The sequence below is a fragment of the Scleropages formosus genome, chromosome 12 (assembly GCF_900964775.1).
Source record: "Scleropages formosus chromosome 12, fSclFor1.1, whole genome shotgun sequence".
Lineage (NCBI taxonomy): Eukaryota > Metazoa > Chordata > Actinopteri > Osteoglossiformes > Osteoglossidae > Scleropages > Scleropages formosus.
This window is the reverse complement of record NC_041817.1, coordinates 16,258,761-16,392,111: the sequence shown is the minus strand read 5'-3', so window position 1 is coordinate 16,392,111 and position 133,351 is coordinate 16,258,761. Positions and strand designations below refer to the sequence as shown.

General features: G+C 43.6%; 6 protein-coding genes across 8 annotated transcripts; 2 read left to right on the top strand and 4 right to left on the bottom strand.

Annotated features, from left to right (window-relative positions):
• Window positions 1-2,350: 2,350 nt before the first annotated feature.
• On the bottom strand, window positions 2,351-16,329 carry LOC108920641 (thrombospondin-type laminin G domain and EAR repeat-containing protein-like). Its single transcript, XM_018729544.1, has 12 exons — window positions 16,248-16,329; window positions 11,572-11,792; window positions 11,174-11,400; window positions 10,938-11,028; window positions 10,693-10,849; window positions 8,141-8,272; window positions 7,256-7,488; window positions 6,136-6,325; window positions 5,267-5,499; window positions 2,891-3,069; window positions 2,690-2,791; window positions 2,351-2,504 (listed from the first exon to the last, which is right to left on the bottom strand). Exons 1-12 carry the CDS (start codon window positions 16,327-16,329, stop codon window positions 2,351-2,353), a joined length of 2,001 nt encoding a protein of 666 aa, XP_018585060.1.
• A 21,608-nt stretch (window positions 16,330-37,937) lies between these two features.
• On the bottom strand, window positions 37,938-41,154 carry sumo3b (small ubiquitin like modifier 3b). The gene is made up of 4 exons (XM_018729567.2): window positions 40,728-41,154; window positions 39,365-39,493; window positions 38,854-38,925; window positions 37,938-38,262 (listed from the first exon to the last, which is right to left on the bottom strand). The coding sequence occupies exons 1-4, from the start codon at window positions 40,746-40,748 to the stop codon at window positions 38,200-38,202; spliced, it is 285 nt and encodes a 94-aa protein (XP_018585083.1). The 5' UTR covers window positions 40,749-41,154; the 3' UTR covers window positions 37,938-38,199.
• Window positions 41,155-43,366: 2,212 nt separating this feature from the next.
• Window positions 43,367-50,127, bottom strand: pttg1ipb (PTTG1 interacting protein b). The gene is made up of 7 exons (XM_018729565.2): window positions 49,885-50,127; window positions 48,096-48,148; window positions 47,307-47,415; window positions 46,808-46,910; window positions 45,611-45,676; window positions 45,038-45,084; window positions 43,367-44,556 (listed from the first exon to the last, which is right to left on the bottom strand). The coding sequence occupies exons 1-7, from the start codon at window positions 49,973-49,975 to the stop codon at window positions 44,513-44,515; spliced, it is 513 nt and encodes a 170-aa protein (XP_018585081.1). The 5' UTR covers window positions 49,976-50,127; the 3' UTR covers window positions 43,367-44,512.
• A 2,404-nt stretch (window positions 50,128-52,531) lies between these two features.
• Window positions 52,532-101,562, bottom strand: myo10l3 (myosin X, like 3). Its single transcript, XM_018729568.1, has 41 exons — window positions 101,249-101,562; window positions 84,700-84,798; window positions 81,873-82,031; window positions 80,000-80,187; window positions 79,281-79,415; window positions 79,065-79,189; window positions 78,859-78,872; window positions 78,607-78,691; window positions 78,329-78,432; window positions 77,867-77,996; window positions 77,352-77,470; window positions 75,779-75,925; window positions 75,543-75,643; window positions 75,356-75,422; window positions 75,059-75,151; window positions 74,795-74,863; window positions 72,916-72,998; window positions 72,579-72,687; window positions 71,831-71,911; window positions 70,432-70,556; window positions 69,590-69,704; window positions 64,348-64,454; window positions 62,785-63,219; window positions 62,642-62,675; window positions 61,785-62,516; window positions 61,323-61,440; window positions 60,569-60,812; window positions 60,371-60,466; window positions 59,298-59,391; window positions 59,147-59,202; window positions 58,866-59,008; window positions 58,139-58,333; window positions 57,779-57,936; window positions 56,980-57,100; window positions 56,559-56,856; window positions 56,255-56,462; window positions 55,997-56,133; window positions 55,525-55,639; window positions 54,845-55,312; window positions 54,396-54,587; window positions 52,532-54,188 (listed from the first exon to the last, which is right to left on the bottom strand). The coding sequence occupies exons 1-41, from the start codon at window positions 101,264-101,266 to the stop codon at window positions 54,084-54,086; spliced, it is 6,222 nt and encodes a 2,073-aa protein (XP_018585084.1). The 5' UTR covers window positions 101,267-101,562; the 3' UTR covers window positions 52,532-54,083.
• Window positions 101,563-115,299: 13,737 nt separating this feature from the next.
• glb1l (galactosidase, beta 1-like) lies at window positions 115,300-122,869 on the top strand. 3 transcript variants are annotated; one of them, XM_018729665.2, is made up of 16 exons: window positions 115,300-115,582; window positions 116,222-116,361; window positions 116,885-117,035; window positions 117,498-117,558; window positions 117,818-117,912; window positions 118,101-118,281; window positions 118,478-118,536; window positions 118,674-118,795; window positions 119,191-119,231; window positions 119,346-119,464; window positions 119,643-119,717; window positions 120,024-120,113; window positions 120,349-120,462; window positions 120,917-121,048; window positions 121,534-121,761; window positions 121,957-122,869. In XM_018729665.2, the coding sequence occupies exons 1-16, from the start codon at window positions 115,523-115,525 to the stop codon at window positions 122,158-122,160; spliced, it is 1,872 nt and encodes a 623-aa protein (XP_018585181.1). In that variant the 5' UTR covers window positions 115,300-115,522; the 3' UTR covers window positions 122,161-122,869. The 3 variants fall into 3 exon arrangements, with proteins under 3 accessions (XP_018585181.1, XP_018585182.1, XP_018585180.1); XM_018729666.2 differs by having other exon boundaries at window positions 116,222-116,391; window positions 118,696-118,745; XM_018729664.2 differs by having other exon boundaries at window positions 116,222-116,391.
• A 323-nt stretch (window positions 122,870-123,192) lies between these two features.
• Window positions 123,193-132,045, top strand: chrna1 (cholinergic receptor, nicotinic, alpha 1 (muscle)). Its single transcript, XM_018729667.1, has 9 exons — window positions 123,193-123,597; window positions 125,761-125,903; window positions 125,997-126,041; window positions 126,500-126,609; window positions 126,976-127,171; window positions 127,634-127,871; window positions 128,836-129,059; window positions 131,114-131,353; window positions 131,568-132,045. Exons 1-9 carry the CDS (start codon window positions 123,549-123,551, stop codon window positions 131,697-131,699), a joined length of 1,377 nt encoding a protein of 458 aa, XP_018585183.1. The 5' UTR covers window positions 123,193-123,548; the 3' UTR covers window positions 131,700-132,045.
• The last annotated feature ends 1,306 nt before the right edge of the window (window positions 132,046-133,351 follow it).

The window sequence follows — 133,351 nt, the reverse complement described above, 5'->3', positions numbered from 1 at the left end:
GGGTTCGAGTCCTGCTTGGGGTGCCGTGCGATGGACTGGCATTCTGTCCGTGGCGTGTCCCCTCCCCCTTCATCCCTGCGCAGTGTTGCCGGGTTAGGCTCCGGTTTGCCGTGACCCCGCTCGGGACAAGTGGTTTCAGACTCTGTGTGTATTATTATTAGTATTTTTGGCCTTAGCGTTCTAATTTTCTGCTAGAAATATTACTATATTACCCCGAGACATCCATGTACATATAAAAAGGTGGACGCTCACACGCCGTTTGACTGCAGAAGTGGAAAATGAGTCGAACGTTAATCATGTATTTAGAAAGCAATGTTTAGATAATGTTATTGATGTCATCACCAACGAGGGCTTTGAAATTGCATATACAGTATATCATAATCGCATGCGTCGTGATGCGGTGTTTAAAATGCAACTCTTAATTGTCTTGCACGGACGGCAGTGTTTACCTGTAGTATTCATTCCTGCTGAAGTCATAGAAACTCACTGAGTTCCAAGCTGAAGCGGGTATTGCAGAGGTGAGATCAAAGCAAAACTATGTGAGTTCTCGGGTTTTCTGCTTTTGAATGAGTCAAGATGAAAACGAAATTTCAGCACCTGAAAACTGGTCACATCATTGGAAAATGGACAATCTTAGTCTCAGTCTCAATGAATACATTGCAATAATGAACAGTATCGTCAGATTCGTGAGATTCGTCAGATTCCTCGACTTCAGCCTGAACCACATTGTACACACGCAGAAGTTTGAGATGCAACGATGATACCTAATTTGTACAAAATAAACGATTCCTGTATATAAAGAAATGGAAGGACACTGCGAAACGACACTGAAAACAAAATATTCAACACAAAGCACCATGTTTCCATTTGATTCGTCGTACCTATCTACTGATTTCAGACAGTGTAAATTGGAAAGCCAATGATCATGCAAGTTTTTCACGTGTTTGCATATTTTATTGATATTCCAGTGTGAGCTGATTTAATATGTTTATTTTGAGATAGTAAGTGACTGACATAAAGCGTACGTCATTTATGTAAACACCATAAAATTCCCGGTTTCGAAATGCTTCCAGCTGAAGGCATTTGGTTTACTGTAGCCCACTTTTTCAGGGAGAACCTCTTCAACTCTCTGCCAGCAGGGGACACGCTGCCCACGTTGAGGTAGAGGTGCAAATAACATACCAGTGCTTATCATCATCGCTATAGTACCTACAGCACCTCAGTTTCCGGCCTTTAAAGAGCGTTGCACGGCCCACGTCGAGGGGCAACAAGCTCCCAGGTGATCTGTAGCAGGTAGCTTACATCAGGCAGACAGAAATGAACATATGTCAACATAATACAAGGATCATTAGAGTATTAAAAAGACAGCGAATATACACCGGTGTCACCAGACACACACAATGATCCATTTAAACAAACAGGTGAGCCAACTAAAAGAAAAGGCCCAAGGCATCGAGGAAAATCACTGATAACCCATTCATTCAGAAAAATGTTGGCGGATGTGTGTCTAGATGCCTTTAGTGGGTCCCACAAAATTCTGGGAAAAAAAAAACTGCGGGGTTTTCAAGTTTTCTCTCCCAGGATGCCCTTTACCTTTTTTCATTAATTGTTTTCCAGTCAGTGTCTCTTGAGTCGCAGTGCAACTTAGCATAACTAGCTTTTCTCTTAGATATTTTTAACATGAACATTTGGCAATCTATAGCATATATTATTTTTCTTATGTTTCAGTACTACAGTACCTTTGAGAGGCTTATATAAACTGAATTAGGATTGCTCTCCCTTTGTGCCTCACAAATTTGATAGCTGCCAATTTTGACATTTTTTTAACAGTGCATACGTCATTCCTTTGACACAAGTTACAAATGTAAATCTCTATTTAAAAATAAAACAATATTATTTATTAAGATTTGTCTTTCTGTATTTCTCAATAAGTTATGAAGATTAAAATATACTCATTTATATGTGATTAGTGTTCATTTTCCATCCATCATGCCTGAAACCCCCATCACTGTTGAAAGGAGAGATGAACTAAATCTTGCTCTGTCAACTTCAGCTCTCCATGGTCATACTGAAGAAAAGGAGTGCTAGCATTCCTGCTCTTTTTCCTTTACTCACATCCCATGTTTGGTCAAAATGACATTTTCAGCACAGCCAATGCTACTGTGATGTTGCTGTGTTGCTCTTGGTCCTCTGTGGACAGGAAGCATCTAGCCTTCATTCTGTCTTTGCTTTGCACTTTCAGCGTTGCACTTTGCTCCAGCTCCAGACTCCAGCCAGTCTCTGGGAAGAGACTCCATGGTGTTGGATTAAGTTTCCAGAGCTGGTTGCTGAAACAGCAATAACTCTCCTTTCAATAGGTCTTCAGCTTAAAGACCTTGGACAGAGGCTCTCTGGCGCTGGAGTACATGAGATAGACACCCTCTGCGGAGGTGAAGAACTCCCAGTCCCTGCAGCCGATGGTCGGAAGCTGATGGACTGGCACAAACCCCTCATAGCCCTGCCACCTGTTGGTGAAGTAAAACCAATGCATTTGGACTTGTAGTTCACTCATTCACAGGTCTTTATTATTTTTTTTTTAAGGGGAAATATCTGTATTCTCTGCTACTTAGTTGGCTAAACTACAAATCAGGGCTACTGAAACTGTTACTCGCATCATTTAATTTGAATTTTTTTTAACACTGGTGGTTACCTGTATATGACACTGTTCAAAGAGTAGGATGTTCCATCATAAGAGTTAGCCACCACGAGGAACTTCTCATCCCCCAGTGTAAAGAACTCCCAGTCCACCGCGCTGATACAGGACACCAGGTAGAAAGCAAAGGAGGTGCGGTCAAAGACAGAATTGTGGCTTGCCTGCTTATTTTTGTGGACATTTCTCCACATCACTCACCTGTATGTGACAATGTCCTGGAACTTGAGGAAGGTCTTGGTCGTTGTGTTGAGCTCGTAGATGGTAGAGTTGATGGCATAGATGCTGGGTCCTGTCTCATACAGCTTCTGACTGTTGGCCACAGCCAAGAAGACTCTGCTGCCTATCTGGAACATCTCCCAGTCTGTGGCCCCAAAAGTCTGTACGGGGGACAGTCAGGTTGGACTTGGGTGTCGGAGACAAGGTTACTTGTCAATAACCAGCTGAAGGAGACCGAACCTCAGCAAGGTTCTGGTCCAAATCAGGATTCAGTTTTTCAAGTGTGAACATTATAGGCAATATTTATACACACAGCAGTTAAATAATTAAGTGTTTTTCACATCATTGCCTTGTTCTTGATTTTTATGAGGTTTTTCCAAGTGTCTGTCTTTTACAAGACGTTTATGACTTTGACGCTAGGCAATAATTAAAGAGTATACGAAAGAAGTGACTTCCTACTTAATTGCTACATTAAATTAACCCTCACATGTCAGGGATTCATGTGATTCATGTACATTTGCATGTGAAACGGACAGAGAGTTTGTCTTTTTTAAATTTCAGACATGGAATTCCCCTCTTCCACTGAAGGCAGTTTTATGGCTGTGCGGCTGCTAGGTTGCTTAGTGGAGGCTGTTGATATGTACACAGGAAAAGTGATTAAACTTGTAGTTGTTTATTAATTATAGCTTTTGCAGTCCCTCTGGCAGATTTGTATGCACTCACCTTGCTATTTTTAGCTTCCTCGTTTCTAGCTCATGATTGATGTGCTAACTGGAGGGCAGCTCAATCTGCGGGAGACCAGCCTTACTGTCCGCTTGGTTCTTGGTGCCTTTGTCCCGGTTATGAAACACTGGGAACTAAAACAAAGCTTTTCCAGGAACCCTGCTTAACAGCTGAACTGCTTAGAAGAAAACACCTCCTCAGGCACGTTTCATTTCCTTAAATAAAAACTGGGGACAGCTGGTAGCATAGTGGTTGGCGCTGCTGCTATTAGACCCAAAGGTCACAGGTTTGAATCCCACCTCTAGCTGTAGTACCTTTGAGCAAGGTACTTAGCCTAAATTGCTCCAGTAAAATTACCCAGCTGTATAAATGGATAAATAATTGTAACTTCAATGCTGTAAGTTGCTTTGGAGAGAAGTGTCAGGTAAATGTAATGTAAATACCAAAATATGAAATACTAGGAGACAAGTTACATTTCTGTGAAAAAAGCAGAAGTCTTGAAATGGGCATATTTCTGTGTTGGACATTTTCACTTTTAACATTAAGTTTAAATGAAAACTAACAATATTTAAACTGAGGTTATTTCCATAATTTTTATTATAGTATATAGACCTCTTGTAGATGTTAATAACTGAACAGTAAATGGCACAGATGCACTTTAAGGACATGTGATTTAGTGTATCCCCCAAGATTATCATTGCTTCTAGCAACATAACACTAGAGCCTGATGTTCTAAAGAGGCAGAATAAAACTCATGTTCTACAGACAAGCAGTGGACACTGGTATTGGCCCCCAGCCTGGCTGTGACTGAGATACTTCATTGTCTCTGCATGAAGACCTCTGTGTTTTGACCTTTCAGCCTCTGTGTCAGAGACAGTCAGGTTTGGACATGACAGATGTGGATTACACACTGCCTCATTCCCTGGGGTATGTACATATTTGATTTTCCTCTGTGGTTTGAAGTCTGGTAAATCCCACACACCTGATGTCACGTCTGCCACTTGCTGACTTATCTTGCTTCATCCTAAATGTGGTGAGGACAGTCTCGTCTTCCTTACCCTATGGCAGTCATGTGGTAACTGGTGCTTCTGTCCTTAAGGTTAGGTTCATGCTTCCTCTTTATGCCAAAAAAATTGACTACATTTGTATCGATTGCATAGAATTTTACTAAGGATACTGCACAAGCTTAAATATAGAGGCCAGAGAGAACATTCAAATTCAGTAAAGGTATATACTGTAGGAACCTATTATATACTGTATAAATCACACACACATTGCCTGAACCACTTGTTCCATACGGGGTCACAGGGAGCCAGAGCCTAACCCGGCAACACAGGGCGCAAGGCTGGAGGGGACACACCCATGACGGGACACCAGTCCATCACAAGGCACCCCAAGGGGGACTCGAACCCCAGACCTGCCAGAGAGCAGGACCCAGCCAAACACGCTGCGCCACCGCACCCACCCTGTATAAATCTCTTTAGTCAAATCTAGTATTTAATTTCCTGGGAATGCTCCAACGAGTGTGCTTCTTCAAAAAAAAACATCTTTATCTGATTATTCATATTTCTCTTTAACACTCAGAATGCTAAAGGTAGAAACCACTCAAGTCAGAAATAGTGGAATGTGACTCACAGTGATTGCTTGAAAGGGCTGAAACCTGCCACTCAACCAGATGTATATAGTAGAGTCAACTTGTGTGGTCACTCCATTGAAGGTGTTTGCCACCACCAAGAAGTGATACGGTCCCACGGTGAAGAACTCCCAGTCGTAGGCCCCTGAGGTTTCAATGGTTTGATTGACCTCAAAGGCCTTGGTGCCTGGGTTCCATTTGTAGATCACACTGTCGATATTATGGTTGTTGTCTCCTGCCAATTAAAAGCATGAGATTTTACAGAATCCTGCAAAATAAATGTTCTTCTGATAGTTTTACTTGCATCGGTTTGGTTTTGTAATGTTGCTTTCTATAGTTGTACGTTAAGTACGCCCAGCTTGTGTTTTTATCGAAAGCTTCAGCCTAGACCTGGTTACCACAAGATATCTACTTTTTCTGCTCTGGCTTCTGTCTGAACAGATTTGGGTCCTGCAGGCTAAGTTCCAGCTGCTACAGGTGTGCATGGTGTGCTGCTAGGGCCTATTAGATCCCATGAGAAGTTCTCCTTCATGTTCTGCTGAAGCTTTGATCCGAAGGAACACATCTCAACTTCACAGGCAGAGAGGAAGACATGCATTGGTACAAAGAGATAAATGAATGTGAAATCAAAGTAAATCTCTCCCTACACATACCTCCTCTCACACACATCTCCAAACACAAACTAAGACCCTACCCTGGAAACAAGTTGCACAATGTTTATTTGTATTGTTGCATAAAATCTTAATACTAAGGAATGTTTTGCCATCACCGAAATTTACTCTGTTAGGTGTTAACTGGGTCAGGATTTGTGATTTTCTTTGCTGAAAGTGCTGGCTGGGTTTCCTCTGTGCTCCTCTTTGTGCCCCCATACCTTGTCTATGGTTGGCTACAGCAAGGAACGTCTCATCCTGGATATGAAAAGCCTCCCAGTCGCGAGCGCAGTGTGTCTCTAGCATCTGGTAGCGTAGGAAACGCAGCTTTTGGGGGCTCCACTTGTAGATGATGGACAGCTCCTGCCCCCCCTTGTCCTGCCCTCTAGAGTTGGCCACAGCTAGGAACATCTGGTGCAAAAAACATATTGTTGAATATTTTTCTTTGAACAGTGAAATATCCATTATAATGTATTGTGATAGATGTTTACAACTTGGACCATCATTTCTTGAGATGTTTTCATAGTTCTTGAACAGTATGGCTCTCTGTTCCTTGATAAATTATCACTAAAGCTATTTCGTTTTAGTTCATTAAATCTAATAAAAAATAATTTTTGACATTTTCTCTTAAAAGCTGTTCTCTGCCTTAAAACCAGAGACCGACAGGCAAAAGTTGCACGTATTTGCCAGCGCACAAAAACTGCTCTTCTTTACTATAATTTAATTTAGTCTCACATCAAAGTAACTACAGGAAGCATAAATCTTAAACTGCAAGTAGAGAACCTGACAAATTAATTTCTGAGCCCATACACGTGATTTATAGCATCTAAGACAGAGTGTGAGCTCCATACCGCCCGCCTCTGCAAACCACATCAAACAGACTGTTCTGTTAGCGCGGAGCAGCTGTGGAAGCGGCCCGGCAATGAAGCTTTGTCATTGGCCTGGTGCATAAAACAGGAGAATTTATTCTACATCAATGCAGATGAGCAAAATTAATCCGCGACGAGGCAAAAAATGGCTAAAAAGGGGTACGGATGCTTTCGCCGGGAGGTTGTTTACGCGATCGCTGTTCAGTTCAGCATAAGACACCGATCCCTCCAAAACAGGTGTCCACTGCTAGATGCTAATGATGGTAATTAACTTCTCTGCCCTGAGGTAGGCAGAGTCTGCTTGCATTATTGGTCATATATACCTAGCTTTAGAGAAGTTTTTTTACCATTATCAGAAATACTGCTGAATCCACTGTCGGGAGAGACTTGTTGGATAAAACGGTATCTAGAATGCAGCCTCTCCCCTCATACATACTGCCGTACATTTACAGTCATTGTTTAATGGCCTCACCTTGTTGCCGACAGTGAAGTATTTCCATGCCAAAGCTTCAAAGGTATTGATGTTCTGGTAGAGTTCAAACTTCCCATCATTCCACTTGTATATTCCAGAACCAGGCTTGGCCTCCCTGTTGGCTGTTGCAGCAAAAAGCCCCACAGATGGGATCCGGAAAACTTCCACGTCAAACGTCTCAGAGTTGGTGTATATGTCCTGGTAGTCTTCCACATAGTCCAGCCTCTGTTTTTCTACGGATGGAGCACATACCATCGCAAAGCATCAAGCTCCCATCCTGCTCTTTTGGTTGGAACTGGTCATTGTGAACTTTTGGTCCTCTATAGTCTTTTGCTCTTACTGCTCTTTGTTGAGTGATAATATGTATGACATAATAAATTAGGTGCACAGTAATATTAACGGGGGGTGCAGTGGCGCAGCGGGTTTTGCCGAGTCCTGCTCTCTGTGGGTCTGGGGTTTGAGTCCTGCGTGGGGTGCCTTGCGACGGACTGGCGTCCCGTCCTGCGTGTGTCCCCTCCCCCTCCAGCCTTGCACCCTGTGTTGCCGGGTTAGGCTCCGGTTTGCCGTGACCCCACTTGGGATGAGTGGTTTCAGACAATGTGTGTGCGTGTAATATTAATAATTTGCTTTGCAATCACCACAGGAGACATTTGCACAGGAGCTTGACAATGCAACTCACATGGCACTGAATGATGGAAAGTAAGACGCTATCAAACACCTCACCAGGATTTGAACGTAGACTGTAAGCTTCATGTTTCCTACATTATTTTGTAATGTAGGATTCTGACACTAACACCTCGCTGACACACTTCAGACAGGAAGCAGGTGGGCTCGGAGCACCAGGGGGCCTTGGTGTTGTGACATGGGGCAGGAGGGAGTACTCACCCTCCAGCATGGAAGCCCAGGCCTCACCATCACAAAGGAAAAGACCTCTCTTGAGGGTGTCGAACCACAGCTGGCCTCGCTCCAACTCAGTGCAGGGCGGCCGCGTTCCCAGCGTCACACGCACCTCAGCCTCTGCCAAAGGGATGTGGAGATGAGAAAGGAACAAAGATGCGGAGCTATTCATGCACTAACAGTTCTTTGAAATTATTAATTATTGGGCATTTACCACCAGGTCTCTCACTATAGCTAAAAGGCGAAGCCACAATCTTCCAGCGTTCCTCATGATCACTATTATTAATAACTGTAATTATGTATGTATTAGTAACTGTCGGCAGTGTGATAATTCCACAATAATAGCAAGTGACTCAGAAAACAAGTCGGAAGCCTTCAGAAATAAAGAAATGCTGTTTAATTATTGTAATTTCTGCTTAACTTTGCTAGAGGCTTCATACAGAAGATTTCATTACTGGTGAATTATCTTGGCGGTTGGAAGCTGACACTGGTTAAACTCTCAATTAAGTCTCGCCTTAAACAATGACACGGCGTACCTGAGCCAAGATCTTGGGGTTTGCCAAACCACAAAACAGCATTTGTGATAAAGAGTATTTCTCTAACATGAACCATCTGGTAAAATAGCAGAACTTGTCAACCATCGATCCTCTCAGACACCTTGACTTCAGCTAGAATTTTGCTTGGATTGCTCTCAGAAGACAAAGTGAAAACTAACTTGTTGTAAACAGTACAGATGCTAAAATAAATCCTTTCCAAATAAAGGGATGTTCCATCTCATAAATTGCTGAAATGCTGAGGAAGGGCCAAGAAACTCTTGCAGGTCTCATGGATGCTCATTAAATATCACACATCTATATCCTTTTATTTACTATAAACCTGTGGACTGTTCTTCAGCTCATGCTCTCATTACCTAACCTGCTAACACACCCAGTTTTTTTGACACTTACATGAGAAACAATTTTAAAAAATTTTAAAAGTTGTATTTGTGACCAACTTCACAGTTTTCTAGGTGCAATAAATAGCAAAACATTATGTTTTCATTCAGAATTGTGACTTTTTTAAAAAAATCCTTTGAAAAAACTCCACACACTTCTGGAACAGCCACAACTGTTATTCTGTTAAAATGCGATGTGTGCAATAAGTAAGATCAGCACTAGAGTGAGTGGACTAATCAGTAGGCAATCAGGGAAAGTACATATATTTTTTTCTTACCTGCTCCCCGGCTAGTTTCGGAATCTGAGGATTGTGAACAGAAGGTATGCTTGCGGAGTTTGCTAATTGAATAATAAATAAAGGGTTTGGATATGGGGCTGCGGTGGCGCAGCGTGCTTGGCTGGGTCCTGCTCTCTGGCAGGTCTGGGGTTGGAGTCCCGCTTTGGGTGCCTTGGGATGGGCCGGCGTCCCATCCCGGGTGTGTGCCCTCCCCCTTCAGCCTTACGCCCTGTGTTGCCGGGTTAGGCTCCGGTTTGCTGCGCCCCCGCTTGGGACAAGTGGTTTCGGTCAATGTGTGTGTAGGATTCAGTACTGAATATTTTTATATCTGAAACATAGCCTTGCAACATAAAGATAATCCATTGACAGACAACATACAGTTGCTGTCAGTTATAGCTTTTTCACATTGCTCAGATTTCTTGCCCAAAAGTATTCTGTTTAAAATGGTTTGTTTACAAGGTTGGAATTTCTTCTGTAAGCTTGCTATCTGTAAAGCTTGTACTTAGGAAGATATTCACCTTCAGCTTAGACTAGGGATTGGCAGGAGGTCATTTAGATTTTAAATTTTTACATCATGAAGGCACCCTGGTAAATAAGCAAACTTGTTCGATAGAGCTACTCAGCTGATTTTTTTGGTCCGAAAAGCTTGGTGCCGCAGGAATAGCTAAGAGATGCACATGGGAACAGGACTCATCAATCTTGGTAACAATTCAAGCCATCTTTCAGCAGATGCTTGGTGTACGAAACAAGAAGGTCATTGCCCTGATTCCTAAAGCCAGCAGGAGTGAGGCGTAAAATAACAAAGTGGAAAACAAGGCTTTCGATCACTGTCAGCAAACCGGGGTAGAGTTACAGTCTTTCTCATCCCAAGTGGAGTTGAAATTCTACAAAAGCGACGACCCATACACACAATCTGAAGCCGCTTGTCCCAAGCGGGGTCGCGGCGAACCGGAGTCTAACCCGATAACACAGGGCGCAGGGCTGGAGGGGGAGAGGACACACACACAGGACGGGATGCCTCTCCGTCCCAAGGCACCCCAAGTAGGACTCGAACCCCAGACCCACCGGAGAGCAGGACCCGGCCAAACTCGCTGCACCATTGCACTCCCCATAACTTAGAACCCCATTATAAGAAAATAATTAATTCCTTTTTTCAGTCTATCAACATAGATAAAAATATGAAAATTGTTAAAAATTTCCGATTAAGATGTTATCTACAGAACTGCAAAACTTGATTTTGTGTGGATACATAATAAACAACAGTAACATTTGGAAGAAACACAAGGAATTCTGTTAACACATATTTGCTCCAACAGGTGTCCTCCTACCATACGGATATATCATGACTTCATTTCTGGGGGGCAAGATGGGCAGGCCGAGCAGGGGCCTGGGGACTGAGAGCGCAGCGAGTTCAGGCTCTGAGGAAGGGCAGACCCGTGAGGTAGCGTCAGATCCAGGCAACAGAACCAGCTGTCGTAGCAACCCCTACGGAAAAGAGCGTAATGGAGACTGGTGAATGATTGCCAACCATTCCTCTTGAAAGGACTGTGAGAAGCCAGACGGAAACTCATACTGAGAAGGAGCCTTTCCATCGTTTCCGACTGCCGACGTAGAAGCGGGACCCCTCGGTGTTGAGAGCAACTGGGAACGGCCTCTTGTGCACACTGGATTTGAAACAAAACATCGCCATAATTCCCCAAGTGCCTTCATTCACACTGTACTTGGCAGTAGTACTCCTGCAGTAAATCCTCCTAGTAAATCGGCAGCTGAAGGATGCGGCCTCTTAAACCTTCATCTGCTTAAACTCACGTCTCCAGCGGGACTCCACAGTCCATGGTCAGGGTGGTGTGGCAGCCTGCTGTGGCCAGTACCAGTGTATGCCAGCGATTGTCAGCCAGCCACACCGCCTTCAGTGTGACCCTCTCTATGCCTCGCTGACCCAGAAACAGCAGGTGAAGCTTCTCCTGGGAGAACCGCAGCCCCAGCAGCATCCTACCTGAGGCATCCTCCAACAATGTGAAGATGTACTCATTCTTCTGTAAAGAGGAAAAACAGCAAGCCTGAAAATAATTCAACCTGTAGAATGATCTTTTTCTTGATAGATGTGCACATTTTCTCCAGGGGCAACGAGGGAGTAATGAAACATTTCCCACACTTGCTCCAGTTGCACCTTGTAAGCTGAGGGTAATTCAGATCCTCTGACTTACCTTCCCTGCCATGTGGGACACTTTGAGCGTGACCACGATGGAGAACTCCTGAGGGAAGAAGTCACAGTTGACAAAGAGCTGAGAGGCTGGGAAGCTGAGGTCTCGATGGGGCCCTGCCAGCTGGAGACCCCGGGCGCCCTTATATTGGACCATGCGCAACCCAGGGATAGTCTTCCCATGCCCTGGAAGCACTCGGGCCAGAAGGTCAAGAGGTGTGAGATCTGTAAGGGGAACAACTCTCAGCACACTGAAAATAGAACAATGTGAATATCATAGTGTTTTTTATGCTATGTCCAGTGCATATGCTGTGGTATCAAGTCTTATTAGGAAAATGTTTGGGACAAAACTCGAAATACTCTAATTATTATTTCCGCAGTTCACCTCAGACCAACTGAGTTGGTGTCCAGTGACTGAAAGTTAAGTCTCCCCTCTGTGATGTGCCGCAATCTCTCAGAGTCACCTGCCACGAACGATCCTAATGGGAATATTGTATCTCATCTGGAAATGTAAATGTGTCACTATGCAAAGTCACTGGAACAAAGAGGGAGAGAATCTGAAGCGATAATCTCAGCACGATCGCTTTCCACAAAGAGGGCCCAGCCGCAGTCCAGTGCTCCTCTCCATTTCTATTCTTAGCTTTCACAGGAAGGCATGCATCTTTGCCTTGGGGTCCACTTAGTTTAATTTATTTGTAAGTAAAATCTGCTGCTTTATTTACCCAAGATTATCAGCTCTTTAATGTACCTCATGTGCTTGAAGGAGGCTTATAATTACCCTTACAGAAATTAGACAGAACAAGATAAGAAAGACAAACTTCACTTTTCTTTGCAAAATGTTGGGTTGTGCAACTGTTGACATCAGCATGACAAAACTTCTGTGCATGGAACAAAAGAAATCGCTGATTAATCATATATGGCTTATTTGTTTATTTAAGTGGTAATCTAAATTTAATGGGCTGAGCTGGAATGTATAACTCGGTAACAGAACATATGAAACTCATGAATTATTGACTGCTTGGTTTAATCCAAATCAGAAAATTTACACACATTGTCTATAACCGCTCATCCCATACAGGGTCACGGTGAACTAGAGCCTAACCCGGCAACACAGGGCGCAAGGCTGGAGGGGGAGGGGACACACCCAGGATGGGACGCCAGTCCATCACAAGGCACCCAAAGCAAGACTCGAACCCCAGACCCTCTGGAGGGCGGGATCCAGCCAAACCCACTGCACCCCCCCAAATCAGAAAACTCTATAGTGGAAATATATGGTTTACTTCAAAAGTCATTTGTTTTTAATCAACTGCATGTTGATCGTGCTTTGATATGCTTTGAAGTTATTAGATTAAGATCTCATTCGGAGGATGTGTTCATGAAATTTTGGAGTGCCTTGTTACCACAATTGCTCTATGCACATTACTGAAAAACTGCAGTGAAGCGGGTGCATATCTGTGGGTATTTCTTTTTTGTTTTGTTTTACACAAGAGGCATTCATGGGGGAAAACACTTAATAGATCACATTTCAGAAGTGGATACAGGTCAATGGAGCAAAAGGGTTTGTTGTGAAAAATGAGACATGCCTATCAAAACCCATTAATCTATTGTTACATCTGAAAAAATTTTCATTGGTAGTTTTAGCGAAAATTTTTTTCCGTTGGAACAGAGGATGGAGCAAACAACAAAATAGTGAAAATGAAAAAGCTACATTTTTAAAGACTGTTCAACTATGTTAAATATTTGATAGCATATCGCTATATTAGTTGTTTTCAACACTGAGACAATTTAATATAAGCACCAAGCTTCGGTTCCAGGATGCAAGTCCAAGGTGGGGCTTGGCTGTGAGGGGTACACTATAGAGTTCAGTTTGTCCAGTTCTACGAAAACACCCTCACAGGGAAAAGTGGAGGGCAAACTCCCCCCTCCCTTCCTCACTACGTTCTACATGGGGACGAAAGAGAGCGTCTTGACCAGCTGCCTCACCGTGTGGTACGGGAACTGCACAGTCTCCGACCACAAGACCCTACAGCGAGTGGTAAGAACAGCTGAAAAGATCATCGGAGTTCCTCTTCCCTCCATCGACTCCATATACAAAAACCGTTGCATCCGCAAGGCCAACAACGTTGTGGACGACCCCCTCACCCCTCTCACGGACTCTTCGACCTGTTGCCATCTGGCAGAAGGTACAGGAGCATCCGCGCCACCACCAGCAGACTCCGCAACAGTTTCTTCCCTGAGGCAGTTAGATTTCTCAACACCCAGCTACCTCCCAACACTCAACTGGCTCCGTTGACCAGTTAACTCAACACTACACTACTCCACAACTGCCTAAAAGCTCACAGCCATACCCACGTCCTATCCTGTGTATTTATTTATTTATTTACTTATTCATTGTCTTATGTTATGCTCTGTCTTGCACCACGGTCTCCGAAGAAACGACATTTCGTTCCACTGTACACAAGCTGTATGGAGGAATGACAATAAAAACTACTTGTAAAAACTTGTAAACTTGTAAACAAAACCTCAGATGGGTGCGGGATCTATGAGTGGGGTTGGGGCTGAAGAGAAAGGAACAACAGGGTTCCGAAACCCCAGCAGTGTACTGAACGCCCGGCGGGGAGGTAACCTACACCTCCAGCAATACCTTAGGGCCGAAAGTGTCCTATGCATTGTCAGTGTCTTTGCATTGTCAGAGCATTGTTATAACTTTACTGTCTCTGAGTTTAACACAGACCTCCACTAGCTGGGAAAATATACTGCAACGGTCTAACTGTCAATGTGTTCTGTTGCAGCCCTCTCTACTTGGAGACTTAGAGTCGCGTTAGAGCCACGCTATTTCCACAGAGTTCACAGAAAGTTACATTTATGATGTTTTCTCCAGAAGATTTATGAAGTTATGAAGTGGAGAGGGCTGTGTGATATCTGGGAGAGCAGCAGCTTCCGCTCACGAATTGATGCATTAGGCTGATCCCAGCCGAAGCTCTCTGATTTAGAGCCAAAAGCAGTAATTGGAAAACTATTCTGGTGGTTTACAACTTGTGCCAAGCATAACCTTTTCAAAATGATTTAGCTTCAACTCCATGGAAAGCCATGATCAACTTATGATTCTAGAATTTCGGCAGAAGAAAACTTTGTGGAGTACGCTACTGGCCTGTAATGAATGAAAAAGACGTCCACGGCACATTCTGGCAGACAGAATTCAAGTAAGTTTCTAAATATTGATAATGAGAAGTTTTTGCTCCCCATCCTGCGCACGGGTGAGCTGAGTGTAGTTGGACGACTCGGCTCAGATGCGGTTCTGAACGACGCTACGCTCTGCAGCCAGAGACGCACCCGAAATAAGAACGCTACGCATCTGTTTTCGCCTCCCAGATGACAGCGCCTCCCACACACTGTCAGTTCAGAGAAAAAGATCAGTCATAAGCCGGGAATGTCATAGGTGTCTCTTCAGAGCTGGTATAAAGATTATTCTTCTTTCTGCGAGAGTTTATGCGGCACATCATGTGAGCAAAGGTTGGTGTGAGACCACAAACCGTGCGCAGAGAGCAGACCAACAGACTCAGTGCTCTGGGACTGATAACGCAGATCAGTCTCTGTGCCCCGACACTAATCTCTCAGTCCTCAGTATCAGCAAACAGATGACTAGAAGTTGCATATCCCCAGCCTGTGAAGAGCCAGCCTGTAGAACCCAGACCCAGACGGGCTATTAGCCAACTGTAGAGGACGATGAAGGAAACAGACCAGAGATAGGATCGACGTCTGGCTAGGAAACCCAGCACAGTGACTTAAGGAAAGAGACATGAAATGCCTGTTTATTACTTGCTGTCCCTGTCTCTGGTCTCTAATAAAGTGCGGAATGAAATGAATCAGTAGAATTTGTAGAACGATGATTTCACGCGCTTTTGCAACACGTGAAGAGCAATGTGATGACGCTGCATTTAATTCCATGGCAGCTTTAGAGTAGTGCCTGTAATTAGTAACAACCTGAAGACAGCTTCTTTTCTATAGTTTACACGACATGCTCAGGTTGTAACTTGTTTTACCCTATTAGAAACTGTGAAAGCACTGGGTCAGCCACGACCATGGCTGTTCTCATAGGCAAACCTGAAATTACTCATTTCATGTGAAATCGATATTTAAGGCTGTTATTAAATGCAGTTTATTTTATTTGTATTTTTGCTTTGTAAATGAAAACTTTGTGGTCGTGGCGAAATGGACTGAGACACAAAGCTTGCACAACAGTGAACACATGTCCAGCCCGGTGATAACATTATAAAGCGCCGAGGAGTATCACAGAAAGTCTGAGACGGGGGTTCGGTGAGCTGTAGCTCTGTGATTTGTTGGCAAGGCTGTATTTGAGACCAGATATGCCGTCACAATGACATGTCAAAGTGAACATCTTGCTAACGGGTGTGCCCGTTTCAAACCGGCAGGTGCAGCAATGCTGACGAATGACAGCAAATTCAGACACGCAGTGATGTTTGGTAGAGTAAAATGAGGTACAGATGTTATGATGTGTCTACGCTATAATCCCCGAACTCCCAACTCCGGCTGGTACCCTAGCGGAGAATAGAGATGGAGGTGAGTTAGCTGCAGGCGAGCTGGAAACGAAGGTGAGATGGAGATCAGATGAAGAAGACAGAGCTGAGATTGGACAGAAGTAAAAGGTGACAAGTGTACCTGTGCATGGCCTCCAGGGCCTGGCATGAGCCCTGCTGATCCCAGTGAGGAAGAACAGGTAGACCGGCAGCAGCACTAACATTAGGGCTCCCTGTCAAACTGCTCCATTCACAGGAACCTTGTATGAGCTGTAATTGATCCGCTGTCCCTCATCTTGTCCACAACACCCACTGGACATTCCTTTGATCTCTCTTCTTTGCTTTCTTCAGTAGCAGGTAGGCAGTGTTGTATGGATCCCCATAGACAGAAAGAGGAATGTCACCTTCTCACGGGGAGGGTGTCTGCCATAAAGAGTATACTGGAGTGTCACGAAGACCGCCACCTCTCCGGAGCTTATCACAGGTACTTCCTGTTCGGTCACTATTAAGCGCCGCTGTTGATTCTAACAATAACCTCTCTGTACGTGATCACTTTACATAACTTGAATATTGTGTCTGTTGTTGCTATCTTGCTTTTCAGATATGGAACAACCATCAGAGTGTTTTTCTCCAAGACTCAGAGGAGACCTGGCTAGATGTTGTGTGATCTTTCTTCTTCTGTCTCCTGTGCATGAGATAGAAGGCAGTCTAACTTTCTCAGGAGGCAGAGCAGGAGTGTCCCGACAGACATTTAAATGAGAATAAGTCAGCTGCGTAGGGGAGGGTTTGCTGCGGGGGGAGGAGGCGGGATGAGGGAAAAGGAGCAAGGGGTGAGCAGGAGGAGGAAGAAGCGAGCTTCGCAGTGAGGGTTTTCACATCTCACATAAGAAGGGAGAGGAGGAATTCCCCCCACTTGGCAAAGACGTTGCCCTCAGCGTGAACTCAATGACTGTGTGAAGGAGTTGCTCTGCAGCAGCACCTGGGGCAGCCCTTGTGAAGTCAGTATAAAGAGAACCTGTACGTTCGGAGCCAAACACAGCTTGGTCTGAAGGCAGTCTCTCCTCATGCTCCACAAACAGCAGCAGACGGTACTTCCACGAGCACTTGAGCATCTGAGGATAGTGACTCATGGCAATCCGAACGTTTCCTTCCCAGCCAGAGCGACACTATATGACAGCAGTCACACAGAGGAGCCATAAGGCGCGGTAACCGTTGTAGACGGTGACAGTGACGGCGACATAATAAGTGTGCTTTGAGTTATCTGGGAGCTCAATGGCTTAAGCATAAAGTGTGCACTGAAGCTGGAAAGCAATGACTTTACAGAGTCAAACGGAAAGGGAATTTTTTTCACATGACGGCTTTCACGTCAATAATGCTGAAACCCGAAAGCTGAAATGACATTTACAAAAGTTTTTAAAAAAGCTTCCTAGCTTTCGATCCTCGTACAAACTGCGTCGTACTTCATGAGCACTACGTTCGAACTGCACGTCAGGATACTCCAGTGCCTTTGGAAAACAGTAAGGGGTTATTCCAATGGATATATCGCACAGCACACGTATATTATACAGGTATGCAGTTTGAAACACAGCCAAAACCAAGGGAAAAGACTTAGCGAAGGCCTAGCGTAAACCGCTGAGTCCTACTCACCTGGGCGATCCCCAGACTTCAAAGCCCTCCTGGCAGGTAGGTGAGTGCCTAACAGATGGCAGCGTAATTACGTGTGGAACCCAGGGCTCAGGTGCAATGAGTGCCATCCTGCTGTCCTTAATCTCCAAACACAGACTCACCAGCCACAAGCTGGTCCAGAGCTCCAAGGATCCCGTGTGGAGACTGAACCGCATCACTGGTCGAAAACTCTGGGTAGCCTTCACAGATCTGAATTGAAATCTGAATTTGTCCAGTTAAAATACAATACTGTAGTTACACACACACACACAATGTCTACAACCACTTGTCCCAAGTGGGGTCGCAGCGAACCCGAACCCAACCCAGCAACACAGGGTGCAAGGCTGGAGGGGGAGGGGACACACCCGGGACGGGACTCCAGTCCATCACAAGGCACGCCAAGCGGGACTCGAATCCCACACCCACCAGAGAGCAGGACCCGGCCAAACCCGCTGCGCCACCGCACCCCCACAATGAAGTTCCATTAAAAGCATTTTTCGTGCCACAGTTTGAATAAGTCTGGTTTTACAGGAAAGCATATTCCTAACTTGAGACAGTTTTCTGACTGCAGCAGGGGATGTTGGCGTCGATAATATGGCTCCTGCTTCCTCCATCTCCACACCTTGACAGGCTGCTTAGTGTACACCTGCTCTTTTTCCTTTACATGTTGGTTTCTTTTGCTGTTGTCTCTCCATGTGTGAGATCTGAGCATGTTGGCAGGAATGACATGAAAGAGCATTTAACCTGGGCGCGGTCTTGTATCAAAGTGACCCAGACTGTGGCAGTGCTTAGTGTAAAAGCCTCTTCATTGTTCTCTACCAGCACCCTTCACATCACACGATGAATAGTGCATGTCTGACCCAGATTTTGTCATATACTTTTTTTTTCTGTTTTCCACAATGCCTAAGGCTTTAGATTTTTCACATCCTACTTGATGGTTTGCTGTTCAGAAGGACAAAAGTGGAGGACTCACCTTTCCCAAAGTGTATGAAGTCTAAATACAACATAAAACTTTATATGCACAAGTTTGACAAAAAGGATCGTGGTAATTACGAATGAGTAAATGTATGTGTCCAAATTATATATATGGATCTATGCTCTTTAGGATCTATATGGACACATACGTTTACTCGTTCATATTTAGCACGATCCTTTCTGTCAAAGTTGTGTCTCTGTGACAAACACTGGGAATGACCCTGTGAGAAAGTCAGTGTTTAATAAATTCTGGCCAGATAATACGAAACTGTGCCCAAATGTACTGTCGCATTATCTTCCTTATGCATTCGTATTTGAAAAAAGATCTAGTTTGAATAAAGCCTTTTAAGGATTCACACTGCTCCATGCAAAAACCATCAGTTCAATAGTCGTGCTCTGTGCATGAACAAAAGCTTCAATAAAACTTCAAAAATTTCAGAATGAAGGGAACTGAATTGTCTAGCCACTCCGTGAATTTTGGTTGTTAGGCCTCATTCTGTTCTCGTTCTGGATTTCTTTAAGGAAGCCCAGGCAGCAAGGGGATTCCCTGCTTTTGAGTTAGCTGTCAGTCTATTGATGGATTGCCCATGAGCCCCTAATAAGAGGGATATCAACAGCGAACGGAGCTGGGTCTTCAGAATCTCCTATGGTATACGTTGGTCATACAACTACAAGACATCAGCAGATTTATTCATTAACATATACGTTGAAGGAGATCTTCAAAATGTTTAGCTTATGTACACAGTGTACATTTTCTTTTGTTTTAAACGTGTTAAGGAGTAAATGCATTGGAAGACAAACTGATTAAAATGCTGTGTGTTTCTGTATATGTGTTGGTGGACAGAGGACAACATTTCTGACAGCATTATTCAGTGTTATATAGTTTGCTTTTGGTTTGCTTCATCAGCTTTGGACTTTCACCAGACTGAAATAATGTTTTTATGTCCATCTCAGAAATTGCTTAAGGGTAAATTAATCCACATATTAACATACAGTAGGTGTTGTGCTGTGAAGAGGCAGCAATTGCTTCTGAAGTGTGTTAGGGAATTCAGGCATGAAATATTAAATTTGTTACATGAGCAGAACAAAGGGGTAAGACCGGAACAGAGACAGTGTATAACTGCAGACTGGTTGCATCAAGCAGCGACCATCTGATCATGTCTAACAAGAATACACTCATCAGTGTATATAAACTTGTATACTAAGGGATCTATGAAAACATGAGAAAAAATTGAAAAAAGCATTATCCACACACACACACACACATTTTCAGAACCGCTTGATTCATACGGGGTCACGGGGAACCGGAGCCTACCCAGTAACACAGGGCATAAGGCCGGAGGGGGAGGGGACACACCCAGGACGGGACACCAGTCCGTCGCAAGGCACCCCAAGCGGGACTCGAACCCCAGACCCACCGAAGAGGAGGACTGCGGTCCAACCCACTGCGCCACCGCACCCCCAAGCATTATCCAAATAAGTAAATTTAAAACATGCTGGCATTTGAATAAATCTGTTACTTTAGGTTATACACTATGTTCATCCATCGTCAACAACCGTACTCTTAGGTCCTGTTGCTTGCAAAGCAAAGCCATGAAGGGTATGGAGGTAAATAAGTGTGATGGATTAGACAATGCAGCGCTAAAAGAAACTCAAAGTGTCAAATAACCTAACCCTCAGAGAGCTGTTTCAATGGGTTCTGCTACAGATAACATGTAGAACTTTATGATATGGAATGATATTCCTAATGGATACTGTCCAGCCAGTGAAAGATGGAATAGTACAAATTCCACCAATTTTACCATCACTAAAATCCTTTTTTTTTTTTTTTTTTAAATATTTTCATTGCTTTTTATTGAGAGTCTTCCTTATGTGATGCTCTAAGTTAAAGTCAGGGACCAAGGGGAGGACATGGGATCCAATAAAAATTTTTTGATTCATTAAACCCCCCAAAAAAAACATGGACTGGCAGGAGTGCTTCCACTGAACAAGGCAAATGACCCAAATATTGTAAAATATCGAGCTGTATAAATGTATACACTTGTAAGCCACTTTGGACGAAGTCTTGAATAAGCAATGAGTAGAATCAACAACAACAACCAGCGCTCTGCTGACTACAGCCACCCAAACTGAAGATGGAAAGTTTCGCACGGTTTCATCTGAGATGTATTTGCTGCTGGTCCTTCCACCAAAACGAGACGTGCGCATCGGGACGTTCTTTGAAAGCCAAAGGAGTGCCAACACACTGGTCCTTCTTTGCCGTACGGGGCCACTTCTGACGGCGCACAGCGCTTTGATATGTGTTTTTGTTTCATTTATCAGTGTAAGGAAGAATTTTGGGCATGTTTGGACAGGAAAATAAAGGCTCGGTGCACAGGCTGCAATGAGAATCGGTGAGCCTGAACTTGTGTGTTCTTCTTGCAAAACATGCCTTTGGGGGTAATGACAAGCCGCGCAGACAGCAGCTGCTGTGACACTGCACGTGAGTGAAGTATTTGTCTAATCCAGTGTCTGAAGTCCCTCCCAGCCAGATCATTGGACTAAGTGACCCCTGCTCCCATTGCTCTGTCCTTAGTGCACATAATCTCTGTTATGTCATCAGTGCTTTATACTTCAGACTGCCGGTATGAAACAGGTTGTGATATTCATAAAGCTGAATCAACATGGGTTTATTACGTTATACCCAGCAGGAGCATTGCTGTGGTTAATCCCCAATTTTTCCAACAGTGGTCACTCTGAGACAGCTCTGCTAAAAAGTTTTTTTTCCCATGGACTTATGATCATGTCACAAATGGCAGTGAAGCACTAGTACAAAGAGAACAAGATGATATTTTTATTAATCACTCCTCAAAACTGATTTTCTAGTTTTGTCATATGGATTACTCTTCGTGTTCTTTATCTATTGTATCTGTGGCATCAGCATGAGCTAATACCATTTTGTCAAATAATCTATTCCGATCTGTCCTGGTACCATGATGATCCATTAGGAGCTGATCTGGAAGTGCAGATCAGCTGTAACACAATGCAGTTTTGCCTTGCATTAAATACCAGTATGCATTTATTACTACAGATGAAGTATGAACATTTAACCTGACACTAAATGCCCTGCCTTTTTCTTTTGGCCAGACGTGAATTCAGAATGTGTCTATAACATCTTACTTGTGATAAAGCTAGGAGTCCCGCTGCATCTTTGTGTGTGTGTGTATATGCATGGGGGCGATGTTGTGTAACTGTGGGGCTGTAGAAAGTATTTGCGTTCTTTCCAATGATAGAGATCTCAATCAGCAGCTTTTATTATGAAAGCCAGACAGCGACACAACTGTCTTTCCCCCTTGCTGGGTGATAGGTCTGTGGTCTGAGAGTAGATTGACCGGTAGATACACCATCTGCTGCCTCTTGCTGTGGGACAGCAACTGGCAAAGCGCGCTATTCTATGCGTGTCAAGGAAATCCATGCTGAAATCTGGACTCTAATCTACGGTGCCCTCAAGCCTTATTTATAGCACTTACAATGTTAAATTGTGGAAAACTATTATAGTTCCGAGATTTCTTTTCTCTGCGGCAATACAGCCACAAAGAGCAAAGAAAAATACAGCAGAGAGAAAGTGTGTCTAATTACCCCATAAACATTGTGGTGTAAGTGTGTGTTAAATGTGCAGAGGACACATATGTACCAACGGAGACACACAAGTTGCGGTCTTCCTGTTGCTGTCCGCAGCCGGCATGCAAACCCAGCAGTCAGCTTCTGGCACTCCGTAAATGAGAATGTTTCTTTTGCAAAATACAAAATAGAGCACCATCTGACTGAAAACAATTGATTTTTTGAATCTGGGCAACTTTACAAATGCTTGTGTGCATTTGAGGTGTTGCAATATTAAAATAACATGAAACACTGAAAATACATTTCAGATTCATGGACCATTGGTCACTGTACCAGCAGATTTCTTCTCTTCGGTGACATGTCCCTACCTGGGGTAGCGTGCTCCGCTGACGTCGGCTGAGAGTAGTAAGTGCTGGGCGGGAACATCAGCACTTTTTAATCACGCTCCCCAGTTATTACTGAGGGTCAGGCTCTTTCGGCCTGCTCAAGCAACGCAGCCTCACCCTCTCATTATCCATCCCTGCCCTGGACCACTGGCGCCTGAGACCCATCTCTCACCACATTCTGGGCACATGTTTCCTCATACGTTTTCCTGGCTGGTCGGAGCACCTCGCTAGCTGACAGACTGAAGCTTCGACCAAGTGAAGTTCGGCTTCTTCTTCCAGTCCTGAGGCTTGTAGGTGCGCATGGAGAAAGTGAAAAGCCACACACACAGCAGCCTGCCAGGACTGGAACCCTGTTGTACTAGGTAATGTCATCTATCTAACATTCCATGTTCCATGACAATGAAAACAGACCAGATGGAAACAAAACAATAAATCCAGTAGCAAAAAGTAAGTCCATATTGCATATTGCATGAATTCTCAAGAACAAGAGAAATTCCTTACTTTTCTTTTCTAATAAGCTGAATAAAATCTAGATTCTTTAAGAGGATGTTCATGTCTGCTACAGAAATGTTGCTCCGCTGTAGAATTTAGAGCCTCTCAATGGGAACCTGCACTGTAGTCTGCATATGAGAAAGGTCTACTGGTCACTTCAGGCCCATGATTGTGTTCCTGTGCTCATTCACAGTGCACCAGATAATGGAAAACAATGCACACTTTAAAGAGGCTCAGTTTTCAAAGGATTTTAAGCACTGTATAGAGTCAGCTAAGGTCAGACAACAATTTAATAAATTCAAAGCACTTCCCTTGAAAGCTTTTTACTAGCAGTAAATCTATTATATTTCAAAGAATTTAATTTGCTAAACTAATCCATGCCCAGTTTCCTCCTCATTTCTTCCAGTTGACAACACTGCTCCTCAACCAAGAATCCAGAGCTTGTGAGACGTTCACATGCTTCTCTCTTATGTTTCTCAGTCACAAGTGGTTTGTGAAGAGCACAATGAAACCACCTGGAAGGTACAAAAGCCACTGAGATATGACCTTGTTTCTGTGAAAGTGACACTTTTGGGACACAGTTTAATTCCCCATCCAGGCAAAGAAGGAGAAATAACAATGGTAGATCCCCCCCACCACCACCACCCAGTAAGGTCTTGGTCGCGGTTAAAAACAATAAGACAAGAGTGAAAGTGATACAAAACATGAAAGCGGCACCTGCCACTTTCATTGAGTACTGTCCCACAATTCGGTAAAGTCAAGCAAACTGCGGCTCTCGATCTGTTTTGAAAGGCGTAAAACTTTCCTCTGGGTTCTTGCCACATCTTTGAGGCTTCCACACTGGTTTAGCTCTCATTGTTGAGTTCTGGGGTATAAGAGGCAGCAACATTTTTGAGAGGTGCATTGCACCTAAAATCCCTAGAATCTGTGGTCAGGACCTCTTCATGTTGACAAAAGAGGGAGCACAAGAGCAGGACTCTTCGGTGTGTTCAAAGTTTCATGTGTTGCCATACACCCTTACGATATGGTTTAAAGCCAGGCTGGAGTTTAATTTTTCATCAAACAATGCTGACCTTTGTGTGGATCCTTCAACTAAGGATCCATGGAAGGCTAAAGAGAAGTGAAGAATTGAGAGGATGCATGTGGACTTTCATTTGCCCCAAGCTGACACTTCTTTCAGCCGTTCAGGGTTGAGCACACATCAGGCAGCATGCTGACGACAGACAAAAGGATCTTCTCCAGACACTGCATTGGGCTCCACCGATCAGCAACGCCCTTGTCTCCCATGGGGTCGTCCCTGGTAGTGTGCGGGATGGAGATGCAGACACGGCTGTCTGTGCAGACTAGAAGGGAAACTGCAGGACCCATTATTACTATGACATAGCAGACAGTACGAATAAGCACAGCAGCAAAAGGGATGTGTTGGCGGAAGGAGAACCTTTAAAACATGGTAAATACAGAGCAATGATACCATTGTGTACATAGTATGGCGCACTGATTTCAGGATCTTTGAGTTCCCCTCAGGGAGCAATAACTTTTACCAGAGCTAGATCCCATAGCCATGTTCCTTGCTATGCAATACCATAGTCCTGTATAAACTTCATAAATTTACATCTATTCATTTAGCTAATACTTTTTTCTCCAGAGAGACTTACAATGTTAGGCTACTTACAATTATTTACCCACTTACGCAGCTAGGTAATTTTACTGGAGCAATTTAGGGTAAGTACCTTGCTCAAAGGCACTACAGCTAGAGGTGAGATTCAAACTAAGCACTGCGCTACCAGCTGCCCCTAGAACCAGCATCACCTCGCTTGTGCCTCCTGTAATTTGCTAACGCACTGGCTAAGTGCTCGTTCTCTACCTTCAGCAGAGGTGCAGAGAAAGAGATCAGTCATTTCCAATCAGAGCTACTGCGCTGCAAAATCAAAGCATTCCCCTGGTTATCACACATGCCCTCCCAACCCCACAGAATTGGATCTGATGGTATCTCCTGCTACCATGCACTCTGCCTGTGGGATGGAGACCTGGCCTTCTGATCTGATAGTGCCCCCGTCTCCCCTCTGTGTCAGCCCCGGCTGACTGATAACACCCAAAACAGGAAGCACATTATCTTGGTCTCACTTCCTTAAGTGTACAGCCCCCCTGTGGCCAAGTGCTCTGACATGCTCTGGAGTTAAATGTTACAGTTCCAAAAAAAAAACCGCAGACCTATGTGGTGGAGGGCCAAGTTGAGGGAAACTCACAGAAATTCAAAACAGCCCTTCTTGTAAACGGAACCTTTAAAGTCAACAGAAGTTTGAACTCATCTGAAATTACCAGCATTTACATCAGGTAAGACAACACTTCTGTAAGACTCCTTTTACGGACTTCCAATGAAACAAAAACACAACATATTTAGGTTACATGATGCATTTTCTGCAAGGTGCTTAACAGGTAGTGCACATTACTGACATTATGCGGAACAGCTAGACTGCTTGAGACAACACACAGCAAGACTTTAGTTGACAGCACTCACGTAATTTCATCCCGTCTGCTGGAGAAAACACAACCTTCCATTCATGGAGTGGAGGCTACTGTGACACCTTGGTAATCTCCTCTTAATTAAGAGGCCCAGTGGCAATTTCCCAGGTCTGTTGCATCCATCTCTTGACCCCATCCCTAGGCCTGACATGCAGTGCTGCACGTTTAGGACACTCGTTCCCTGGACCCTGGTTAGGCGAATTAAAGTGTTGCATGTGGATGTCAGCAATACAGGCCCAACGTGTGGGCTTTCCAACACCCTAACGACCAGGAACACACACACACCGGGTGCTTGAGAACTTTCCTCCTTGCACAGAACATACAAACCCCTACCCATGTGTAGAGCTTGCTAAATATTCCTTTTATCAAATCCACTTTTTTAGTTCACTTTTGCAGCTGGATGTTTCTACTGTACAAACACAGGTTAAGTACGTAGCTCAAGGATACTGTATCAGGACTTTTGGGTTACAAGTCTGTATCTGTTTGCACCACTATCGCCAAGCTTTAACCAAGATGCTACCTGCTACCCTCATTATATGTGATAATGACAGCAGCCACCAACTTAGGGCAGGATTGTGCTGCTTGGGCTTGCTTTTTGGCACCGGCTCGTCTCTTGATCAAGATGAGACAGAAGAAGGGAAGATGGACGGAGTGACAGACAACTGCGAAGCACAAGCAACACTCATTCCGAGTGGACATCTCGTCTCCCCACCCGCACGTCTCAAATGGAACCATTATTAGAGTGAAGGGGAGAGGAGTACAGGCACTTGCTGCCTCTGTAATTACCTGTAGCAGTAACACGGGTGTCGGTACCACAGCAGCACCACAATGTGGGCTCTGCAAATGTTCAACCTGCTGTTATGAAAGCTGCCTTTCATTGGCCTGAATGTGGCACACCAAGGCAAATCAGACGGCATCACGGAGTCTGTGAGGTGAACAAACAGAATAGCAGGACGTGGAACAGGATGGCCTGCCTAAGACTTGAGGTGATTTTGCCTCCGAGCAAGAGAATGCACTGCACTCACCCTGGAGAGAATTACATTTGCACATTAAGAGGCTCACTTATTTTGGCATATGCACAAGACAAGAAAATGTTTGCTTTTACATATTCTTACTTCTTTATTCCCCACTCTGGAAAAGACGCCACTCCAAAAACGTTGTATGTTGCAACACGTTCTGCCTTGAGCACTTAGTCACAGATTTATTTTCCAATTACTACTCTGACATGGAACTTGCAGGCCATTTCTGGTCATGATATGAGAGTTAAAGCCCAACACGATCTCCAGAAATGCAACATGAATTGCGTTTACCATGGAGGTATTGAGGTGGAATATCTCACAAGCATGTGTTTGGAGGGGTTCAACGGGTAGCCTGAGGAGAAGCTCAGGATGACAGGGTAGACCAAATCCAAGAGCAGATGCACCTTTTAACCACGCCAAATGATGAAGCTAGCGACTAGTCAATTTCAGCAGTCTGTGAGGTTAGGCCTGCATTCTATATGATATTAATTCAGATGTTAATGCTCTGTTTCATGGCTGGTTTGCATGCTTACTAGTGTACACTGTTTATGTCAAAGGTTAAAGCTTATGCAGCTTATGCACGTAATGAACATGTGCTATCTGCCATGTGTAGACAATAACTCTTACACAGGTAATGGTAAATTACACAGTGGGCTCTATTCAGGTGAAAACCAAGATAAAATAAAGCTCTGTTATTCATTTGAAACAATCTGAGCAACTAAACAGAAGATACCCCAATTAAACAAGAAAATGTACTGGAATGATTAGGAGTGACTTTCACCCCTTCCATCCTGCACAGAAGTATAATTTGCTTCTAATAAGCAGTAAGCACATTCTCAGTGCTAAAAGCAGTCTTCTTCTAACTTTAGCCCATGACAAAACTAAAACAATAGTACTGAGAAGAGCAAGGCATCCTGAGGATTCATTTCACCAAAAGCTAAGGTGCCCATTTCTCTGCCCCTTTGATACATGAAATTCCACCTAAAACAGCCTGGCTACAATTACGACATGGGTTGATGTTAAAGAAGCGACCTCAGATTAGGAACTACTGAAAGTTGTTTTTTTTTTTTAAATCAGGAGGCAATGGCAGCAAAATTAAAACTCATCCAGGGATATTTTCATAACTCACATCTGTGATATTTTGGAACACCTATTTTTTCAGAAGTGGACCCTCTCAAGAAGGGCCAGAGAGATAAGTGAACATGTAGGGAGCGAAGGACATGCCTTACTCTTTATCTGCTACAGCAATTTGTATCTAAGACATTTCCACAGAGAGCAAATGATCTTATACTTATCTGATGCTTTTCTCCAAAGCAGCTTGCAAATATTTACCCATTTACACAGCTGGGTAAGTTTTACTAGAGCAATTTGGTGTACATACCTTCCTCTAGGGTCTTACAGCCAGAAGTAGAACTTGAACCTCAGTCTCGCAAATCCTAGGATGGTAACTCAAACCATTAGGCTACCCCATGTGAGTACTTGCAAGAGTGTTGCCGTCATTTCTGGCAAATCCAGAGACTGAAACAAATTTTGCAACATAATAACCCATAATAACACAACAAGCATTAATAATCTACACATCTGCAAATATTGCAAATATGAGTCATGCTTTTAAGCTTCAAAACAGCTTGGAATTTTCTGGTCTTTCCACACATCAGGTTTAGACAGTTTACAGTATGAAGTTTAAACAGCCAGTAAAGTGAAATACTGTAGGAGCAGAATAAACCTGTGTTGAAATCCCCTCTGCAGAGATTATCAGTAATCATGTTCAACTCATAGTGCACTCCTGAGCATGGGGGCTTTTGTTAGAGACTCAGGTGACAACAAGATCCAACATAAGTGTAGCCACCCATAATGGTGCCCCTGGGTTCCCCTATTCAAACGTACATGCGCAGAAGATATCTGAACCAATACTCCTCCACCCTACTTGGACGTTGAACATCATTAGCTCTTCCCACACGGTGCTCCTTTTTATCTCTTGCTCTTAGTGCCACACATGCACAGACTGGTCCAACCCATCTTTGGTGTAGGATTACGCTGCATTTTAAGAAAAATTCAAGGTGCCATGTCTTTCAACATTGGACATGAGTTCATCAGCAACTCTACATGCAGTTTTCAAGGCTATTACAGAACCATTAAACAAGAGACAAGCTTTCAGTTTAAACTACAAGTAGAAGTGGAGCGGGCAGTAAAAAAAACAAGACTCAAGTTGAAGTACTGTTACTTTCAAAGGCAATTACTCAAGTAAATGTAAATGTAGTTACCCAAAAATATACTTGAGTATATGTTAGTCTTTATTTTTAAATTTACTTAGCCAAAGCAACTTACAGCTATATACACACACATCGTCTAAACCGCTTGTCCCATACGGGGATCGTGGGGAGCCAGAGCCTAACCTGGCAACACAGGGCGTAAGACTGGAGGGGGAAGGGAAACACCTAGGACAGGATGCCAGTCCATCGGAAGGCACCCCAAGCAGGACTCGAACCCCAGACCCACCACAGAGCAGGACCCCGTCCAACCCATTGCACCACCGCAACCCCCACCTACATATTTATAAATGTGGGTAATGTTACTGGAGCAATTTAGGGTAAGTACCTTGCTGAAGGGTACTGAAGCAAGAGGTGGAATTCAAACCTACAACTTTCGGGTCTAAAGGCAGCAGGTCTAACCAGTACACTACCTTCTGCTATACAGTGTCAGCTAATTTTTTCCATATGTTTTCAATAAATTAAATCTGCTGTAAAAAAGGACTGTAGCTCATGGAATCCTTAGATACACTACAAACAGAGAGAAATGATGGATAGTTCCTAGATTAAAAAATGCAGATTCCTAAATTTAAGCAGATCCCACGAACCACTTTTCAGCTTTGCAGTGAGAACAGATTTCTAGCGTTCGTATCCCAAAGGACATCATTCTGTAAGATTGCACATTCTCTCATGACCAACGAAGTCTAATTTACCAGGAACACCATAACAAACATACCTGTTCTGCTAAAGCCACTGTCAGCTTGTGAACTTCATGGAATTCTTAGTGGGCATTTTACTAACAAATGTTCTATCTGTTTGCCACTTGCATATCCACCTATCTTTTACAGAGAGATATTAATCAGCAATGCACAAGACCATCACTTTTAATATCCAGTTTCCATAACAGCTCACATCTAGGCTACAGCATCGCAGGAAACTTATATGTTCCTTGTTTTTACTGGCAACCTCTTTTTAAACAAATCACTGCCGCCTTGATCAGTTGATCAAAATCTGTAGTTTTGCCAGCTGGTTTTTTGCTGCAGGTGATGATGAGAGTGTCTGTTAAAATCATAGTCCCAGTCACATCCACCTGTTTTAGGCCATGACAGCTTCAGCGGACATACTACATATCCGGACCCAAACTTGTTCACGTCACAGTGAAAGAGAGGTAGTAGAGTGGTCCTGTAGTAGTACAAATGATAGTTTATCTTGTAGCCTTGCAGAGATGACATGTTTTGTACTTTTCACCTATCAGTGACAAAAAGTGTTTCTCCCTTCATTTTCTCTCTCCCTTGGCTTCCTGTAGTTGCCCACATCAAGTTCAAGACTCTGGTTACATCCTACAAGACCATCGATGAATCTACCAATCACTTGCTATATCACAGGCAACCTGCTACACTCCTCCACCTCATGCTGCTTGGTCGTCCCACATACACAAAGTCAAGGCCTGTAAATTGTTCATTCTGGCCCCAGTGTGATGGAGTCAGCTCCTTCTCAGAACTGCTGAATCCCTCTCAACATTCAAAAAGAGTCTTAAAACACATCTCTTTCAGACTCTCGCTCTTGATCTTCTGTCTACACCATGAACTTTCATTCCATCCATTGTCAACAACCGCTTGTCCCGAGTGGGGTCACGGTGTCCTGGAGCCTTACCCGGCCACACAGGGGGCAAGGCCAAAGGGAAACACCCAGAACTGGACGCCAGTCTATCGCAAGACACCCTAAGCAGGGCTCGAACCCCACACCCACCACAGAGCGGGCACTGGTGAAACCCCCCAAATCTCCCTAGCAGTTCTACATATTGTTGTTTGTGTAATGCAAAAATGGTGGTATCAGACTAATTGGGGACAGCTGGTAGCATAGTAGTTAGAATTACTGTCTTTAGACCTAAGGTTGCAGGGTCAATCCCCTCCAGGTGTAGTACCCTTGAGCAAGGTACTAACCTTAAAGCTGTGTTTGTAAAACTATGCATCTGCATAAATAAGTGAATAACTTTAACATTACACATTGCCTTTAAGGAAAACATCAGCTAAATGAATAAATATAATTGAGTGCATTTCATGAATTGTGCAACTGCTTCTCTGGCTGCTCTGAACTGTAAGTCACTTTGGAGAAAACAATGCATTTGGAGAAAAGCCACTTTGAATAAATGCAATGAAAGTAATAAAAAGAGAGGGGGTGTGGTGGCACAGCAGGTTTGGGTGGGTCCTACTGTCTGGTGGGTCTGGGGTTTGAGTCCTGCTTGGGGTGCCTAGCAACAGACTGGTGTCCCCTCCCCCTCCAGCCTTGTGCCCTGTGTTGTTGGGTTAGGCTCCGGTTCGCTGCGACAAGCTGTGTGTGTGATAAAAGCAATTTCCAGAAACAACCCCAAACCTGAAAGAGAAACTGCAGAGGTGCAACCAGAAATAACACAGCAGAGTAAAACTTGTATTCCAAAAGATTGCAAGAGTCCACATGTTGCTGCTGCTCCGAACAGTGCCCTTCTCACAAACAGCTGCAGATTTAGCTGGTATAAAAGCCTAAAGAAATTAAAATCGCAATTGGATATTTAGGCCCACTGTAATATTTACAAAGTGCAGGAGGGTTGAACAGCCACTTGAACCCCGAAAAGTTTATTTTTCTCTGTTTCTTTTACCAGGGAGTTTTTGTCACTTGTTTTCTTGTTTTTATTTTAAAAAAATTCTTAACATAACACTAGGAAACAGCCCTCTTTCATCATTTTTATTTTGGTTTCTTTCATCATCACTTGTGAGTCATTGTCTGTACTCTCCTCCTCTGCTTTCTGTGTCACTTTGTTTACAAGGGTGCTTTATAAAAAATAAATTGTCTTAATGTCACAACCCACAGGGACAACAGCCCTAGTGACCAAAGGAGGCGCCACTCAGTTCCACTAATCCAGACCTGTATACCTGTTCACAGTTTCATAATTAGTCACATATCAAAGCAGCAAACCCTGAAGCAAGACGGTGGTGGATTCTTGGCCAGCGTTCTGCTGTGATTTCCAAAGTCTTGTTCCGTAAGTGTTTATGTTCCAGTCCCGAGTACCTGTCCTGTCTACACCAGCCTTTTGTGCTCTTGTCCAGGTCCAGTGTTCCTATCCTGTATTTTGTCACACCACCGTATTCTAGTCCCGCTCACAGATTTGTGGGTCACGTTTCACCTTTGTGTGAATACATTGTTTTTCTCTTTGTTCCACGTTCCTCGTTTCACCTTTACACTGTACTATACAGTTCGCACCGCACGTTTATAAATGTACTCTGCATGTGGGGGCATTATACTTTACGTCCGTGTTTGCACGTTACGGCGACACGTGTCGGACTCACGTCCGGATGCAAATTTACATCAATATATTAGATGCCGCTAGCTCACGGTAGGGGGGCGAGGGGGTGTGGTGGCGCAGCGGGTTTGGCTGGGTTCTGCTCGCTGGTGGGTCTGGGGTTTGAGTCCTGCTTGAGGTGCCTTGCGATAGACTGGTGTCCTGTCTTGGGTGCATCCCCTCCCCCTCCAGCCCTACGCCCTCTGTTGCCAGATTAGTCTCCGGTTTGCCGCACCCCCCCCGCCCCCCCCGGGGCAAGTGGTTTCAGACAGTGTGTGTAGATCATGATACAAAATTCAATTTACTAAACAGTTTCTGTGAAGAAATGAAAAGTTGTTCAGTAAACTAAATAGGAATGTGGTCATGTTCCCAGTGTGGGCCTTCATCTGCACAAAGAACGGGAATGACGTTTTTGTGCCTTAACACTAGAGGATGGCCTATAACAAGGACAGCCTAGCAGTCACAAAGCAAACACTGTTTTCTTGTTGGTCTGGGATGGAGAGACCAGCCTCTTGAACACAGAACCAGTGGTCCTTCTACAGATTTCTCCACCAGGTAATTACATAAGCTCAGCTATAAGACCCCAAACAAACAAGCACTCCTAACCCACAGGTTGGATGAAAGCCCAAGGCTGAGATTAAGCTATCAATGCCAGCTGCTGTGTGACGACAGTAGAAGCCTGGCGACTCAGCAGAACCCCGCGGAGCCGGTGAGCCGCTCATTACAGGGATCAGCGCCTTGAGCTCTGTGCTACGGCACGACATACTGCTCTCCGTTCTGAGGGGACTTCCCAGACAATGTCCACACACATCTAATTGTTTACGTACAGGGAGGGAAACTCTTTTTTACAGCCACCTCTGTGAAGAACACCACATCTGAGAGTCGAGTATGATATTCTGCACTGTTCTTCTACAGCACTATCAAGTTTCATAAAAGCGAAATGAAACCCAAACTATAAAAGTTCACTGAAATATAAACCAGAAATCACTTTGAGGAAAAGCAGTTTCCTGATAATTTGCCCAGTCATAATAAAAGGAGCCCAGCAATAAAAATAACGAGCAGCTTCAATAGTAGCGGGATCAAAACTTCCCATTTAAATAAAATTCTTCATTAACAAGACCTACTGAAATGAACTGCGATCAAAATATATTATGGATTAAAACAACAAAATCCGCTGCACTATAATATGATTGACACGCTCCATAGATCATTTCATCCTGTTCCGTAAGCAGAACAGACCAATCCATTGAACTACAGACTGTACACATGGATTACTATACAAGTTTCACATGTACTTGGCTGGCAACATGGAAGATTTCACGTTTTCCTTCTTGCATTTTGAAGTAAATTCTGATATTCTTTACACTTTAGTGGATGGTTAAGTATTTGTATGTGTTTGATGAAATATAATGGTAGTGGATTCTTTTCATGTACATTTATTCCTTTAGTAGAAATACGTGTCAATTACATTAGCAGGAAGCGAGACATAGTGTAAATGTGTGATTCTTAAGTACAGTTAGTTTGTTACTTTCCACCATATGAAGCAATGTTCATCACAGGAGCGGTTGCATAAAACTATCCAAATACTGACAATTCATAATCACATTCCTGATCATTTTTTTAAAAACATTTACATTACATGAGTAGCTGTGTGAAGGTTTATCATTTGATCAACAGTTATGAGTTATTTTCAAACCAAAAGATGTTAGCTGCTCAAATTCCCCAAGGCGGACTCAATGTCAACTCTGTTTCTAAGCAGAAACAAAAACAAGGATGCATACGGTCATGTTATTACAACCCTTATGCCTCTTTATCGATTTTAAATATGGATTTTTATCAGGGTTTGTGTATTTTGAGTGTTTCGGAGCAAGAAAAATGACACGTCCAGGATGTGACCTGTAACTGCACCTTCACCGCTTGGAACAGTAACACTAAGGTCATTGTGTCACCTTAAGTGTTCTATGACAAAGTGAACCATTTAAGTTGAGTTAAGTGTTGAAGCAGCGTTTAAGGGCATGGAGTTATAAGTTATAGGGGGCCGGTTCAAGTTCCACTCAGTACTAGTAACTAAGTACTCTTGAGCGAAGTGCTCGCAATGAATGGCACCAGTAAAACGAGCAAGCTGTATAAATGAACGTGAGTTGCAAGGTGCTTCAGAGTCAGTAAAAGGGCTAGCAAAATTATTCTAGACCCCTCACATCCAGGCCACTTCCCCTTCGAACCCTTGCCACCTCGTCGGCGCTACAGAGCACCGAGCACCAGGACAGCCAGGAGCAAGAAAAGTTTCTTTCCTCAGGCCATCTACCTCACGAACAGCTAAATCCCCCCTAGAGAGTAAACCAGTGCAATACACAACGCTATTTATATTTATAACTATTTATCACATCATATCTCTTATTCACATTCCCTTGCATTTGTATAGAACATACCTGTACATACATACAATGTCTAGTGACTATTTTTTGTATATTGGGTACTTTATATTTTTCTATATTTTTTATCCTTCATTCACATATTCTATCTTCTCATCTGTGTCTTGTCACTGTCATTCTGTCTGTGCTGTGGAAGTTTCTGTCACCAAGACAAATTCCTTGTATGTGTGAACATGCTTGGCAATAAAGCTCGTTCTGATTCTGATTCAGTCACACTACCAAATCGTAACTGAAATGAGAACTGAATGCAGCAGCGCCACCTACAGCACACTGCTTTAAATGCACAGACATCCTTCAACATACTGCAACGACCCGCCTTACCGTGAGTTTGGGCGGGAAAACGGGTCTATGACTAATCACCCAATTCAGCTAATTTATTTAAGTGACTCTTCCCCAAAATGACTTACAATAATTCACCCATAATTACAGCACAACAATTTTATCTTGTAGTACAGCTAGAGGCGAGATTTAAACATGCGACCTCTGAGTCCAAAGGCAGCAGCTCTAATTATTACACCACCAATTTCCCCAGCTGGTATTATTAAAGCTGTTAATATAATTTAAATGCGAGTCAAAAGTTACCCGTTTAAAGTTCATTGGTAAGTGTTAATATTAAGTGGGTGCTGGTAACACATATCACTCCCACAGTAGTACCCTTGGGCAAGGTACTTAAATTGTCCAGCTGTAGAAATGGGTAAATAACTGTAGGTAACAATGCTCTAAAGTGCTTTGGAGAAAAGCATCAGCTAAATTAATGTTGACTGTAACACCGTTACATAATAAACCAACCACTGTCAATTACCGCTTGTCCCAAGCAGGGTCGCGGCAAGTCGGAGGCTTACCTGGCAGCACAGGGAGCAAAGCCAAAGAGGGAGGGGAGGGGAGGGGAGGGACGGGACACACCCAGGATGGGACGCCAGTCCGTCGCAAGGCACCCCAAGCAGGGCCCAAACCCCGGGCCCAAACCCCAGACCCACCACACAGTGGGCACTGGTCAAACCCACACCCCCCTACTCCTTACATAATCTCACTAAAAATTAAATTTATCTAGATAGAACCTCAAATTCATTAGTAAGAGCTCAGCATGTCTACCAGCAGTCTTTTCTGTATTTTGCAGAGTGAATGACACAGGCAGGGATCTCCTACACTTCCTTTATATCATGAACATCTGAGGCAAATTATCAAAGTGCTTCAATCCATGGTATACCCTGTCCCACCCCATCCTTGCTCAATAGACTCTGGACCTTTTATGAACAATTATTGATAATGAACAAGTGAAAAATATTACAAAACATGTTGGTGTTATTGTCATGGAAAGAAATACATTTTATGTTTTAATGAATTTGACCATTCACACAGAAGCCATTTCTCTTATAAGACATCATGGTAATTTGATGCTCGTGCAACAGGAATTCATCTAAGGGAGTCATTTCAGAGAAATTAACCCCATTATATGAGAAATGTGGGTATACTTACTTGTTGCTGTTACACCCACATGAACAGATACTGCAACACCACAATCAATGGTTAAGACAGATGTGAATTGTTACACATGAAATGTTAAAATTAATGAAAATGAGATGAGAATGTCATCAGCATTTTCAGAGCAGTACTTGTCATTGCAAGTGTTTGAGCTAAACTTCAAAACACCTGATATATTTTAAACCATTACTTTGGAAGTGTTTACTGACCCACACATTAAATCTTGAGCTGTGTTCACTCCAGCTTCAGCTCACGAACACATTTCTGCAATGAGGCAAACGTAGTGGCACTGCCACCTGTTGCAGTTGTGTCCTTCTCAATTAAGGGGCCACCTTGAAAAGGAACGAATGGTTACAACAGAAACTGTTCTGGGGACGGACGGACGGACGGACGCACGCACGCAGTCTGAACCAGTGGGTCGTGGGGAGCCGGAGCCTAACCCAGCAACACAGGGCGCAAGGCTGGAGGGGGACACACCCAGGACAGGATGCCAGTCTGTCGCAAGGCACCCCAAGCGAGACTCGAACCCCAGACCCACTGGAGAGCAGGACCTGGTCCAACCCACTATACCACCGCACCCACTACTGTACTTACATGAAAACATACATTTTGATATACTCAATCTGGATCTTTTACAGTTTGACTTGTATTAATATCCTAGTTACCACTGTATTAATTGCAACACCATGTTTCAAGTATTTTATATTTTCAGCATCTATTATAAAAAAAATGTACATACAAGGTTATGAAATGAGCATCAGGGTTAGTTAAATGTAAGAGCCAAAGGGAAAGGGTGAAACAAGAAATCTGAGTACCAAACTATATTTATTGTATACAGTAGTAAAGGACAACAAATGTACAAATCAGTAGAGATACATGACAGGACCACTAATATGGACTTTGTATATACCTCCCTTGCTCCCTCCCCCCCCCCACAGGAAAACAAAAAAGCTGAAGCAGAAAATTGCTTTTAGAATGTCAGTCAGATGTAGGTCTCCTTACCTTGATTAAAAAGGGGGGGCATTTTTCTAACTTTGATATATTTGGGAAACTGCCTCATCACATTTCACAATTGTGGTGAGAGGGGAAAAACATTTATTACAAATAGTTTTTTCTTAAATGCACATGAATATCCCCAGCAATACCGAAGAATAAAATGTATAAAACATCCTTCCAAAGGTAAGATGGACAGCTAGCTTACTTTGACATTAAATTAAACCTGAACTTTACTTCTGTACAATCAAGACATTTATGTGAAGACTGTTTAGCATTTGCAATATTGTGCATCATTCTTACATAGTACATTTCCGAAAATGGGACTCAGACTCACAATCACTGCTCACCCCAAGGCAAAATAACCCCTGGGAAGAAACTGCACTGATTAAAAGCAGAAAACAGGCAAATGGACCACATCTTCTCATCTGAAAATGTACCTAAAAGAACAACAGACTTAAAATGTGAAGCATGCGGTATAAGATATGCTGACAAGAACAGTTCTTCCATCTATAACAGACCAAATGAGGACCACAGGAGTTTATGAGTTAAACACAGAAATGACCACAGGCACATCACCTTCCAGGATAAGTAGCCAAACTGGCATAACCACGTTAAACTCCAAACTCCTAGCAACACATCAGTAAGTTGGACTGGTCAGTTCCTCTTAAGGGTTGATGAGGTAAATCATATGATTTGCTAACTTGGGGAAAAAAAAAAAAAAAAAAAAAAAAAAAAAAAAAAAAAAAACTCATCATGTCATGGTCACACTCTAAAAATACTGTCTTCCCTCACACAATTTACATAAATCCTACCCCTGCCATGACAGACAAGGACAGGTAGGGGTTACATAAAAAAAAAAAAAAAGAAAACAAAACTGAAGTATCACTTGAAAGAAAAGCATAAAATGGTAGGGTTAAGCCGGTGTTCTCCAGTCCTCACATATGAGGAATTTTACACACTTAGCAGGCGCCTCCAGTCTGCTGTTGAAATACATCAATTGTGTCTTCGTCCTCCATTTCCAGCTGGAGAGGAGGGGGAAGAAGAAAAAAAGACCAATGAATACACTACAAACCAAGTGTGAATATTTGCAAAATTACAAGGCGATGAAAACAAAGAAAGGCAATATTTCTTAAAAGGTAAATGCTTACATAAATTGATCAAAATCTAATATGGCTCTTTATAGTGCTATAAGCAAGTTAAAAAAAAATATGACAACTTCATAATTCCAAAGGCAGCCATTTCATTACAAAAAGAAGCCTGACAGCGTGGAACGAAACTTCCAGCGGCACACTTTAACTAAATTACTATTCATTCATTTATATTATGGTTGTCTCCAACACAATTTAGAACCTATTTACAATTATCAGTTTAAATAGCAGGATAAGTCCCCCCCAGAGCCATTCGAGGTAAGTACCTCGCTTAAGGGTAGTACAGCAGGAGGTGGGATTTAAACTTTGATCTTTCGAACACAAGGTGACAGCTCTAACAACTATGCTCAGCATGATTAAATTAACAGTACCACACAGATATCACATCTTCTAAATCTCTGAATTTAAAGGGGGGGGGGGACTTTCAGGCTCAAACTAAGAAAGCAACCGTTGCCATTTACTGACCTGTGCAGGTGTGTCCGTCTCATTGATTGGCTGTCCGTCAAACCGAAACCTTATCTGTCTAATCGACAAACCCTGAAAGGTAAATGTTTGAAATGTCTATAATTGAATTGGTTCGGATATAGCAAATGTCTTTGGTGCGTTAAACTTGAAGTTGGACAAAACACAAATATGTAACGAAATGTTATAAATGCAGGCGCACGCCAACTCCTGGAACACGGGTTCGGACCAAGCTCAGTCCGTTGTTAAGTTTGTATCATCTCCGTGTTCCAGTGTTTCCTCCAAGTGCTTCAGTTCCCTCCCACAGTACAAAGACATGTTTCAGGGTGAACGGGTGACTGCAAATTGCCCGTTGTGCGTGCGTGTGTGTGCGTGCGTACCTTGCCCTCCCACTCCCTCATACACTGCCAGGATGAGCACCCGATCACAGCAATCCTGCCTTGGACAGGTACTCATTGACAGCAATGAATCAACGCCCCAGGATGTGCAAGTGTGTTCTGAAGAAGAGCCGTACCTGTCTCTCGCAGTACGCCTTCATCAGCTTACTGAGCGGAGTGTGTCGCTTAATCTTGAACTGGACCACGGAGCCATCTTGACCCGCCACCTTCAGGTTGATGTGGTCGTTCTCGGTCTTCACGCCTTCCTGAACATAAAGGGGCAGATGTGCTCAACACGTTCAATGTTCCTTTGCGAACGCGTCACCATTCAAAAATCACCATTATTATTAATAAGCAGTAGAAGTAGAGGTGGTATAACTAATGCCACAAGCTTTGCCCAAACTTTAACTTTGGCCTCATCCTTGAGCCCAGTGTAAGGTTGCTCAGTGGCAGGAAAGCTGAGGCTAGACTAGCAGGTGTGCCACCCTTTAATAAAAACACTAAACACACGTGATTAAAGCGAAAAGCTGTTTTTTCCACAAACAAAGCACAGTTTGCCCGGCTAGTAGTGGTAGAGGAAAGTGACGCGTTCCTTCATAGTGTTTTAAAGAAGTTCTTGTGGTTCCAAACTACACAGTCAGTGACTGCGGCTTTAAAAATTAATATCATAATAAAGAATCATTCACAACAAAAGTTTTAAAAAAAGCTATTTTATAAGCCTATTACATCCCTGACATTTCTCTAAATATTAACTCAAATATGCACGGCCAGGCTAGCAACACACACAGGCCGCTTAAATTAATTAATGCCCTGCTGTGCAGCCATAATTATATAACTGAGGAAATTTCTACTGCTTTTCACAACATTTTTGTGTTCAGTACGAGTTCCTGCGAAAGGAAACGATATTCAGTCGCTTGGCTTGCTAAGTAAGTGACTCTCTGCAGGTCCAAATTAATGGCTTTTTTTTCCTCGAAGCCGTCAGCTAGCTAGTTAGACGACTACCTGGCGAAAACAAGGAAGGCCGTGCGAAGCCGGGCCTCCGCCCGGTCACAGCCGGCCACCGAGAGCCTCTGCGCGGCCTTTCAAATGGCGGCTTCTGGCGCTGCGCATCTTTCCGCACACAGCGCAGCTCGTGCGGCATTTCCTACGTCGAATGCGTAACTCAAAGGGGTGTTACGCTGATGGCGTAACTCCGCAGAGACTCGCCGCGCGTGCCTACAAAGAAAACCCCGCAAAAGGCGACGCTGAATTCCGCTCCGACAAAATTGCGCGGCGCACGAAAATAATGGCGCAGTTTCAATGAACGTGCTCTGGCTGCACAGTACACTTTCGCACAAATCCCGAATGAATGCTTCTCGTGCAACAAGAATCAATTATTAATTAAATGACCGCTGTTTTCTCTTCTTCCATCCCATCCGCTCAAATCCAGAAGAACCAGCAAGTGTACAAACTGGCAGTTTGCAATGTAAACAATTTCTCTCCAGGAATATTCCATCTTACCTTTGGCTTCTCTTCGGACATGATGTGGGCCTACAATGTGTAGATATACAAAAATAGCGAATTTATTAAAGCTAGCTCTCGTCCACCTCTCCCAATCTTTTACTGCTGTCGGGCGCGCGCTTCAGGTCTTGAGTTCCTGAATCTGATTGGTGTAAACTGTATCACGTGGCTCTATGTCTAACGGGAGCGTGGATACATGAACGCGCAGATTCAAAAATGTGGTGGCGGGGAATATTTCGAGTTTCTTCGTTTTGTAGGTTTTAGCGGTCCACGTTTTAAAGGAAAAATATATATAATTTAAAGAGAAAATGAAAACATGTTATCATAAAGTTCATATAATCTATTCAAGTGAGTTTATTAACTTACTTTTTTTTATATAACTTCGGACGTGCAGAGTTCACTGGCCTATGCCACGTGTGGCATTAAAAAATTTCAGGCATATGCCATATCTTTACGTAGAATTACGTGTGGGTGGTGCGAGAAATGAAACGAGGTTGTGTATGCAATCATCATTTACTGGGCGACAAATCACGACACTCGATTCAATGGAATCATACACGGCAAGAATAGGGCGATGATTATTATATGACAAGTATGATATGTGGTTGCTGCATCGCAAGCCGTCCAAAGTTCTTACGAAGACCATGTCGGTGCACGAGCCGCTGTCACGCATTAAGTCAAGGGAGTCGGCGTTCTCGCTTCTGGATACGCCTATATTGAAATCGCGAGTCGATTTTGCAGCCTCCCGCGCGCGCTGCTCACGCCTTTCGCTGAGCCGGTGTCTTGGCTGGTGCCTTTCGAATCCCGGAGGCCTCGGCTTGCAACCTAAGCGCGGCTCGTCGGTCGCGATAGTACTTTGCGTCGTGTTTCTTAGGCATCTTTGAAATGTTTAATTCGATGATCCGCCTTGGGCCCCCTCCCTCGGTCTAAATTTAGGTTTCCCTGCCGGCACGATACGCGTCCGTTAACGCGGCTCCGTAGCGACGAACTGACTCTGAGGCGCTGACGTCAACGCTATGACATGTGGTTCGAACGCGGTGACATCTAGCGCAACGCGCTTCAACTCCATTAACGAGCCAAATGTGGAACATTTTCGCAACGTTGCCAGCTCGCTCAGGCTGAACCGGCCGTTCATATCTCGTTTGAGGCGGTGTTCCTTCCTCTATCCAACGATATATGCGCTGGCTTTCTGTGTCTTTTTATCTGCAAGCAGTAGCGGCGAGAGGGGGTTGCATTTGTACGTGACGGTCAATTCCCAAGTTACCCCCCATACCTCAAAGACGTAGTTCTACGTCAAAATGCGGTTTGCACTTCCATGGCTGTTTTTCTGAGCTGATCCAGTCTGATCCTACACTAACAGTATTTTTAAAGGAGCCCCCCATTGAAACATAATTTAAATCAGAACTAAATTTAACTGATAAGAAAACCATTTCCCGATGTTTAATATAAAAAAAAAAAACTGGCACCTGAGAGCATGTGTGATCTGTTGATAAAAACTTAAGATTTGTGACGTTGCATAAATGTGGCTGAAATTTGTAATTTTCAAGACTAAACTACATACACAGGGGCCCCGATAGTACTGTATAGTGGTTAGAGCTGCAGCCGAGACCCAGAGGTCACAGGTTCAAATCACACCTCTATCTGCAGTGCCCTGGAGCGAGGTACTTACCTTCAGTTGTTCCACTAAAATTACCCAACTGTATACATGGGTTAAGAATTGTAAGTAGCTAAATATGTGAAATGTTTTACTCTTCAACAACACAAAAATGTATATAAAACCTAACAACTAAACTAATGAAAAGCTAAATTGCAGCACACCTTATAAATTATTATATCATTACCAAGCCCTAATTTGCATTCAGCCAAGTACATCTTAAAAAATGATGTGTGCAACTGTAGATGAAGGAAAAAATATTAAACTTCTTGGGTTAGGGTATATAGAGATCACAATGTCAGGCTGGCCATGGTCACGGATAGTGGGGTTCTTCCCAGACGTTAGAGAGGTCAATGAGTAAAAGGGACATAAAGTAAATTATGCTTTACAAAAAAAAAAAAAATCAAAAACATTTTTTTTTCAAGTTTTACTACAGTGAATTATTGCTGACAAGGAATGTGGTGAAATTAAAAATGTAGGTTCAAAATGCAATTCAAAAGTAACTGTTCCACGTATCAAAGTAAAAGAATGACTCAGCAACAATAAGGGTAACAAACCATTTCACACGTTAAAGGTGAACCTTCGTACTGTGCAGCCTCAACCCCTAAAATGTTATAAATGCCATGGAAATTTATCACGTTTTGATGCTGACTAGTTTTTAAAAATGTGTGTGTGGAATAATATGTTCTTACAATGGCAATACCCAAATACAAGCAGAAGAATTGCAGTATTTGTAGTAATGCAGTTGATTTTGTTAAAAAAAAAACTGGAGTGGTGAAACACCAATAGATCATTGACACAGGCCATTCATTTGGTGTTCACAAAATCTTGTTTCATTTTTCTCATTAAAAAGGCATAGGACACAAATATTTATGAACACATTATTGTTCAGTGAGCCCTTACATAAATAATGTAATAGAAGAAATAAAATATCAACATTTGCAATAATTTGCAATAAATCAAGAACTCAATTACTGAGAGCAGGTTTTTACAATGACTTTTGGTTCAACAATTTTATTCAATTATCAAAATTAATTAGCATGTAGCATAAGAATGTTTTCTTTATAATTTGTCAAAAATAAAAGAATTATAAGAAATTTTAATTCTGTAATTATAAGAAAAAGCAGCAATATATTGCAGGAATATTTTTGGAAACTTACCATGAAAGAACGTAAAATAAATATTTATGCAGCCTAATTTTGGACTAAACCAGGTAGAGATTTGGTGGCAGAATATAAGAAATCAGCACACTCCAGTCCTCTGTGGATTAACTTTCACAAAGTAACATTAAATAATGACTACACATTATATTGCCAAGTAGAGTGACCTACTTTCAAAACAGCAGGAACAAGTCACATTTAATCACTGCAATATTGCATTTGAGTAACATTCATATTAGGTATAAGTAATATAATTCAAAGACAGACCAATGTGCAAAGATTCAGCAATATACAAACAAGAAAAAATGGCAGTTTTCACTGTTATTGTTTGGATTGTACTGTTCTTGTAAAAACACTATATAACAAATTGCACAACACTGGAAAGAAAACAAAAAAAAGTCAATTTTAAGTGTTAGTGTTGTGAAATGAACAACTATGGCCAAAAACTGAGCCGTAAGCACTGACGTTGTAAAACATTCTTACAAGCGTTACAGTATATCTGCACTAAACTGGGAAATGCAACAATCATGCATAGGTATTAAGTTCATTATAAATTAGCATGCAATTATCCTTAAAATGGGAAATAAGTTGAAACCGAATAATGTAACTAAACGGTGCTAGAATTTTGGTGTTTTTTAATTACTGTAAAATTAATAAAAATCACACGTTGAAAAAAATAATATACCGACTACAGAAAAGGAATTGCTTAACCGGTCTTCTGACCAGTTAATTCTGGCTATTAAGAAACAATATGGCCCAAAAATCATTTAAATGAATACCTGCACCTTTTGCCAAAAGATGTAAGATAGTATAATTTTTCTTACTTATATTCACTCTTAATTCCAGTGAAAAAGAGCAATCAACAGTTGTCTGCTGTGTCAATCGACATTTCATGCCAGGACTACTGAAAAAAGTTGCTAATCACAGAGAGAAAATGCAGGTATTTTCAGGAGCCGCCTGTAATGACACGCTTAGCTGTTCTCAAATCTGGAGTAAGGACTGTCCTTTTTCAGACCTGAAGGAAAACATGCACAAAGAAGAACATGAAATAAGCATCACGTGAATATAGAAAAGAGTTCATCTAAACACATAAACAAAATTGCTCATTCTGCTTAATTCTTGATCTTTGCCCACTGGCTCTAAGACAAGTTATAATGTCAAATCATTCTCCTTTAATTTTGTCTTTATCGGTCATGTAAAATCTAGCAAAAAGACAAAGAAGTGAATACGATAGCAGATGGCAACACTTACAGTACTGTGCTTTATGGGGTAAAAAATAATTTGTCTAAGAGAAGCACACTCTAGAAGTTATTTAATTATCAGTTTCTTTAGAAATCTTTGTTACGAGCTTTATTCATTTATTCATTCATTTATTTAAGCTTTATGTTTCACTCAACCACTCATCCAATACATCATCTGGCTCCCCCAGTTTTGACCGCAGATTTAACACCAGGTGCGACTGCCCTGCAACTTAGAGAAAAAGGGGATATCCGCACCATACTTCCTCCTGATTTCATCATGCTTCATCTTCATCTCTGTTTTCCTGTGGGGTTACAGACAAAAATCCAATGACTGTTTGGTGTGTACACAGTGGAACATGTTAAGAAGGCTCAAAAGGCAACGGTTAGCCTGCGGCTTGCGCTGCCGACAAACTGGTTTATACTGGTTTGAGATCGTGACATTTTTTGCAGGATGCCAAACCTGTACCATTAGTGTTCCGGAATTTTGCTTTTGAATTAAAGTCAGAAGTGTGGAATTCAAAAACAATGCAGAAGACTTTTTTTTTTCTAATTATAATCTCCATGACGCACTTTGAAAGCAAATTGTAAATTTGTAAGCCGCTAATTAAAGGGCTCTCCTAACAACAAGATGACCGAAGTCCTACAAGTTTTTGCTCCACTTTCATTCTCCAGATTCAACAAATCTTCTTGACTGAACCTATTTAACTCTCCTGACTTCCTACTTGTGCAATGTGATCTAAAAAAAAATCCTCCTGGCTTTGATCATAGACGCAAGAGCATACAGTTACACACCACAGACAGACAACCCATCTGAGCCTAAATACACACCTTTCTTCCTGCTTGGCTTTCCTTTTGGTAGCTTGTTTCTCCATCTTAGCTTCTGTCCTCTGAGTCCTGAGAATGAAACAATAAGGTCAGTAACACAAAGGAACTGTGCAGGGACATAATTCAAAATAATGATAAAAAAATTCAACAAAAGTCAACACACCTACATTCTACCTGTCACCAAACTAAAAGCTGGTATCAAACTAAAGCTGTAAATGTGTTCATTTTTATTTTAAATGCTGTTGTGTGGACCATACATATTCATGCAAACACTTGAAGGAGATTAAGTCCCACAGGGCAATATCTCATGTGAGGTCAAACTGATATCAAAAAAAAATATTTGCCTGGTTTGCCCAGAAACTACGAAAACAATGTGGATGCTAGGGCTTAAAATGAAAGGAGTTACTGTGGAAATGCTGTTTTGATTATAGAAAAATGTTTTAATTTACATGCACTGTCACCTGACAATACTACCAAAGGCATTTCTGCAACTGACTTCCATCAGTGGTGTAACCAGTGGTTTATAGGTTCACAATCAAACGGGGTGATGCTTTTTAACTCTTGAGATGGTGATTTTACATGTAATGTTATTTAGGTGGTGGTGGCGGCGGCGGCGCAGTGGGTTGGACCGGGTCCTGCTCTCTGGTAGATCTGGGGTTTGAGTCCTGCTTGGGGTGCCTTGCAATGGACTGGCATCCTGTCCTGGGTGTGTCCCCTCCCCCCCAGCCCTGCGCCCTGTGTTGCCGAGTTAGGCTCCGGCTCCCCGCGACCCCGAATGGGACAAGTGGTTCAGACAGAGTGTGTGTGTGTGTGTGTGTGTGTGTGTGTGTGTGTGTGTGTGTTTTATTTAGGTTTTGTTGCGTATATGTTAAGGAGAAAAATTTTATTGAAAAGGGTGACTGGAGAAAAAATATAGAAAATTTCACAAACTAGAAAATAGTGCTTATGAACAAAATAGAAAAACTGAAAAAACTGCCCTTTAAGATTTTTTTTTGTTTGGTTAAAACAAATAAATAAATGGATAAATAAATAAATGTTGCGTTTGTCACATTAGAAACATGTTTACGACGTTACTGACAATCATCAACCACTTTTTTTTAAACAGAAAAACAGGCAACACTGACAGAAATGAAGAAGAGTTTCCTAAATCGGAACAGAGAGATCAGTTCCTAAATGCCGGAACCATTGTTTAGGACTTACCCAATATTCTCACATTTACAGCAGCAGAAGCAACAGATGAAAATAGCGATGATGATGGCAGCACAAACCACTGAAAGGGTGATGATTAGGGTCTGGAAGTTTACTGACGGGTTAAAAAAAAAAAAAATCAGCATAAAAATGCTTTTCATTTGGTTATAACAGAAACTAACAGAATGTACTACGGGGTGACATAAGACACGTCAAAGATGCTACGTATTAACATTCCTTAATAAAAGACTCAAAAAATTAAAATAGCTAATCTGGTGGTTCTCCGAGCGACCCACTGGTAGCAAGAAGAAATCTGCGTAGCATTAACACTCAAAATTCCATATCCATACAAGTGACAAAACAGGTTAGACCAGGTCCACATTCCACACGTGTCAAAGACCACAAGCTTCCTGGGTCCCCAGAGGCTGCTATGTGGCAGCTTCAAACAGGACGCCAGCTAGGGCTTGTCTCTGTCTCCCAGCACCCGTGATGCTAGAGCACGGCAACTTACCCCAGCAGGCCCCCCACCGTGCCTCGGGGAGTGGACACAAGGAGTGTGGGGGCAGGATTGTCCTAACCGGATAACTGACACACTTCTGGGTTGTCTGACACCACAGACACTGTGACAAAAGCAAAAGCACTAATTCTGAGATCGCATGTCAATACAGCTTAGTACACATTAAAGCCCGCAACTACGACAAGGATCTACTATTAATGTAGTATGTATTAATTGGCACCACTGGCAACAAAGTTATTTTCTATCTGCCGTAATTTTTTTTTTCATAAGTTCATAGGCGATCGTAGTTCCTGCGTAGAGCACCAGGAAAGGGGAAGCAATACAGAGATTTGGGCTCAGAGAGCAGGACACAGGGCCATTCTTTGCTTTCTCCATACTCAATATCAAATCCCCCAAAATCAGCACTCCTTCCCCTTGGAGATGTGCCACCGTAGAAATACACCGCCAAGGGGGACAGGGTCCCACAGCACTAAGCAGCCACGAGATTCCAGATACTACATTCAATCAACATAGGCTTCTACAGTTCGAACAATGAAACATTTCCGAACATTCAGGAGAACACTAAAATATTTGCTAATTCTAACAATGTTGTGTGAATCAGGACAAAGGGGTTTAACAACAAATGTGATGCTGAATACAGCAGGGATTGGCGAGGGTGACTATGTCACTGCAGGACATCACGCCAAGTTCTGAGAACCCAAGAAACCCTTCTTCCTTAATGAAAGCCCTGACGGGGAAGTCCTATAGAAATAAGCACAAATAAATATAATTTTGTCCACTTACTGACACATTCTTCAGACAGTCTTCACAGGTTGTGTTTGACAGCTTCTCACACACTGAGAGGAAGGAGACGACATTTTACATTTACATTTACTCATTTAGCAGATGCTTTTTCCAAAGCGACTTAACATCTCAGAGAACAATACAAAACATGAGAGAGAAACAGCTCTTGGTTTATTGACGGCGCGGCGTGTTCCTCGGCCACGGACAAATACACAGTTCACATGAAGAGGGAGACTGAACGTAGGCTGAGTTTAGTACTTGGAGGGCACGGTGCCAGCCTGGATCTACACTACAGACCCTGAGAAATCCAAGAGCCAGTTCTACTCTCAAATGCCAACCACTCGCTTAAGTTAGGAACCTGTGCCTGTCTATACAAAACAAAACACAACTGATACTCGCAGCCCCAAGTAAAATCCCTCCCCCGAAACCCCAAGTTTACTCTAAAACCCACCAAATTTAAGTGCCAAATGGTGCACGGAAGTTCTCAATCCCTGGTTAGGAGTTTGTGCCCTCAAGGAGTCAGGGAAAAAAAAAAAAAATCTTCTCATTCCATTGAGTGAAAATCAAACTTTAACATCCCTTACAAATATTTCCTACATTCTTTTCACCCTGTCGCTTTCTAAAATTGTCAACAGTGTACTAAGGAAGGCCATATAACGCTTGTGTTTTTTCACACGGGAAAGGTGTTGCGGCAAATGAAATACACTCCCAGTGTGTGACTTTGGTGCAGGCTAGGGAAACACACACACACACATTTTCAGAACCGCTTGTCCCATATGGGGTCGCGGGGAACCGGAGCCTACCCGGTAACACGGGGTAAGGGATACACCCAGGACGGGACGCCAGTCCATCGCAAGGCACCCCAAGCGGGACTCGAACCCCAGACCCACCGGAGAGCAGGACTGTGGTCCAACCCACTGCACCACCGCACCCCCATGTGCTAGGGAAATACCAAAATGTAAATGGCATAAATTGTCTGGGGGAGCCCATCGAGGAGGGCAAAGCGACGTTCTATCCAACATCTATTCCTCTTTGGAATGGCTCATTTCACAGCACTGAGAAGTTTCCCTGGCAAAATGCACCGGTGTCACAATCTTGAGCGCATGTTTTGAAATTAACTCTATTTTTAATGAGTAACAGTAAATAAAGAGAGCTACAAAATCTTGTAAAGCAGCTCTTCGAACTTCATTCTATACGAATGATGTACACAATTATCTTCATATAAAAAAATTTTAAAACGTTATTTTTAATGTCGCAACATAAAAAAAGGCATTTTCAGACAATGAGCAGTAGATTTTTTTCTTTTTTTATTCGTGAGGTATTAAGATATTAATAGTCACATCACCCAAGATCATTCATTTACTGTATTTTTGCTCTATAATTTTAAGGACATGATGATTTCTGGGGACGTTCAGTTCTAAGCCTGCGACCATTCAGCTACACTGACCAGTAAAATGTTAACTGTTCCAGTATTCAAGTTCGACGTTTATATAAACTGACTCGTGAATCAACAGAAATACTGTAGGGTTTAATTTAAAAAAAAATTAAAGATTAGATTATGCTGCGAAGACAGGACTTAGTTAGTTTCCCCCAACTCATCCAACTGGTTTGTCTTCATAATTCGCGTCGTCGCCATCAAGTCAGTCGACGGTCGCACGACTCTTCTTCGCAACCAACGCAGAACAAACTTAAACGAAGCCGGCTTTCTTTTTAGAGACCACCCTTCGCTCACATAATAAATAATATTAATAATTATTTTGTATTTGAGCAGGTGAAGGTGAGAACTTACTGTCGGTTGTCGAACTCTGCGCCAACACTGTGTGTACTGTCGATAAACCGAAAAGGATGAGAAAAGGAACCAAAATCCGTACTTCCACCATTTTTTACAAATATCTACACGTCTGCCGTTAAACTCCGACTGTGAGCGAATATATGAAGATATTAAGAAAGTCGTTACAAAAGTACAGATCTCTTCCTCTGTCCCAACCTAGAACAACGCCTCTATCAAATGAAACACGCCTGAAAATGAAAACAAAGTTTCCTCGTTTCCCGGTGACGTTAGCCAATGAGAAACAGAGCTGGAGTTTCTTATCACATGACCCTTTCGGTCAACCAATGAGAAAGTAGCTGGTGGAGTTGTCGCAACTTCCATCACTTTTTTTTTTCCCCCACTCAAGGAGAAAGTAGACAGGTACGTGTTTTGTGACGTCATCCTTTTTGTCAGTTACGCAGCAGTGAAATACAGTTGTACAGACCATAGATCATAGGTTTTTTTTTTTTTTTTTTTTTTATAAAGTGTTTCGTAATATATTTAGTCCTATTCAATTTAGAATCCATGCCATTTTTGTCGTTGCTAGATACGGTCGTCGATGTCGGCTCATCATGTCAACTCTGGATAGTCGTCCTGAGCATCTTCCACCAAGTGACCAACCGGCTAAGACATGAAGTGGGGCATTTATGGCTGTGATGATTGTGTCGCTCCACCGCATAGCAGGCCTTCCTCTTCTACATTGACCTTCCACTTTACCCAGCATTATGTCATTTTCCATTGACTGTCCTCTCCGCATGATGCGTCTGAAGTAAGAGTCGAAGCCCTGTCGTCATCTTCTGCATCTTTGGTTTGATCTGCTGCAATAACCACTCATTTGTTTTCTGAGCCGGGTAAACTTAGGATTCTTCGCCAGCACCATAGTTCAAAGGCATCAGTTTTCTTCCTGTCCATCTTCTTCACTGTCCAACTCTCGCATCCATATGACATGACTGAGAAGACCATACCTTGAACTAGTTGGACTTTACAGTCATTCAAATCGCAGTATAGTGCTAGAAGATGAAGACCCCCAAGTCGGAAGGCACTCAACAAGGAAAGAATAAGGAAAGTCTAACTGCTGATGTTGCTGTGCATGAAATGAGGGTCAGAAGCTGTAAAAAAAAAAAAAAAAAAAAAATCCTGAACACTGGAACATGGAATGTGAGAAGTATGAATCAAGGAAAACTGGCTGTGGTTAAAAAAAAAAAAAAACTAAACAAAACACTTCCAGATCAATGTGCTGGGCATCAGTGAATTAAAATGGACTGGCATTGGAAACTTGGAATCCGATGACCATATGGTATACTATGCCGGAAATGGTGAACGAATGAACAGTTTATCCTCAGGAAGCATCTTCTGGTAAATTGTTTGATCTCTATTCATGTACAAGGAACGTCCATCAATACAACTGTCATCCAGGTGTAGGAACCAACAACAGATGCAGAAGAGGAAGAACTTGATCAGTTCTACGAACAAGTGCAAGCTGACATTGACCGAACGTGCAAACAAGACATGCTGATAGTCATGGAGGACCATAATGCGAACGGAGAAAATGAAGACCAGCACTGTGGAAGGTCTGTGGTTGGAAAATACAGACTTGGCAACAGGAACAAAGTGGGAGAAGGTTTGATCGAGTTCTGCAAGATGAACAATCTGTTTGAACACTTTCTTTCAGTAACACAAACAGCGACTGTACACGTGGACCTCGCCCAATGGATTGTGGCACTCCTTCGGGTTCGACATTCTCAGGAAGACCAACTTAGCAGTGAGACAAAGAGCAGTGAACCTCATACGGGGCAGCAGCAGTATGAGTCGGTGTTGATGGCAGAGGATCACATTCCAGTGACAGCAGCAACACCAACAACATTAATTTTTACTTAATTAAGAAAGGCCTGGCAATCTACTTCTGCATCCTGCCATGAAACTCTATGGCTAGTAAGAGTCTTAAAATCAATATATAAAAACCTTTGACCATGTTCAAATTCTGTACAAATTAACAAAACCGATACAAGGCAGGAATCATTTTACTTTTAATTTTTTTATTTCATTTGTGAAAAACCAAATTTTTGATCAATTTGTCAATAGCCAGTTCAAAATTTTCAGGAGAAAAAAAGTTCTTTAAAGGCAAACTTGAAAAAGTTAAAGTGAAGAGTGCATAGGAACAAATATGAAATTTATATATTATTTAACATGTATGAAGTAGCCCTTCTAACAACACAGTTTTTCCAATTTGTGGGTACTATCAAACAAGTGATTTCATTATAACATGCTCATTATAATATGTTATTTATAGCTTAAAATAATGACATATCCACAACAGGCTTGCCCTTAGCGATTCCAGTAAGAGTCAAACAGTAATGCTCAAAATAAACCAAAGCCATCTTTTACTGGGGATGTATTAGGCAAATACAACCCCGATTCATGCAAGAGGAAGGTACAGGGTTGCTGAAAGCCAACTAATTTACATAATGAGTGCACAGAAATGAAAAGACACATGGTAAATTGCAATAATTTATTAAAGAATTTTGTAAAGCCAGTTACAAAAAAAAAAAAAAAAAAAAAAAAAAAAAATTGCTTGCTTCTCTCTCTCTCTCAAACACACACACACACACACACACACACACACACCTTAATTACAATAATAAAGGAATACATTCTGGATCTGATGTAGCTGCCAGCAGCCAATCAGAAGCCTTTGTGTAACAGTAGCTGACCAGACACATGGTGTGGTGGTGAGGCCTGAATATCCTGGCAACAAAAGACCACTGTATCAAGTGCCTGCTGTATTCTGCATCCCTCATCCACATTACACACCATTACAAGTGAACACCCTTTTTAGATTCAAAGTGATGTATGAACCTTCCCTCCTGTTGCATAGAAAGGATCGCTGTAAATAGTCATCCTCCAGTAAGAGAAGTACACCGATACTTTTCAACAACACTTTATAAGACTGAGAACTTCCAATCAAAAACCAGCATCATGCTAACAAAAAGCACCTGAATGCCAAATAGCATACGTTTGAAATGCAGGGGACACAACATGCTGTTTGGAGTTACTGTGCTTTTTGTAAAAGATTACATAGCAATTATTTTAAATTTTTTCCATTTACTCCCATGGACTCTTCTTTGTCAGCACAAAGGCCAATTTTGTTGTGAACATAGTGAAATGCTGAACATTAGTGGCTGTTGCCCAAGCAGCACTGTTAAAACTACCCAGATTTGGGAGGAACAGTTCAGTAACAGATCCACAGTGACTGGGCTCCAAAGCAGCATGACTAAGGCAAATGATGGAAAACATCTTTCACGTGTTGCATACACAGCAAATATACTGTTTCCTAAACCTGAAACCTGAACCTCTAGCACAGGTCATATTTGCAACAGCTGTTTAAAGCTTTTACATCCACCTTTTTGTTATACTGTTGGATCATCATGTATCACTGATTCAGAATGAAAAAGCCCTGTCTAATGATCATATGCAACTTGGCCTGAAAGTGATTAAAAGAAGGTACGATTTGTTGTAAAAAATTACAATGTCTAAATGTATATTTACAACAATCACCAATTGTTTAAATTTGACAAATTCATAAAGATTCCAGTGGTAAAAGTGGTCATCCAGCATGGCTTGGTTGGAGCATACTGGGGATCATGGCACTGGTGAAGGCATCAATTCCATACCACTCATCTAGAAAAATTTGTGATCCTGTGGCACCAATGTCAGAACTGGGGTCTCCCTTTGAGGAGACCATGTACATTCCAAGGTTATGTCAAAATTTTTTTTTTCTTTTTTTTAAAAAAAAAAAACCCTTTTGCACAACAAAGGTAGATGCAAAGGCACAGTTCTATTATTTTGTTGGCAATGAACAGGGGAAGAACTGATCACTTGTGCTATTGTCCTCTAGTCTATCTTCAAGAGATTGCTTCTGTAAGCTTAAATGTAAAAGGAATTAATAAATACAGTGTATCCTGTGTTGTGCAAGTTGTGTGTGTGCATAAGCTGAGATGCATCTAAGAGATCTTCTGGGTTAAGTCACCATTCCAGTTTTTTCTTCCAAACAGAGGGATGACCACTTAGCATATTAGCCTGTCCATCAGCTAACAGTTTGGAAACCATTGATGGGTTCCCCAGCTCCACTGGATCCATCTTCAGTATGAAGATACTGTTTTATGATTCATCCTTTCCAGTCACCTGATCCAGGCACTCCCGTAGCTTGATACAGATTTCACACTACACCGCTTTTTCACTATCATATTAATGTAGGCTTTCATGATCTTGGTGATTTCTCCAACCTGAAAAATAATTTTAAAATTCCATTTAAACTGTACATTCATGCAGAAAAAGCTGAGTTCATGGTAAGTATTCTCATGTTTACATAGTTTGTAGTTAATATTATTAATAATAAAACAACACACCTTAACATTGCATGGCCATGTCCAGGGTGCACAAAGTATGTTTACAAACCATATTGATGCCAATCATTATTGAGCCCTGTTTACCTGTGAAGTTTCGAAGAACATTTCCCTCTCATCCACAGTGATCTTGAAGGTGCTAACCTGAGGTGCACCAAAGAAGACAATGTGCTCATAAGGGAAGGTCTCCAGGGGCTTGGGCTCCCACCTCTTGTAGACAGACACACTCTCAGCGCTGACCCCTAGCCACAGATCATGAGGGAAGCCTCCCTCCTTGCACTGCAAAAAAGATTCACATGCCACTTGGTTACACCTCTGACTCCAGCTCGGCTTGGACCACTGTATATGACCCCTTTCCAGAAAATGTTTTCTGAGGATAAACTAAAATTGAATGTTAAATTTGAGACATTAATTTGAAGCTCACTACACACCTTCCTGTACCGCATGCATGTTCCATGCCAATATCTGCATATGTATATTACATGTGAAAGTTTTTGCTTTGTCTTCTTGGAGCTGTCAAATGCAGGAGTTCTTACCTCTACGTCAAAGAGGGTGGAGCCATAGCCAGGCCACTCCCTGACAATCGACATGTACTTGAACATGGACTGGTGCTGCGAAAGACCCCGGAGACGGGACCACTTCTCCTGGACACTGGCACGCGTGGCTGACAGCTCCTCCTTCACCCACATCTCCAACATCTGCTCTTCCTCCATACGTTGCTTCCTCAGCGAGCCAGTCTTGAAACTGCGCCGCAGCGTACCCTCCAGGAAGCTTGTGCGCCGCCGCTCCAGGGTTTGGCCACCTGACCCGGCAGCCCCGCCGGTCCCACCCACCTTGACAGACTGCAGGATGCGGGCACGGAGGCGCCCCACAGGGTAGATACTGTCTAGACTCCAGGCAATCCGGCCCTCATCTCCGTGTAAGTATTGTAGACGCAGGGCAGCGAGGTGCTGAAGTGTCTCCTCTGGGGCAGGTAAGTGCCCACTGATCAGGCTCTCATGCGCCTGGTACATAAAAAGGGAGAAACAACAGTTAGCATCTGTGTATTATTGATCCTCATTCCCCTATGCACTTGTCTGGAGTCAATTTCCCAAAATTTCTGTAGAGCTAGGATAATAATTATTTGACCTGAGTGAAAACCCACACGCTACACTGTAGCTGTGAAACACTGAGATTGTTCTTGTAATGCTGCCAAAATGCCAGTGCTGTTACTTACCTGCTCGAACATGAAGGCAAATTCCACTCCTTCTGTAGGCACGCTTTCCACATCCAAGAAACAGTAGAGTTTAAAGTACAACCGCCACTTCCCTTCTTGCTCGCTGCCTGCCAGCCTGGACAAACAGGGTTACAAATAATATACCAAAGACATTAAATCACATTAGAATAGCGTGTAGAGTGAACTTTGTGTAGAGCTCCAGGCCAAAGGACCAGTAGCGATAAGAGAAATAACCCTTTATATTTAGTTGATGCTTTTCTCCAAAGCAACTTACAATGTTAAGGTTACAATTATTACAAGCTTACATTTATTTACTCATTTATACAGCTGGGTAATTTTACTAAATCAATTTAGGGTAAGGATCTTGCACAACGGTACTGCAGCCTAAGGTGGGATCGACCCTACGACCTTTGGATCCAAAGGCAGTAGCTCTTACAACTGCTACGCAAGCCGCCGTCCCCTTTCCCTTTACCTCTCGAACTTGGCTAACACATCTGCCACAATGACTCTGCTTTCCACAGCCCGATCAGTGGTGTTGTTGTGCTCAAAGAGGGCAAACATGTTCCGACTGTCCTCCATAGCTAGTCCCCTGATTAGCTTCTCCACCACCTAGAGGAAAAAAAAGAAAAGAGAACAGAAACACGATTACAAACACGTGACGCAGTCATCAGCATAGAGCGAACAGAATGCTATGTACACAGTAATATATCTGCATGACAATCAGACAGACCTCTCCAGCAGTGGTGTGTGAGTTGATGGAGATCTTGCAGGAGCCTCCTCCATGGCAGTACACTGTGGTGGTCATTTCCTGTCTGGTGAGCAGGGCAACAATCTCTGCCTGGGATGGCACGTACTCCCTGGACTTGGTCTTCTTCAAGGATTCCCCAATGAAGTTTGCATACTTCTCAATTTCGGTTCCAGGAAATTGTTCCTTAATCCTGGACAAGGACACAGAAACATACCTTAATATTACAGAAAAGTAGGCTATAGAAGGCAATGCATCAGAAAGGGTCATAATGGTGCTTGCCACATACCTCTTTATATGGAACTTGAGGTAGCGTAATATGGAGCGGCTGGGCAGGAAAGAGCAGCTCATGCAGGTCATCAAATGCCAGTGTGCGCGATTGGCAGCACTGTTGGGCTGAGGAACGTGATTAGTCTGCTTGATCAGTTGGCAGTACACCTCATCCCGTAGCGGCCGCAGATCTTGGCATGTCTGCAAAATGCCTTGGATGATGGGCACAGGGTTTGACACGACCTCCATCTCCTGGAGAGAGTTGAAGATCTTCACGGCCTCATCCTGAAGACTGGCGTAGCCCTTTTCCTTTTGAACTGAAGGAAAGAAACAGACCCAAAACAAGCAAAGTTGTTTCATTTGCAGACATGCCGTAGAAAAGGATGACGACAGAAAAGCCACACAGAACCACTGAGAAGGAATGTTAAGAAGAAACTCACAGCTGTTGACCTCGCCGTATGGCAGGGGCAGTAGAGGCGAGTGCAGAGGATGCTGGGTATATCTCAGAATGGGGTTCCTTCTGTACATCTGCTCCACCGCCTCCACATTTAGACTGTTCTCCTGGGGGTGGACAACCACAACTTTATTTTTAACCGTCATTCGGCTACACTACTTCACACACATCCTCACATGAAACTGAAGAGCTTCATGTAGATGATGCATCTTCTATTCACAAGTGCTGCTGGCACAGATAGAAATAACCACAGTACCAGGAGGTGAAATAGAAAGCACTGCAAAAAAGGGAAGAGAACCAAAGCTTCTCTGTCTCACTTCTGAGCTTATGCCTACCTTTAATGAGCACTCATTGTTCATAGCAAGGCAATTCATGCATACAGGTTGGGCAAGCAAAGCACATGGATTTGAAAAAATCCACGAATGAAGAGGCATAAAAGCATTAGCTGAAAGTATCTGGATAGATTCACTTCCATGTCACACAGAATGGGTATTGCCCATGACTCCTTCTCTAGTACCTTACTCAGCTAGAATATGATTCCTTGTCCAGGAACATAGACTGCAGAGGTGTGTGCCTCCGCAGCTGCAATGGAGATGTAGCACATTACCCAGCATTCAGATTACTTCAACCTACACAGAATCTCAGCTGCAAGCACAAGACCTGCAGCAACACTACCCAATTGTACAAAGACCACATGATATACGCTAGTACAGCAACTGGCCTTGCGTCTTGGAGTTATGAAGGTTAGAGGAATCACTACAGAGATTACATAAGCACATATTTACCTTGATGTCCCGAATCAGTTGCTGTGTGGGTGTCTCAATTGGGACCTTGCTCTCAATGACTCCCTGTATGGCAGATGTCCACCTCATGGCTTCATTCAGCATCTTTGTGTAGAGGTGATGGGAGTGTTTGCGACCATGCACAATGATGTTCCAGTAGCCTGGAGAAAACAAGGAGGTGCAACATACATAACCTAATCATCTAACAACCAAATTAAGCTGAGCTACGCATACACTATACCTACTCAAAATTCAATTGGGTTCAATTTGCAGATTTTTTTTTTTTTATTATTATTACACTTTGGGTCTAAATTTTTATCATATAAACTCAGAACCTCAGATCCTGAGGATCTTGGGTCTCACCAGTCTCCTTGAAGACCTTCTCATCTGGGTGCACTACAGAGCAGAGACTGTTGAGCACAAGTGTGCCCAACTTGGAGGCCCCACGTTCTGAAGTCTTGTAGTAGTCCAGGGAATTATTGGTGAGGACAAACCAGCGCTTCTTCAGCTTGAGAGCAGTGCCCTTGCCACCTGACTTCATCTCCTTGTGAAGCCAACCTGGAGACAACAAAAATTCAGAGGGGGCAGAGTTAGGAGACTTTGTATATTAAGTAAAATGCTGCATACTATGGCACCGTAGGAACCATGCTTGACAATGTTGCTTTATAGTGCAGTTATGCCAGATAAATTCACATTGTTGTCCATTCTAGACAATGTTCCACCAAGTTCAGTCAGATAAATCATTATAATCAATGACATCACATTACAAAGCATTTCAAAACACAGCAACCAGAAATTCTTAATCTAAATGTGAAAAATCATTCCAGTACCCTGGTTCCTCAAATGGTCAAGCTGTAAATTATTGAAGACAAACTCCCCCCAAATTGCTTATTTATTTTTTCCAAGTATTTTCTTTAAATTTCTGCCTGTATCGGAGTGAATGAATCCTGTGTTTATCCACCAAGCCAATATATATCAGCAAAGCACCCCCAAACTGTGTAGGAGCATCTTAAAAAAATGTAAAATGGTATACTCCATCCCTTCAGCGCTTGGTGTAGCTTTTCAATATCATCCAACCCACGATGCTCACCTCTGATCAAGAACTCCTGCCCATCGATCCTGGAGTCACCCTTTGGTTTCTGCAGGAGGCTGATCCAGTGGTGCATCTCCTCAGGTGTGTCCGTGTTACAGTGGATCACCCGGTTGGCCGTAATGATCACAAAGGAATTGGGTCTGCAAAAAAGGCAACTTAGATGTGCTGTAATGTACTGTACTACAGCATCACATTTAATACATAGATGTGACACAAGGATTAGTGATCCTTTCGTATACAGTACAACAGGAAAGACACCTCACAAACGATGGTCTCACCTATCGGGATTGTCTGAGGCACAGACAGAATCAATCAGCCCGACATCAAGAGTTCCCTGTATGAAGACACAAGGACGCAAGTCTATCGCAATCTAACAGACCTAAGTTGGACAACCGTGATTTTGAGATATCGTGAAATGAATTTACTTACCATAGCATTCTTAGGGTTAGCCTGCTCGTGCTGCATCTCCAGGAGCTCATCCAGGGTAGCACTGTGGACCCGACTGAGCACACTGAACCAGCCACTAGAGCCACAGTGCAACGAGTAGAGCAGCGTAAGATACAGGGCACTCAGACAGGTCAGGACATACAGTGCTATACACTCACCCTCCAGCAGGGGGAGTAAACTGCACATTCAGTTCATTGGCTTGCTCAGACACACACACACACACACACACACACACACACACACACACACACACACACAGTCCACAACCGCTAGTCCCGAGCCAGGTCGCGGTGAGCCGGAGCCTAACCCAGCAGCATAGGGCGTAAGGCTGAAGGGGACACACACCCATGGCAAGACACCAGTCCATTACAAGGCACCCCAAGCAGGACTCGAACCCCAGACCCGCCAGAGAGCAGGCCTCGGATAAATCCACTGCGCCACTGCCCCCCCCCCCCCCCGGCCATATATGCAGTTTCCTGTACCTGCAATAGTCATTAGTTTAGCCTACACATATATGGCGTTTCCCAACCAACGGTCACCATATTGTTGGCATTTGGCATTGTTAATACCTATTCAAAGTTGTTGATGCTTTTTCCCCCAAAGCACCTTAGGTAGATATACTAAGGTATTAACAATTATTGACCCATTTGTGCAACATTTTTTTTAAAAAAAGTTTCTTGATCAAGAGTCATAGAGTAGGAGGCAGGATTCAACCCTGGATAGTTTGAGTGGAAGGCAACAACTCTAACCACTGCCCTCTACCACCACACCACATTTCTTTAGTGTTATTTTGGATTTACTAATCCACTGCTGTATGTCTGAAAAATGCTGATTCAGTGGGTAAGATGCACAATTACTTCAGCAAGAAAAGCAGAAATAAAAACTGTAGAAACTGAGAAAACTGCAAATGTCACCCATCTTTCCATATGAATTGAGGGACTGACAAAAATTAATTACTATTGGATTTTACCAAATGATGTTGTTTGCGGAAAGTAACCGCAAACTGACATCTCCAGCGTCTATCACAGTGTAAAATTTAAACCATGACAACAAACCTTGCATCCTCTGGGGATTCGGCAAAGACCTGGTAGGTCCTGTCCTCGGTCACAATGTTCAGCGCGTTCTCCTTCTCGTGGTTGTCCACTATTTCCCTGTGAACGGCACCAGGGTCGGCAACAACAACCAATGTCAGTCCCAGCCTTCACCCCGGTCGCCACCCAGTATTTACTTTGAGTCGCCGGTGCAGTTCTTACTTAGCGCCACGGATGTCGATGGTGCCCTTCAGCTTCTCCTCGCTATCGTTCTCAAAGTACATGAGCCTGGAGTCACGCAGGACGAACCACCGCATCTTCCAGTTCCTCCGGGACAATGTGGACAGGCCCCCGCCCTTTTTGTACAGCCAGCCAGACTTGAGAGACTCCTGCTTGGCCCGGAACCACATGAAGGTCTCGTCCTTTAGCACACACCAGCGCCGGCGCCAAGGGTTCATTAGCCCACCTGGGGGGGGGGTTTATTGCTCAGACTGTTCTTTTGAAAACATTCCCTGTAGCTGACAATCACAAATTAACATAGCATCTTGCAGACATTCATTAACAACTGTTAAAATGCTTCCTTATTACTACTCACTCACTCACTCACTATCTGAGCCGCTTGTCCCATTCGGGGTCGCGGGGAGCCAGAGCCTAACCCAGCAACACAGGGCGCAAGGCTGGAGGGGGAGGGGACACACCCAGGACAGGATGCCAGTCCATCACAAGAGGGACTCGAACCCCAGACCCACCAGAGCGCAGGACCCAACCAAACCTGCCCGGCTACTGCACCCCCCTTTACCCTAGAGTATTTAAGCTTTAAAAGCAGTGCATTACGGTATTCTAGCACTTCATGTACAACAACGTAGGTCCTGGATACTGACTGCCATGGTGCAGATGATTACAGCAGTGACAGTATCGCTGTGTATGAGTGCAGTACAGAGCATCACTGCGGGCACTGGAATGGGGCACTTCTCACCTTTCATGTAGAGGTAGCTGTGGAAGTATGGGGGTCCGCTGCCGTTTATCACACTGACTCTGCCGTTGGACACTTCCTCATCTGTGTCCACATCGTTGTCATCATCACTGTCAATAAACTTTAAAAACATATATAAAAATTAGATTTTGTCTTATGATTGTTCCCATTTATATGTATTTTTCGGGAGATGCTTTTTATAATCAATTTGCCCATTTATACTGCAGGGAGATTTTTACTGGACCAATTCAGGGTAAGTACCTTCATCAAGGGTACTAGAACAGGAGGTAGGATTTGAACCTGGCCCCTTAAACTACAAGGCAACAGATTTAACTACTTCGGAACCAGATGCACCTTATTTGGGTTTTTATTGTTTTCTAATCAAAATTTGTGTGCTGAAAAAAGTTAGTCTGCATAAGGTGTTTGTCTGAAAAATCTGGAATGTCGATTGTGTTGTACACTCACAGATTCTGAGCTGCCGTGGTATGAGTCCATACTGTTGTAAGTGCAGGAGGACTTGCGGAGGATCTCCTTTTCAGCCACGTGACTTCCATTCACAGTGGCAGCACCTCTGGAGAAACGCTGGGCCTCATAAAACTCTTCCTGATCGTAGTCCGACTCCATGTCGGGCGGATTGCTGTAGATGGGTTCCTCCAAGTCCGGTACGCTGGCATGCCTAGCCTTGTCGATGCGCTTGTAGTCCGGTCCAAATTCCTCCTTGGCAGCAGCCGGAGGGGGTGGCAGAGGTACAGAAGTGGGGGTGGAAATGGAAGCTGCATCTTCTCTGAAGATGGGTGGAGGTGGCGGCAGGTTGGTGAAGACATTTTGATCCAACGGGTACTCTTCAGTGGGTGGGAAATCGTCGGCGTGGAAGCCCTCATCCAGCTCCTCCTCAGCCAGTGGGGCACTGGAGTCCGAGGCATCGTGGAGGTTCTCCTCGCTGGAGACCGACTGCTCCAGGACCCCAAAGTCCAGCAGCTCCAGGAACTCGGTGGCCACACGCGAGGCCTCCTTCTCCAGCCGGTAGATCTCAGCGTCACGCTGCTGCTGCAGCTCGGCCCGGGACCGCTCGCAGAGCTGGGACACCCCGTCCTCCCGCTGCCTCTGCAACCGCTCAATCTCCCGCTCCAGCCGAAGGATCTCCTCCATCTGACGCTTCTCCTCCTCACAAATGCTTCGGGATGAAGAGAATTCCGACTGGGGATGGAGAGTACGCATGGGGAGATGGAATGCAAATATAACAATCTAAATTAATTGAACTGTATGAAATTGTTTACACAAAAACAGCTTAAAATATAAAAGTGAGATGAGCATAGTATTACCTGAGGATAAGTGCGATGAGGTTCCACGTTGCTTCTAAGTACAAATGAAAGGTGGGATCATTTTAACGTTCATGAGGTCAGTGAAAGTATAAACTGTATGGAAAATAAGAGAACATCTACACAGCACTGACTCCTTCGGGTACCTGTTTTCTCTCGCCTCCTCTCCCTTTTTGGCCTTGAACTCCTCTTCCTCCTGCTTCCTCTTTAGCTCCTCCTCTTCCTGCTGGAGCCGGAGTCTTTCTGCTTCCTCTTCCTTCTTCTTGAGTTCCTCTGCTTCGAGTTGCCTCAGTCTTTCCTCCTCCTCTTTTCTTAGTCTTTCCACCTCCTCCCTTCTCCGCCTCTCCTCCTCCTCTCTCTTTATCCTCTCTTCTTCTTCCCTCCTCCTCTTCTCCTCTTCCTCTCGTCTCCTTTTTTCCTCGAGCAGTTGGCAGAACACCCTCCGAGCCAGCTGTCCACGATGGTGCTTCTGGAAGATCACTGCGGCTGTACGCAGACGAAGGAACGCGCGTCTCCAGAAGTGAGCTCGGTAGTTCTTCTGGATGAGGATGATGCTGGCCAGGACCTTCTTATAATGCTTCCTACAGAGCTCAGAAAGAAGAAACTACTCTTAAAATCAACACACAATTCTCAAACAGTGGTTTACATCTCTAATTGGATCACAAGGCAGCTCTTGGACAGAGTTCACCATGAATAAAGTTCTTTGAAGAAATATTTGGCCCCCTTTCCAGGTTCTCTCATGTTTTGAACCTTTATATTAAAATTAGGTTTTTTCTTATTTCCAGTATGATATGAATAGAGCCTGAAACGGAAGAAGCAAGACCAGCATTGTTTTTATGTCATTGTTTTGGTGTAGAAGATAATGTGCAAAAGTAAGTGACCCCCCCCCAGTCACTAACTTATAGAAGTTATTCAATATAAAACTGTAACTGAACGTTTCCAGTAGTTTTGAACCACGCTCTCACATTGCTGTGAAGGAATTTTGGCCCTCCTCCTTCAAATCAGCAACTTTTTCAGGTTTTCAAGCATGAACAACTCTTACATGTCTTTTCATATCTCAGTTGGATTCAGGTCAGCACTTTCATTAGACCATAATATCCTCATATCATTTTATGGCCCATGTGTGATCAACTCAGTCTCCCAGCATTCAGAAAAAGTCTTATAGGACCACAACCTCTGAAAAATCGTGACAGCACGTTAATCGTGCAGGAATATGCGATTATGACTTTGATGAGTAAATTCACACCATGACAATGAGCACATGCAGTCTTTCACTTTTGGAAAGAAGTCCTTCACAAAGGACCAGGAGATGCCTTTGTTGATTTCTGCCTGGCCTGAACTTTCTATTAACTGAGATTCTGAGGAAGACCTTTAGGACAGATACTTGTCCACAGTGAGCCTGGCTTTATAATAAGGCTTGTTTGTTATATCTCACAATAAAGGGATAAGTATCTCAAATTTCAATGAGGACAATGTTAACTTTGACTATGAATTTAAATGCATTATATTAAAAAGTTTTGTTTAAATGCATACAATTATTAGCAACACATCTTCCATATAAAAGAAATAAATGTTCCATTTAAGAATCTACAATGTTGTTGATCCTTAGTATATACACACTAAACATATACACACCTGCAAATGCAGATACTCACATGCACTTACACGCAATCACACACTCGTAACCGTACCCTGCCCGCTGCCCTCACCTTGCCACATAGCTCAGTATGTGGGCTCTGATCACCATGCCCGCCTTGTGCCGCACCTCCTCCCTCTCCTTCTCCAGCCTCTGCTCCAGCGCTTCCTTGAGGAACACCTGAGGAACACACACAGCGGAAGGGTGGGCGTGGGGGTCAGCTCCAAGCGTTAAGGTTACGTGCCGGGGCAGAGACTGTAGAGCGTCTCTCGGCCCCGCAGCGCTGGACGGCCAGCGTGTTCAGCAATGGGATTCCTGACTGCTGCGCTGTAATCGGGCGCTCCCGCTCTCCCGGCTCTTCCGACTGCACGGATACAGCGAAAGGAGGGGCCCGGGACGGCGCGCAGGTCACACCCCTCATGCTTTCATAAACGCAGGAGAGGAACGCAGCCACTCTCATTAACCCCTCCCTGCCTGTCCGGGATGCAGGCAGCACAGACAAGTCCCTAAAAGTGCATTGCTGAGGAGAGAGAGAGCTCTTAACCGCAGTTTTACATGCTGCGTCCCAGCAGCGGGGCACTGCAATCGGGCTGCGGGGCAGCTGTATCATATCCGAGGCCTACAAAATGTCGTAGGCTGGTTTAATTCTAAGTGGGCTCAGAAAGTCGATACACCATGTGAGGCAAAGGACAGTGCCCAGACCACTCTCGACATGCTGACACAATGCAGTGCATTCTGGGCAGGGAGCCCTCCTGGCAGATTCCGTAATCCCACACAGTTTCTGTGAAGCACCACTCGGCAGAAGTCACACAGGGGAAGTGTTTCAGAACAAAAGAACATGAAGTTAAACGAAGGGAGCATACCATTCACACCAGGCTCTATATTTTGTCTAAATGGGGAATCAAGCTTGGTCTGAAAGGCTGTAAAGGGCACCGATTCCACCACCCGTGCCAGTGAGTTGTTTTACGCATTCATAACTCTGCATGATCAAGAAACACTTCTTAATGTCAGTGTGACACTAGTCCCTTGCTAATATACCTGCCCTTTTTTCCCCCTCCTCGCAGCATTGAACCTAATGTAGTTAGTGGAGTGAATCTAAATCACCACTTTAGAAACGTAAGCCCCCTTTAAAAACCCGCAAATAGACATGTATTCAGTCCCTCTTCATCGGTCCTTCGGCTGCTCAAGATCAGCTAAATACGAACTGTTTTAACACCACATATGGACTCCCACTTGAACCGTAATGTCCCTCCTTGCTTATTCACCACCCATGCATGAACTGAACCGTGTCCCTATACATACACGCACACTAGTTCAAATTTTTAGACGCCAGAACTAAAACAAATGAAGACATTTTCATACTGCGCCACAGTGCTGAATTATGGAGTCATAATAAATCACCTACGGGGCTTGTGTTACACAAACTCATGTGAATGTGCCCAGCATTAAACAATGCAGAAGTCTGCCGTTGTTCCGATAGTTTGTGGTTTGCAAGATCTGGCTGTAGATAGCTTAGGTTCATATGAAAGCATATAGTGGCACGATGATATATCATCACACGTGTCAAAGTCACGAAAGAGGTCACGCAACTAACTTGAGACCAAGTGCAAACTGAGCAACAATGAATAAAACAATTTATTCAAAATGTGTGCAAATCAAATTAGGCCACACTACAATGAATACTGTGCATAGGACAGTGCCAGCTACAGAAACAGGTTCTCGTTGTTAAACTCACAAAAATTGACAAAGGCAAAGAATATGAGGTTGCAGCAAACGTCATCGTGATCTCCAAGCCGCTCCTACGCACCTGTATACCTGTCCGATCTCGCGCCCATATCTACCCCTACACTTCGTTTGTCTGGTGCTCTACACACAAACAAAACATGAAATACCTGGCTTTGATCCTTTATACATGGTACATGGAGCACTCTCTCACATGGGTCTCCAACCAGGGGGCCCTGCTTGTCATTGTCAGCCATCCAGGTGTACAACAAATGGAGAAGAAGCTGAGCAAGATCTCAAGTTCTCCTGGTAAGCGGGTATGTATGTGTGTTTCAGTGTTGCCTGGGTTAAGCTGGTTTCAGGTCAGAGATGTTATCCAGACTGCAAACCACTCAATTTAAAAAAAAAAAAAAAAATCATCATGAATACTGTCATTGTTACACGAATCAACGTTAACTGAATTTGTTAAATTAAATCTGTCACAATCCATGACGAACGCACGCACACACATTGACGGAAAGCGCTTGTCCCATACGGGGTTGCGGAAAGCCAGAGCCTAACCCAGCAGCACAGGGCGTAAGGCCGGAGGGGGAAGGGACACACCCAGGATGGGACGCCAGTCCGTCACAGGGCACCCCAATCAGGACTCGAGCCCCAGACCCAGCAGAGAGCAGGACCCGGTCAAACCTGCTGCACCACCGTACCCCCCCACCGAGAAATCACAAAAACTAAATGCGAGGAGCCGTGTAGTGTCATTATGCAATTTTTCAATTGATTTAAAGAGCAGTTTTCCTGAACAAAGCCGTCAGTGTCCAGCCCAAGCTTAACCGGTACAACCGGGACAGTGAACTTACTTTACCGTGTGAAAGGCACGGGGCCGTTCAACACTATTGTAGCGGCAATGGAAGCGTTTGGTTGTCTTTCTGTAATGCACCAGAATTTGGGATGTTTTTTGCATGAATTCTGCTCCCTAATTTGCATGAATTATGTTCCCTGCACACCACCTCTAAACTGCACCCCTCTAGCAGGCAATACAGGACAATTCACTCACACAAGGATGAAAAACAGCTTCTTCCCTAGAGTTACAAAACAGCTGAACGCTGCCTGATTTCACCCCTGAATACACACACACTATATGCAATTTCACATGTACTTCAGGTCTGTTTTATTGCCTGTCTTACCGTATTATTTTGTTCAAATTGTTTAATTTTCTATTATCATCCTTAAGTGGTTGTGTTTTATATTGCTGTTTTGTGTTATCTGAAGAACTCAGGGAATATAATCATAATTTCGCTGTTTTACACAGCTGTACAATAACAACAAAGTCTTTGATCAATCAAATAATATAGGATTGTAACAACCCGCCTTACTGTGTTTAGGAGGGAAGATTTGTCTATTGGGGGGTGCGGTGGCGCAGTGGGTTGGACCGGGTCCTGCTCTCCAGCGGGTCTGGGGTTCGAGTCCCGCTTGGGGTGCCTTGTGGCGGACTGGCGTCCCGTCCTGGGTGTGTCCCTTCCCCCTCCGGCCTTACGCCCTGTGTTACTGGGTAGGCTCCGGTTTCCCGCATGGGACAAGCGGTTCTGAAAATGTGTGTGTGTGTGTGTGTGTGTGTGTGTGTGTGTGTGATTTGTCTATTGTAAATAGTTGCATTATGGGAAAAATATGAAATGTAAGTGTGCAACCACTGGGGGCACTTCTGGGGAAAATGATGGGGTAACTGTTTGCCAGTGTGTTGGGGGAGAGTCTGGGGGTGTTAAGCAGGCTGGGAAGGCTGGCTAGAAGCAGAGGTCCTAGAGGAAACTGAGTCCTTGGACTGAGAACATTATTTCCTTATGTGTCAGTGTTCAAATAAATGTTTGAGATGAATGCTGCCTGTGTGTCCTTCTTTGGCCCGTCCAAACCTACGGCGCTGCATGCCACAGTATTTCTCTAAGTATTTTCTTAGACAATGGTGGACAGAAATCAGTTTGCTGTGCGTTCTAGCTTGCAAGGATCATAGCAGGTGTGTTACTGCGAACGAGGTTTATACTCGGTCACCTCCACTCTTCTCAACGAACTGCGACTAGTCTTTCTCTGACTCTAAGACTGTGCGGCAGCCACGTCCCGGTGTCGTGAAGAGCACGTCATTTGTAGCAGTACGACGAATTGCCGCTGCGTTATTCCAGAGATATAAGCCTAGCGTTAACTGCTGATGTTGTGAAGAAGAAAACAGAGAAGCTGAGTAGGAAGTTGGACTATACAGTTGTATAGTTCCCCATGATTCATAAGGCCAAATTATTCAGACGTTAACCACAGTGCGACATAAAAAAAAGGACTAAAAACAGACTGCGTTGGCTCCCAAGCAACATGTGGACTTTAGAAAATGCTTCCAGGATTTTAGTTCCCCAGCAGTTTATACAGTAATACTAAGTTACAGAGGGGAGAAACAAGCACAAATCCTGAGCAAAGCGAACACAAACAGCAGTGAGAACCGGCTTTGTGTAAACAGTGCCACAAAAGCTTGTCTTTTGTCTTTGCCCATCTTTGAAGCCGTTCACCGAATTCTGAGCACCCTCTGATTGTGGCCGGTGTAGACAGAGTGGAGGACCGAGCCACAGGCCAGCGAGGTTCTCCAGCTCCCACCACAACGATTACCCAGGAGCCCTTGCCAGCGTCCAGGCTCATGGCTTGCTGGGAACGCAGCGACTTGTCACAGGAACTGAGACAAAACGTTTGCAGTGCTGGATCCGGAATAATGAAAATGAAAACTACGTACGCAAACAACGGAAGAACAAAAAGACTGAATAATGAATAATTTGTGTAACATAATACCAGGATTACAAAATGAAGAGATAAATACACTCGCTACGCATAATGGAGGAAACTAAATGCACACCTCACAAGCATGTTATGAAAATACACAATATTTTCTCCACTTCCACAAAAGCATCGTTATAATGTGGCATTTCTCCTTGTTCAACCGCAGCAGAAATGAAACAGCATCCAGTGCCACCGTTGCGTAAAGATTTGTAAAGTCATGTCTTGCGGTAACGGTGTTTTGTCTTTTTACTATCACCATTTTTACAGTTTACCTTCACTCTGAACACATGTAGGACATAAGAAACAGCCAACAGAGCATCTTGAGGGAAATATCCTAATACATGATTCTGCTCATACCGTCTCGGCTGCAGCGCTGACCATACATAATAAAAACGTGGCCACAAGATCGGGTGGGTCATGACAACAGCTGTACGCACACACACACACACACACACACATTTTCAGAACCGCTTGTCCCTTACGGGGTCACGGGGAACCGGAGCCTACCCGGCAACACAGGGCGTAAGGCCGGAGGGGGAAGGGGACACACCCAGGACGGGACGCCAGTCCGCCGCAAGGCACCCCAAGCGGGACTTGAACCCCAGACCCACCGGAGAGCAGGACTGCAGTCCAACCCACTGCGCCACCGCACCCCCTTGTAGATCCAATACACACACACACACACACACACACACACACACACACACACACACACACACACACACACACACACACACACACACACACACACACACACACACACACACACACACGCGTTTGGCTAAAATTCCTACCTTTGTTTTCCCCTGCTGCCAGTCCTTTTGCACACCATCGTAGGACATTAGCAGGTCTGCACACATACGCTTCTCATCAGCACCGGAGCTTCTGCCCTTTAGGACCATCTTGTACCTTGTGGATGGTCACACACAGTCAGAGTTCACAGGCAACGTGGCACATAGCACATACATACAGGATCTGAGTTCACAGGAATCGGCCACGTATGGCCGTAGGTCTCAACGCAGGCAACGCCTTCTAGATGAATTATTGATCTACAAACAGCATAGTAATGAAGTCTTGCATTTTAGCTAGCATCTGAACTGTTTGAACCTTTATGAATCTGGACACACCCAGTGAAACAAAATAAAAAGTTCTAAAATTTCATTAAAAAGAAATTATGCATCTTTCAGATATAAAATAAAAGTATGGATCATATTACATCCTATAGATTTGACACCCTGCGAACGGATTACTAGAAGATAACGCAGGGGGGATGCTGTGGTGGAGCGGGTTTGGCCGGGTCCTGTTCTCTGGCAGGTCTAGGGTTCGAGTCCCACCTGGGGTGCCTTGTGACAGGCTGGCGTCCCGTTCTGGGTGTGTCCCCTCCCCCTCCAGCCTTGCGCCCCGTGTTGCCCGGTGAGGCTCCGGTTCGCCGCGACCCCACTCGGGACAAGCAGTTGTAGCCATTGTGTTTGTGTGTATAAGGTAATGCCACACTTATTTGATCCTTGTTTTGAATCCATTTACAGGTACAGCTCAGTACTCTCTAAAACCTTACCACTGGTCTCTGACTATTTGAACACAGTGTAGGTGTGCTGACTTTGAGAAGTGACTTGGGCAAAAACTTTGCAGTTCTTACCGGCTGAGGAAGTCCTGGAAGGTCCTGCGTACAGGGAACCCAGCACGACGGATCTTCACCGTTTCCAGCATCCCAGAGTACCGCAGCTGATTCAAGACCACTTCTGGATCAAAAATACCTGGATTCTGCAAGTTAAGCAGTAAAAAGTCAAGCACCTTGACCTTTGCATGTGCTACCTTCCAGGGACATGTTACCTTTATCATCCATATTTACATTTTCACTCGGATAAATCAGGTAAAACAGTGTGACGTAAGTGTACCCTGCTTCAGTGTACAGAACTTGTGGGCATGGTGCCTATACTGCCGTTCCGGACTGTTACCCAAACAGTGGAATGTCAACGCTGAAAGCACTGGAACAGAACAGGCAGAAGGCAGACTAAATAACAGTGAACCCCTTCTCCACCTGTTCAATGTGTATTGTTGATATGGAAAACATTTCCAATGGTATGGCTCTTAGTTAAGCTCCAATTTTACATGGGGAAGAGCCTGAATAAGCACTATTGTGCAGACTGTGTTTTGAGGTGTTTGGGCCGCTTGAGGGAATCTAGTGAATTCCAGAAGTCTGATATACGCATTTAAGGGTGCAGAAACAGAATACAGCGAGGGGACAGAGAACGTAAATAAGGAAGGCTGCTGACGCTCCTGAAGCGGATGAGGAACCTCCACACCCCCAGAGATCATCTTATCTTCATGCATGTAATCTATAGCAGAACACTTTGGATTAGCCCTTAGTGCCTAATGCAATGAGATTTATACCCTGCACCAAGTTAGTTTTTGGGGGGATATTGCCTGTAGCTTTGTGTCATCATGATTTGGCTCTCCATATTCCACTGGTGCAGGCCAGAGGTCAACTGGCTAGCGCACCGCAGTGGGAACAGAGAGCTGTGCCCTCTGAACCCAGCGGCCTCAAACAGCAGGAAAGCGAAGGCGTTGACGTTGGACCGCTGCTCATTCAAGCACAAAGGGCTCCTTTCAGAACCCCAGGAGGCTTCGGAACAGTCCGTTCCCGGCATTGTAACACTCAGACGAGCTGCAATGGGACCTTCATCATATTCACGCATAGCCAGGGTTTCGCTCCTCTTGTTTCATACCTTCCAATAAGTTCGCCTTGTTCTCTGAGTGCACATGGCACTAGGGGATTGGTACTAACAAAACATAAAGACTGAGACAGCGATAACTGTCGACTCCGTTAATTTAACAGCATGAAGTGGAGCCCTCTGGGATTCCAGAAGAAATAAAGTGATGTGCTTCACAAGATAGGGTTCAATAGTGCAATGTCAGCCTTTTGAAGTTTTGCACCTGAATTTTGGAATTTCACTCATGCAAACATGAAGCAGAATGCGTGTGATCACGGAGAAGGAACACTGCAGCAGAACAGCATCATCAGTTTTTGAGCCTACCTTTTCCATGTTGGGTTTGATGCAGCGGATGAAGAAGGGGTTGGAGGCACTGAGGCTGGCCATGAGAGAGTGAAGAGAGTCCTGTGTGACAGAAAGCACGGCTCATAAAACACATGCTATGGTAATAACCGAATTCCCTTTCCTCCACCTAATTCCTCCTGTTGATTAAAGCTTCTGCCTTCGAATCTCCAGCTCACTTGAGCACAGCTTTATTGGGCTCTGTGCGTGCGTGCGTGCATGTGTCAGAGATGGTAAGAATTTGTGCAATGTGACAACTGAAGCCCTTCAACCCATTGCTTTTCCTCACTGAGATGCCACCAGCTCCTCTATAAACTACATCTATGTGGAGCTGGAAGTCCTTGTGTGCCTTGTAAACCCCAGGGCAGGAGGCACGCTCATGTGTGCACACACACACGCACACACAACTCAGCACAATGCAGCACAGTATTCCAGACTCCTGAAAACCAAAACACAATGATTCAGTAATCTGTTGTTGGATTTAAAGTTCATCCAGGCAGCTCAGGTCAAACTTTGGTCAAAACCAATCAAGTGAAACACACGGATTTCCATTATGCCCAAGCAGCACATGATCAGTTGAGCACACATTATGGACTTTTTAAAAATAAAAAAAAATAAAAAAAAAACAAAGATATACACATAAAACCTCTATCAGATTTGGCCTACACTGCATTCGGAACAAGTCACACAGATGAACCATTCTCTTCTCATAATCCCTTGCCATTCTTACCCTAAACTGGGAGCTAACGGTGGGCTTGCGTCTGGCAGTACCCATTTTCAGCGTCTCCTCGCCATTTCTGCTTCCCACCCTCTCAAACAGGTCATAGATGAAGTCCAACCTGAGGCAGACAGATAGACACAGGTCCCAAGACACACATGAGCAAAAACAGACTGAAAAAATTCAAGACCAATAACATAACTGTCTGCATTCTCCATGTGCCCAATATTAAAAGAGCATATTGTTCCACTAGATTTCTACTAACAAATATTTGTCTCTAATGTAGAAATGTTTGTTCACATTGCTGCTACAACTGATGCTAGAACTAAAAGGATGCTGAAAGTCTTACCTGCTGTCTTTCAGCATATTCAAAATGTCATCTCTGAATGTGTCTCTGTTCTTTTCCAGGATCCCCCTGACATCGTACAGGACCTACCGTGGAGAGACACCACTCTGTGACTATGACACGAAAGAATCTGTTTAGGTGACCAGACACAGGGAAAAGAACTGGAGAAGGAGAGGTGGTCAGCGCGCGCACGCACGCACGCACGCACGCACGCACGCACAATTACAGAATTCTATCAGATGGACAGATCACTGTGTGCCGAAACAACCAGATGCAAAAAACAGTTTCTTTCCCCACACTTATGTCCGCGAACAGCTGATTCATGTTAGTCTGTGCAATACTTTCTCCCCCTTTACTTATTCCCTCCCTCATTATTTAGTCCTCCCCCCAAAATGAATCCCTGTATGTATATGTTTATATGTGTGTATATATACGTTGTGTTTTTTTTGTTTGTCTACATTAGAAGATGACGACCAACTACCATGATGGATGAGACATTCCATGCTGAGTTGGGGATTCAAGATACCTTATAGCAACAATATCATTATTACTTGTAAACTGCCTTAGAACTTATTTAATCTAGAATACCCAGGACGGGTGGGCAGACACTGGCCCTTGGACCCCCAGAGGTTTTTTTGTCCTTCGATTTTCAGTTGGGGGCTTATGTTCCTTTCCTCCGTGGCCAGTAGGCATACTTATAGCTCTATAAAAGTATTATATTACGATAGTTGGTAGTCAACTGTCTTCTTTGTTTCTTTATCGGATATATTTGTTTTTCTTGCCTTATGCCTGTGTTAAAGCGCTCTGTGTCACTACATGAGAAGAGTGCTCTATAAAAATAAATTGAGTTGAATACATTATGAGCCACTGGGAACTGAAGCCAAATTCCTTGTATGCGTGTACATACTTGGCCAAATAAATTGGATTCTGATACTCACTTTATCAGTGTTGTTTCACGCATATTTTTGGTTGATAATTTTAAGAAGCCATTGCAAAGTAAGCCTCCTTCTCAGGTAATAAATGTTTTGATGTCACTGCCAGTGGAGGAGGTGGGCCGGGGAGTGTGGTGGCTCACGTACTGCCGCGAGAGCCAGGCGTGTGGCTTCTGGCTGCTCGATCACTGTGGAGGCATTGTGCTGTGGTGTCTCCAAAGGGCACCAGTGAAAGCCTGCCTTTCTGCCTCCCCCTGGCACACATAAGGCCTCCTGTTGCCAACATGCCCAGGGATGACCTTTCCTGACCTTTTAAGACTCAGAACTGAACTTTTTTGACCTGTCCTGACCCAGAGCTGACCTTCCCCCCTGTTCTCCTTGGCAGACTCATGGCTGATAGTCATTTAGCAGAGGCTGGCGTGGTGGGTTCTGGATATCGTGGTCCCAAGTCCAAACTAATTAGCAAAAGGGGAGCCAGGTCTTGCCTCACTGCCTAGCTGGCGTGTGATACTGAGATACCGGCCCACAGCCAGTCTGCCCGCTCGCACAAAGGCCGTGGCGTGTGGAAAGTATGCATTTGTTTCTTCACGAGAGGCACCAGAAGACAGGACATGCAATAAGACTGCTGCTTAAATTCTCCACATTCACCAAATCACCGCCCCTTGTTTTTGTGTATGTCAAGGTCACAGTTACTTGTATAACCTTTTTAATATAACACCGGAATAATGAAACACATATAGAATTTTGAGTATAAACTCTCCCATGTCAAATAGACTGACGAGATACTCCAACCATCACGTTTACAGAAAGCCACTGCATTGGCGGTGGGGGCAGAGCTGCATGTTAAGCACATGCAGAAGTTCTGATACACATGACATACGACAACAGTCGTGGTTCACGTACAGTTCACATCCAAGGGGTTACAGGCTCGTACCAATATGGGTCATTACCTCTCCAGCATAGTGTTTGATGCCAAACTGGTGATCAGCCACCCTAGGCTTCACATAATATGGGTTTGCCTGTGGACAGAGGAGCATTTTAAGACACCCCACGTAATAGTTCTTAATTTGTTACAGCTCATATACCTAGTGGGCATGACACAATTCTGACTGAGTATACATGCTTACATACATATGTGTGTGTGTGGGCGACAGTTTGCATAATATAATACAAGGGTGTCCTGCTGTGGGCAGGAGTGTTTTTCATAGACTCACAGCATGACGGCTGTGCAATTTCTCCAGCAGGGTGTAGTCTGTGCCTTTGGGGAAGCGGCTCTCCTCATTGATGAGTGCCAACATGCCCAGTTTCTGAGATGGGGGGGGGGGGGGAGAAAGAGACAATCGCCACAGTTCACATCACTGAAATGTATGCCACTCCCTCCATCCCAGACCAGCCAGAAAAATTGAGAAGAATGAACAAGTCCCCTGTTATTCTGACAAATAGAAATCCTGGGAGAGCCTGCTCCAAGTCGCATTTATGGGTTCGGTGCTTTCTCACTGCTGGAGTGTTACCTTTTCTATTAGATCCAGACACTCCGCATTGTCCATCCAGTCAATGGCTTCCCAGTGTATACCTTCCCTAAAGGGAAGAAAAAAATTGACATTTATGAGCATAAAGCGTGTTAAATAATCGGGTGTCTGATAGACTGTATCTATAAAGCAGAACCAAAAGGTGGAAGCTCCTTCTTGCAAAGCTGACCTGTTATACTCCAGTTGTTCGAGGGAGAAGATATGCTTGTTGAAGTACTCCTGCAGCTTCTCATTGGCATAGTTGATGTTGAACTGCTCAAACCGGTTCACCTAGGGGTAGGATAAATGGACAGAGACTGTCACATGACCATATTATCTCAGTACGAGAGGGTTACCCATTTCTATCTTCCACGCCCAAAGAGATTTAAGCTCCTCTGTGAGTTTTGGTGATCAGGGACTCCTCACCTCAAAGTTCTCAAATCCAAAGATATCCAGAATTCCGACAGATTTGAAGTTGTCCTTCCCTTTGATCTTCTGGTTGAGCCTCATGATGATCCAGGAGAAACATTGCGAGTACAATGCCATGGCAACTGAATCCCGTGAGTCTACAGCCTTTGAAAAGACAATTGGGGAAATAATTGGGAACGTCAGGCTTTCTGTCAGCAAGGCAATCAAAAACATTATTTCATTGGAATGTGACAAAAGCACACTAGGCTGAAAAACTGTGCAGTAGAAAAACCTTTCATGCAAAAACTGGGAAGAATGTGAAAGTTGTTCATGCAAACACTACTTTGAAACATTTTCTCTGCTCTGGTGGTGTACAATCTTAAAAACATAGAGTCAATCGGTTATTTGTTTGCGATTCATGGGTTCGATTCCCCCTGCTGGAAGCACAGTGGTCTTGCATGTTGGCCCTTTGCACTGCTGGGCCTCTGGCTGTTCATCTCTTGTAAGAGGCTAGCCAAGTCACTAGATGGGAACTTTCGCAAAGATGAAAACGGGGAATGGTATAAAGTCATGGAGACAAAATTAATGCTGAAGAATTTCTAGGCAAGTGTGTTAGTCTCAGCACTGTGATAGATAGGTGAAAATGCTGGTAGCCAGCAATGTTTCCTCTAATTTCAAAGAGGATGTGCAAACAGCAAAAATTTTTAGCTGTAATTGAAATACATGCACTATGATGAAGAAATTAACATGAATTGCCATGATATTAGACTGTAAAACAAAAGACAGAGAAAGACATGGACAGTTACAATACATACTGGCCTGGCAGGAGCAGGTACCCACCAGAAAGCTTATAATGACTGCTTGTTGAGGAAAATTTTTGAGGACTGGAAGCCAGATGCACATTTAATGTTTTGCCATGTCCGCTCATTTATTGAACCGTGCGCACATGCACCAGAGCTTGGCTTTAAAGAAGCGCTGGTAGCAGGGATGGTCAGATATAGTACTGCAGTATGTGAATCCCTTGTGTCCCATTTTACCATGAAATCATTATTTACTCAGAAGCAGTTTTTCTTATTTGCCATAATAGGATTCCACATGTTGCTTTACAGGAAATCTTGTGTAGCAGAACAGCAGCAGTAGTCCTGCAGGTTCAAAAATAAGTGAACCCCAAGTTGCATTGGTTAAACCAAGTAAGTACATAGAATTCAGTGTGTAAATCAAAAACTTATAAAACGAATAAATGAATATTTTTAGATTTAGATGTTATTAGTTTAGTTTAAGGGGGCGCAGTGGCACAGTGGGTTGGACCGGGTCCTGCTCTCCGGTGGGTCTGGGGTTCGAGTCCTGCTTGAGGTGCTTTGCGACGGACTGGCGTCCCGCCCTGGGTGTGTCCCCTCCCCCTCCGGCCTTACGCCCTGTGTTGCCGGGTAGGCTCTGGTTCCCCGCGACCCCATATGGGACAAGCGATTCAGAAACTGTGTATTAGTTTATTTTAATATTTTATACAAGAATAATGACCATCTCTGTAGGGTTCACATACTCTCAAACAGCACTGTATATTGAGAGGTGGGTCAGGAACAGCAAGAATCACCTGCTCCACAGTAAGGGGTGAACAGATTTCCTCTCCACGCAGGATCATAGAGCGCTGGGTCAGAACCTCCGACAGCTGGAAGGAATCAAGGCCCAGCAAATCACTCACAATGCTGACCACTGCAAATACAAAGGAAGGAAGAGTCAGCGCATAGACCATAGCAGAAAGACACATGCCACACCAAACACAATGGTCAGAACAGTCATGAGACTGGTCTAGGCAGAGGCTGGAACTACACGAAGAGTCAGACTATGAGGAAAAGCTGGTATGAGCTCAATACTTGATCTCAGAGATGACCCTGCTAGAAAGCTGTAGTGCCAATATATGAAGCTCAGACCAACGGACTCAGTATTTTCATCCTTTTCGAAATATTGTCCAAACACGTTTAGTAACCTGCAGACCGAGGAACTGTAACTCCAGATTTAAAGGATGCGTAGCTTCGCACATTCCTCTCATGGGATTCCCCGTTACCCATTGCAAAATGATACTTTCCTCAAGAATGGCTGGTATCTCACCTCCTTTGGTTGTGATCTGAGCCCCACCCGCAGTCATGAACTCAATGTTGCCCAGTTGCAGAACTCCAGACAGCAGCTTGAAGACATCTCGTATCTCCTCTTCAGTGAACTCCATCACCTTTAGGGCTTCCTGTGGTGAGGAGGCCAGACACCACACACATTTCCAGCTCAGCACACCATAAAGCCACAACTGCACACTTTAAAGAAAAGAAAAAAAAAAAAAAAAAAAGGTTCTGCTTAGATGCTTTTCTGTATCACACTTGAAGTCTCAGTTTTAAAAAAAATTAACCAAATTATGGATAAAATAAAGACATGTAGAGCAGTCAGCCATGCAAAAAATTTTTGTACTGAGACCCACAGAACCATCTGTTATCATAAACATATGAGCTTAAAAGTAAATATGTGTAAACATTTTTCAACACCCTATAAACACACTGAAGACTAATCTGCAGTGCTTCTCACCATAACGCTGTGAAATAGCCGTTTGTCATCCAGGCTCTTGTCCTTCACACACCCAGATTGGCGCAGGTAGTGGTAGTTCTGCGGCTCTTCAAGGAAGTACAGCTCTGATAAAGACACGCAAGCGTCATGTGAACCATACAAATTGCATGCCTCAATGGTAGATCACATCAGTCTAAAATGAGTTGGGACAGGGAAGAGGTTTTGGGAGAGTTCTCCACAGCGACCACTCCAAGTCTCCATGCATTCACTCAGCAGAGGGAGCTGTGTATCACATTTACCTCTGTGGTCCTCATCAGCTCCAGCTAGCAGTGCATAAAAGATGTGATAGTTCCTCTCTCCAGGATTCTGACGCACCACACGGTTCTGAAATCGAGATCGAATGCTTCTCAGAAAAATGCAACGTTCGCACTTCTGCAATAAGCTGTGCTGCCACTCCAGTCTCACACTTTTCACCACCTGGCTGCATGCAGCCAAGAAGGACTGGGGTGCAAAGGTGGACAAATCAACAGCAGGGGAGAGTACAGGGTTACCTTTTCAAGTAAATCTGTAGGTGAGAGGTTAAGGAGTGACATTACAAAATGCTGATACAGATTTCAGATGTTTAGAACTACCTGAAGACAAGTTGGCTGAAAAAAAACCAGAAGTCCTGGAAGCATGTGCTTGTGTAGCCACATGTATGTACACATGTTTGTGAGTAAGCAGGCCTGTGTGTGATGGAGCAGTAGGAGAAGGATACAGTCAACAATGCAGCCCCCTTGGATGTTGCCACTCTGGGAGAAGTGCAGCTGGATGAACTTCCCAAAGCGGCTTGAGTTGTTGTTGTAGACGGTCTTCGCGTTCCCAAACGCCTCCATGATTGGACTGTGACAAAGCCAAAAAGCATCGACTTTGAACATCGTTGATCTTTGAGGTCATTCAGCAGTTAGACCCTCTTCGTATGTGGTGTACGCACCTGCTCTGCACAATTGCCTGCTCCACTCTGGTGGTCTTCTCCGAAGGTGGAGTCCCAGCAGATTTCTGACTCATGACCGACAGGAACTTCAACAGTAGTTTGGTGCTCTCTGTCTTTCCAGCACCACTTTCACCACTGGCAATACGGAAACTTAATTTCACAAAACATTTACCGTGTTCACGCAGCAAACATGCAACACAGACTTAGGGCTGAAATCTTTTCAAGATTTTTTTGCTTATCTATAATATTCGTAAGGGTGGTGGGGTGACACAGAAGGTAGTGCTGGTGTCTCACAGCTCTTGGGTTGTCTGTCTGGATGCCCGTTCAAATCTGGCTCAGTTTCTGTGGAGTTTGCGTGTTCTCATCGTTTTCGCATGGGTTCTCTCTGGGTGTTCTGGTATCAACCCACAGTCTAAAAACATGCATTTCAGGTGAACTGGCAAATCTAAATTGTCTGTTGAGTGACTGAGTGTGTGGTTGCCTTGTGATGGACTGTTGCCCTGTCCAGGGTGTACCCTGACTCACATTCTATGTTCCTGGGATAGCCTCTGGATTCCAGCAACCCTACATTGGACAAGCACTTACTGATAACTGATGGATACACTCCTCATACAGAAATACTGATTCCTACATATAATGCTCTTCAGACAGGCAAGCAAGTCTTGCCAGTGATGACCTCGCCCTGCAGGATGTCCCTCTCCTAGGGTCGCCAAGCTCACCTGATGAGCACGCACTGGCTGTCGTGCCTCTTCCACAAGCAGCGGTAGCACTCGTTGGCCACGGCGAAGATGTGAGGCGGCAGCTCTCCCAGGTGGTGTTGGCTATACAGCTCGACGGCAGCTGGGTCGTACAGCCCAGGGATCTGCTTATACGGGTTCATCGCTGCCAAAATGGAGCCAATGTTGGTCTGCAGTGGGGAGGGAGAAGGCGAAGAAATGGGTAAAAGTGGCACGTGTGTTTTTACTGAGTGAACATGCACTGGTAATGAACAGAAATCTGCATCTGACAAGCTTATCTCAAAATCCCTCTGATACAAATCTGAAAATAAGCAGGTTTCCTGGCAGATAAAATACCTTCCAAATGCTTCAACATTATCATTTACTTAGCACATACCTCATTACTAAGCATCTGCATTGTTAGTGGCTTTGAATGAAAGCAGGGTACAAGCACATTTAAGACAGTACTTAATTCAGGTTAAAACACCTAATCAAAACTCAATTTGCAACAGTCGAATACATGAATACGAAGAACAATCCTTCGTAATCGGAATAATCCAAATCAAAGCCATAATCCAAGAGTGGTAGAAAAACAATGCAAACTGCAGGTCATGTTTTTTGTAAAATAAAAAAGAAAAAAAAAAAAAAGAAAAATCTACAACAAACCCATAATTGCAAGCCAGCCAGGTCATGTGGATTTAAGGTGATCAGAAGGAAACAAAGGGCAGCTGTGAATTGCCAGGATGCCGCACAATTAACAAAATTCAACTGTGGTCCTTTATTGGCCAAACTGATCACAGTTAGATCAGAATTAAAACCTTTAGTGCAGAGATCCTAATATAAGATCTGGCTGCCTGGAGAGCTCTGAAGAAGGCAGTTTTCTCCTTTCAGCACAAGAGGCAGCAGAGCAACATGTTCATATTTCATCTACTTCAATACAGTGTAAATATTCATAACAAACTGTGGTTTCAAAGTAGCAGAACATGATTTATACATAATCTATACAGCAGCCTATAGTTAATATGATTGCAGCTGTTAAAACAAGTAGGCAAAAAAATAATGTCTGTAAATGCATACATACATGCGTTTAATTTCACACACCGTAAGCACCTTAAACGTGACAAGTTCATTAAAAATGTTTTCAGACAGATTCATGCTAAACAGTGTTACATGTGAATGAATAGAGTCAGGTTTCAAACAACAGTCCACCAGTTATAATAATGACCTACAATGTGGGCAAGACGACGAGAACAAAATAATATAGATATGACCTAGATATATGACCCTGACTGCTTCAAGTTACAGTGATTTTGCAGACATATTAGAATGAGTAACTGGACTGTGGAATGTTTTTGTTCTGAGTAAACACACTCCATTCTGTGCGTCTATTCTTCAGATTAAGTACATAAAAAGCAACCCAAATCCATTCTTCTCTATTGTTTACGATTAGTCTGAGAGTCTGTTTAAAGAGAGCAGACCAAAGATATGCCGAGTACAATTTCCTGCAACCTGTACTCCATTTCCTTCAGCTAAGGAATCACCACCACGTACTGAGACGCCTAAACACAAATGATACCATACAAGGCTATAGGTTTGCAAACAGTGCTGATGTTTTTCCTCAGCGCAGGAAGTCTCAGTCATTCCCTCCCAAACTGGCCTTTTCTTCTATGGACTTGGCTCTAGCCAGGAAACACCTGCCATCTTGACTCCAAACCAATGGATGCAAAACTTTTTAAGTGGATGCATCTTCAGAGTTCCAGTAGGAAAAACAATGTGGTACAAGAAATAGGGAGCACAGTTGGCAGTGCTGGCTGCTGCTCAGAATGGAGTCCAGCTGTACCAGGACTGCCTCCTTCCAGAACATTCTGGCACTTACATAGATGCAGTCCTGGCAGTAGCGGAGGTACAGGTTGTGCATTATGGCAGCTTCATGAAGCTCCACCAGGGTGGACATGTCCTCCACTCCACTGATACTGGTCTGGTGCATGGCGTACACCTTCTCCCTGCTTATCTCCCCTGGCTGCAAGCAAATCACCTGGGAAAATAAAGGACTTTCTTAGAGTGGAAATCACAGCATTTGCTCATGTTCAGAAGCTTTGTATGATAAACAGATGACTCCAGTTCTCAGGAAGAAACACAGGGCAGATAAGACAGAATAAAGCACACACAAGCACAGGTAAATAAAACGAATATTTTACCTACGTTGACTTTTTTTTATGATTGTTCCTGCAAAGAAACAGTCAAATTGAGAAGAACTGGGTAGCACATTTCTGGTCCTCGTTATCAAACGAACTGAAAACCAACAAATACAACTGAGTACATCATTAAATGCAACAATATTGTGTGTTGCTGTACAGGGTCTGTGCCAACAAGGTATTATTGTAGCGTGAGAACGAGAAAAGAGCCCATCTGACAACAGAGGGAATGCAAATGCAGTAAATAATTCAAAGTAGGAGAGAGCAGTGAGGAGTGAACGAATACAAAAACTAGGCCTCCACCAACATCTACACCTGTTCATAGCAGTCCAATCCCTCCAACCCCCACCTCTGAGGTACACAGCCCATTGGAGCAATCCCTCAGTACCCTCCTGTTGCCAGGAAACGAGACCCTGCACTTCTGCTGGTGCCATATGGACCCAGAAAGGGGAAAAGCCCCAGAAAAGCAGCTGGGGTAGGGAGGATGAACCCAAAAAAAGGCCTAGTGATGAAATGAGTGATATGTGGGTTTACTCCTAGGTGTGTCGTTGTTAGGGTGGGCTTTGTACAGTTGGGCCTTTCAAAGCTTGTTTACACAATGAAAAGCAGCTCCATCACAGACCACCAAACACACCTGTTAAGTGGACATGTACGGACTGCAAGGGTCTCCTGAGGAGTCACACAACTAGCACAGCATGGGGCTGAGTGGAAGTGTGCTATTGTCCAAAACACACGCAGACTGCCTTGATACTCCACCAGCTGCTACTTGCCTGGGGCCAAAAGTAGGGGAGTCCTGCTCCCACGGTAACAGACACAAGCAAATGAAGGCAAGTGCATAATATTCTCCGGGGGAGTCTTTCTGGTGTCACTCCTTCAATTTTCCCTTGACTCTTAGAGAATCACATGGAGGGGAGGCAAAGGCTGACATGAAGACTTCGGTCATGATGGCCATTTTATGGCTGCATGCCTGCTGCGGTTTTGGATGCTGGTTGCTGGCCATTTGACTACAGCTTCCAAATGGTAGCAGAGTGCAGATGTAGTTTTTTCAAGAATGGACTTTGTTCTACTCTCCAGCTACAGCACCATTTGCAAAAGCCAGTCTGGTGCAGTCAAACAATCCCCGTTTTACTGCAAATTGGCATGTTTGTTTATTACTTTCGTTAGCTTGTGTTATTCATCATAACTGTATAGATTAGATATAGGAAGTTTCAGATATTTCCAGTTCCACTGTTAAAATGATCAAAAAACCCCAACACCAGTAAACTGCACATTAAGGAATTTCAGCTCAGACACCACAGAATTGCTCAGAGCTGGGATTTTACCCATCTGTCTTAGCAAGAAAGATTCAGCACCCATGTCAGCACATGTGTTGGCCACATTTAGCCACATCACACATTGTCAGTATCGTAGAATGTCCCCAAAATAGTGCTTGGCCTTCGACACCAGCAAAGCCTGGGGGTCTTCACTGTAGTGGCCCAAGGTAGATTATACAGATACCGTTCCCCTGTGGTCCTGGGCATGCAGTTTTATTTTACGACCCACAGTTGCGCGTGAAGGTCAGTTAGCTTGGGTCTACAGTCCTTTGGAACATGCAAATATCGAAGAACAAGAACGTGAGCCAGAGGAAACTTAGATGGATGCTTCCAGGACAAAGCAGAAAAACAAAAGCTGCTTATCAACCGTTAAGCAAAATCACACCTTTAACGGGTAACGAACATGGTTCTTGAGAACAAGACGAAGACTTCCAGTCTTGAAGCACAAAAATCTACCTTATGAACACAAGAGCTGCTTGAGGAGGAGCAGTAAGTTACAGGGAGTTGAAAGTAATTTCTATGGACCTAGTGTGAAGATGAAGCCAGTAGCCTTGTTAGGGGGTAGCTAAGCACTTGTCTGTACTGTGCGACTGCAAACATGAATGCTTGCAGGATTTAGGCACTTGAACTGTACCACGTTACTAAGGCACGGTCCTCTGCTAAAACATCTGATTCCCAAACACTGTGGCCTGATATGACTGTCAACATCCCTCCCACCCCTATCCCCCACAACAGATCAGCTCAGAGCAGGATTTCCTCCAGACACAAAAGGTCCACCTGATGCCAGAGAGCCAGTGCACGTGAGACCGTGGCTCAGTGTGCTATGGGCCATTGTTCCTGCCATTCTTCCCATAACTTTGCTCCCAGGCCTAAGGAAAAACATACAGCTTTGGCATATGGGAACTGGGAGAACATTAGAGCTCCTCAACAAACGCTAATTATCTAACATTCCTCATGTGGAGCCGCCGATTTTAAAAAAGAAAAGGCAGTCAACAAATTAAAATGCTCTTTGTGTGGACATGTTGGGAAGGAACAATGAGGCACTAAAGTGTTCAAATCTAACATGAGCCAGTTAGACACTGATGGAGGTACTCTACTTAAGAGGCAAAACAACATGTTTGACTGAGGATCCAGGGAAAAGCACAGTACTCGTATCGCTCCCATATACTGTGGACGGTGTTGTACAAAGTCTTACCTCTCCATAGTCCGTAGTGAGAACCAAGGAGGCGTCCGCACAGGAGCTGACTGTAGACGGGAGCAGCTGATCCCTGTGCCTGACCCAGACTCGGGCCCCCTGCAAAGCAGCGCAGCAGTACAGTCAGTTCCTGTGTGTGTTATACACAGTTACGCACTAGATGAGAGCTGAGCTTATACTCAGACATAGTCTCAGAGTGATGCAGAGCTGTGTTTACACTAAAACGCAGTTACAATATGAGTCATGGCACAGTTACACTGGAATAAAGAACAGTGACTCAACACATCTCACGCTAACAAACAGCTGCTTTTATACTAAAAAACAGCCATTTCTGAATCTAAGAAATATAGAACATCTTGTAACAGAACCATCTCTTACACGCAATGGACTTGCACGTAACGCAATGTCAAAAGAGGTTGACAAAGTATATTTGCTCCACTTCTTGGGCTGTGTGACTCTCAGAAAATGAATGGATTTCATTCAACACAGTTTAAGCTACTGCTGAATGGCCTTGTCGTGTGCGAGTGAACGTATCAAACAGCCACAATCCCATCAGTCTGTTGCCATTAGGAATGTATGTGTCTTATGGTCAGCAGTGGGAAAAATTGCGTGATTCTCAGAGGGAGAAGGTCTGTCTTCTCATTAAGAATCCCAGTGCTGACATCTGCTTATCAGACCATGTGTGCAAAGAAACCTCAGCACAATTAAAAAAACCAAAAAGCATCTGAAAGAAATATCACTGCGGTCCACTGAGTTCGAATCTCGAATAGAGCTTTACTGAAAATTTTGGAATGGAAAAAACTAAGTCTTTGTAAGGCAGGCCCAATATTCAGATTCTAGCTCACAGAAAAATTGAAAAGGGGTGGGGACCTTTCAAATGACTGGAATCACATCAGATTCGTGAAGAAGGAGGTAGAAAATGTGAGGAAAGACCAGGTGCACATAGTTTACACTTTTCTATACAGAAATGATTTGCATCCCAACAAAACGAAAAACACGCAATTACATTTCTGCATCAACACTCAGACACGAGTACATTGAAAACTAGAATGAAAAAAAAAAAAAAAAAAAAAATTGGCAAAGGCAGGGAAAAACAACAGGAAATACTTTAAAATTAATTTAGAATTTTTGTAAACTTGATGCTTGAACACACACACAAACCCCAAAATACCAGCTAGGGATTTTTAAACCCTATTTATTCACTCTTTCATTGTCAGTAAGTGCATATCTAGATAATGGTGATGGTTTATTCATCACTTCTCCAAAAAAAAAAAAAACACACCTAAAAGGGGGTTGAAAAGGTATTAAAACAAATGTTTTTCATAAAGCCCAGCATTTGCAGCATCAACAATAGCATCTTTTTTATTTATTGTAAAAATAACCAATTTCCATTTGACTTTCCTTCTGTTAAATTCCCCAGATGTCCCTGACCTACATCGCACGACTTTGAGGCAACGGTGCTTAATAATGCAAAAGCAATAAGAGGAAGCTAAGGCTGATTTCATAGGAGCCGCCACTCCCTCCCACTACCGGCCCATGTCGGTCCTCGCCATTGTCTTCTGTCGTGCACAGTTCACTTCAAGTGGCCCAGTAGCCCCCCACCCCCATCCTGTGACTCGCTCAGGTGTGTTAATCCCCCCTTCGCCCTCAGTCTGATGAAAGAGGGAGTGTTGGGTGTATTGTTCATCTGGCAGGAATGTTTGAATGTTAAAATACGAGGATCACTAGGCCACCACGGCACAGAGGAATCTGATCTAAGATCAGGGCTTGCCGACATCGATCCTAATGAATTATTAAGTGCTTGCTGCCATTCTTGCCACGCGAAAAAGGCAGTACGCGTCACCAGGCATTTCCCGGCACGGCAAGAAACTGACTTCAGAACGCACTTCGTTTCCCTAAGCGTTTCTATTTTACCATCCTCAGGAGCCAGCATAGCCTTGTTTCCACTGAAAGGGCGGAGTGGTGCTTTTAGAACCTCATTATCAGGACCGGAAAGTCAGATAAATGTGGGAACAATATACCCGGGGACTGAAATAAATAGTTAAGGCTGGAGCTGAGTACATCAGAAGAGCAAGGAGATAAGAGATGAAGTGGTAGATTGGTGCCTTTGTGGAGCCAGGGAGGAACAAGTGTTTCAGAAATGTTAGGTCGTCTGTCTCGACTGGCACAGCCATCAAGACACAAACCATCATGCAAATACAACCAACAGCATAAATACATGGAGGTATGCTGAAACACTACTCTGTTCTCATTAGTCATTATATCAAATGATTATGCAACACACACACACACACACACACACACACAGCCTGAAGCCACTTGTCCCAAGCGGGGTCGAGGCGAGCCGGAGCCTAACGCTGCAACGCAGGGTTCAGGCTGGAGGGGTGGGAGACACACACACACACACACACACACACACACACACACACCCAGGATGGGACGCCAGTCCGTCACAAAGCACCGGAAGCAGGTCTCGAACCCCAGACCCACCAGAGACCCGGCCAAACCCGCTGCACCATCATGCCCCCATGAAGAAATGCATCAACATGAAATTAATAATAAAACCTTCATTGTCAAGATGTTACAATGAGGAAAAGGGCATACACTCACTGATATTAGCCTTTCCCAATCATCTCAGATTTTGAGGATCACATTTTGGTCATGAAAACATATGTCTGGGGTCCTTGGAAAGAAAGCCTGGGGTGTGAATCAGGTCACCTAACAAAGGTGATGTTACATGTCAGCGAGGTTCTTTCACAGCTGGTTGCAGGAAGCACCTCACCTGGACTCATATTCCCTCTCACCTTGTGAGTTAAAGTGTGATATTTCATTTGCGGCACCCAGCATGTGTCCAGTCTGCTCCAGCATGCTTACACAATCACACCCTCATGCTACACAGTGTTTTGGAAGAAGCAAGCTGGGGCAGAAACAGTAGTTTGATAGGAGAACAAGGTCCTGACAGCCTGGCTGGGACAGAAAGGAAGGATCTGAAAAGCTGGGACTACAAATACAAGGATCTGAAAACCTGTTTTAGGGAATTTTTGAACATTTACATAGACTGGAACATACAGTAATTCAAAATTACAGTTTTTAACAGAATGAAAGTTCTGCACTTCTCTTACTAGGAAGATATTGATAATGAGCCCCTCCTACTTGGCAAATGGTGTTAAGTAAATATCTTGGAAGGGAAAATGAATATCACGTGCAAATGAATGTCATCTAGTGTTTGGTTAATGAAAGTGACACAAACACGCAACGACCGCACGTTGTTCGTCCATCTGAAATACAGCCAAGCCCGAGACAAGCGAGGGAGTGACAGCGGACAGGGGCTTCTGAAAACAAAGGACCAGATGTGACGGCCTGAAAGAGCAAGGGAACGAAGAAGCTGCGTGCAAGATGAATAGAGCGGGCAGCAGATGGTCGTCCGCTGTCTCCTTGTCCGCTCCATCAGTGGTGTACCGCAAGGCCTTTGCTCTACACTGCTGACAAAGGCGATCGGACCTGCCCCCCATCGTAGGGGGTAACCAAGCAGAAACATCCTCACAAAAGCCAGCCAGCAGGCCCAGGGACGTGGCGGTAGCTCGGTCCCTTCTTCCTAGTTATCCTCTTAATTGACCCCATTGGCAAAGCACTGCACTCACTCACTCCACTGCCTATGACAGCAGAAGAATTGCCAACACTGACACACGCATACACACACTGAGTCACCTACTTTGAGACATTGTCACAAGACACTACCACGCCGAGACATGGAACCGCTGCCGATTTACTGCAAGATTGCAGGGTTTCTTTAAAATCGCTCCACTCTCGAAAGTGGCGCATCAGTGCCCGGTGTATTAAATACCACCTTCTCTAAAGGTCCGGGTCACTTGTACCACTAGCCTTCTGCGCATGTCAGCGGTAGCTGTTGGCATGGTCCTACAATGCAGTGGAGCTCTGGCCACACTAAGACAAAGGCAAGTAATTGTGACAGGCCCAGGAATAAAGGAGAATTTAGGACACAGTCAAAAGGAAGTCCCCAGAGAAGCGCTTCTTGCAAACACTGGCTACTGCAGAGAAAGCAGATCTACAAAACAGGGACAATGACATTTAGCAGCACCAGGTGTCGTATGGTGAAGCCTTGGATTGTATTACTGCCACTTCATTAAAGACACTCTTTCAGACTAAAACTGCTAATGAGTAAGTCTTAAATATTTACGTGTTGACAAAGTGCCGGTACTCTATTTCAGGCTCTGGACTGCCGCCTGGGAGCTACATTATCAGCTGATCGAGACATAGATCCATGGATACTACACAAAGGAAAGCTAATTAACTAAAATTGTGGAGACACTGTTAGGTAATCGCCACTGTTATGTTACCTTTTCTGTTCATCTTGCCGATTAGAATGATCTGTAAAGCATCAGACTCTGGCAAGAAGAAACAGTCTTTGAAAGTGACTGTGAGAGAGCATTTCTCCTTCCATTGTTCTTTTCAGATGGAATTATCATTTGTCTGCAACGCCTTCATGACCGCCCCGGACTGTCCCGTTGAGGCCCAGGTTCTCCAGAAAACAATGTCTAAGGAGAAACCATGAAAGCCATGAAATAAGCTAAGGAGAATGAAGTAAGAGCCTGACATGAACTGCGATAGTTCAAATAATTGTTGTTAATTAAGCATATTTATATTGTTGAAAATTTTCAACAAATGCAGTTTATGACTCAATTCTGCATTACAGACTAATGCAAATGAGGCTGTCCCACCCTTAATAGCGACATAGACGAAAGGTCACCACAATCCTCGTTGTGAAAGGTCATCGATCTTTGGCGGTTTCAGTCCCAACACTTCCCACCCTGATTCGTCTGCATTGTGAAGAGACCATAAGGATGATTGGAAATCTATAGGAACCAGAGGACACAATGTCCACATTCGTCCATTGTTGAGATAGAAGATATCATAGATTGTAGTCATGCTATGACATCGGGATTTCTGTTTAGGATTTTTATAAGCTTTTTAATTTTCTCAGATGTTAAGTGGTGTTAACAAAGGCTCCCCCCCTCACAAGTCTGTTCCTTTATCACAGGATCAAACAGAAAGGCTTGGCACTCCAAGAATATGGGTGCATTAATGATGTAGGGAGCAGCTGATCAGAAATTAGCTAATGGAACAAAGTCCCGAGGGAGAGACGTCGCCCAGCCAGGAGCAGACTGGAGGGAAAGTGGGGGGTGGCGAACATTAATGCAGAGGATCTCCTGGGGGACCCAGTAACTCACCACTCCCCCATAAACATTTAGAGAGGGGATGGCTTGAGGCATGGGCTGCGGCTAATGCACACTAACTGCACGCGCGTGTCTGCGCAGCTTCCTTGAATATGTAATCTGTAGCAACGGGGCATATACACACACGCCCGCACACACACACAACCCTTTATATAAACATAAATGCATGTGCTCACTGACTGTTAAATAATCAGACAGACTCCCAGCAAGGCACTCACTCCCATTCCAGTCCCAGTAAATAACCTTTGCTATATTACTGGGACTAGTATTGCTTTAATAAAACCTTTCATTTCTGAATTTATTACAGTATACAGACTTCCCATCATGCACTAGGGTATTACAGCAAAGAAAAGCACCAGCCCGCTATAAACCGCAGTAGTAGGCATGGGTTATGGGTTAGTCAGACACAATAAATTGCAGCTGTCTACCATCAAGGGCTCTGCAGTCAGTGGTCTTCTATTCTATATTTTCTATTAGGGGTAGCTGGTAGCACAGTGGTTAGAGCTACTGCTTTGGAGAAAAGTGTCAGATAAATGTAAATGTATTCTACATTAATGATAGGCACTTTGAAAAAATAGAAGGGAAACCATGCCACATTGCTGGGAAACATCGCACGTCTCTTTATTAGGTATGGCAAACTTAGGGTATTTTCTTGTGAATTAGGTCAGGGGTGTCTGCCAAAGGTCACAGAGAGTGTTAGAGGAAATGAAAGAGTTATTCAGCCTTGCAGAACAGCATATGGTCCCTGACAGAGGAGGTCCCTGTCCACATGGGGGTGGGAATGGGAGGTTTCATTGCGTGAACCCAGACAGACACAATGAGGTACACAGACAACAGCCGCTCTGGGCTGGTCGATGGAAGCCGTTACACCAGGGCCTGAGGCACAGCTGGACCTGGGCCAACCACGGAGCCCCACCCATCGCAACACCATCATAACCCCTAACCCCAGTTTCCAAAAAGTGGTCCACCTTAACAGAAAGGAAGCGTGGACAGGGCTGGGGCGAGAACGCCAGACACACACGGAAAACACAGGGAACTCAGCGAGAACACCCATCGCCAGAGAGAGCAGCAAGCCGAATGACACTGACAAAGAGACACACCCATAATTCAAAGCCTGCTGAGACATGCATTTAGACTCCAGAGAAGCCCATTTATGGTGTTGCCCTCAGACCAGAATCTACCGCAAGTGCTGAAAGTAGTTTAATCTTTTCTGCATCAGCACCACAGTTTATAATTATCGGCCATGATTCAAGCATACGATGTGGGCAAGTCATCAGAAACTAAATTCAGTCTGGATTGATACTTAAGTCACAAACTCAATTCGCAAGAACGTGAACTGCATATTCAACCAAAACCTAAAACATAACTGACATTAGAAATGATTATATTATTACCGCAGCAGAGTAAACACCACCACTCATTTTGACTTTTGTCAGAGCTATAGTAGCAGTCATGTACGATGCCATTATGACCCCAAGAGAGAATAATTCCCAGAAAACTTGGAGTAATACAAATGTGCAACATCTGGGTGGCCAAAAGTTGCTTTTTTATTTTTAAATCGTGCTGCCTTTGCAGTCTCTGTTCATCCCATCCCAAGGCAATTGCAAACTGTGATTTACCTGGACTGGCCTATGCCCATTCAAAGAAAGTCTATGCAAAACAAAAGTGAGAAGCATTTGACCATATTACAGCCTCCCTTATGTGTTTATGTTATTGTAATTTTCAGAGTGATTAAGGGGGTAGCTCATAGACATAGTACTCAGTGAAACAGGTGTGATTTTAAGCCTCTAAAAATTCCTCTTTATTCAGGGTTGACATGGCAAGTGTCTCAATCATTGGTCAGCATCACAGTCACTTCAGTACAGATGTTGCACTACAAGGTAAAGTAGTAGCAGTAAAACCAGGCTCTGTAGGAGAAGATGAGAACAGTGTTGGTCACATGACTCACTGCCAGCCAGGGGAACAAAGCCAGAAGTGCCACTAGTCAAATTAAACCCCAAGGGAGAACCCTGAACTGAATTTACCGAGTTCAGGAATTATTATCCGGACAAGGATGTAACACAATCTGAATTTTCACAGAACAGAGCGGCACTACGGTATACTTTCAAACAACTTGTCCTTGGAACAACCACAAGAAACATTAAGTTTACACTCTGTACAATAAACTATATATGCACGTATAATTTCCACAAGCCTCGTCTTAGTTAAGAAATAAAGTTCCAGCCAAACTCCTAAAATAAAACTAAAAAACAATTGCAGTTAAAACATGGCAGTGTGGTAAATCTCAACAGCGGTCAGCTCTGGCGGTTGCGGTGCTAATCTCTGAGCAACTGGACTAAGTGCAAAAGGTTTAGCTCACCTATTGGCAGAGCAACACACAAGAGTAACTAAGTCAAAGGAAAGCGAATTGGAGGGTTTCGCAAGTGTCCAGAATGGCTCTGTCCGACAAAAATATCCACTAAATTGCGACAACCTGAAATCATGAATGACTGAATCATGTGACCGAAGAAAGAAAAAAATGTCCTACAACAAATTGCTAACCATTTCATTCTACAGGCTATAAACAGAAGAGTATAACTAAAGCACTCTGCTGACAGTTTCTCTCAAAATAGTAAAACCAGTCCTTTCCAATTGTTGGTTTGTCTGTGCGCACGCATGCACATGTTCGTGTCTCTTCTCTTATGCATAACATGCGTGCTTATGCATCTTTCCAAAATGACAATGCCAGATGACAGCTGGAAGTCTTAGACAGGACAGTGGAAAACCCAGCTGACCACCACAGCAGCAACATCCACTTTCCATTAGGTGTCAAATACATCTCCCAATAGGCTGCGGCCGGTGATAACTGGCCATGACGTACTGCCAAAGAAAGTCTTGTTGGATTAAATATTCTTGCTGAAACCCTCAAAGTACTTTTCCATGCAGCAGTCCTGTCTGGAGACTCCTTGTGATTATATCATCAGGCAATAATTATATATTTTGAACCAACCACCACATGTCAAAAATAACTGAGTTAGACATAACCAGGCCCTACTGTTTGCACTGGTTCTTTGAGGAACCCTGGCCTGCCTGCCTGCCTTCTGGGAATGTCATGTAGGAAGTCCTTACTGGCCCTTTCTTACCTGGTCATCAGCAAGCAAAAGAAAGATTTCTTGCTTACATTTATTCATGCAGCATTTTTCTCCAGAGCAGTACAATAATTAACTTTAGCTGATGCTTTTCTCCAAAGTGTCTTACAGTTCAAACATTGTATTTTAAAACTACCTACGACCATGTACACATTTACAGAGCGGAGCAATGTGACATACACACTCACAAACTTCAAGGGCAATTTAGAATCACTATTCATCTGAAACATGCATCTTTGGACTGTGTTCAAAAACACACAAACTCCTCATAGGAAGAGCTGGATTTGAACCCACATCCAAACCTACAGCCTAGGAAAAATAAAGAACCAGTGCTACCCAGTGCACCCCCAAGCTGCTGAGCCTTCAACAAGATTAGATCTGAGCTTAGAGAACTGTACAAGGAATAATGTGCCAACGAGGCTTTTTAATTAATTTAAGCTATTACAGTAAATGGTGGAAAGTCTAACCCAGGACCCAGTTCCATGCGTTTGCTCCTCTGATGAGGTAAAGGATGGAGATCTCTTGATGTTGGAGTGATATTTCATCAGACTTGCAACTGGATAACCAACTTCCCTGAAGTTGTTTGTTCAGATTAATTATTTACGCACAGAAGTGTACATGTTCTAACTAGGTCATAAAAAGGTCTTAATTTCACGTTTCAGGAATGCAACGACAACCTCTGACGTTTTGCAGAATAGGTCTGGTTCAAATGTGTAAGAGACATGTTTTGCAATCCCTTTTTATCCCACCATTCTTGACCATTTTGACTGTTACTGCTGTTGAACTATGCATCAAAGAAAATATGCTAAATGTGCAAGAAAATCTCCTCAGTACAGTCATCTTGTAGACTTCTGCATATCATCATCGTTTATTTTCTTTTACAAATTGACAAACACTAATTTTTTTCTGTTTATTTTCATAACATGTAGCTTGTACAGAGAACAAGTACAGATGCAGTCTAAGACCGAAATACATGGAATCATTTCAGATGATGTGTTCAACTCCACTGTCCTGAACCTGAAGCTACTTGTGACAAACAGAGCAGGAACATGACACAATTGGCAGTGTGATACTGCAAGACAAATTAATATTGCCTGAAGGTCTGAGAAAGGTCTATAGCCACACATCTACACTTTCTGGCACCTCAGGACAAGCCCCGATAAACAGAGGTCCTTGTTGAGCTTATAACCATCTTGTAAAAAGTTAAATGTAAGATACTCTTTCCAAATCCAGAAGTAGGAAATAAAGCTCAGGGGAGGGAATAAATACATTAAGTTTCTTCATACTGTTGGATTTCATACCCCTTTGTGAGTAACCAAGAAGCAGGGGATCCAAACCAGATTAGTGATACCAGCTTCAGAATAGTGCTGCCTGATGACAGAAAGAACAACATTGAATGCCAAGCACGGCATACAAGGATCAAGTGTAGACCTTAGTCATGCAGCTTCCACTTAGCTGGACTGCACTGCTAGCAGCGGGAATTAATACTAAGAAACATACAATGCAATATGTAGTGTATATATGCATCTTGACAAAATGAACACACTAAAAAAATGCATGTGTTTGTGTGTTATTTCTATCATGTGTCAGGGGAAGAAAAAAAAAAAAAATCAAATAGCTCTGGAAAATGCAAAATCTATACATACACATGTCCTTATTGCCACAGCTCTAGTTTCTGCAGACACATCAGCTGTGGGGAACTGTAGCTGTCTCAGATGGAGTCGGTGTAATCATGGCACCAAGTCTGTAAAAGCTTTTCATAGCGTCTGAACAAGGCTGCCACTGCATTTTCTCAGTCAGATGTCTGTAGCCATCTAACACTACAAAGGTGTTGTATGATGATGGATGAATGAATGTATGATTAAGAGCATGGCATTCTGTCACCGACAAGCCAGTCCTTACCAAAACATGAAGTCCACTGCAAAGTTAAATTAAAGGAGATTTAATTGCATGTAGTGGACAGAAACAGAGGGTCAGGGTTCATGCAAATGCTCTTCAATAGATTCACCATCTGCTCAGCACACAAAAACATGTCCAGTCCCCGAAGGTCCTAATAGGATTTTCTCTGAGCGAATAGTGAACCTGTCAATGTGCTGATACAGCCATGGCTAAAGGACCGTCAGCAGCTACACTGCATCTACAATCAGGCTGTCAGCACTACCAGATAGACTGGTACTGAACAGTGTAAGGTGAGAACCACACACGTGAATGGCAGCAACAAAGTACAGGCATATGTGAGATATATGCAAACTAAATGACTGGTTTATGATTCAAAAAGCAAAAAGGAATTTTCTCACACAAACACATTGACCGAAGCCGCTTGTCCCAAGCGGGATCGCGGCGAGCCGGAGCCTAACCCGGCAACACAGGGCGCAAGGCTGGAGGAGGAGGGGACATACCCAGAACGGGACGTCAGACCACCTCAAAGCACCCCAAGCGGGACTCGAATCCCAGACCCACCAGAGAGAAGACACAGGCCAAACCCACTGCACCACCGCATCCCCTCAGGCATATTTCAGAAAGCCCAAAAACTACTTTAAAAACTTTAGAACAACCATTCTCCACTTTAAGAACTCTTTAAAAGCTAAGCTGCCTGTTTAAAGTTGCATGATGTGATCATGTGAGCCTGGAGATTATCTCCAGAGCCTTGTGACTGCTCTCACAGCAGTCATGCTGCAATACTAACACAAGCAACGCAGCAGCTGGGTTCATCCAAGTTCATGTTCTAACATGGCCTTTCAGAGCTCCTCAAAAACTACTCCAAACTAAAAGGTAGACTCCTCCTAGGGTAAAGGTCAGCTCATCTCAGGAATCAGCCTGAAGGACAAGGAAAAGCAGAGGTATGGCGGAGATACAAACACGCATGCGTGTGCACACACCTTTCCGGGAGCAAACATCCTTCCGCTTGGTTGTTATGGTGGAGGTCTTCCTTCCATATAAAATGCCAGAATCAGGCTGCCCACATGGCAGGAAAGTGATGCTGCCCCAGGAAACTGACTCACTCTGGAGCCCAGAAGAGAAAATTTCTTCTGACGCGCTGTCAGCCGGGTCAGCTGATCGGTCCTTCAACAAGGTTACATTCACTGTGATGTCTCCAAGCCATAATAATAAATGTAAGACGCAATGACTAATAGCATATGTAACAATTATAGCCTGTCAACATCTAATGTAAAACAGCATAAATTTTCACCCTTATTAAGTAACTTCACCTCAGTTGATATGTTAAAAAAGAAAAAAAAAAAAAATCTGTACATTTAGACTGGTGTAAACACGTGTGCAGATTAAACATCTCAAGGATGAATGAATCCATAAGAACCACAGCCAAAGGTATTTGAGCAAAGAAGTGAAATAAATACAAGTCACGAGGAAACAAAAATAACAAACCATCCCCTCAGAGCACCACAGCAACAGAGAATGTGTTGAGAGAAACTGAGCTCAGGCAACACGACAGAGCTCACTGTGTTTTCTGAATCCATACTTGTTCAGCAGGAAGACCTTAATTTTCAAATACCTTTGACATCCAGAGACAATGCTGGGCATGTATGACATGTACAGGCAGTACAAACTTTTAATGAACACAGAGGTAGTAAAACTTCAGGCCAGGCGACTGGATAGTGCCGTTTCAGCAGCCCGCTCTGAGGTAGCATCTGCAAGATGTGTGGAGCTACAGTTGATTCATATTGTATTTAGTGCTATAAAAAACAGTTTGTGTGTGTTTATGTGGAAGTATAGATGACCCACCAAGTGTGTGGAGCTTCAGATGAGCCACATTCTGTATGGGGGGTGGGGATATACAGGGTTCACAGTGTGTTGGGATATAGAGTAGATAAAGAATTAGACATATGTTCCAGGACCAGAAGTATGAATTAAGGACTAATGGGGGAAGAAACCCAGGCCACCAGCTTCTGGACCTTATGACTCTGCATGGGGTAGCTGTATCAGACTGACACGCCCCCAAAGCCTCCGGGTCAGAGCTAGGAATCTAGGACTCCCACTGGGGGCACGTCTCTGGAGGGGGGATGGGAGCTTGGAAGAGTGGCGGCTATCATGGAAGGGGTAGATCTCTGCAGGGTCTCAGAGATGACAGATAAAATGTGAAGCACGCAGCCAGAGACGAGCATGCCGTCATCGGGGTGCAATAGGCCCACGTTTAGAAAGTCAACTACAGATGGTGACTAGGACAATGCTCTACTCCCTGTCATGTGCAGTATAGGCACTGGAGAAACAGGATCAACATGAGAATTAACATTACTACAGTGTTTTGCACCAAAAAGGTGGCGTATGCCCACCTTTTACTTGTAAAACAAACAAGGGTCATCAATCAAACAACAACAACTGCTTTTGTCACTATGTTGGTTCTGGAAAAAAGTGCATTCAACTGTGGCACTTTGATCAGTGCATGACGCGTTGACCTATGTTTGAAATCGATGGCAAAGCAACTCGTATCTGAAGTAACAGTGAAAGAAAAAGGTTGAAGGTACAATTCCATTACTTCAAAGGGCCCTTCTGAATTAGTCTGGCATAGACTGTCTATCAGTAGGTGCTGCTTCAAGCAAAACATGTCAAGAAACAAATTTACGCAACACACTCGCAGGATCAGAGACACCTGAGTCATTCCTTCACATAACATGTTCCTGTCTCCTCCTCATTCCTGCATGTGTCTGCTGGCTTTCCACTCCCTGTATGAAGAGGCTAGCAGATCCATTCATATCCTGTTAAACACCTTCAACCTTTTGGCTTACTTGGCTGTCACCCAACCGCGTGTGCGAATGTGAGCGTATATGTACGCACAAGGATAAATGCTTATTACTTCACCAGCTAGTGCCACCTACTGTTCCTCATAACCATTTGACCACCCATCAATGATCACAGAGCTTTACACCTTATCTATTGCATTACTTAAGATTAAAAGTTATCTGACCTGTCACAAGGAACCTCAAGAACCAGCTAGTACTGGTTGCTTACTACAATGAACCCAAAATGACATGTAATGGGTGCAGGGCTGAAAATTTTTAAATGAAAAAGAAATCAAATTCCACACACAACATTCTGCTCCAGCAATGCATTTCTTGGTTTGTAACAGAGTAGGCCTGAAAATGAGCCATGGGTATGCAAGGACTGTGAATGATGGATGGAAGGAAGAGGGCGCTGCCCAGAACGGCCAACATGCATAAATCACTCCACCACCTAGTCGTCACAGGATACCAGGAAATGGAGACCTGGGAGAGAGTAGCGTTGCCTAACAGTAAATCCAAAAGAGCTACTGAGATGGCCAGCTCAGGTCAAGGGTGACTTGGCAGTAGGGACAGAAACTGGAGAATGACACACTTCAACTGTGTATTTATCTGGTGACTCAGGCCTGGCAGAGGAAGGATGAGGATTTGGGTGGAGGTACAGCCTGTGAGGCTTCTGGGAGGAGCATGACCAGATGGAGGATGACTATGGTCTCCTCCCAATGTCTCTATAGGGGGGAATGAACTCAATGTACCTGCAGACCACAATCAAGGGTCCCATTATTCATTTATACAGGCATAACAATCCATGTTTCCCTCTTCTCCATTTCCAACAGACCCTATTGCATAAAAAGTGGATGAGTGACAAAGCTTTAAAATGGCAAATTGCCACGCAGATATGATTAATGAAGTTATATTTTCACGGTGTCTTTACTCTTCTGTAAAGGCAGCAAAGATCTCGGTACACTGGCAAAGTGAGGGCTACGTGGCACATTCACCGCATCACAAAGCCAGAAACATAACTCCTAGTATTTGAGAGGAACCATTCTTGGCTGAATGTCTTCAGAGTTCCAGTACCTTCTGCAGAGCAAGCACTAAAATCAGCTTCCTTAAGTCTAGTTCTGGTATGAGTTACAAGCTGTTTGTGTTGTTATTCTCTCAGCTGTGAATCTTGATGCTTCACAACATCAACTGAGGCCAGAATGATACTTGTATAAATGTCACCTTGGGTTATTTTGGAGTTGGTCCTCAAAGGTCTTTCTTGTATGAGGACTAGAAGGTTTTAAGAGTACCATGAGCTTATTATTGCTTCGGGGCAACCACACGACCACATCATGAGTCACGAAATCTTTCACAGATGATATTTCTGCAAGGCTTTGTTCACGAGCACATCGTCCACTCTAATTACAGAGGCTAGACTTTACTGAGTATTCAGAAACATGTAAAAAAAAAAAAAAAAAAAAAAAAAACACCTAATGAATATAATTTCCATAGTGCTTAGTGGCAGTGAGTTTAAGAAAGCTGAAAGCCAATAAGATCAGCCATCAGTGGCATGAAGACCAGAGCAAGGGCATCAAAAGCACAAATGTTCACATGTGCAGTTTATGAAATCTCTGTCTGCAAGAAAGGAAATTAACATTTGGGCAGACAGTATACTCTGCTATTCATTTATTTACTGAGGTCCCAGTGGTGAAAATACACCACTATACTTTCATACATGTATATAATATATAACATTTTAAGACAAACCTTTCACTTTTGTGTCTTTAAAGGGGTTGTGAGGAAAGGGGATAATCCTGTGCTGTGGCTGCCAGACTACCAAGACTCTTAAGGTTTGGGGTTTACAGGTCTCACACACACACACACACACACACACACACACACACACACACACACACACACACTAGCAGAACACACCACCTCTGGACTCGCTTCAAGTGGTCTTCCACCGACAGCAAGTAAAAGACTTCAAAGCACTCCCGGTGATGTCCAGTAACATAAGCTTCAGTCTCATGGGTGAGGGGGCAGCCCTCTATGCCCCTAGAGACACATCACATCCCCCTGGCCTCAGCACTCAGTCAGGAAGGAAAGGTGATCTCATGGGGAAAAAAAACCCAACCATGGCCATCATGTAGGGTTTTAATAGAGGAAAGAAAGAAGCAGGTGTAAATATGAGACCACCTCACTAGAAATGATACTGTGTTCTGAAATAAAAGATTAATGAGAAAAAGATGCTGATAGGAAAAGTTACACTTTGATCTTATTTATGTGAAAAAAGCAGGTGTCAGAATGAGGTTGACAAAAAAGTGGATCGCCTATTAATTACCAAATAGTTTCAAAGACAAAACTTCATTTTCAGCCCAGTAAACCACAGATCTCCCGTGATTGTTATAACTGTTTAAGTCGTGAAGCCCTTCTTTGTTTCAAAGACAGACTGAGTAATATTTATAACAGACACTGGCAAAACAATCTCTCGGGCTCAATTTTACGTACCTTGATTTTTTTTTTTTTTTTTTAAATCTCTGAAATTATTTACCTGGCAGAAGCTAAAAAGTGCCAGAATGCCACTCCTCCCTGACAGGATGTTCACTCTCGGATGAAAAGGAGCAGCTTGCCGGCAAAGTCGCGCTTCTTCAAGCGACCTTTGCACGCACAAAAGCAGGAGCGCACAGACACACACACACACACACACACACACACACACTCCTCCCTCCATCATGTATCGACAGCAGCTTCACTTCATAAAAGCGACTCCCAGGCCACTAACAACCCCTATGTATTCAGCTGCAGCCCAGGGCAGGACGCGCCCGGTCCATACGGCGTCTCAGCGGGGGGCGCTCGGACCCGAGCCAGACCAGGCGCATCCAGACCCCCTCCAAACGACAGGCACCATTGTGTCAAGTGCTATTGCTCACATTTTCATGTATTCACTTTAAATTTACTTAAAGAAATTCCTGGTTGTAACGTAAGGGGAAAAAAAAAAAATCGACGTTAATAATTTTCTGTTAAGCGTACAATACGACAACTCACGATACTTTACAGAATGATAATCTTCAGTTTGGTTTTCAGTTCTCAGCCTGGGGTTTTTGTCCATCGTTTATATGATACGATGAATCTGCGATTCCGCTGTTATAACTACAAAATAATAAATTATCAGTGAGAAGTTGTTAGGCAGTTCAAATGAGGTTGTCTCTACGCGATCGCTAAATCAAATAACTTCACTTGAAGATTCGCTACATCAATACGGGATATAATTAAATTAGTAAATATACATTTTTAATAATCAGTCCTAAAGAACAAATATCTTGTTACTCTGCCTGGTTTCGGATTTGTAAACAACTGTTAACTGCTACTTAGTGTCCGCTACATCAGTCGCTCTAAATAAATGAATAAAAGTTTGTTAGGTGATGCGAGCGTGATCGGGAGATCTCACCTCAACGAAGGTTTCCATAATAACGGGCAGTGTGTGTGTGTGTTCCGTAGGCTGCCTCACTCTCCTCTGTCACGACGATGCCACAATCACAATGGGGGTCAACAAGAAGAAGAAGGCTGCGTCCGGTCCGTTCGGGGATGCTTAGTTTCCATTCAACTTGGGGTCCAGTCACTGGTCGGAGGTTCCCATCCGCTTTCCGGACCGGGACCCTGAAACACCTTCACAACAGCTGACCTATCCACCGCGGAGCAGTGTTAGTCAGAACGTCCAGGCTCCCGGCGCTCTTCTCCTTGCCTTCTCTTGGGGCGCGTGCAGCTGTGTATCCTTCTTACAATGAATGGACCCGCCTCGGCGGGAGGTATAATAGGGCTGGGCGGTGCTCCAGGCGCAGAGCCTGCCTCCAGCCTCCTTCCCCATCATCCTCACACCAAGAACATGTGCATAATGAGCAACGACGATAATCCTTTAATAATATTGTTATGCATTTTGTGTCATCATTTTAATAGAATAACTAGAATAATAGAACACGTTTCATTTGTAAAGAATAATGTAAGCTTTATCTGCCCTCCAACAGACTTCATCCCCAACCGAGCATTAAGGGGTTGACTGCAGCCTGCCTCCTGGGCAAAGTCATCATGGACAAGATCACTTGAGTGTGCCATCATGATTAATGGTGGAGTTTTTCCTCTTTTCTGCCTCCCCCATTTGGTAGCAGGGGTGCTGTTTGAAGGAGGATTTCTTTGTGAATTGTCCCTCAGCTCCCGTTTGGCACTCAGAACGAAGGACAAAGGGAGCTTTGAGAAGAGAGACCAATATAGAGGTGAAAATGTTCAACTGAGATGAGATTGTGATGAAGCAGCTCCTGCTCTCCAGCCTTCATTGCAACTACATAAAGACACTTGTACTCCTGTCTGTGTGTAATTCTGACCAGGACTCATAAGTCATTACTCTTTTGCAAATGAGCTGCAGAAAATAGAGGTTCTTGCTTTTCTCAGGCACATTTTTATTTTCTTTTTTAGTTCAAGAGGTTCTAGATGCAGATGTAAGCAGGGACCAGCACAGACAAAAACAGCAGGAATAAGGATTTAAAAGGGGAGGAGAGGGGGGGGAAAAAAAGAAATCCTTCAACCCAGTGTAATAGGATGGTCTCTGATAAAAATAGACACAGATGTTATGTAATCTGGGGTTTATATTGAAATGACTTTATTCATGCCCACTTGCAGTAGCATTTCAAGATGCATTCATGTATTAAATTTGGGCTCACATCAGTCTGGTCACATCCCCTAGTTCTCCTTGCTGTATCCACTCTTTCTATCCCAGGCTGTCGAATTCCAGATCTGCAATTACGAAATAAAAGGTAGTGCTCGTTCCACACACACTTTTAGCCATTATAGAAACCTCTTATTATTTTATAACTATATGGAATACTCCCAGCCAATTCATGGCCCAGGGTCATTTAATCACAGCTCAGTAAACCTCAGAAGCACCTACTGTCCTAAGACTATTGCAATGAGACAGTTTGATGTAGTTAGTTGCCGAAGGATAATGAGTTAACCAAATTACAGCAGGCACCATCACTAGTATTTTCATTAGAAGACAACGACTGAGTAAGGCAGAGCCAGAGATGGTCTTAAGTCTTTGGTGAAACTTGTCTCAAAGTTCAGGCAGAATCTGTTGCATGCTATACAATTGGTCTGATGACTGCGTACAGAAAAATGTAGTCATAGCGCATTGTGACCAAGTACACCAAAGAAAAAGAAATTTAGGTACCAGCTAACAGGGGGGTGCAGTGGCACAGTGGGTTGGACCTCCTCCTGCTCTTTGGTGGGTCTGGGGTTCGAGTCCCGCTTGGGGTGCCTTGCGACAGACTGGCGTCTTGGCCTGGGTGTGTCCCCTCCCCCTCCAGCCTTACGCCCTGTGTTGCCGGGTTAGGCTCCGGCTCCCCGCAACCCCGTATGGGACATGCAGTTCAGAAAGTGTGTGTGTGTGAGTTTGAAACAGCTTAAAGGTTGAGCATATCTTCTGTAGTAAGGCTCTATAAAGCCTTTGCTCTACTTTACCAAATCTGACTCTTTCAGGCTATTCATAACCCCATTTAACAACATTTTTCAAAACCTTTAGACACATGTAGTCCCACACCACTCTTTCCTCATACACACACTTCCTAAGATTTTTTTGAAGTTATTATTGCAATTTGATACTTTTGTCTAAGGCTACCTACAATGTTAGTTTTGAACATTAAGTAACAGACAACTACTTTCTCACAAAGCAGGGTTTTCTAAGCACAGCAATTGAGGGTAAGCCCTAGACCAGAAGTAGGATTCAAACTGAAAATCTTCAGATAAGGCCCAACTTTCCTGTAAGTCTGCACTCCACTTGAAGCAAGGCACTAAATAAGTACACTGTACATACAAAATTTAACTATATTTTGTTAAACTGTCATTTTTGGCACATAGCATATGAAGGAAGACTATGAAAAACTGCCCTGTCAGCAGCTGCAGTGGTCAAAGGGGTCTTTCAAAAGAGGTTTTTAACTCTTGAGCTTGTCAAGGTGGTTCTCTTTAATTAAAGCCATATTAGAATCTGGGCTATTTTAATATTTGTAGAACAAGATGACATATTCTTACTATGAAAGGTTCCTGACAGGAATTAGACCAGAGTTACCATAAATACCTTCTGGAATCCTTGGAATCCATGCCCAAATATCAGAGTAGGACACACCCCAAAACTAAATTTAGCTCCAGTAAATACAACCTTCAAATATGTACATTTGATACCTGTGCCTATTGTTACCCTGACTACATGAACTACAAGGAACTGTGTGTCAGATCAAGAAAGCATCAGTTTATCTGGATGAACTTTAAAATCCCAAATCCCCTTTGGCCTAATTAGGTTTGCAAATTTGGGTCAGCTTCTTCATCTCATTAACATGCAGCATCTTACCAAATGGGGGTGAGGCGAAGGAAGCAAACCATGAAATCATTTAAACAAAAAACCTAGACCCTTGACCTAGGATGACAAACCTAGGCACATGAACCCTACCATTTGTGAATACATTTCTGTTCAGCTTTACACAGACAAAGGAAGAACTAAATTAAATTGTCAACACCTCAGTGATTACAAAATTGTGTTTGCCATGGCAGGCTCCACAAAGGCATAGCAATTACAATTAGTGCTCCACCTTCTGATTCACAGCTGTTACAAATTTTGGTGTTTGGTGTTGTTGTTGTGATGTTACACCTACCTGAAATCATGGGAAGAACCTTCTCATACTCCTAGTATCAGCAGGAGGCTAAGCAAGCATAAGTAATAGGTAACTGCAGCTGCAGGCAATAACACAATGAATTTTCCTACTGATTACTGTCCAAACAGTCCTCCAACTGTCCATGCTTTTCAGCTGAATGGGAGAAACAGATGCTCGAGTCCAAGACTATTGTTTTCATTGCAGCTGCATAAGGGATGTAAAAGAGGAGAGTAGGTAAAATGTTTTTCTTTGTACACAGAAAAATGCTGCAGTGTTGCTGACTAAAATGAAAATTTCCAAGTGAAATATGCACTCAAATATCCAACTGGAAAAATGTAGCTCTCAGACTTGGGGTTTATGGTCACAATGTGTGCAGATTTCTGTTCTTTCGGTGTTTTTCTTTCAGCTTTGTACTTGGGGTTCAAGAGGTGAGCTAATTAAATTATGATGTTTTGTACATTATTGCAAGAGTACAGGTTATATAGACTGAACACTTCTACATTAAAACAAGGAAATTTATTTTCTTCCTCAAAATTTACGTGTGCAAATATGTGAGGGTGTAAAAAAAAAAAAAAACTTAATTGGGGTTTTTTGCATTTCTCTTCAGCTCACAGTTGTGAAACTGTATATTATGACCCCCAGGTCAAAGAGATGATGGGAATACATGATTCTGGTAATATTCCACTGACTACACACTTGACAAGAATGTTTACAGAGCCGCATAATTTGGTGCAACTGTGCTGTGCCTAATAAGTCAAGACTGCAGACAAAAATGTAGGTTAAGCATTCAGGAATGTTTATGGATGGAAGTATTTGGAATCTGGTTAGCCTTTTTCCAAGCAAACAAAACTGTCAAGTTTTACCTTTTAACATGTGATTCTAGCTGCAGGGGAGGAGTTTCAATCAGGGTTTTATTATTTTTAAAGCATGGTGTCACAAAAGAGGTATTTTGTTGTATTAGTCATGAACAAATAGCCTGGACAATTAAACATGCCTGAACAGACACATTCCATGCTGACTGATAGTGTTCATTTAACGTAAACAGCAGATGCAGCAACTGGTCCACTCCCTGGTTCAGTTCCCTCCCTATTTTCATTCTTTCAGGGCCAGAAGGAAACCCCTGGGTTCTTCCAGATAGTCAAGAGTGACCCAGGTAAGGGGAGGACACCAACTTTGGTCTTTGCAGAGATGACTGTCCACCCTTTTTTTCAATGAATGCAACAAATCCCCAACAGGCTATAAGAAAATGCCAGGCTGGGGTGGTGTGAAAGTCTCTCCCCAAACATACTGAAACAGCCTGCCCACTTGTAGACCACTGGCTTTGTCCAATGGATTCATGGAAACCCATTGCTGGGGTATGTTTCTTAGGGGCACACTCTTCCACACACATGCTGAGCCCCACAATGGAGGGCAACGAGTGTGTCTCCTATGCATTTATTTCATGCTGCTTGATTAATGACTTCCTTCATTTTGCCCTGAGTAGCATCTACAGGAAGGACTGCTTCTTTCCCAGAAGCCCAATCTTACATGGAGCACAGTTTTGGGGCAAGGAGAACCCAGAAGGTTCTGAAATTTGAGGGAAGAAGAATAGAGTTTAAACAACCCCTCTTTTCATTACCCAAAGTCTTTGGATGTCTGGAATGTTGGAAAACAAGTCTGTCATTCATCCATTCATCTATCCATCAATTTTCAATACCTACTTCTCTTGATCAGGGTCTGTCATTTAGTTTCAAGAATAAGATCACTTCTGGATTTGCTAAAGAATATTGGATATACTGCACGATTCCTTGTTATCAAGGGGAATGAGGCACTGGAGATTCTTGTCCTTGTTAGTCTGGTTTGTGTAGAGTGCAAATGTGATAAAGTCTGAAATACTAATGTGAGGTGGTAGTGTGCAGCTCTGAGTAGAGAACCCAAAAGGAAGAAACTGGTAGCTGACATTTGCTGCTTTTAAGATGATCCTGGGGTTGGTTGAAGTACTGTCAGTCATGGTCAATTGCTGTGTGGAATATTCATGCTTAGTGGGTGACATGCATCAGACAGTGAGAAGTGCTTTAGGCAGTAGGTGTCTAATGATCCCTGTTCGTAAGAACTGGCTTTTTAGAGATCTTGTCAACATATTACTTTACATGTTCTACACATTAATCTTCTGGGCCAAGAGCAGACTGACCAAAACTACTCTATGGTCTGAGCCCACATAACTTTGCATATCCTGCCTCAAACATCACATTAAAAGTCTGAGAGGAGCCTAGATCTTGCACAACTGGTCATGTTTCCTTGAATATGAGTCTTTTACATTATTTAGCACAGCCAGTCTTCAGCAAACTAGGCTGATGCATTTACATGAATGAACTAAATAGCAACCCAGCAGGGCTGGAAATGTATCAATACAGTAATACTATAATTCACTTGCTGAAAGCAAATACAGACACACACACACACACTGGCTAAAGTTGCTTCTCCCAAGGGGGGCTGCGACAAACAAGAGTCTAACCCAGCATCACAGGGCCTAGGACACACCACACCCAGGACGGGACGCCAGTCTGTCACAGGGCACCCCGAGCAGGACCCAACCAAACCTGCTGCGCCACCGCCCCCCCCCCATTTGCTGACGGCAATTACTGATTAAGTTTATAGATATTGCGCCATGATAATTCATGTTCTCTTAAGTTAACGAACACATTACCAGCCGACAACAGAAACAAGCAGTATGTGGAAACGGTGCAGAGAAAGCGAGGGCCTTTACTTAAAAGTTTTCATGCACTGTCATGAATGTGAAGAAGACTCTGGCACGCACCCTTGGTGACTAGAATTTGTTTAAAACTTAACGAATACTTGTTCAGGATCCATTCTCAGCTATTGAAACGCAGCTTGTGAAGTGTAACCTGTTGTACCACCTCGATTTGGCCATAACAGTGAAAAATAACAGCATAGTCTACGTGATTAATGTTCTTTCTGGTCTGAGATCAAGTTTTGCTGAACCCAAGAAGGAACTAAGAGCTTCTGTCCATACCCGTAACACACGAAAGGGTTTATCCAGTAACACGGCTCCAATTTTCATACCTGTGTCAAAGTACAGAATCTAAAACATGTTTAATTTGTTCCTGGCTTGGTCAGTTATTAGGTGAATGCCCTATGGGGATGTTACCCTGGCAGACACGAAGGCCATTCAGTGTCACTACTGGAAAGACCCTGAGGACAAAAGCCATCAGGTCACCAACCTGGCTTTAGCCCTGATGATATTACACCACACTTTTAGATGAAGGGGAATGATGAGATGTGGGGGCTTTCCATACCTTGACAGGGTGACAATGTCTGCCAGCCACAAGTTAGTGTGAAGCCAGTTTGACTGCCATGTGATGGTTCCTCCCCTCTGAGAGAGAGAAAAACCCACAGCAGGGCTTAAAACTTCTGATGATCAGATACACTTAACACCTAGGTTCGCAATGACCCCAGAGATGGAATGAGAGAGACAGAGTGTGCTTGGCTCTTCAAAGAGAAGATCTTCATGCCCATCAGCTCAACAAAGCCAGTGCAGTACCCCCCAGGAGGTGGCTTGAGATCTTTGACTTCTGACATTTTTCAGAAGCTCGCACTTTAACTCTGCAGACTACAAGCAATGCTGGGTGACTTCATAGAGGAAATGAATGGAAAGAACTGGTGGACCTGGTGGGTCTTTAAATAATGTCCATCTCTGATTCAGCCTGAGACACTGTAGGAAGGCAATGAAAATCCTGATTTCTTTTCCTCTTTTCTCACAAAAATATCTTATAGCATAGACTTTGTATGTTCCCTCTCAGAGACTAAAATAAAAATGACAACACTGTGGTCTACCATTTGGGGATGTCATTAAATTATTCTTGCATACCACATTCAAAACATGATTTCAGACATAGCTTGTTCCTGGTGGCCTGGAACTTCTCTTAGGTCAAGAATAATGAACTGTAATGTATGGGGGAGAACCATTTTTGACATTCTTAACCCTGCTGGAGCCTTGTGCTCGGTGAGGGAAGTGGGAGAAAGGGGAAAGGATTAGCAGGCTGGAGTTGTGGGGGTCGCCCATGGCCGGGCTACCCTCAAGGTAGGCGGAGATGGAGAAGATGTATCTGTAAAAAGCCCTCATATTTGTGCACATAGACCGGTAATGTGTTGCTCATACCCAGCCATGCTTGCACTCCCTTCCAAAAATGTGTATGGTCTGTCTGTGTGGCCATAGTCCACTCTACATGAATGTGACTCAACATGAACACCACCGAATGCAGTGCATGTTTTCCAATCTTCTACAACAAGCATTCCTTTCCAGTATTCCCTGTGTATCTAGAATTGACCCTCACCTTCTCACGCTCACACCACTCAAGACAAAAGTCATAGGCCACTCATTCGTCTACTGCGGTCTCCCGCTGCGTCAGCCCCCTGCCTCCACCCCCACGCTTTCCAAGACGGCTGGGATGTTTTCTCAGTGACACGCTCTGTTCACCCAGGGGCATATTTATAGTTAAAGTGGTGCCCATAACACAGGAAACACAAACAGCTGCAAACCTTGTAAAGATTTAAAGAGGACCTGAGAATATGGAGTTGAGCTATGCACCTGATTTGACACTGGGCTTGTACTGTGAGTTCAAGAATTATTTTCTTTTTCTTTGTAAGCTTAACCTCAGGAGACTTAATAAGGCTTTGCTAGTTGTGCTGAGCCTAAACAATGTGGGAGCATGCATTAATGGCCTGGAGTAGACAGTCAAGGGGGTGGTCATGGTCCTGAGTCACTTACACCGCTCATCTTAGCAGGGGGGAAAACCTAGAGGACATGTTGCTCTTCTTTTACACCACACCAATCACAGCAATGATTCACAAGCAGTTTAATCCTCCAGAGAATTTCTTCCCTCTGTAAGAGGCTCATTCTAGCAAAATCTTCTGGGTGTTCATAGTTAAAATGTGACGACTCGGATTTTCATGACCATATTTGCCTAAGGGCTCGTGCTGATAATACACATGAATACACTTAATTCTGCTCCTATTGGGTAATTCATGAAAAACCCATAATTGTTTTTAAAAGCCGCAAGACTGGAGCAAATCCACATTAGTACTGTAAGATTTTTGGGATCTCGTGCCTCCCTCTTAACTGTGCTAATGGGCAGCTGGGACACTGCTGGCCTGCTGCTGACTCTCACAAAGGCCACAGCTCAGTGAAGGCTCTCTGCTCCGTGAGGAAATTAAGATCACATCAGCAGCGTACAGTTCCTTAAGGAACTTCAGTTGTAAACTCTGTCGCCAGTGGCCTCTCATCATGTTCAAAAGGTTGCTTCTGCTCTCGTCCCAAACTCTGCCTTGTCAGAGGGATCACGTTCTCCGCAAGGCATCACATCAACTGGGTAGCCACAGGCTGCAAGAGGAGGAGTGGACAGGTATCAAGTGTGCTGTTTCAAAGGTAAGAGGGAGCAATGATCATGGGAGAAATATGCACCTGAGGCCTGTCATAGTGCCGTAACAATACAAAGGGCTCCTCGCCAGGCTGAGCCACAAAACACCTGAGCAGCAAATCTGAAGTTGGTGAATCTTCTTACCTGTGTGAGACGACTATGTTAACGATTTGTCACATTATCTGAGTACAGTTATTGCTTCTCCTGGAATGTGGACATCTTCCACTGGCTCCAGTACTGATAACCTTCAATTTTTGGTAAGTATCATGCTCAAGGGTACTACAGCAGTTGGTGGAATCTGAACGGAGAACCTTTAGAGCCGAAGGCACCAGTTCTAATCACTGTTCTAACAGCTGCCCCTTTTTAATGGACCTACTCATTCTAACTTCTTGCACAGCAGGTAAAATGAGGTACTGTATACATATAGTATCATCATCATCCATAGTCGTTACCCACCAAACTTGTAGTATATCACCAGGGTATCAGGGAAGAAATGGCTTTTTTTGTCAGTCTATTAATTACTGCTGATTGACAGCAGTGCAAAAGCCTGCACCTCTAAACAATAATCTTTCAGTTAAAGCGGTGATGTGATAAACTGAGTTAAAGCAGTATGAATTTTGCAGATTCTCAGAGTGAGATGAATCATTTTTTCACAGAGCTCATCCTATATTATCAGAGGAGTCTGTGGGGTTAGGGTTAGTAATGTGATGGAGAAGATCAGCTGAATTGGGGCAAAACCTGGTAAATATCGTTGAGAGTAGTAACTGCAATTCTGTACTTTGACACAGCTATGAACTATACTCACAAATTCCAGTCTCTTGTCCAATAGTGCATTTACATTTATTTTCTGAGATAGTTTGAAACATTATATTTCCTTGCTAGGTCTTGGCAAGAAAAATCACCAGGTCAAATTTCCCACCCTATTGATTTCTAGCACTTATGCAACATGTTTGAAATGGGTTTGTGAAGGAAGCTGCACTCTGGGACAAGAAGGAACCATTTGCCACAAGTCAAACAGTGTTATCTAGCCTTTAAGCGACACTGCGTCCGAATCTCAGGATACACTCTTTGAATTGCTTTCGATATGCGCTGCTTGAGGAGGGCACTGTGAAACTGACAAAAGAACTGTGTCAACACCAAAGCGCTATAAGGAGCTGTGCCTTTTAACACAAAAACCCATTCAAGCGTTGGCATTTCCCCTTCAGTCAGACCTTTAGGTGTGCAAGACAGGGGATATGACCAGAGCCATTTGAGTTACTGACCTCAGAGACAAAGAGCTCCAGGAAGGTGTGATTTTTCAACCCATCACAATGGATTATAAACCAGTAAAGAGAAAGCAAAAATGTTTGTTAGCAAGCTCCAGGATATCACCCTTGCTCACAAAACACACCTGCACAAGCAGTTTGTTTGGAAAGGATGTGAGGCATCTTTAACTAGTGGGGCTAACAGCTTGTGCAACTGTAAGCGCTGATTGAGATGCTGATGCGGAAGAAACATAACCTGACTGGAAAACCCTGCGGTTGACATGAACGAGTCCATCTAACTCTCAGGGATGTGTGTAATGTAGAGAAACAGGTTATAGGTTACAACTGATGCTGTGACAGAACAACCTGCCTCCGACTTCATGGAGAACCAGACTTGTTTTGAGTTCATCTATCCACTCATTAATGGACCCCTTAATATTGGGCTTACAGCCAATCCCAGAAGCACAAGGCAGAGTATATCCTTGACAGGGTACAAATCACAGACCTGTGTCACACACATATACACTTTAGTTACCAGTTAACTGGAAGCAGCTCTTTGAACTGTGGGAAGAAACCAGAGCACCCAGAGGAAACACACAAGCACAAGGAGAACATGCAAAACTCCAGACACTGAGCCCTGTTTAAACCATAGGACACCTGTAAAACATCAGTTCTATCCACTGCGCCGCCTTCTTCAGAGCCAAGTTGGTGAAAGTAACACTGCAGGTTTGTTGGGTACAGAATGGGGATTAACACTGTCTGTGCTGGGGGACACACTGTGTCTTGGATCCAGTTGCGCACTACGGTCTCTATGTAGCATCGGTAAGATCCAGTGTGAAGAACTTGCTCTGGCTTCGAAGTATTGAGACAGAGATAATGAGAGTGCCTCGGGGCTAGTGGTGCAGGGGGAGGCAGGGCTGCAGGTCACATGAGGGGAATGGTCACATTCAATGTAATTAGGCTCTCTGGGTGGGGTCACTACAACCTTACAACTGCACCTCCCCCTTCTTTGCCACTGCCTCCCACCGTCCAGATACCAGGTCTCTATCACATGGCAGGGTGCCACTGAAATTAGCAAGACGTGCCTGGAGAATGCAGACAATAACAGCTTGACGAGACCACTGAACTGATTAAAAAAAAAAAAAAATCAACAATTTAACTATGATCCGGCTGTCCAACACGTGTCCAGTCCATAAAAGCAATCTGTGCCTTGAAACAGAACTCTGGAGCTGGGAGCATGTTTCTGGCTGAAGGAGGAGGCTATAAAAAGGAGAAAATTGCATTGTCTTGGGATGTAAATCCAGGCTATTTTGTAATTAGATGACCTCTCATCTGCAGACACTATGATCTGATGAAGCCAAAGCAACCCAAATCCTCATTATAAGCAGAGTGTATTAGCTAGCTCACAACCAGAACCATCTTAGAGGAAGCAGATTTAGACTCGGTCTCTTCGCACCTCCACCGTCCTCTATTTGTGACAAGCTGTGAGTGCTTTCAAAATCAGCGAAAATCTTCAAAAACTGCAGGTAACTGTCTGAACCGCTTGTCCCATAGGGGGTCGCAGGGAACCGGAGCCTACCCGGCAACACAGGGCGTAAGGCCGGAGGGGGAGGGGACACACCCAGGACGGGACACCGGTCCATCGCAAGGCACCCCAAGTGGGACTTGAACCCCAGACCCACTGGAGAGCAGGACCCAGTCCAACCCACGCACCACCGCACTACTGCACCCCCCCCCCCCCCCCCCCCGCCCGCAGGTAACATTTCCGGAGAATTGTTAGTCATGATTTCGTTGAAAAACAAAAGCTCAAAACGGGATATGACACTCTCACCTGTTTATAGAGGCCTGCAGAAGACGCTCACATGGGACATTCCAAATTAAGAACAAACCTCAGAAAAACTGCAATAAACAGGAAGTTTGCCAGTTCAGCAAAACTTCTCAATTCTTCAAAATCAGTTTCAGTCTCCAAAAAAAAAAATTGTGTTGGCGGCAGTCTCCCATGACCAGAAGCGCAGTCAGTGACTATATTAAGAGAAGCAATGTACTCTTCACAACGTACAATCCAGTTCATAGCCTTAAATAAAACAAGATATTCAGTTGTTTCTTATACATATAATAATTACTCTCCTTTAGTAATACAGATTTGGCTATCGCATTTTAACTGCATCTGGTGATTTTTTTTTTTTTTTCCTTTTTTTAGGAAAACATTATCAGATTTACAGATTAGTAAATGAGGAAAAAATGACTTATAAACGTGATCCACAAAGACTTGCCCTCCTTTTTCTGAAGCAAATATCGAAAGGCATCCCTACAGCTATAACAGTGATATTCACCATGTGAGAACAGAATGAAGAATTCGAAAACCTGCATTTGATTTTAAAGGTTACACTTGAATTGCGATCTCAGCTCTGAATTCATAAGTCTTGTAAATACACATCAAATTCATCTCAAATGAGTTTTACAGAATGTTCAGTATAGGTCTTGGGAGTAGAGACAGTCTACAGTTCTGACCCATTGTGAAGAAACTTTTATTCCTTCATTATCTATAACCAGAGGACCAGTTGAGGGTTGCAGTGCTCCACAGCCTCTCCTGGAAGCACAGGGTTTGAGGCAGGGTACACCCTGGACAGAACAATGACACACTCATTTACACATCCATGGGTTTACATTTATTCATTTAGCAGACACTTTTCTCCAAAGCAACTGCCAGTGAACACTAAGTAGTGTTATTAGCCCACACCTTGTTCACCCAAGGTGACTTACACTGCTAGATAAACTACTTATAATGGGTCACTCATCCATATATCAGTGAAACACACTTTCTATCTGTCACACACAACAGGTGATTTAGAGTCACCAGTCCACCTGAACAGCATGTCTTCAGGAGGAAACCCACACAGACACAAGGAGAACATGCAAATTCCAGAAAGACCGAGCAGAATCAAACCCACATCCTCTCGCACCATGAGAGCACTGAGACAGCAGCACTACTCACTGTGCCGCCATGCTGCGGGTAATATTAGAGCGACCGATTCATCTGATATATAACTGTGGAAGGAAACAGGGGTGCCTGGAGGGAACGCATTTGAACACGGGGAGATGAGGGAAGCTCTGCACAAAATGAGTCGGATTCAAACCTGAGCACACAGTCCAGGTGCTGCATGGCACCAGCACCACCTGCTGTACAACCACACCACCAATGTACACACATCCAGCTACTAATTATCTTTTACTAAATTCATCAATGTGCAGCTGATCAACTGCTTGTTAACGAGGGTAATAAACGAAAAGTCACCCCCCACACCCCACCCCCAGGCTGCTTTGCAGTTGCATTACCAACATTCTCCACTTGAGGGCAGATTACGATGGTTACTGAGATGCGTCTCTGAACACGTCTAGCGCGCTGTGGATTCTGCTTGAAAAAGGTCTACACATATCTGCTCAGGCCTTCCTTTTGGAACAGAAAATTATTTTACGCAGATAAATATTATCTTAATATTATCTAAAAAATATGCCACAAACACCCTCGAGTCTCAATTTTAAATACAATTTTAAAGTGATACTGTATTTTTTTAAATGTCTAGAATTGGAAAACCTGTCCAAACCACACTGTAAAAGCAGCGATTACACAAAAGGTTACTTTCGGCCTCATACACAAACGTTGTCTTTACAGAAATTGATACAAGTTAATAAAGTATGCTCAGAAAATATTTAAAGCTGTCAGTAGCTGAGTCATGTCTATTAGTTTAGGGACGGCATAATGGTGCTATGCATTCCTGAACAGGCCATATTGTTCATGGGCCACGACTGTCACAATGGTGATTGTTCACTGTCACTCAGCAGAGGCCCTTTGATGCCTTACAGGACAGCGCTGACAGTGACACCTGATAGACGCGCGAGGCGAGGTCTGGCTACACAAAACACACACAGGCGGTCGCGCGAGCACTCGGCGCTTTTGGCCACAGCGCAATACAAAACGTGCGGAAGAAACCTAAGAATATGACAAGCACGGTGTCCCTGAACAGCCGACAGGGGTTGGGGTCGCGGTCGTGTCACACCGGGTTCCGATACCGTGAATGCGACGGTGTTTAGGACCCGGAGGCGGAGCGATACATGATTCACATGACAGTCATTGTCATGCAGAGAAACTGCATGACGGTGAAATTGAAACGGTACGACGTACAGCAGCAGTACATATCATACATACAGAGATCGGGAGGGAGTGTACTGTAGTTTGGGCTGTTTGCGCTCCTCACCTGTGCTTTACAGAAACGCACGTCTGTCACAGATGCAACAAGGAGGACGCATTTGCCAAATTTGGTGGAGATGAGGAGCCACGTCCTCGTCTAACTCTGCAGTAGTAGTAATAATGAGCCTGAAGTGCGCTTTCCTCGCAGTGTTAAGTTGTGCTTGTGCGGTTACAAACGCGGTAAGTAAGCGCTTGCATCCTCCTGTATTGGCCGTATCATGCGTTGCTGACCGCGTCCGTGTCTTTTGGTGGTGTTGCCAAGCATTTCATTTTATTCATTTAGCTGATACCTTTCTCTAAAGTGACTTACAATTCTATCAATGTGAGGATTCCTGGCTTTAAGTTGCCCTCTCGTGCAGCAGCAGCGGGCAGTGTTCGGGTTCGAATCCCAACAGCTATGGCTATGGTATCCTTAGTCAGGTACCTGACACAGAGTAAGAGAATGCCCTGCTATGTAAACGGGTAAATAAAGCTGATCAAAATTGTAAGACTGGACAAAGCGTGTGAGCTAAATACATGTTAATAATAACAATACTGTTTTTTCGAGGGTAATGATGTATCGCGAGCTCTTCCTTTAAACAAAGTATCGAGCCAGCACGAGCCCCTCGCCTCCCTCGCTGCCCGCTCTCGTGACCGACTGCACGCGGTCCGCTTTCTGCGCAAGTTCCTCCGCCTCGGGCAACAGCCCCTGCCTTCGTCCTCCTGTGGCACGTGCCGCGCCGTCTGTACTGATGCCTGAGCGTGGTGTGCGTCACGCGAGCAGCTACACTAACGGGCCCCTCCCTCCCTGCCTCCCTCCTCCGCACCCGTGCACTGCAGGCGTCGGGGACGCGCACCTTCTCCATCGACTACAGCCATGACCGCTTCCTGAAGGACGGTGCGCCGTTCCAGTACATCTCCGGCAGTGTCCACTACTTCCGCATCCCCAGGGCCTACTGGAAGGACCGCCTGCTCAAGATGTACATGACCGGCCTCAATGCTGCTCAGGTGTACGTCCACCAAGACCGCGTGCCGTACGGAAAGATCGAGCGTACATTTATGTGACTGACCCACGAGCACTTATTATTCGTGGCTTACAGATCCAGATGTGCGAAGGAAACGTGCACACGGCCGCAGTGCTCAGAACCTATCCTGGAAACCTGGGCTGTGAGGCTGGGTATAACACCCTGGGTGGGACGCCAGTCCATCGCAGGGCAATCACACACACACTATAAGAGCTAACTCGGAGCATCTGGAGGAAACCCACGCAAACATGGGGAGATCATGGAAACAACACACACACTGAGCCAGATTAAGACCCACGTCTGAGCGTGCGGTCCAGGAGCCGAGACACCGGCGCTACCTGCTGCACCACCGTGCTGCCTAGAAACACACATGCCTCTTTTCAGACTTGTCACTTAATTCCTTCGGGCAGGATTTGCCTCTTGTCTTTGCTCATTTGCACTCAGTCTCCTGAGCCCAGCTGGTGTGTATCCCCTGTAGATATGTACCCTGGAACTTCCATGAGACCATACAGGGTGTGTACAACTTCACAGGGGATCGGGACCTTGAGCACTTTCTGGACCTGGCCAATCGGACAGGCCTGTTTGTGATCCTGCGACCAGGACCCTACATCTGCGCGGAGTGGGAGATGGTCAGTCCAACCTTTACTCTTGTTCGCGGTCTGCTGTTCGTTACAAGTATAATTCTGTATGGCTTTACAAAATACACTATTGTGGCATTTCAAATCAAGCCACACTTTAACTGGGACTGTAGCCGTGTGTTACCGGCTCATTTGTGTTTGTCTGCGGCCAAAATCGTCCATCGTCAGAGCAACAGCAAGGGAGTTGAAAGTTATTCAGAGGGACTGCAATATGACAGTAAACTTCCAGCCCATCACTGAGATTTGCAGAGCTGGGCACTTTGTAGATACAGATATAATAAGGTTGTCCTCTGCAATGGCATTATTCATTCCAAAGAGTCTGATCACAACAGTGAGCTCTATTAAACATTGTATTGAAAATATATCTTCTTAATTTGTTTTTACCATACTTTGGAAGAGAAAATCTCGGAGCGCTCAGAACTCATAACTTTGTGCGGCACTTACTGCTTTCAGGGCGGTTTGCCAGCTTGGCTCCTTCAGAAGCCCAATATCATGGTACGGACTGCAGATCCAGGTATCGTCTGCAAAAGCCACCAGCCCTCACTACATGAGCACCTAACAGTAGGATATTCCCACTGCCGTGTAGATGTCCATGAGGAGACAGTGGACTGTTGTCAAGTGTCACACATACCGGATTTCGTGAACAAAGTCTGAAATGAAAAAGTGTCCGTTTGGTGCCATTCTTTGGGTTTCGTATTGGCTCTGTATGTGTGTCCAGTGGGCTTCTCTTTTGTAGGGCTGTCAGAGTTGAGCGCCCGGTGCTGTTTTCATAGATTATCTGCAGGCTGTGAACGACTGGCTGGCTGTTCTCCTTCCCAAGGTGAAGCCGTGGCTGTACGGCAACGGAGGGAACATCCTCAGCGTGCAGGTACACTGCAGACAGGATATGAGGTTGCACAGGTCGCTTACGTTAAAAAAAAAATGTGCAGATGCACAGAACGTTTCCGCCAGTAGACTGGCTAGTAACCAGTGACAAATTGTTGTCATCGTACTGTGTGGTATCACGGGCACAACATCAACAGCATGGGCGCTAAAATTTGTCCCATAATCCACCAGGTGGAGAATGAATATGGCAGCTATTTTGCCTGTGATTACAACTACATGCGGCACTTGCGTGCACTCTTCCGTTACTTCTTGGGCGATGACACCATCCTCTTTACCACCGATGGGAACACCAACCGGGAGATGACATGTGGCACACTGCAGGGTCTATATGCGACCATCGACTTCGGTACAGGTGGGTGGAAAGATGGGGTGGCTTGAACGTTACAGGTTATGGCTGTGATGTTCTGGCTTATTTTAACATGAGTATAGATGGATTATTCTGCTGTATCCAGACATTGTTAACTTGGTTCAACCAGTACAGGTAAGAGCTGTAGCTAGTCAGATTACTCTAGAGTCCCTCTTGAACCTTACATCTCTTTCCTGTTCAGACACCAATGCCAGCGTTGCCTTTGATCGCCAGCGCAGGTTCGAGCCACGAGGTCCATTGGTGAGTGATGCTGGAGCACAGGCTCTCTGTCGGCAGGTGTTGGGGCTTGATCAGATTGAGCTTCATGTGGCACAGCAGCATCATGTTTTGGCAGGCAGTGGTTCTGTATCTGTGCACTTGACTCAGGTTTCTTTCAGGTAAACTCAGAGTTCTATACAGGCTGGCTGGACCACTGGGGTGAGCAGCATGCTCACGTGGACACTGAGAAGGTCAGCAACATGCTGGGGGAGATGCTCTCCATGGGTGCCAGTGTTAATATGTGAGTGTGTTCTGCTTTAACTTTTAATATTTGCAAGTTAAAAAAATATATATATGTTTGTGAAAAGGGGAGTGCAGGTAGTGTAGGGGTTGTAGGTTCAAGTCTCACCTCTAGCTGTAGTACCCTTCAGCAATGTACTTACCCTAAATTGCTCCAGTAGAAGTACTCAGTTGTATGAATGGGTAAATAATTGTAAGTTGCTTTGGAGCAAAACATCAGCTAAATGAATAAATATGAACAGCACAAAATTACATGCAAGAAATGTTAAGAGTGATCACTAGAGGGTGATGATGATGAAAATAGTTTAAATACAGCATTTCTGTCTGATATTTCCTATTAATGTTCTTCCTTAGTCTTTACATTTATTTCACCTCTTCTGATCTTTCTCGCTGTAGGTACATGTTTGAAGGTGGAACAAACTTTGGTTACTGGAACGGTGCGTCAACTTTCCACACATGGTCTCAGTCAATATTGTTTTACTGGTACTATGTTATTGTCTAAGTGAAAGCAAAGTACCATGATTCTTTACCTTGGGATCCCTACTCTCCAGGAGCTGACTATGATACAAGGTACCGCTCAGTTGTCACTAGCTATGACTACAACGCCCCCTTGTCGGAGGCTGGAGACCCTACTGACAAGCTGCTGGCCATTAGGGAGGTCATAAAAAAGGTATCCAATACACCAACTCACATCCCATTCTTAAGCATTACATTGTAAAATTTTTTGGGCTTTGTGAAGGTGTGCAGCTCTTACTGCTAATTATATTACTTGTGCAGTAATTACTAATTATTTGCTGGTTCTAAACACTCTCCTGCCATCTAACTTATTTATGCTTTTCTGTACCCAGTTTCGTGATATCCCACTGGGTCCCATGCCACCAGCCACACCCAAGTTTGCATATGGATTTGTCGCCATGAAAAAGGTAGGTATTGCAACGCTCATGACATTGTAATTTGTTTTGGATAAAGGAGATATCTAAATAAAAAAAAATATTTCCCACACACTCAGCATATATGAATGAATGAATGAATGGAACTTTGTTAATCCTAGAGGGAAATTCAATTCAATTGCAGCAGCATGCAACGTTTATGCATACACTCATATAACATACGTATTTAATCAGACATATAAATTATATAAAGGGAAACTTGAGTTTGTGCTAACATAATGCAGCATTCATTGTGACATTCCCTGATGACGATGGTGACTTCCACCACCCTCGTTGTAGGTGGGCAGACTGAGCAGCCTGCTAGACACAATCTCCCCTCAGGGCCCAGTGAAGTCGCAACATCTCCTGACCTTTGAGGAGATGAAGCAGGTAAGACCAGAGCCAGGATGGTGTTGGGACAGCCAAGAGTAACAACTGTAAAGAAATGTCAACATATGTATTAAGTAAAGTTTTTTTTTGTGAAATAGCTAGTGCGTTATTTAAAATAGCATTTCAAACAGGAAAGTTGATTTAAGATCTCCAAAAGTGTGTATAGGCCTGAACTTTGAATTGTCGTTAGGAAGACTTAACTAATTTGCCATGTCTTGATTTGTGTTTGTTTCAGTACTACGGATACATGCTTTACCGCACTAAACTGCCTAGAATGGTGTCCGATCCAACTCCCCTCATCTCGCCATTAAATGGCATCCATGACCGTGCCTACATCTCCATCAATGGGGTACATGTGCACATGACTATAACCAGTTTCTGTCACTGTGGTAAACAGTGTCTGCATTAGTGTTCCGGATCTTTGTCGGTGGGGTAACAGTGTCTACAGGACTGTATTTCTGACGTTATAAGTAGGGTAAAACGTTTGTTTCATTCGTTCCACCAGTTTGGTAAAACTTCAGCTTACACTGTATTGTGTGTGTCTGTGTGTGTCTCTGTTTGTGCGGTGAGAGTTCAGTGTAGAGATGCCCACATTGTCCAGTTCCAGTTTGCAGTCGTGACCTCTTTTTTTCATTGTACTTCACATTGGAATGTGTGGACAACTGATGCATTATTTCAGTAACTAAATGCATAAATGTCAATGTAATGGATTACAGACATCCCTGTTGTAAACATTCTACAAATACAAGGACAAATATATGGCCATTTGGTTGATGCTTCTGGAATTTATTCTGTCAAAACAGATGTATCTGGGCTTCCTGGAGAGAGACACCCAGCTGGTGATAAATGTGACAGGGCAGGAGGGGGACCAGATGGACGTTCTGGTGGAGAACATGGGCCGGGTCAATTTTGGGTCCAAGATTAATGACTTTAAGGTAAGGCACAACTAAAACCATTGCCAGATTTCATATAGATGAGCTTGGACAAATGTTCAGAAGAAACACCTGGAGCATCTCCTCTTTTTGTGAACTCAAACCGTTAAAACAGACGTATGATGAACAATGACAACAATGATGAAGTTATGGATTAAGTGGTGGGTTTTGTTTCTACTCCTTGTTAAGGCAACAGCAAATGAGCAATGTGGAATTGTACAGTATTTTTGTGGAAAAAGTTAAATGGAATCAGTACAAATAGTGATGCTGAAGCAAAGAACTTTTGTTCACACTGTCTTTCGATTTATACCTATTTACTTGATAAGCGTGAAAACGTGTCAAGTGTTTGTATAGTGAGGGATGCCTAAACTACAAGGGTTCTGTAATTTCACACAAAGCACATGGTGTCCATAAGAAGCATTCTGTGAATAAACGGAACAATATAGTAAAACTGAGTTATAGTTATGACTGGTTGATTCTGTCCCCAGGGACTAGTGAGTAACCTCATCCTTGGTGGAGATGTGCTCACTGATTGGCAGATCTACTCACTGGATATTGATGGTACTATAGCGGGGGGGTGGCCACACTCAGGGGTGAAGCAGCACCAACCTGGGATGATGAGCAACTCAACAGAAGGGCCAGCATTCTACATGGGGATGCTGGAGCCCACAGGTTTTGCTTGGGACACCTTCTTGAAGCTCAGAGGATGGACCAAGGTGAGTGGAACCATGGCTGTGACATGCTTGCTGTTGCTGTCCACACACTGTGGAGTTCTGTCATGTACATGATTCTTTTTGAGAAACTTCAGTGAAGCTCCCAGGTGGGGTGAATGGAGTCAGGTGATCAGCTCTGGTCCTGAAGGCTGATGTGGTCATTGGGCTGATCCTGTCTTTGGTTACTTCCCTTTTCAGGGTCAGGTATGGATTAATGGAGTCAACCTGGGCAGATACTGGCCCCAGAGAGGCCCCCAGCAAACACTCTATGTTCCTGGGCCCCTGCTCAGCAGCTCCCAGCCCAACAACATCACAGTGCTGGAGCTGGAGGGAGCCCCAGTAGATACCAGGGTTGTGTTCCTGGATCGGGCTCAGCTGGACAGCACCATGGGGACTTCTTGACACTGTTGTGTTACTACAGAGAACAGAGCCCAACCTTCAGCCTTATTGTTCAATTATACATATCAAAGTATACAGTCACATAAATCTGCTTGTATGTGTCTAGTAATACAATGCTAATGCAAAGCATGACCATCGAAACTAGTGTTGCTGTGTTTAAATTGTGGGAACATGTTCCTTTGCCATATACCTATCTGTAATAAGCAAAAGATAATTTCTACTAAGTGCAACTTTCATATATGTATTGTAAAACAGATGATGGCTTTAAGATTTGTCGATTGCTCAGGAATGAAAGAAACATCAGATTACAGCATTCCTGCTGTGATGTGATCACGAAAAAGTCAATGAGTTTTAGTTGGCTTTATACATTTATGATGTTTTCAAGGTGGCTAATAAATCACAGGAATATATGTAATGGATTACATGTATTATAGATTGTACTTAAGTATTATTTAGATGAACCAGATATACAAGCCAGTGTTAAGAAGTAAATGGATAATGCAGTATGAAATCACATTGTTTTTAAACTCAGTGAAAGATTTGGGGAAAATTTAGTCTAAGTTGAGACTTGTGAGAAAAGTAAAAAGGCATAAGTAAAAAATGGATTGCTATCCAGAATAGAGGCCTGATAATGTTTTTTATCTCTAGGTATACTTTATATTTTTAATTATGTGTGATTTAAATTATTCACCCCATTAAAACTATTTTTCCTGACTCAACAGCTTTACTCTTCTTAGTTTGAACATTCTTATGTGATTGGAAAATTTATTGCAAAAACAAAAACACCAATGTGTCCCCAAAAGGTTTTACTGGAGCTGCTGCCTGTAGTCTAAAGGTATGTACAGTCATACATACTGTAGTAAAGTAATATTTCCTTCTGCTATTAACGCATGAGGATGCAGACACTTATTTATTAAGGATTTTCTCTAAAGCTGTTGAGGTTGTAATTCTTACCCTTACAAACCCTTAAGGCTTATGCATACACAGTGGGGAAATTTTACTGGAGCGGTTAGAGACCTTGCTGAAGCTACTATGGGCGTGGGGCTCAAACCTGTAACCTTCAGCTCCAGAGGTAGACGCACACACACTAACATATCTGTCTGTCCTCGCTACCGGCTTTGCTGACCACATGTAGGTGGAATGTGCCGTGTGCGCGAGCCAAGGCCCGCGCTGGAAGATCGGTGCTGAGCTCTTCCGAGCCCCCGCGCGCCCAGTTGTCCGTCGGCAGCGCAAGGCAGGCACGTGCGCAAAAGAGGAGGCGAACGCGCACAATAACTCGCGCAGCTTGTGCCGCTCGCTACAGAACGTCGTCATCGCCAGCGGAGCGCAAAGACCTCACCGGGAAGCCTCTAAATTCTTCGTCTGAACAGTGAAGTTATAATAAACTATTCATGATCCTCAAGCATTTCCTAAGCGTTTTGCCACTTCTTTTTTACCTGGGTAAGTTAAATGTTTATCATGTTTTTACTTACACTAGTAAAATAAAACGTATCGTATGTACAGTCAGATAGACATAAACTAAAGTAATGTTCTGTTAACCTACGCAGACACTTATTATTCATAAGGATTTTCTCCAACCAATGATGTTGAGTTTGTAATTCTTACTTACAGTACAAGCACTCATCCATTTACGCGTACAGTGTGAGTTGGGGGAATTTTTACTGGAGCAAGTATTTCCTTAGTCTAGACGCACAATCAATGACCCGTAACTTGTAAAATTAATGTTTGCTTATTAATTTTATACCCTTCTTCTGACAGACTCTGTAACTTAATTGCGCTGTCAGCTATTATTATGTAATTTATATTAATTTTATAACAGCCACGACGACAAGGAGGATGCAACAAGCCGGCCAATTTACCAGATAAGCTGAAGCGCTTTTCGTTTTAACGCGAATATATGGAGAAAAGATAATACAATATGGCGTGTAAATGTAGGGCAAAACGGTGAGCAAACCTCACGAGGTCCGCGCGACGGTACCGCTTTTGGCGCGAGCCGCCGCTGTGACTGACAGCTGCACGGAAATAGCAGATGCTTTTCTGTAAGGGGAGCCGCGAGGTCTGGTACATGAACAGCTTGGCATCTTGATCTTCACGCGAAGGTATTTGGTGGAGGAGGAGGACTTCCGAGAAGAACTTGCTCACTTTGATGTTTAGGGTCCAGCAACTCTCCAATACAAGGAACAGCTATCTATCGGTACAGTTACATTTATTCATTTAGCAGATGCTTTTCTCCAAAGCGATGAACATCTGGTAGAAAATACAATGTGATTCTTAACCTAAGTGCGGTTAGTTTGTTTCTTACCACCACATGAACCAATGTTCATCACATGAGACTCGAGAAGCTGCGTAAAACTTTATCCGAATATCGACAATTCTAATCACCTTCCTAGTAATATATATATATATATATTAAATACATATAAACATTTGCGTTACATAAATCTTTATATATTTATATCCTTCTTTCTCAAGGTTTCAATAAGCCAACTGCAGAAAGGGGTGGGTGTACAACAACAACCCAAGTATATTTCCCTGAAGTTCTTGTTGACTTTACTCTTCAGTTTTATGACTGTGGAGAAAGCTTCAGTACCGGGTTGACATTTTTTGCACATAAGTGGCACACTGTTAAGCGCCTTTGGTATTTTGTGTACATGAATATATCTGGAGGGGGTGTGGTGGCGCAGTGGGTTGGACCGCGGTCCTGCTCTCCAGTGGGTCTGGGGTTCGAGTCCCGCTGGGGGTGCCTTGTGACGGACTGGTGTCCTGTCCTGGGTGTGTCCCCTCCCCCTCTGGCCTTACGCCCTGTGTTACCGGGTAGGCTCTGGTTCCCTGTGACCCTGTATGGGACAAGCGGTTCTGAAGGTGTGTGTGTGTGTGTGTGTGTGTGTGTGTGTGTGTGTGTGTGAGAGAATATATCTGCTACGCTCCCGTTTGGCTTAGTAATCATGTGACCAGTGCACGGTCTCCCCCAGCCGTCTTCTCCGGTTTCAGCTGCTGGCACAGTTGCCAATTCCCCAGTGAGGCAAGTGTATTTATACTCCCACAGTACACAGTGTGATGCAGCTTTGTGTTGTTTTAGGCTTTGTGAGCACTGGCATTGAGCAGCTGAGAAGAACTCTGTAGTGTAATCTAAGTTGTTTTATTCAAGACTTTCAGTGAAAACTGAATGATAGTGTGGTCTGATGATTATGAAGGGGGATGAAAAACAGTGGCCTTACAAGTCAGGTCTGACAATGACTGATTTGCAGTTTACATTTATTCATTCAGCTGACACTTTTCCCCAAAGCAACTTATAACGGTGAGGTTAAGATTTTTACAAGCTTACAATGATATACCTATTTATACAACTAGATACTTTTTTTCTTACAGAAGCAGTTCAGGGTAATTACCTTGCTCAAGGGTACTACAGCTAGAGGTGGAGACTGAACCTGCAACCTTTGGGTGCAAAGGCAGCAGAACTAACCCCTACATTGCCAGATGTCCCTGGCCCCATTTATAAGCCGATTGTGTCTTGTCATACTGATGATGTATTCTTCAGTCTCTACCGCCAGCCCAACTGTTTTGTGCCATATGCTTTTACATTTTTCTGGGATCTTCTTTTAGGTCCAGTGTGGTGTTCAGAGGATGAGACCCGCCTCGTTAAAACCCTGTTTACAGGCTACAACAAGGTTGTTCGACCCGTCAATCACTTTAAGGACGCTGTGGTTGTGACAGTGGGATTGCAGCTCATCCAGCTCATCAGTGTGGTATGAGTTACAGTGAAAGCCCACTCTCAGTCTTGCTATTCTCCTACCTTTTACCATCCTTTTTAATGAATCCAATTGCCATTCCTTTTGCAGGATGAAGTCAATCAGATTGTGACCACCAATGTGCGACTGAAACAGGTCATTTCCTTTGCCGTGTGCTAATGAATCAGAAAATATGTATTTCAGAATGACACAGATATTGTTGTTGACAGCAGCTGCGTTATATCATCACCAGCCACTTTATTAGGTTCACTTGGCCATTTGTACATACAGCTAGCCCTCCAGAGTTAATAAGTCACATGGTTGTTGACTTAATATATAAGACATTCAGACAAGGTCAAAAGGTCTAATTACTCTTTGAATCAATAATATAATGAAAAATTGTAACCTAAGTGCTGCCCCTTCTGTCAGTAGTGCTTTAAAAAGAAAATCACCTGTTATTCAAAAGGCATTGGTTGGAAAATTTGGATTGTGTTTACTTGGAAATGAATACAATTGAAATTTATTAATTATATTGTTTCTGAAATAAATTATTGCTTCACTGATTTTGAATTATTTATTTATAGCCATCTTTTAATTTTTTTTCTCATTTTCAGCAATGGAAAGATGTGAACTTACAATGGAATCCAGATGATTATGGTGGAATCAAAAAGATTAGAATACCTTCCACTGATATTTGGCGCCCAGACTTGGTTCTCTATAACAAGTAAGACTGGTTACGTTTTGGGTCAAGTAACAGTCTTTGATTCAGTTTTATTGCATGGAGGCTTGCTCATGTTGTCAGACGGTGATGGCTGGCGTTGTCTTGCCACATGACTTCACCCTCTTCATTGGTGCTCGGAATAGTCTCTTGGACTGATTCAGGTCTTCGGATCATAGACCTCATGCTATTTTAGTCACATTTGCCATTTGTCCCTTTGCAATGACAAGCTTGGTGCCATGGTAGCTGGTGTAGGTCCCAGTATGGGTTGGCTGGCCGGCCCATGTGGTTGTTATCTAGACTTACATACTTCTGTGCTTGCCTGTTAATGTGCATTTTTAATTCCGCCATGCTGTTCTCTCACCCTGGCAGCGCTGATGGTGACTTTGCCATTGTGCAGGAGACTAAGGTGCTGCTGGAGCACACGGGTATGATTACATGGACACCGCCTGCCATCTTCAAGAGCTATTGTGAGATCACTGTGCTGTACTTCCCATTCGACCTTCAGAACTGCAGCATGAAACTGGGTACATGGACCTACGATGGCAACCTAGTCGTGATCCAACCGGTAATAACATATCCACGGTTGCTGTTGCTGTTCAAACAGGGCTCAGTACACATATTTAACCAGAGGGTGAAGAATTCTGATTTATGAAACATTTAGCAGGAAATAAATGTTTAAAGTGTTCCTCTGTGAGTTTAAATTTTAAAATATAAGTTTGCTGGACTAGTGAGCATCTGAATTGTTTTCATGGGGGCACGGTAGCGCAGTGGGTTGGACCGGGTCCTACTCTTCAGTGTGTCTGGGGTTTGAGTCCTGCTTGGGGTGTCTTGTGACGGACTGGCGTCCCGTCCTGGGTGTGTCCCCTCCGGCCTTACGCCCTGTGTTGCCGGGTAGGCTCCGGTTCCCTGCGACCCCGTATGGGACAAGCTGTTACGAAAATGTGTGTGTGTGTGTGTGTGTGTGTGTGTGTGAATTGTTTTCTATAGAGCCGCAACACTTTTCTGCTCCTTCTTCTCCTCCTCCCAGGACAGCGACCGACCTGATCTGAGCAACTTCATGGAGAGTGGCGAGTGGGTGATGAAGGACTACCGTAGCTGGAAGCACTGGGTGTCCTATGCCTGCTGCCTCGACACTCCCTACCTGGACATCACCTACCACTTTCTCTTGCAGCGGCTACCGCTCTACTTCATTGTTAATGTCATCATCCCCTGCATGCTCTTCTCGTTCCTCACTGGCCTTGTCTTCTACCTACCCACTGACTCTGGTAATGCCCCATCTCTTGCTTATTTTTAAACCATTTTCACCAGAGTTTTCACTAGAAACATGCCAGTCTCAAAGCAGAGGCTTGAAAAAGAAACATGCCGTAAAACCTGTGCTTTACAATTTAGAAATCTTATTTTGTAGTTCATTACTGAGTCAGGTATCAAGTTGCTTTTAAAGCCCAGTCAGCTGTTAAACATGAAAACTGATACATCCTGATTTTTAGGCAAGATACAAATGGCAGCAGGTGGCGTAGTAGTAACAGTTGTTGCTTTGCAGTGGGAGGGTCCTGCATTTGAATTTCTGCTCTTTGTATAGTACCCTTAAGTGAAGCACTTACCCTGAATTGCTTCTGCAGAAATTATCCAGCTGTTTAAATGAATTAGTAAGGGTAAGTAGTGTTGAATGCAAGCCTGTCATTGTATGTTGCCTTGGATTAAGGCATCAGTAAAGTAAATTAGTACAATTATGTAGCTGACACTTTTCTCCAAATCAACTTAAAATGAATTTTGTACAGGGTAATTTTCACTGGAGCAGTCCAGAAGTGCAGTACCTTTGCCAAAGGTACTACTGCAGGAGGTTGGATTTGAATCTGGATCCTTTGAGTGTCAGCCACCCGCTTTAACCAGTAATGACTACACTACCTGTTGGCCCATAAATAATAGTAACTCCAGTCCCTTGGTAGAAGGCAGTTGTAGCCAGACTCTATTCTTGTTCTTTTACCATGATCTGTCCAAAGCCACATATTGTGTACCTTCAGTGAAGAGTTGCCTGATTTGTGACTTATGTGTGTATGCCAATTATCCGTTTTGATTCTGTGTAATCCTGGTGTCTGTAGAGTAGCTATTTATAGTGTGCTGTTTGACTGGTCATTTATCTGTGTCACATTCTGTTTAAAGTTGGGTACATGTGCCTCTAACTAGGCCTTGTATGTGCTGTGTGACCTTGTGTGATGCATTCATTCTAAGGTGAAAAGATGACCCTCAGCATCTCTGTGCTACTCTCCCTGACTGTATTTCTGCTGGTCATCGTGGAGCTGATCCCCTCCACCTCCAGTGCTGTGCCTCTCATTGGGAAGTACATGCTTTTCACCATGGTGTTTGTCATCACCTCTATCATCATCACTGTTATTGTAATCAACACCCACCACCGCTCACCCAGCACCCACACCATGCCCCATTGGGTGCGCAAGGCAAGTATAACTGAGAGATACCGGCAAACTTGTGTCAGAGTTGAAGGGGTTTCTTTCTTGGGTTGGCAGAAAATCATTCAGGTCTATTTACTATGGTCTCTTCAGCTTAGAGGATATTCTCAAAAAACACAGATTGGACAGTGGACCTTAAATGCTAATTAATTTGCTTGTTCATTTTGCAGTGTAGTTATGTTTCTTTGCCTAGTAATTGTGGGTATGCAGAATTTACAGTTTTCATTAAGATTTCGGTATTTGTTCTTCCAAAAAGACATACGCTGGCTTCTCACGTTACAGTTGGGACCAAAAGGCTATTCATAACTTCTGTTCATACCTTGAAAGTCACTTTCCTGGCAGGTGACAATGTTTAAAAACTTAATATTGCAGATCTCAATTATTTATTCAGAGATAAGGGTTCTATGAAAACATTACCTGTAGCTACTATAAATAAAATCTAAATCTTTAGTAGAAGTTAAAGCTAAAATTAAACTGTGCGAAATATAAATATGTTGCCTGTAAAAATTCCTGTTTACATATGTACAAAAACACAAATGCCAGACACAAGCTTCAAAGAAGCAGAAATTTTAGAAAATATTGTACTTCTAGAAAATATACAATTTCATTAAAATATTTTTTGAGGAAAAAAGTTTGTGTCTTTGAAAATTTGTAATTCTTCAGTGTGTAAGTTCTGGAGCCAGTGTACAATTTTCAGTGTTTGGGTTAGTGTGCCTGAAAAGCTATATTTTATTAATTCAGGTGCGTTTTGGTGTAAAGACAAGACTGTCAAGATTGGCTGAGAATAATCCCTCTAGAAGGGATTTTTCTTGCCATCTTCTGCCACCTACTGTACACACAGCATTCAAACCAAAAGTAAAAAACTGTAAGGTTGAAAATGTACTCTCATTGTGTTAAGTATTTTTTGGGTATTAAAAGCACAGTTTTAGTGTGCTGTTGAGTAGCTCAGCCCGTGAAATAACTCATTGAGATGGCAAGTTTGGTTTCACAGCATGAAAAGTTTTTGGAATTCTAAAGGTGAAATAAAAATTGCAAACTTAAATGAATTTTTTTTTTTTTTTTTACCAGCTGCAACCAAGAATTTTGCAGTGACATAATTTACATTTATTGAAGGGCTAGGTGGGGGTTCTGTCATCCAAGTGCAGCCCTGCTCCCTGGCAATTTTCAAGCACCTATGATTTGTCATTTGCTCCTTCAATTGTAATTAAGTGGCACAGCGGGTAATGCTGCTGTCTTATATCACCTGAACTGTTCAGGTGCAGGTCTGAATCCAGTTCAGTCTGTGTGGAGTTTGCATGTTGTCTCTGCCTTTGTGGGGGTTTTCTCTGGGTGCTCTGCTTTCCTTCCACTGTCCAAAGACATGTTTCAGGTTTACATTACTTCATTTAGCAGACGCTTTCCTCCAAAGCAACTTCCAATGAAAACTATGTCGTGTTATCAGCCCACACCTTGTTCACCCAAGGTGATTTACACTGCTAGATACACTACTCGCAATGGGTCACTCATCCATACATCAATGAAACATGCTCTATCTGCCACTTATGCACCATGGGTGACTATACACCAATCCCCCTGAATACCATGTCTTTTGACTGTTGGAGGAAACTAGAATACCTGGAGAAAACCCACACAGACATGGGGAGAACTTGCAAACTCTACACAGACTGAGTAGTGATCAAACTCATATCGTTTAACACCACCCAGGTACTGGGAGACAGCAGCGCTACTCACTCTGCCACCATGCCACCCACAGGTTAATTGATGACTGTAAATTGTCCATAGTATTTGAATGTGTGTGCCTACACCTTTTAGCCTGGCACTCGATGATTCCATGGTGGGCTCCACATCGCCGTGACCCTGATAAGGACAAGCGGTTAATGTGAGAGTTTGTGTTTTGTAGGTTGACATGTGACTCATAGTAGTCATCTGCTGGCAAGAATATGAATTACAGGTGCTGATAACAGGCTGGTTTCTGCCAAAAAGGAGACATGAAGGACAGAACAAGCCACTGTTAAATTAACAAAAAATTGTTTTAATTCTAGGTTTTCATCGACACCATTCCCAATATCATGTTCTTCTCAACCATGAAGCGGCCATCCAAGGAGAAGCAGGAGAAGCACATCTTCACAACTGACTTTGACATCTCAGATATCTCAGGGAAACCCACCCCTGCCTCTGTCACATTTGAGTCTCCCATCACTAAAAACCCTGATGTGCGCAGTGCCATTGATGGAGTCAAGTACATTGCTGAAACCATGAAGTCAGATGAAGAATCCAACAATGTAAGGGGAGGAGGACGAGTATAAAATGATCTTATCTAAAATTACAATAGGGATAAGCACAGATAACTTTTAATGCCGTAGCATAACTTGATTTTCTAGTTTATTTTTATTTTTTTTTAATCAGCTTACAAGTTGAGAAAAATTATAATGCTGCCTGTTACAAGTTTGACACAGACACTCCTTAATTCTACCCTTTATCCACCCCTGTCTCCAGGCTGCTGAGGAGTGGAAGTTTGTTGCCATGGTGTTGGACCATATCCTACTGTGTGTCTTCATGGCTGTCTGTATCATCGGCACATTGGCCATATTTGCTGGCCGCCTCATTGAACTCAATATGCAGGACTAGGAAGCCTCATGGAAGCGAAGACTCTCAGAAGTATGGCTCTACTCTTTTCTACAGTGCAGCCTTGTAATGGTGAAGATTAGAAATTTATAAACATTTGCAAACATTTTGTCAATAATTCTGTAGTTTTAAATGGTTTCCACCTTCAGTGTATTGTTTATGTATGTTACTCTCTAGACCATGTGAATGTTAAAATGTGTGAGCCAGAGAATTAAATAAGCATGACTGCATATACATGCCTGTTCCATTAAAAGATTAAACATGTTTTACAAACCTGCAGAAATCAATAAAGGTTTGTCAGGGTATTACACCCTACATTGCCTGGCCAAGAACTCAAATGAATTTTATTTTGTTTTCAGACTATAGAGATTACTGTGCATATATAACATTTTTCAAGATGGACTTAACAGTATTGTAAACATATTATTCGGAAGGAGTTAAGGGTTGGGGGTGTGGTGGTGCAGTGGGTTAGACCACAGTCCTCTTCTCTGGTGGGTCTGGGGTTTGAATCCTGCTTGGGGTACCTTGTGACGGACTGGCGTCCCGTCCTGGGTGTGTCCCCTCCCCCTCTGGCCTTATGCCCTGTGTTACCAGGTTGGCTCTGGTTCCCTATGACCCTGTATGGGACAAGCGGTTCTGAAAATGTGTGTGTGTGAGTTAAGGGTCATTGTTTCCCCAGCTTTTAGGAGGTCCTGTTAATTTTAAAGTCATTGCCAAGACTTCCACTGCATTTATTGACAAAAATTTTGATACTTTTTAACTCTGGGAATTCCAACGGTGAAATAAAATTGCAAACTTTAATGAAATATAATTTTTTTTAACATGTTTGTATTTAACTTTGTTGTGCTTTCTTACTTTAGACTGTTGGAAAGTTTCAGACAGTTCCTTAATTTTAAATCATCAAAGTAATGCACGAGACTAAACAAGTATCCATATTATTACCCATATTATTATTATTACAGTCATCCCTGAAATACACCCATTCAGGTTATGAGAATTCAACTTTACATGGAGTTTCATTTAATACCCCCACTTTGGCTTATGTGGCATTTTTCATATTTCTGAAGAATTGGATTTTACATGCCAACCAAGAACTGAATGGTGCAAGACCAGCACCACCATGCAGTCCTTTCTTGCTAGTTTCATTTGTTATAATCTCAGTTATCATGGCCACTGTTTGGACTGTCCAAATGATGTCAGCTCTTTTGGTGAATGTGAATGCACATGCTTTGTTTTTCTTTATTCCTTCTCAGTTTGTTTTGTTTCCTTTTTGCATTTATGGTTGAATTAATACACAAATATGAGTATCATATGATGTATATTTTTTTGTTTGTGGGCCTTGGTAAGCATACTTTATGTAAAGGCTACCAAAAGAGGTGAAAAGCAGAGGTAGACAGCCATAAAGTTTTGTAATTAATATAGAGAAATTGCCATTTTATGTTGTGATATAATGTTAACTGTTGCAGTAATTCTGTTAATTTTAATGGGACTTGCTTATATTTTACCATAAGTAAGTGTCAGTTTTGGGGCTGAGGATCTCATGAAGATTGGAAACAAATGGTAATATGCCATGGGGGTGCGGTAGCGCAGTGGGTTGGACCGCAGTCCTGCTCTCCGGTAGGTCTGGGGTTCGAGTCCCGCTTGGGGTGCCTTGT

Excerpts from the sequence above, each read along its gene's own strand:
- LOC108920641 (XM_018729544.1), bottom strand. The coding sequence starts at position 16,329 with ATGTTAGTGCTGCTGCCGGTCTACCTGTTCTTCCTCACTGGGATCAGC. Across the intron at positions 8,273-10,692 it reads AGTCATGATATATCCGTATG|AGGCTGAGGTGCGTGTGACG; the intron begins GTAGGAGGACAC and ends TCCCTTTGGCAG. Across the intron at positions 5,500-6,135 it reads TGTAGCCAACCATAGACAAG|GAGACAACAACCATAATATC; the intron begins GTATGGGGGCAC and ends TTTAATTGGCAG.
- myo10l3 (XM_018729568.1), bottom strand. Across the intron at positions 61,441-61,784 it reads ACCACGGCAGCTCAGAATCT|TTTATTGACAGTGATGATGA; the intron begins GTGAGTGTACAA and ends ATGTTTTTAAAG. Across the intron at positions 56,463-56,558 it reads CTCAAGTTCCATATAAAGAG|GATTAAGGAACAATTTCCTG; the intron begins GTATGTGGCAAG and ends GTCCTTGTCCAG.
- sumo3b (XM_018729567.2), bottom strand. The coding sequence starts at position 40,748 with ATGTCCGAAGAGAAGCCAAAG. Across the intron at positions 38,926-39,364 it reads AGGCGTACTGCGAGAGACAG|GGTTTGTCGATTAGACAGAT; the intron begins GTACGGCTCTTC and ends TTTACCTTTCAG. Across the intron at positions 38,263-38,853 it reads AGACGGACACACCTGCACAG|CTGGAAATGGAGGACGAAGA; the intron begins GTCAGTAAATGG and ends CCTCCTCTCCAG.
- chrna1 (XM_018729667.1), top strand. The coding sequence starts at position 123,549 with ATGATCCTCAAGCATTTCCTAAGCGTTTTGCCACTTCTTTTTTACCTG. Across the intron at positions 123,598-125,760 it reads GCCACTTCTTTTTTACCTGG|GTCCAGTGTGGTGTTCAGAG; the intron begins GTAAGTTAAATG and ends ATCTTCTTTTAG. Across the intron at positions 126,610-126,975 it reads GACTTGGTTCTCTATAACAA|CGCTGATGGTGACTTTGCCA; the intron begins GTAAGACTGGTT and ends TCACCCTGGCAG.
- pttg1ipb (XM_018729565.2), bottom strand. The coding sequence starts at position 49,975 with ATGGTGGAAGTACGGATTTTGGTTCCTTTTCTCATCCTTTTCGGTTTA. Across the intron at positions 48,149-49,884 it reads GCAGAGTTCGACAACCGACA|TGTGTGAGAAGCTGTCAAAC; the intron begins GTAAGTTCTCAC and ends CCTTCCTCTCAG. Across the intron at positions 47,416-48,095 it reads ACTGTCTGAAGAATGTGTCA|TGTCTGTGGTGTCAGACAAC; the intron begins GTAAGTGGACAA and ends CTTTTGTCACAG.
- glb1l (XM_018729664.2), top strand. The coding sequence starts at position 115,523 with ATGAGCCTGAAGTGCGCTTTCCTCGCAGTGTTAAGTTGTGCTTGTGCG. Across the intron at positions 115,583-116,221 it reads CTTGTGCGGTTACAAACGCG|GCGTCGGGGACGCGCACCTT; the intron begins GTAAGTAAGCGC and ends CGTGCACTGCAG. Across the intron at positions 117,913-118,100 it reads GGAACATCCTCAGCGTGCAG|GTGGAGAATGAATATGGCAG; the intron begins GTACACTGCAGA and ends ATAATCCACCAG.